This window comes from Vulpes lagopus, chromosome 9, assembly GCF_018345385.1.
Source record: "Vulpes lagopus strain Blue_001 chromosome 9, ASM1834538v1, whole genome shotgun sequence".
NCBI classification, from domain to species: Eukaryota; Metazoa; Chordata; class Mammalia; order Carnivora; family Canidae; genus Vulpes; species Vulpes lagopus.
In genome coordinates this window covers 39,275,426-39,418,138 of record NC_054832.1, presented here as the reverse complement: position 1 = coordinate 39,418,138, position 142,713 = coordinate 39,275,426, and the positions used below count along the sequence as shown (strand labels likewise).

Here is a 142,713-nt window from a genome sequence, read left to right as displayed (position 1 = left end):
AAATGAAAGCTTCTCGATTTATGTTATGAAGCAAACATACTGTTAATACTAAAATCTGATCAAGATAATACAAAAAAGGAAATAATAGGCCAATTTTACTGATCGCCGTAGATACAAAACTTCTAAAAAAGATGATAAATATGATCGGACTCGTGCTAAAAGAATAACACAGTGTAATCATACCCTGGAACCAAGCGGGACTTAGTCTAGGATTACAGCACAACAGCAAGAAATCTGTCAACCTAAATATTTCCATCAAAAAATATAAATATAAATAAAATAAAATAAAATAAAAAAATAAAAATAAAAAGGTGAAAAAGCGTATCATCCTATCGATGGCTCCTGAAAAGGCATTTGGTGTGATTCAGCGGCCATCCTTACTTACGCTTTAAGGAAAATAAGAGTAAAATGATAGTTGTTACATATAATAAAACCCCTGTCAAAACCCAATAGCCAATTGCTATTGGGTTTTGACAGGGGTTTTATTATATGTAACAACTATCAGCAAAAGCATTTTAATTAAAATCAAGGACCAGACAAGAATGCTCACTGTTGGCATTTTAATGCAACATTCCTCTTAGAGATTTAGAGTCAGACAATGTAGCAAGGGGAGAAAATGAAGTGATTCGTATAAACGTCTGAAAAAGAAATAAAGTATTGGAATATTTCTTTTTGCTCATGGTTTTCTCTTTTTTTTTCTTTTCCTCCAGATTTACACCTGCTATTAACATAGCTGTTTAACATTGCCTCGGATGTTTTTAGGAAATACAGTAAGAATAAAATGAAGTAGCTGACGTAAATATTTGACAAGAGTTTCTTCCACCGATGACGTAATTGCATTATTAGCTTATAGTTTAAAAAAAACACAACTGCCTCAAATTAATGAAGAATTCGGTGAGATAACAAGACTTACAGAAATATGTACAATGGTCGCGTATACTACAGCATGTCCACCAAACAAATAGATGAGAGGAAAAAACATCATTTAGTTTTAGTGGGAAAATCTTGAAAATATTGAGGGATGAATATAAAAGAAAGGTAGAGAACAATGTGAAAAAAATCATGAAAAAACACACAATGAAATCTGAATAAATTTTAATACCAAACAATTTGTTTAGAAGAGTTAATATCCTAAGAAATTTTGTTCTCCCTGGGCGCCTGGTGGGCTCAGTCAGTTGAGCGTCCGCCTCCGGCTCAGGTCATGATCCTGGGTCCTGGGATTGAGTCCCGCGTCGGGCTCCCTGCTCAGGGGGGACCTGCTTCTCCTTCTGCCTCTGTGCTCTTTCTCTCTCCCAAATAAATAAATAAAGTCTTTTAAAAGAACTTATTCTCCCCCAGAATATAAACATAATGCCATCTCAATTATAATCCTACAAGGCTTTGGGATAGTAGGTGAATCCTACTTTGCAGTCCAGCGGACATCCAGAAGAGCACTCCGACCGTAACGTGCCCACGTGAGGAAGGTCTCTGTCCCCGGACGCCCCCCTGCCCCCCCGGGCTGTGCCTGCCACCAACTTGACTTCTGGTACCAGAGACTGATTTTGCTTCCAACAGGTTTTGTTTTTTAACTGGAAGCAATGCGCTTAAAATTCCCGTGGAGGAATCGGGGGCCAGAGGGGAAGAAAACGGGAAGAGAAGAGTCCTGGTCAGGGAGGCCTGACCTTAGGGCCGCCGGAGCTCCCGGGAGGGGCACGGTCACCAGGGTGCCGAGTCGGCGCAGCGAGACAACCACCGTGGGGACGGGACGGGGTGTGGGCCAGGGGCGCGGGGCGGGTCAGCAGGAGCACGTCGGTGCCTCCATAGCCCTGGCCCGGCTTACTCTCCCCCTCACGCCGCCCGCCAGTGGTCTGGGCCTCATTAGGGGCCTCTCGCGTTCATGTAGGACCAACAAGAAATGGCTTGGAGGACATGCAGGGGAGTACACGGATTGGCGTCGTCCTCGGCAGTACAACGGTCCCAGCCCAGAACCCTGGCACCCAGGCCCGGGCCTCCCCAGCGGTGAGGACACAGGGAAGTCCCTACTTCCCCTTCGCAGGTGGTGGGAAGGGGCGAGGGAAGGCTGGGATGACTCACTGCTGCCTTCTGTCCCGCTCATGTATGAATCTAAGCTAATTCGGGGCCCGGCGGCCTTCAGCGGTCTCTGCCCCCCACCACCCTGCGCTGCCACCCTCGCTGCCACCACCGCTATGGTCACCCCCAAGTCAAGGCTCGGAGGCCGGGAGCCCCCGGTCCAGGTGACTTCAGGTGGGGTCGGCCCCTCCCCCGGGTCCCCCTGCCGGTCTCCAGATCCGCCCTCTGCTTCCAGTAGCCCTAGCAGCTGTTGTCCCCCCTCCCCGTCCCCCGGGGCAGCCTTGTAGGGCGCAGAGCCTGGCAGCTGTGTGGCTGGGTCGCCACAGGCCCTGTCCCAGCAGCCCCGCAGAGGTTGGCCCACCTCAGACCCCCAAGGGCTTGAGTGTCTGCGAGGGGGGTTCCCGGCCCCTGTTCTCGGGCTCCGGTTCCGGGGCCCCCTCCGCAGGTACCCCAGGTTACATGCCTGGCTAGCCTTGGCCGCTAGCCTCCATGGGACCTCCCTTGGTCCTGGGGCCGGGCAGGAGTCGGGGAGCACTTCCTCGCATTTCAGAGCATCCGCTTGGGCCGAGAGACTTTCAGAAACTTGCCGAAGGTCGCCCAGCTCCTCAGAATCAGAGCTCAGATGTGACTCTAGGGACCTGCTCTTGCCTCAGTAATTATAACCCCCCCCCCGACATGATGTGGGGTGAGCCTCTCTCCAGGCTGGCAGCCAGCAGCCGCTCCCAAAGATCCAGGCTCTTCCTGCGCGACCCTCAAGCCCGAGATCGCTCGTCAAGTACCATTTTGGTACTTGCCCTGGGCTAAGGGCAGACGACGCTCACTGCTGAGCCCCCGGGCGCCCCAATCACCCCCATGTATTAATCTACCAATTAATTCACTCTTCAGACATAGCCTACGTGCCAGGAGCTGTGCTCTAAGGCAGAGGACAACAATAATTTAGTGTTGGTTTCCTGCGGCTGTTGCAACAAATCACCACCAACGCACTGTATTTTTTTTTTTTTATTTGGATTCCAGCTGGTTACTGTGCAGTGTTATATTAGTGTCGGGCGCACGATGTGGTGGCTGAACACTCCCATACCCCACCCGGTGCTCCTCACGGTGTCCGTCACCGTCCCGTCCCCCATCTCACCCGGCCCCCACCCTCCTCCCCTCTGGGGACCATCAGTGTCTTCTCTGTGCTTATGGCCTGTTTCTTGGTTTGTCTCTGTCTCTTTCTCTCTTTCCTCTGTCTTTTTCCCCCTTTGCTTGTTTGTTCTGCTTCTTAAATCCCACATAGGAGTGAAAGCATATGGTATTTCTCTTTCTCTGATTGATTTATCTCACTCAGCGTGATGGTCTCTAGCTCCATCCGTGTTGTTGCAAATGGCTAGATCACATCCTTTTTTATGGCTGAGGAATATTCCGGAGTGTGTGTGTGAGTGCGTGTCTCCTCTATCCATTCGTCAGCCAAACTCAGTCACTTTACACCATAGAGATCTACTGCCTCTCATTTCTGGAGGCTGGAGTCGGGCGTCCAGATGTCGGGAGGCTCTTTCCTCGCCTCTTCCTACCACGGGGGTGAGTGATGGGAAGTTTCTAAAGCATCTGAACAGGGACAAGTGATTGATGTGATGTTAGAAAGCCCACTCTGGGGCGACGCCGGGGAGATGAGAAGGAAAGTTAGCAGGCAGCCTAGAGCTTCTAAGATTTTATCGACTACTACGAATAGTAAACGATAATAATAATAATAATAATGGCATTATTTAAATGTGTCAACTTTGCTGTTTTTGTCAAATACCCTGGATCACGACCTGCGCCAAAGGCAGACGCTCAACTGCTGAGCCACCCTGGCGTCCCTAGAGCCACATTTCCGTAGAAAAAAAGTATGAAGGAGAATTTCAGGTTAGAGGTGAGTTCTCTTTATTTCTTTTAGAAGCTTTTTTAAAAAATTATTTTAGTAAAATATATGTAATGTGACATTTACAACCTAACCATTTCTGTGTGTACAGTTTTGTGGCACTAAGTACATTTGCACGTTGCACGTCGCCCACCAGCACTGCGCTGTCCCCCCCCCCCCACCCCCGAGCGCTGGTTCCCCGTCCCCTGTCCCCCTAGTTCCTGCAGCCGTCATTCCTCTTCGTCCCTAGGAGTTTGACTCACAGAAACGGAACCACATAATCTGTGTCCCCGTGGGGCTGGCACATCTCACTTAGCACAGGGTTTCCAGGGCTCATCCAAGTGGTGCCATGTGTCAGCATTTCCTTCCTTTTGAAAGATAGTCCGTGTTTGGTTTATCCGTTCATCTGGAGATGGACAGTGAGTTTGTTTCCACCTTTTGACTCTTGTGAATAATGCTGTTGTGAACATGGAGGTGCAAGGCCGGAGTTCCTGCCTTTGGCTCTTTGGGGTATATGCCCAGAAGTAGACTTGCAGGATCCTACAGAAATTCTATGTTTAATTTTCTGAAGAGCCATCATCCCGTTTTCCACTGTGGCTGCACCGTTTTACGTCCCTTCCAGCAAAGCACAAAGGTCCCAATTTCCCCACATCCTTACCAGCACGTTACTTTCTGTTTTTTTTTTTAATAATCTGATTATTATTAATAATCTGCCATCTGATTATATGAAGTGCTATCTCATTGTGGTTTTGGTTTGCCTTCTCTAATGCTTGGATACACCAAACATCTTTTTATGTGTTTATTGGCCATTTGCACGGCTTTGGAGAAATGTCTGTTCAAGTTTTTTGCCCATTTCTAAAAAAGGTTGTATTTATTTATTTATTAGAGAGGGTGGGGGAGCAGAGGAGGAGGGACAAGCAGATTCGGTGTTGTGTCTGCAGAGCTGGATGCAGGACTCCATCTCAAGACCCTGAGATCATGGCCTGAGCTGAAATCAGAAGTAGGAGGAAGCTTAACCAACTGATTTGCCCCGATGCCCCCTCTTTGCCCATTTCCTAATTGGGTTGTATGTTTTGTTGTTGAGTAATAGGACTTCTTTATATATTCTGGATATTGATCTCTTGTCAGAGAAATGATTTGCAAGTATTTTCTCCAATTCCAGGGACTTCCTTTCCCTCTGTAGCTAGTGTCCTTTGATGCCCAAAAGTTTCTCGTTTTGATGAAGTCTAATTTTTATCTAATTTTTTTTCCATTGTTGCCTGTGCCTTTGGTGTCCTACCCAAAAAAATCTTTGTCAAATCTGATGTCATAAAGGTTTTCCCTATGTTTTCTTCTAAGTGTTTTAGAGTTTTATTTTTATAGTTAGGCCCTTAAACCATCTTGAATTAATTTTGGTGTAGGGTGAAAGGTAAGGGTCCAACTTTATTCTTTAACATGCAGATGTCAGTCTTGAATTCCCTGTGATAAGCACATTTAGACTTAGGGAGAAAATGGCTGCATCATCCTTAATGTTATCTGTCCCTTCAGATTGGTACAAATGGCACCAGAGCCTGTGGAACGGTACTTGGAAACTCCAGTCCAGGAGAGAGGCCATGATGGCCTAAACCAGACCTGGGGAGCGGGCTGGGATAGGAGGGTGGGGCTAACTCGAGAGCTTGCTCTGACGCAGCATCAACAGGATGTCCGGGCTGGTGGCTATGGAATGCAGTCAGGTCCAGGAGAAGTCTGGGTAATGGGGCCAATCCTATTGTCTTTAATAGTTGAGCATAGAGAAAATGAACCTTCAAAGCTGGAAGCTGAATTTGAATTCCTCTCGAAGAGCAAAGAGGTTTCTGCTTAGGAAACACCTCCAGTCATTCACCGGGCGGGGGGTGGGGGGGACGATAAACATGGGCCTTGACGCGAAGTGGAAGACAGGGCCAGGGCACGCGGAGCTCATTTGCAGAAGAAACCAGAAGTTGTGGTGTAACAGGGCAGGTGCGGAGGGCAAGAGAGGGACCGGAGGATGAGGGAGAAACAGAGATGCCAGAGGAGGGCGTCGAGTAGGGTGGCGGGAGCCGGACCTCCAGGGAAAGGGAGCCAGACTGGAGGGGTGGCCCCTTGCACCCCTGGCTGCTCCGCGGGGTCTGTGGCCACCTCCAGTCTCCAGTAACGCCGCCTCCTGGGGCTGGGTTTTGGGGATGGTGAGGGAAAGAGGGGGGTGTGGGTACCTTTCTAGAGCCAAGGCAGAGAGGAGGACAGCAAGTGAGGCGCAGAAGGGCGGGTCTTTTCTTCCCCCAACTCTTCAGTCCAGTCTCACACTAGGTGAGCCCAGGCCGGTCCCAGAGGCCGTGGCCGTGGGCACGCGCAGCACCGACAAGCCCACTGTGGCCCCGTCATCCCTGCTCAGTCATGGGGACAGGGCTGAGGGCTTGGGGACCCCAACCCGGCCGAGCCCCGGGGGATGCTGCTCCTGCAGGGGCGCCTGCGTCTCCCTGCTCTGGGCCTTTGCCTCCCTACAATCCGCCCAAGAGCTGCTGGTTTATCCCTTTGGTTCATAGAGGGGAGCCCCCGGTCCCCTCCCCCCGGTGTGGTGCTTTGGGGGGACACAGCCCGACCGGCCGCCCCCGGCCCCCGCCCCACAAGTCCCGACGGGATCACCGAGCCGGCTCGCGGATGAAAGCACTGTGCTCGCGGGTGCTTAAGCCCTACTCCCTTTCAGCAAAAAATGGATCGGGATCAATTTTGATTTTTGTTCTTAAAGATCTCTCTCTTGCCTTGTGCAAAGCCAGAGAGCTCTTAGGATGATAACGTGGATTTTCCCGGGAGGAGCTCGTATAACGCTTCTAAAACCTATCTTGCGTTTGTGGGAACAGCCCGGGAAGCTACTCTTTAGCTTGTTTTCCCCTTTTTTACGTGTCTGTTTTGCAGATCAAGAAATGTCTCGGTGCGGGAGTAGGCTCTCATTGCTTCTTCGCTTGTCCTTTGCGACTAATAAGCTCCTGGCGAGTGGGAAACTCTGGAGGGCCCGGCACAGGACGGCCACTCCTAACCATCTCTGAAGCTCGGGAATCTTGGCAGAGGAGAGAAGAGACAACGCGCCCCTCCCCCATCACCAAAAAAAGAGCAAGAGACCGGATGACAGCAAAGGTTAGAAGCTGTTAGAAATGCGCAGCAAACCGAAGGAGGTCTTGCCACCGCACCTGCACCTGGGCCACCAGCTTTGAGGACCGGAGGCTTCTGCCAGAGACGGCCCACCTTGGGGTAGGGGTGTTGACCGAGTCAAAGCTGGACACACAGGAGATGGCTCCGGTGGCTGCGTCTGGAAGCAGAAACAGGAAAATAACGGATATTGGAAATCAAGGAATGAGGACATCGAACGATGACAGGAAACAGCGTGACTTCCCCAACCTGGAGGTATTTCCAAGCAGCTGGCCACCTATGGATTTCCCATAAAGTAGCCTGGGTCTTTAAGAAGATATTTTGTAATTAGAGACCAGGCCAAAATGGCACCATGGAACAGAGTAGCATCTTCGTTTTTCCTCAAAAATAAGATTTTATTTATTTATTCATGAGAGGCCAAGACCCAGGCAAAGGGAGAAGCAGGCCTCATGCAGGGAGCTCGATGCGGGACTCGATCCCGGGACCCCGGGGTCACACCCTGGGCCAAAGGCAGACGCTCCATCCATCCAGGTGTCCCAGTGTCTCCATTTTTTTAAGGATTTTTCTGCCATAAAAAGTGGCAGATAGAGATGAAAAGCATGAAGACACAGCTTATGTAATCCTATCACCAGAGACAACAGGAAGCCCCTCTTGGGCTCTTAAAGCCGTTGTCTCATCTGTGCAGATATGAACCCCTCAAACTCTCCCTCCCCGGGTTGGGCAATCGCACGGCAGGGTCCATGTCATAACCTGCTTTTCTTGCCTGAAAATATACAACGATGTTGTTTCACGTCAATACGTATGGCTCGTGTCACTTTCCACGACTGAATAGTTTTCAGTCATACGGGTTTAAATTATTTAATTCCTTCTGGGTTAGAAATTTGTCTTTTTTGCATTTTTAAATCATTATAAGCAAATTACAGTAGAGTCTTTGCTGATAAAATTCAGGATACAGCCACGATGGTCACTTTTAGATAAATTCCTACTAATGGAATTGCTGGAACAAAGGACATGCCTGTTTTTAAAGAGGCTGAGCAGCGCTGCAAATCCCCTTTACAAAGGTCGTCCCAATTGTACCCCTGGGCCCCGCTGGCCGCGCACACGCATCCCCATCTCCTTACATTCTTAATGAAGGGCGCCTGGCAAGATGTTAATTCAGGAGAAGACCGCGCCCTCGCGAGGCCCGTCTGAAGGGAAGCCCACAGCAAGACTATTGCTGCGGGCAGCGGCCCGGGCTGAGCCCCGCACCCTGCCCGCCCCCTCCTTGCCGCTCCTTGGCGATCTCCGGGCACCCACCTCGCGCGCCAGGCCTAGCTGGTCTGCGAGGGAGGAACACGTCCGCTTCGATTTCATTCTAGATTCCCGAGGGCCTCGCACAAAGTTTTGTTTGTGATGGATTCTCTCAATGTTCAGTAAGGTACGTGAGCAGAATTCAAATACATATTTTAGACCCAGAGCAACTCATGAGGTAGAAGGTGACACAGTGTAGGGGAAACAGCATTCTGTTGAAAAGGGTGGTTTTATTTCAAAGTCCGAACAATGCTTACCCTCAGTTTCTGATGAGATCACAGCCCCGGGCCCGGGGTCACGGAGTCCTGGCCCCCGCGGCCCACCTGATGGAGGCCGCGTGGTGGGTGGCGGCCGCGACCCCTGCCGTCGGGGCTCAGGGAGGCCTTCGCAGCGGAGGCAGTGCCGAGACTTGGGTGGGAACAGCAGACGGGTGTCCCCGGGCACAGGTGGCCAAGCGGGGTGTGGGCAAGGCTGCGGGGCCTGCAAACTCTGGGAGGCCCGGGGCGAGTCACGGTCTCCCAGTGTCACACCGTGAAGGGGGGACCTGGAGAGGGGACCGGAGGGCGAGCCAGAGGCGAAGACCCGCGGTGGTGGGCTTTGGGCCTCCAGGCCAAGGGCGGCCGTTTCCCCCCCCCCCCCCCCCCCCGCGGTCCTGGTGTCCAGGACACAAGCCACTAGCCACGTGTGCCCATTGCAGCTTAAAGGAACTAAAATCAAATAAAATGTAAAACTCAGCACCTCAGCCCCACAGGCCACATTTCGATGACGGCGTCTCACTCTGCGGTCTGGATGGTCACCCAGGCCGGTGGCTCCCATGCTGGGGAGTCCACAGAGCGAGCATCTCCATCCCTGTCGGAAGTCCACGTGGACGGCTCTGCCCACAGTGCTCATGAGACCAGAAGCATTGGCCTCCCCTGGAGCTTGCTAGAAATGCAGAGTCCCAGGCTCCACCCCAGGTCTAGTGAGTCAGAATCTGCATTTTAACAAGTTCCACACCGTCCCCCCCGCCCCCCAGCCTGAGAGTCGTAGGTACGTGGAAGCATGAAGTGCCCTGCTCCCTGCGATGGAGAGCCTCTGCATCTAGTCTAGCCGAAGCAGCGTGCTCCAACTCTCATCTTTCTCTTTATTCTTTCAACTTTTTTTCTTTCTTTTTTCTATGTAGGCTCCGCACCCAGCAAGGAGCTCAACACAGGGCTTGAACTCACAACTCTGAGATCCAGCAAGACCCGAGCTGAGTTCAAGAGTCAGATTCTTAACGGACTGAACAACCCAAACTCCCTTTCTTTATTTTTTCTATTTAACGTCTCCCCATCCCCGTTCTACTCTCTATCTCTGTCAGTACACATAGAATTTTCTTTCTGGGCCTGTCTTATTTCACTTACGAGCATAATGTCCTCCAGGCTCATCCAAGTTGTCGCAAGTGACAGGATTCTCTTCTTTTTTGAAGGTCAAATAATTATATTTTTTGTAGGCTAAATAATTATATATACATATTTATATCATATATATATATATATATATATATATATATATATATATATATATATATATATCACATTTTATTTATCCATTCATCCATTGGGAGACCCTTGGGTTGTTTTTGTTTCTTGGCTGTTATGAATAATGCTGCAGTGAACATGGGAGTGCATCTGCATCCTCTTTGAAATACTGACTTTGTTTCCTTCGGATAAATACCCAGAAGCGAAATTGCTGGATCACAGGGTAGTTTTGTTTTAATTTTTCAAGGAACCTCCATATATTTTCCACAATGGTTATACTAATTTACATCTCCACCAACAGAGCACAAAGGTTCTCTTTTCTCCGCATCCTTGCCAACATTTGCCTTTTGATAACAGCCAGTGTAACAGGCGTGAGGTGGTATCTCATTGTGGTTTTGATTTGCATTTCCCTGATGATCTGTGATGTTAACCAATTTTCATATATTTCTGTATCTATTGGCCATTCATATGTCTTCCTTTGAGAAATGTCTATTTGGGTATTTTTCCCATTTTTTTAACTGGGCTATTTGGTTTTTCATTATTGAGTTGAGCCTCTTACCAGATTTTTAATATATTATTTTCATTAAAAATTTTTTAAAATATATTTTTAAAATGAGCCCCTCATCAGATTTGCAACTCTTGTTTCTCATTCTGCAGGTTGTCTCTTCACTCTGTTGATCGTTTCCTTTACTATGCAGAAGATTTTTACTTTAATGCAATCCCACTTGTCTATTTTTGCTTTTGTTCCCTGTGCTTTTGGGGTCATATCCAAAAAAATCACTGTCCATACCAGTGTCAAGAAGAATTTTCCCTATGTTTTCTTCTAGGGATTTTACAGTTTCAGGTCTTACATGTAAGTCTTCAATCCACTTTGAGCAGACTTTTGCACATGGGGTGAGGTAAGGGTCCAATTCCATTCTCCTGCATGTAGATACCTAGTTTTCCCAGGATTGTTTATTGAAGAAACTGTCCTTTTCCCTTTGTGTGCTCTTGGCACCCTTGTTGGAGATCATTTGACCATATATGCCAGAGTTTATTTCTGGGTTCTCTATTCTGTTCCATTATGTGTTTTTTCATGCCAATAACCACACTGTTTTGATTACCATATCTTCATAATATAGTTTGAAATCAGGGAACATGATGCCTCCAGGTTTGTTCTTTCACAACACTGCTTTGGTTTCTGGGATCTTCTTTGATTCCCTATCGTTTTTAGGATTTTCTTCTATTTTCTATTTTCATCTATTTTCTTCTAATGTTATAGAATTTTAATAGGGATTGAATTGAATGTGTAGATTCCCGAAGTAGTATGAACACTTTAACCACAGTAATTCTTCCAATTCACAAACACAGGATAATTTTCCATTTATTTGTGTCTTCTTCAAATTGTTTCATCATGCTTTCAAAATCTGCATTTCATTATTTTTATTAGTTTCAGAGGTAGGATTTAGTGATTCATCAGTTGCACAGGACACCCAGTGCTCATTACATCATGTGCCCTCCTTAATGCCCATCACCCGGTTACCTCATCCCCTCACCCACCTCCCGTCCAGCTACCCTCAGTTTGTTTCCTAGGGTTCAGTGTCTTTTGTGGTTTGCCTCCCTTTCAATTTTCATGTAATTTTATTTTTCCTTCCTTTCCCCCATGTTCATCTGTTTTTTTTTCTTAAATTCCACATGTGAGTAAAATTATATAATTGACTTTCTCTGATTGACTTATTTCACTTAGCATAGTTCCCTCCAGGTCATTGAAATGGCAAGATTTCACTATTTTTGATGACTGAGTAATATTCCATTGTATATATAAACTACATCTTTATCCATTTCCCTGTTGATGGACATGTGGCTCTTTCCATAGTTTGGCTATTGTGGACACTGCTGCTATGAACGTTGGGATGCAGGTGCCCCTTCGAATCACTACGTTTGTGTCCTTTGGAATAAATCCCTAGTAGTGTAATTGCTGGGCCATAGTATAGTTCTGTTTTTAACTTTTTGAGTTACCCTCCATAGTGTTTTCCAGAGTGGCTGCGCCAGCTTGTACTCCCACCAACAGCATAAGAGGGTTCCCCTTTCTCTGCATCCTCGCCAACATCTGTTGTCTCCTGAGTTGTTCATTGTAGCCATTCTGACTGGCCTGAGGTGGTATCTCATTGTGGTCAAAACCTGCATTTTAGAAGTTCATTCTAGTAGAAGGACCAATAAAAGGAGAACAATACCAGAGGAAGAGAGACCAGTCAGGAGACCGTAGCAATTATGCTGCTGTTGCCCCTTTCGAGCAAATTAGAAAAAGTCACTTCTTTGTAAAGGCAACCAAAACAGCTGGGTGAGCAGAGCGCAGGCAGGCTTCAAGCCTTGCAGTGAATACCACACCGGGGCACACAGGGGAGTGTGGTGGCAACCGACCGGGTGCGTGATGAGGAAGGCCTGAACCACAGAGCTTGAGGATGTCGATGAACGTAATAAGGCTCCACTCTACGGGGTGTTGTCTTGTAATGTGCCATGTGCTGCAGGAGAAAAGCACAACGGTGGTGATGAGAAAGTAAGGCTCTGTCCTCCAAGGACCAGCAAGGAGGGCTGGCCTTTTCATACAGTGCACTAATGGGCAGCCCTGCTCTGGAGTGTCCCTGTTCCATTTCACATCAGGAAAGTGATTAAACTAATTGCCTTAAACCAGTGCTGTATTTCATGTGTATAATACCCATAATTTGGGGTTTGAATATAATTGCAGTAAATTATACTAATCACAGGAAAACTTCATTAAACTAATATAGGTTTATTCAAAAGAGTGTAGTTTTAAGCAATCAGTATTCCCTAGTTGAAATGGTGCCTTCTTTTATTATAAAAGATATTGAATACTTCAAAACTCTGTTAATCCGAAGTCCACTTTTTCTAAATTAATGGGAGTTTTTGGGAATGTTAACCTATTTAGAGTATAGTCACCTATTTAACCAGGAGAAATGATGTTAAAAAAAGATTAAAAGCAAAAACAAAACAAAACAAAACAAAAACAAAATCACCTAGAAGCAACCTTAAGAAGGGTCTTTATTTTTTTCTTTTTCTTTTTTTTAGAAAATTCGTTTTTTTTAAAGATTTATGTATTTATTTATCTATGATAGACTTACAGAGACACAGGAGGAAGAAGAAGCAGGCTCCATGCCGGGAGCCCGATGTGGGACTCGATACCGGGATTCCAGGATCACGCCCTGGGCCAAAGGCAGGCGCTAAACCCTTGAGCCACCCAGGGATCCCAGGAAGGGTCTTTAAAACTCAGTTGCCGCTATTCTAAATTCTTCTGGATTTCTTAGACAGGTTTTAATGTACGTACTTCCAATTGCCTTAGATAATGAGTTGGGGCAGAAAAAATGTCTACCGTTTGCCACACACAACACACACACACACACACACACACACACAAATACACACAAATGCACACATAGGCCAGAAGGGGAAAGAGAGGAGGGCACCTACTGAAGCTCTGTGCGCGTAGCTACAAGAGAACGCTTTGGCCTTTGGTGGATACAACCAGCTGGCAGGAAGGGGGTTGAACCTCACACTCTGTCCTCCCATTGGCCATGCCTAGTATAGGTCGCTAAATGATAAAGAAATCCATTGCAAAAGAAAAGAAAAGAAAAGAAAAGAAAAGAAAAGAAAAGAAAAGAAAGGAAAAGAAAGGAAAAGAAAGAAAAGAAAAGAAAAGAAAAGAAAGAAAAGAAAAGAAAAGAAAAGAAAAGAAAAGAAAAGAAAAGAAAAGAAAAGAAAAGAAAAGAAATCCATTGCAGCAATCCCTTCACGGGGGAGTGAGAGGGGGCCTCCCTAAACACAAAGCAAGGTGGAGAAAGGCGAAGAGTGAATGGACAGTATCCGCATTCATTCACAAACACATGCGTGATTATACACAAACACAGCTTACATTTCCATAACACCCTACAGTTAGCAAGTACTTTCAAATATTTCTTTAAATATGCACCTGACTCATAGCAGGTGACTCCATGTATATTTAGGGAATAAATCAAGAAAATGCATTTTTGCAACTGAACTAATTGTTTTCTTATTTATAATAATTAGGTTTTTATAATATTTTCTATTATGGAAAGAATACATAGGGCATATAATTTACCATTTTAGCCATTTTAAAGTGTGGAATTCAGTGGCATTAAGGACATTCAGGATTTTGTACGATCACCATTATTACTAGTTCTGGGACTTCTCCATTACCTCAAATGGAAATCCCATATTACAAATTTATTTCTTAAGTGACAGACTTGTTTTGCATGCAGAAATTTGTGAGAGGCTAATGGCACGTAAGATTGACTAAATGGTGTCAAGATTTTTCTAGTAATCAAGGATAAAAACCCCAAGACTTCAGAATGATCTCATCTATAGAAGCATATTGAAATACACAGAGTAGTTACACAATTAACAGACATGGAGTAGTTACTTCAAATATAGAACCTGGATATTGGAGGAAATGACCTCCTGTTGATTACCCTGATTGATCAAATTGGCCAGAAAGTCGTTCCATTTTTCACTTCAGTTTGACTGTAGAGATGTTAATGCCTTCATGGCACATCCTTCTCTCCTTTCCAACCCCATTTTTAGTTCCCAGGCTTTGCTGATGAAGCCAAGATAAATTCTGGAAGAGTTTTGAACAAACGTAAATTCAAGTCTCAGGGGCCTGTTGATGGCAGACGGGATGTCTTGTCCTGGTTCTGCTGTTTGTTAGCTGCATGGATGCAGGCCCGGTGATCTGGCCTCTATTATCTATTTAAAAAAAAAAGATGACCCTGGACTTTGATCCCTAAAGCCCCTGACAGCTCTAACATCCCTGTTACTCTAGGCTCTGCCCAGAAACCTCCAAAGCTTTCACTGAAAAACAGTGGGTCTGAGGACATCAAATACCTAATCACGCCGCATTCACCCTTTTGATGAGGCAGCCAGTGTGGGACTTGACCCTTTCAGCACATCGGGGTGTGAAAGCCAACGTCTGTGCATAGAAAGCCGGGGGAGGCAAGGGGGACAGGTGTAGCCCTTAGAGGAACACGTGAGCCCAGTTGATTGACTAACAGAGTTTCGAATAGGTGTTTCCGTGATGCAGAGAAGCGAGCTCCGACCCTTCACGGGAAGCCCAGTTTCCCTGTGGAGCTGCTGACTGGCCCCGATCCATCCTCACCCGGTCTCCTTGGTAACCAAGGGCCCTGCTCTGGGAGGTGTTTGCAGAACACCTGGCGGGAGGTAAGAAGCAGACCCCCACCATCAGCTGTCAAGCCCGAGCTCGGCCCTTGCAGGCCCCGAGCTAATTACGGCCGTGGCGGGCAGGCCTGGGGAGCCCACGGCCCCGTGGTTGAGGACACAGGACCCCCTTGTCCCCTCACCCCGTTCGCCCCGTTTCTGTGGCCGTGAAATGGTGAAATGATAATACTTAGGAATTAAATGAGTTGGGAGCCCGGCGCCGCCGGCCAGCACGTCACCTGCGGGGAAGCTTCAGGTGGGTGGCCTATGGCAAGGGGAAGGGAGGCATTTTCTCGGCAGGTAAGATATCGGGTCCTTCGCTTTTTGGGTTGTTTTGTTTTTTAACTTGATACGTCCACGGGAGGCTACCCCTGGGCCCCCGAAGCCCAGAGAGGGCTCCTCTTCCTGTCTCCCCCGAGGGCCTCATCACACCTGCGTGTGGCTCCCAACGGCTGCGGCCCACGCCCCGCACCTCTCCTCTGGGCCACCCTTCAGCAGGTGCACCTCCACACCCGGGGCCTGGAGCCCCTTCTCCCTGGCCCCAGGCCGGTCCCCACGGGCAGCCAGGGACACTGTCTCCCCTGGCCCCCACTGTCCCAAGCTGGGGGCCTGTTCGCCTGCGTTTGTGCGGCACCCACCCCAGAGGGCAGCCTCTCCCCAGCCAAGACCAATCCCGTAGAAGAGTTGGGTTTTATACTGAGACATCTCCTCGCACCAGGGCCGAGCGGGGGCCGGATGGGGAGACACAGTGCAGAGGGGTCGGGGCATCGGTTAGGGGGCTCCCCACCCTCAAGTCTGGCACAGAGAGCGACTCGCGTCCTTTAGGGGGTCACCCACTACCGAGCAAGGCCCTGAAAGTGCAACCTGGAGGGTCCAGAGTTAAGGGGTGATTGCACAGCTGGGGAGAAGCTGCAGGAAGCTGGGCCTCTGCCCCGGGGGTTCAGGGTTCGGGGGCTTGGAGCCCAGCAGCCCTGAACGTCCTCTATCCCTGAGGCTCGGCCCAGGGCCACCTGCGCTTGGCCTCGTGGCTCTGAAGAGCTCCCTTGAGGTGTGATGGCCTGGAAAGGACCAGGGCCCTTTGGACATCTGAGCCGACGCAGCTCGGGCTCCCCTCCCCGGGCCCCGGGAGCTCCCAGCACAGCCTTCCGTCTCCCCCGTCAGGCCGACGGGAAGGAGCCGGGCTCAGTGCACTGGGCTGGGCAAGGGCATTGCCCGGGAGGCCCAGGCTAGCGGGAGGCATGGGAATGTCAGTCCCCGGAACGTGGACAAAAGACGTACTGGGGGCTCTGGGAGGCCACGGGAGGTGAAAGAGCCAGAAAGAGTTTTCAGAGGCAGGCTCACGCCGAGTTAGGGAAGTCTAACTTACAGAGCACCCACTAAAGCCGGGTCCTCTCCTGGGTTGGCTACTTGGGTTTTTTCTGATTCTCTCAGCGAAGTCACAGAGCTAATGATGGTTGGATCTGGGGTTTGGATCCATGTCAGCGTGAGCCCCAAACCATTCCAGTCCACCCCAGTGCTGAGGAGCCAGGCAGGCCTGGGTGGGCGGCTGGAGGATGGGACCCCAGGCCAAGGGGGTCACCTTCCCAAGGGGAGGGAATCCATCGCAGACTTGAAGTCGGGCAGAGGGCAGGGGTGGAAATCCCTTCCCATGTCTGAGGCGGGCCCACGGCGTTGATTGCTGCTGAACCTGAAGTGGCCTTAAAGTCCTCCTCCATCCAGCACTCCACAGCGAGCATGATCACACAGATGAAAAGGACAGTGCTGGAGCAGCCGCGGGGGTTTCTACAAGAATCTCACAGAGCCAGAGGTTCAGGAAGCATGATCTGAATTTTCTCAGATTCCCAATCGAGAGCTTGGTGGGGATGGGGAGTTATTAACCTCAAAATCCTGCTGCTGAAACGTTGAGGTTCACCAGAGGGATAAGACCTGTGTTCAAGGTCAGGATGGGTTTTTTTGGGTGTATTTATGTGTGTGTGTTAGGGTGGGGGGGTTCTTCTGTTGAAATCTCACCATTAGCTGCTGGCAAACCCCTGCTGACTTATCCCCAAATTCAGACTCCAGGACGATACTGAAGGCTCACTAAGAAGCGCCCCAAATTGGGCCTTGGCATTGAAAACTCAACAGCCGAACAGATTCACGCCAGCTGCTTGCTTTTGCTTCCCTTAATTAAAGCACATTGTGGTTAAGGAAAATGTTAAAGGCCACCCAACGTGGGCTGCAGCATCGACGTGCGGCTGAACTCACCTGGAACGTCACCCCGACCCAGCCAGAACTTTGATTAAAACCCGGCAACGTTTTCTGCCTCAACGGTTTTTGAGCATTTGGCTGATGCCTGATGCCCACTTGGGATTAATCTCCACATCCTATTAAGAGGAACGACTATTTCTCAGGTAGTTGGGTTCCTTTCCTGGCTGCAGTATCTTTGCAACATCCTTCCACGGGGCTCCTGTGGGCTTAAATATATGACACGCAGGAAATAATATGTAAATGAGTTTCTAGCCATTGCATCCGGGGAGTTGTTTTCTCCATTTGTAATCTTTTTTTATGATTTTTATTCTTCTTTCAGGAAACAGAAGTAGAGGTGCGTTCAGGCCATGTGTGTAATTTTGAGATCGGCTTTCTGTAATGAAACTGGAAGCGAATCCCAGATAAGAGCCTCCCAACTGTTTCGGAAGAACATTGCAAAGCCCAGTGGTCCTGACCAAGTTGTCACACACGGAGCAGAACTATCGATGAGAACCACACAACATCTGTTGCCCAGGTAACCGTCAATCCGCTAAGCCAGCTCTGAGCCCTGAGCGGGCGAGGAGGCTGCTGGCATCGGGGCCAGTGCGACGACACTCTCTTCTCAGCCTTTCCCCGCCTCTGGATGTGGCCTCAGGCTGCCCTACGAGGGAGATAGAAACCTCCTGTCTGACCCCTAAAGACCCACAGACCAATCTTTTCCTAGCCCTCATTCAGAGATTCTTGGGCCTCCTATCACGGTGCCGCCCCCAGATCCGTCTCAGTGCTCCAGCGCCTCTCAGGTGGAGTGGTACCCCTAGGCCCCCCGCCTGCTTGGGGAGGAGCAGTGACCTGGAAATACCTGCTCCGTCCGACCAGGGCTCGCACGCTTCCCGGAACTTCTGCTTGGGGCGGCGACCTCGGGGGTCTCCTTCCACATGCTCCGTCCCATCCGACTCGCTGCACCCCAACTCAGAGAGAGATGAATAGCTAGGCCTGGCTGGAGGACAACCTTCCTAGGTACACGCTCCAGAGAATTGAGAAGAGGTTTTCAAACAAAAACTTGCATATGAGTGTTTGTAGAACCGCTGCCTCCCGTGGCCAAAGGAGAGGAACCACCCAAGTCGGTCCATGAGTGAATGGGTTGCCATTCACACCATGGAATACTCTTCGGCCACAGAAAGACAGAAGCACTGATCCGAACTGTGACACGGGACAGCTTGGAAGGAGGTGTATAAAGTGAAAAGCCAGACACAAAGGGGCACATGTTGGACGATCCCATTGATGTGAAATATCCAGAAGGGTGACTATAGAGAGACAGAGAGCACACTAGTGCTCTAGTGCTCTAGTGCTCTAGTGCTCTAGTGCTCTAGTGTCACTAGTGTGAGCATACTAGTGGTCGCCGGGGCGACGGGAGGAGGAGGGGGGACAACAGGGCTTCCTTTTGGGGTGGTGATGCAATGCTCTACACTACATATAGGCTTAGATGCCTAGTATTGCGAATGTACTTAACGCCACTGAATTGCACACTTTAAAAACGGTTAATTCTATGCTCTGCGAATCTAACTCAATTAAAAAAAAAGAAGTCTCGTACAAGGAAGTGTATAAAAAGGAAAAGTAGAAAGTTGTTGTACCACCTCAAACCAAATACTGTTCTCAGTTTGCTCCAGCTTATACTCCACAGGAATAATTCATACTTCATATAAAATTAATATTTTATTCTCAAATTAATGTGATTTCCAAGGCATTACCTATGGTCTCTATGTTTCACGAGAGACATTAAACTACTGGGTACCTTTTCTTGATGTGTATTTTCCAAGTTACTTCATGATACTGAACCAATTGGTCCTGACCCTACAATATATGAAAATATCTACCCTCATGCCTCCTAGCAAGCATCGACTAGCACTGATTAGTCTCGAAAATGGGAGAAGAAAGAAGAGACTATTATATGGTTGCTCTAATACATTTTCATTGGATGATTAGCAAGATCATCACCCTGCGACTTTTTTTCTGTCTTGAAATAATAAATACATGTTTAGTAGACACATCCATATGCTTTGTTTTTATTAGAGTGGAGAGTAGCTAGTCATTATGTTGAGGGGCCAGGGAGGAATCCAATGGTAGATGCTATAAAAGACTAGACTAGCCTAGATACAGCCGTCCCTGAAGGAGAATCCAGAGAACGGGAGGTTTGCTGAGACTAAATTCCCCAGAATGCAATACTGGGCAGAGATAGAAAATATGAAAGATAAGAACATAAAAGATAAAACTTGTAAGTTCTGACAAAAATCATATAGGTTGTACCATGAAGGGCCCGACCTGGCCCAACTGTGGAAGGTGGTCAAGTACTCTCTGAGGCTCCTGTTGATGCTGGAACAGGTGGCCCCATGGCCAGAACACAGAGTCGCAGAAATCACAGACTGGCGCTGCCGTGTATGCCTGGAGGCAGCTGGGCAGGCTCACATGCGGGGCCCTCGGTGCACCTTGGGGGGTGGCGGGGGGCAGAGTGAGCACAGGAGCTGGGGTTTAGTCTCAGCAAATCTCCTGTTCTCTGGATCCTCCTTCAGGGACGGCTGTATCTAGGCTAGTCTACTGAGCTGTGGAGGCCCCTGAGTCCTTCTTCTCCAGGAAATTAAAACGAGATTGAATTTTAAATCTAAAACTTATAAATAATAGCGCTGTAACATTTTAAGACATTTAATCTGTGCCACTCTTGTGTTGAGATGCTGCTCACTTGGCCGTGCGGCAGAAAGCCACCAACGTGGGGGCACCTGGGTGGCCCAGCTGGTCAAGCATCGGACTCTTGATTTCCGGCCAGGTCATGATCTCAGGGTTGTAAGTTCGAGCCCTGCATCAGGCTCTGTGCTGCTTAAGATCCTCTCTCCCCCTCCCTCTGCTCCCCTGCCCCCACGCATGTGCGCACACTCTCTCTCTCTCTAAAAAAATGAAAAACAGAAAGAAAAGCCGCCAATGTCACATTTAAAAAAAATGAAATGTGGCTTGTTAATGAATTCCTGGGGACCAAACATGGGACCACCATATCGTTGCCCAGCTCGAAGCTCTCATCTTTCTCAACTTTGTCTCCTTGCTAAGCATCCTTTCTTTCAAGAACATGCAAAGAATCTCTGAAAAAAACAAAACTGAGAAACCTTAGGATTATAATGAGCATCGGCCAAGATTACCCTTGTCTCTGTTCTTGAGCACAACCAGGAGAGGACCTCACAAATTAACAAAGAGGAGTGGAGGTGGCAGCCTATCGAGATGCAGGGTGCCCCCCGTCTTTCCAATTTTAGACTAAAAATAACAGGAAAAAGGGGTTCTCCTCCAGTGTGCCAAAGGAGAAACCGTGACTGAGCCGTGATGGGGTTTGCTGACCTAATGAAGGCCTGACGGATGGCCTTCACTTCTGGCGAGAAGAAACCACGTGCTCAGTGGTCCTTCGTCGGGGCTTTGGTGTCTAATAGTGAGCAAGGTGGAGGTTTTCACAGTCTGCCCCTCCGAGCGGGATCCTAGAGGCTAACCCTGCCCTTCCCCCAGGGCAGCTCTGTTCATATCTGCTTATCGACTGGAGTTTTATTAATATGTTGCTTGAAAATAGAGTCTTAATTTTTTTAAAGATTTTATTTATTTATTCATGAGAGACACCGAGAGAGGCAGAGGGAGAAGCAGGCTCCATGCAGGGAGCCCGACGCGGGACTCGATCCCGGGACCCGGGGGTCACGTCCTGAGCCACGGGCAGATGTTCAATTGCTGAGCCCCCTGGGCGCCCCAGAGTCCTAATTTTTAAGTTTGCTTATAATCCCATTGGTATAAAAGAAGGAACTGTGATATACATTTCACAATCAGTTGGTTTGAGCCCTGATTTTAATCTCTATGAGCTCTGTTAGGCTGGCTACTTGCTACTTTGCTTCTCAGATTCTGTAACTGAAAAATTAGAATAATATATGATTTTCACTGAGGGTTATGGGGATCAATAACGTGTCAAAAGTCATTTTTTAAACGGTGTCACCATATAAATGGTAAGAATTGTCATCTGGTATCAGTGATTGTGGGATTGTCAGGTGAGAAATGAATCTAGCTTCGCCACTGCCACCGCCACTGGGAAGCAGGACAGTAAATGACTGAGCTAACCTTAGCCCAGTTTTTCATTTGGAGGGATAGTATTTCAGAAACCAGCCAATGAAACAACAATGAGTGAAGAGATTGAAAATAAAATGAACAAAAATCTTTTAAAAGGAGGAGTGGGAAGCACCCAGGGGCTCAGTGGTTGAGCGTCTGCCTTTGGCTCAGGCCATGACCCTGGAGTCCCGGGATCGAGTCCTGCCTCAGGCTCCCTGCATGGAGCCTGCTTCTCCCTCTGCCTGGGTCTCTGCCTCTCTCTCTGTTTCTCATGAATAAATAAATAAAATCTTAAAAAAAAAAAAAAAAAAGGATACGAACAATTCTACAGACCCTGGAAAAACCTCTCCTGCTCCTGATGTGTAGACACGTCCTGCCCCCGACCCCGTCCCTGACCAATTCTGTATCACTACCTACAGGTTTTTTTTTTTTTTTTTTTTATCAGAGAGACTGTCCCATACATGGAACCATGGAGTCCATGATCTCGAGACCGACTTCTTTCCCGTAGCACGATGCCACCAAGATTCACCCAAGTTGTTCTACGCATTACTAGTTTGCTCCCTCATGCTGCTGAGTAGCGCCTGGTGGACGCATGTACCGCGGTTTGTGCATCTTTGCCGGAGAACATATTGGTCGTCTCCAAGTTTTGGTAATTAACGCTAGGGCAGCCAGCGATGTCTGCGCACAGATTTTCGTACAGATACAAGTGTTCGTTCATCCAGGGTAAACACCCGGGAGTGGGAGGCAAGTCTACATTTATAGGAAAGCTCCAGAGTGACTGTGCTACTCCTGCTCCCCATCGGTGTGTATGAGAGTTCCGGTTGCTTTGCATTCTTATCAGCACTCAGAATTGTCAATATTTTTTATTTTAACCATGTGTAATGGTGTCTCATTGTGACCTCAATTTGAATTTCCCTGATGATCACTGATGTCGAACGTCGTTTCCCGTGCTTGTTTGCTATCAATATATCCTCTTGGGCGAGGTGTGTGTTTGCCTTTTGTCTGTGATTTAATTGTTTTTTTTTTTTTTTTACTAGTAAATTTTGCAGGTTTTTATATATTCTGGGTAGAACTCATTTATGGAATATTTGTTAAGACTTTCCCCCCAGTCTGTCGCTTGTCTTTTCATTCTCCTAACAGTGTGTTTATTTCACAAAATATTTCCGATTTTGATGAAATCTAACTTACGATTTTATTCTTTTGCGAATCGTGCTTTTGTGCCACGTCTAAGAGCTAACTCCACGTTTTCATGTAAAAGTTTCATAGTTGTAGGTTTTACGTAAAGATCTATGATCTATTTCGAGTTCAGTTTTGTGTAAGGCGTGACGTTAGGCCGAGGTTCATTTTTTTTGCCCGTGGGTGTCCAATTGTCCCCTCACCATTTGTTGAAAAGACCGTTCTTTCTCCATTGAGGTGCTTTGCACCTTTGTCAAAAATCAATTGGCTTTTGTATTTGTGTGGCTCTATTTCTGCCCTCCCCATTCTGTTCTGTATTGATCTCGGCATCTATATCCCTCACCAATACCTCCACTGTCTTGATAAGTGTAACTCTGTGTAAGTCTTGAAATCAAGTAGAGTGGTTCCTGCGACTTTGTTCCTTTTCCTCGAAATTTCACCAACCAGTTTTCAGTGAGCTTTCGCTAGGAGTCCAGCGCCCTGCCAAGCACCTTACATGGATTTTCTCATTTAACCTTCACAACAAACCTTTGAGGATGTGAGGCACTTCGGGTTCTCAGATGCAGATGTCAGGGTGGATCTGGTCTGACGCCGTGCGAGGAGGGGGGAAGGCAGGGGGCTTGAGAACGACGAGATCCAGACTGAAGCACAGCGTGGAGAAAACCTCAGCCAGGCTTATGGGGGGCTACAGAGCAAAACTTTCCCATTAGAGGAGTCCTGCCTTGGGCTCTGGCACCCGACCTCCAGGCCTGGCCTTTGTCTGGGAGCAGCCTGGGGCGGTTTTGGCCTTGGTGTCAATGCTGCAGAGGAGTTAAAACCCAGAATGATCTGATCCTAACTCTCAGAATTTCCCCCAATGCAAACTTCATCCCATGGTTAAATCTAATTATAATATTACAAATGAGTAAAGTAATCTGAACCCTCCCTTGCTCATTCCACGTGGGCAAGATCCAAATATGAACAAAGCTCAGTATAAGTGCTTTTCTGATGACATTTAGATCCATTTCTCTGGACACAGACAGGGGACTGGACTGAGTCTTTTTCTTGCCCTGGCTCCTTATTAATTGATGTTTCTTTCCTCAATACTATTGCCTCTTCCCCTTCTTCCTTATCCCTTTGTATAAATTTCTTCAGAGATCAAAGCTACCATCCACTCACGTCCTCCTGTCTGGTTAACAGAGGCCAGCTGTCTCCTGCTCTATTAAAACACACATTTAGAGCCTCTTGAATCAATGCTCCCATTTAACATTAAAGTGCCAGCAGTGATGTGGCCTCTGTGCGATGTCGATGTCGACTGTCCAAACCTCCACTGCACTTTGATATTCTCCGTGTATCCCCTTGAACATTTTAGAGCACTCCAATTTAGGCAAGATATCTTTGGTGTATCTTAAACATGTGTACTGACCAGCAACTGGCAAGTCAACAAGTCTTTCCACTGATTTTTCACTCATCTCTCTATTCTTCAAGAAGAGAAACAGTTGTGAATATGAAATTTCTCTTTAGTAATAGCAATGATAGCATCAGCTTAAATATTCATAATTCCCTCTCTCTTTTTTTAGAATGTGCTCCCTTTTGATCCTGAAGTGAATCCATGAGGGCCAGGGTTATCATCCTGCATTCACATATGAGGGACGTGTGGCCTAGAGAGTCAGAGTGACATCCTCGGCAGAAGCGTGACGGAAGTCTAAGTTTTCTGACTCAGATCACGGGCTCTCTTCTCCATACATGAAAGTCTGAACATAGCATCATAATATGGGAACATAGAAGATACACAAACCTTCCAAGAAGTAAACAGTTGATAGAAGGTTTTGAGTGTCTGCGAACGCGGAACATGCGAGGCATATGCATGTTTATGCAGGAGCTTAACCACCCACGCTAGCAAGGGATCGACACCGCGAGAAGGTTCACACAGAGTTGGAAGAATGAATGAATGAATGAATGAATGCACGCATGAAGGCTTGCCCTGGGCCTGGGTGAAGCAGCCCCCGCCTGCCCGGGAGCCAGAGGGTAACCACAGAGCCCTGCCTGGTGCAGAACATCTCCCGTGTCCTGATGTCCTCTCGTTCTCTTCCCACTTGGCCTCAAGGCCCTTGCATCAGCTGGACCCGGGAGACGTGAAGGTCAAGTGCCTCCCCGGCCCCAGAAGGTGCCCTGGAGTGCTGCGGGAAGAAGCGTGATCAGGGTCGGCCTCTCCAGCCAGCGCGCCGATGCCCGCTCAACTCACCCTTGCTCGACCCTCCTCGCTGACATCGGCCACCTCGCCCCGCGGCTCCCCTCGGTCTGTGTGCGTGTGTCCTTGGCCGCCCACGGAGCAGCACCCCAGGAGCTCACTCCTCCATCTGTGCGCTCTTGCACGCCCGCTGCAGCTCCGGTGCATGGGGCGGCTGTCCCCGGGAAGGGGTGAGGGCTGCAGGTGAGCTCTGCAGCCTCAGGTGAGGGGGAGCAGCGTGGGGAGGACCATGGTGCCGGTTACCCCAGGCGAGCGCCCGCCGCCCACAGGACTCCGCCAAGTCGTCAAGGCCTCGCACGACCCTACGGGGTAGGACTTCCATTAGTCACTTACGCAGCAGGCAGCTGAGGCTTGTTGGAGTGAACAACGTACCCAGGCTGCACGATGAGCATTGGAGAGAAACGCGTCCGGGGGGCCCGGGGAGCATAGCCTTACCCTCTATGTTGTCCTGCTGGCCACGGTGTCCCACCCAGGAGGCAGGTGCATGGTCCAGGCCACGGTCTTTCCAAGAAGATGAGAAAGATTCCTCAAAAAGGCTGGGAACCTTAGCTATGACGGGAAAAATAAATCAGTAGGAGACAGGGTCCCATCTTCAGGGAGACGAGGGGTATAATGAGATGCGACCAACCTACGCATTACTGAGAGTGACCCAGACTCGCAATGCGGAGCCACTGACTTACTAGACGGCCATACCTCTACTTGGCGGGGGGACCCTGTAGGCCCTGCACTGGGCCAAGTGCTTTATATCATTTCATTGATAATGCCTCCGATGATCTTTTAAGAGTACATATTATCCTCAATTTACAATTGAAGGAATTCTAAACAGAAAAAGTACGTAATTTGTGCTAGATTACAGAACTAAGAGCAAATGATGGATTTGGGCTTTCAAGCCAGGTCACAGGACTCGAAACTCCGGATACAAACCCTGCTCTCCCCGCACCCTGGACCGAGAGTGGTTGTGATCTGGCGTTTATGCTGTAAGACGAGAATGCTTCCAGACACACGCTGAAAGGAGACCTCTTTATGGACGGACAGTGACGGTCCTTGGCCAAGACTTGTTGGGCTGATACAGACGAGCTCATTCAGGTTAGTAATAGTTCAGTCAGGATCTTCGGAGCGTGGACTGCAGGACGGATAAGTATTTTATCCTCTGCCCAAATACAGTGGGTCTGTATGAGACCCACCAAGGCATCCCGTGGAGATGGGCAATGGGACATAAGTGTGCCGGAGCGGTGGGGATCAAGTCCACGATTTCACCGGGGGCTTACGGAAGTAAAGAATTTTGTCTTGGAGACTTACTCTTGAAGGTTATTCTGCTTATTTCTTCATAGCAGAAAAATACCTAGTGAACTCACTAATGCTTTGGAGCCTTGGATGTATGTGCCCTCAGCAGAGGGGCATTGAATAACCGCGTACTATCTGCACTAATCCGTGGCTTGCTTTTACCCACGATCACAGTATGTCTCGACTCCTTTCTAGTTAAGGATGTTGGAATCTGCTATGTTACTTTATTTTTATTTTTTTTATTTTTGTTTATTTATTCATGATAGACCTAGAGAGAGGCAGAGACACAGGCAGAGGGAGAAGCAGGCTCCATGCAGGGAGCCCGACGTGGGACTCGATCCTGGGACTCCAGGATCGCACTCTGGGCCAAAGGCAGGTGCTAAACCGCTGTGCCACCCAGGGATCCCCTGCTACGTTACTTTAAACAGACATACGTATTCTGTTGTAAAGATGTACTGGGATCCATATATGACCATTCTCCTAGTTTGGGGATGTTTAATACAGTTCTATTGTGTTTATACAAACAATAAGCCGGTGAATATGTTTGTTCACACAACCCCGTGAGCATTTGCCAATGTTGCTGTAGGACGGGTATCAACAGTAGCTCTACTGTTTAGTCACTGTTTAAAAAAATTAGAATAAAAATCCAAGCTTTATTAATTGTTGAGTTGATAAAACAACTCTAACTTCTGACCTAAAAGGGCTTTTGGAACATTCTTCTTCTGTCTTAATGTAAAGCTGAAAAACATCTTTTTTTGAAGATAGGACATGTAAATTATAGGCCTTCTATTTTAGATAATAGACCAAAAAGATATGTGTAATCACAACAGAGCTATAAAATTCTCTTCTGGTCTTCAGCATGAGGCAAATAAAAATTTTTAGAGTAATAAATATAATTTTGGGTGTTCTGATGTCAAATCCAGCTTTCCATCTTAGAGTAATGCCCTTCATTACTTATGTTTTTGACTTTTTTTGTAGGTTTGTTTTTAATGCATGGAACACCAAAATACGGGGGGAAATGTACTAGTGAATCCTCAAGTGCTTTTTTTCTTACTTTATTTTGCAACTGTATGTGTTCTATTTAATCTGTTCTCTAAGTAGTTGAATTTCAGACTTAGGATGCACTTGGTAGGGAGGGGTCAGTAGGAGGTGGGGAAATAAGAGTTGAACTACAACGTTAGCTGCGGAATTACAGATAAGCAACTCACATGTCCATCGGCAGAGAAACAGATGAATGAAATGTGGTCTCTATGTACAATAGGATATTATTTTGCCTTAAAAGGGAAGGACATTTTGACACCTGCTACAACATGGATGACCCTGAAGGACATTATGTTAAGTGAAATAAGCCAGTCACATAAAGACAAATGCTGTATGATTCCACCTGTATGAGGTATCGAGGGGAGTACAATTCACTGAATCAGAATATAGAAATGTGGTTGCCAGGGGCGGGGGTTGGGGGGGAGGAGGAAATGGAGAGTTTTTCTTTAATAGGTACAGAATTTGTTTCACAAGATGAGAAAGTTCTGGAAATCTGTTTCACAACCACATGAGTGTACCCAACACTACTGAACTGTACACATAAAGAGGGTTAAGATGGTAAATGTGTTGCGTGTATCTTACCACAGTTTCAAAAAATTACAAATGATCTAACCCAAATAAGAAGGAATCTTCTAGACTTTGCATGACCTTGACTCTGAGTAACCTACCTTCTCATGCGCATGCCTGAAGATGCATTCTGAGACCGACGTGTTTTAGTTGGGGGTAGCCTAGACTCTAACAAGTTTACTGCAAAATGTAACATGGCTAAAATATAATAGAAAATCATTATTCTCTCTGGAACAGTCCATGGCAAGTGGTAAATAAATGTTTATTAAGTGAATAAATGAATGAATGTGGGTTATAAGATACATATAGTCACTCTAGTACCAAATATGAATTCAGGTTACAGACTCATCTTTGGAAGAAATGTGATTTTATTCTTCAATAATTAAAATTAAGATATATTTTGAACCTCCCTTCTGCTGGTTAGGTGGCCAAAATCTGAGATAGCAGCGCCTTGCCACCTGCTGTAAGCAGAATATGGTCCCTCAAAGATGTCCACATCCTAATCCTCAGAACCTAGCACTATGCTACTTTATATGGCAAAGGGACTTTGCTAAGGGTATTAGATTAAGAAACTTGAGGTGGGGAAATTATCCTGGATTATCTGGGTGGCCCCATACAACCCTTGAGGTCCTTATAGGTGAAAGAGGGAGGCTGGAGAGTCAAAGTCAAAGAGAGATTTGCAGATCCTACACCGATGGCTCCGAAGAGGTCAAGGGCCATGAACCACAGAATGTGGCAGGTTTCTAAAAGCTGGAAAAGGAAGGAAACAGATTATCCCCTGGAGCCTCCAGAAGGAACCTGCCAAGCTAACACCTAGAGTTTAGCCCAGAGAAACCCATTCAGACTTCCGACCTCCAGAACTCTAAAGTCACAAGTTTGTGCTTAAACCACTAAGTTCGTGGTGATTTGTTACAGAAGCAATAAGAAAGGAATACATGCACCATCCCCCATCCCCACTTTGCTGGCAATGGCATTGAAGTTCTGTGTTAGGTAGACAATAGTGACACAGGGACACAGAGCAGAGACACCCACTGGGTTTGAAATTCAGCAGTCGCCTGCTTACCTGTAACCTCAGTGAAGTTATGTAACCTGTCAGTGAATGGCTACTTCCTCATCTGTAAGTTACTGTCCTCATCTATAAGTTAAGAATAAGATCAATACGTACATCACACTGGGTTATTGTGAGGAATAAATAAATTCATGTAGGTGAAGAGTTTAGAACAGTGTCTGGTAGGCAGTAAAACACTATATTAACTATTAACATGGTTACTCTTATTATTTATCTTCTGGCTCTAGGCCTTAATTGGTCCATGCCGTTTTCTGCCAAGTAGGCCCTCACTGTAGACCACAGGCTGGCCCAGCTCTGCTTCTGTTTCGGTTTACTCTGTTCCAGAATACTCCCTAAATCTAGAAACATGATGCTGATTCCCATGCCAGTCTGAAACAGAAGTTGTTCATGCCTCACCCAGATCCCTTGGAATTGCTTTTATTTGTTGGTTGGGGTGCTCGTCCTCCCAGCTTCTGCTGGTGCTTTGGCTGAAGGCTCAACCCTGCAACCTTGTCCAGAGGATTACCCTGGGGCAGTGGAAACCACCTTGGCCAGGGTTAAGATGTCCTCATTCAAGGAGAACCCTGCGGAAGGGTATAAAATCTCCCTTGACAGACTCTACAGAGTTACAGGAGACTCTACAGACTTAAGCTCTGGATAATAATTTATGCTCCAGAGCTTGAGAGGATCAGGTGGGAGCCACATTCTTGCCCTTCCCCATCCCTTCCCTTCCTATGGAACAGATACCTCCTGAGAGAAGGCCTTCAATACATCACTTGAGTGCAAAGTTCGGTTGTGGGCTCCATTACTAGGGAGCTTAACCTAACATGTGATCTAAGGCCTCAAGAAATTAGTAGGGGCTGTTTATGGCACATGACAGTGACCCAGAAGATGGTGACAAAGAGCTATGGGATTGCAGGGGAAGGAGAGCTCTGGGAAGGGCCTGAGCCAACACGGGCTTTGTATGTACTTAATCCCCAGAGATACTTTCAGACTGAGCTTTGTTCTATCATCCACCTTCAGATGTCATTGTGCATCAGACAATTCTGTGTTACAGAATGCATAATGCTATTTTCAACTCAACCTTAGTTGTCACAAAATCCATTTTTTTTCTCAAAAACAGTAACACTTCTACCCCTTAAGGCCTCCTTATGTCCTAGGTGTTAAAAGTAATACTTAAGAGCTCAAATTTTTGTTGCATCTAGAAACCAAATAAAAAGTGTCTAAGACATGTAAAATTATGTTTGTAGTTTCTCCTAAATAGATTTAAAAAAAAAAGAAAGAAAAAAGACCAAATAAATCATTAAATTTGAGACATCTCAGCAATTCATACTATTATCTTTTTGTTTTATTTTCCTTTTAGGTGATATACTGCTTAATATATAAGCATTTATTGCCATAGTGTCTAGTACTTTATGATTTTACTTCATTACATTTTCTGTAGTTTACATGTTTATGTTCCTTCCTGGCTTTCCTCACTAGGCAAGATAACTCCTGCCCCAATTTAAACACTTCTCTCCCACATCATTCATACAAATGCTTCTTGAACATACCTTAAAAAACAAAACAAAACAAAATTATGGCCATTGACAAGCTTTTCTGGTAGTTGTAAGAATATCATACAGATTTACTGAAAAAGGCAGTCATTCTTTGGTTAGGTTTATTCCTAGGTATCTTATGCTTTTGGGTGCAACTGTAAATGGGATTGACTCCTTAAGTTCTCCTTTAGTCTCATTGTTAGCATACAGAAATGCCACTGATTTCTGGGCATTGATTTGTATCCTGCCACACTGCCGAATTGCTGTATGAGTTCTAGCAATCTTAGGGTGGAGTCTTTTGGGTTTTCTATGTACAGTATCATGTCATCTGTGAAGAGGGAGAGTTTGACTTCTTCTTTGCCAATTTGAATGCCTTTTATTTCTTTTTGTTGCCTGATTGCTGAGGCTAGGACTTCTAGTACTATGTTGAATAGCAGTGGTGAGAGTGGACATCCCTGTCTTGTTCCTGATCTTAGGGGAAAGGCTCCCAGCATTTGAGGAGGATGCTGTATTTTGTCAAATGCTTTCTCTGCATCTATTGAGAGGATCATATGCTTCTTTTTTTTTTCTCTTGTTGATATGATCAATCACATTGATTGCTTTACAAGTGTTGAACCAGCCTTGCATCTGGGGGATAAATCCCACTTGGTCATGGTGAATAATCTCCTTAATGTACTGTTGGAGCCTATTGGCTAGTATCTTGTTGAGAACTTTTGTATCCATGTTCATGAGGGATATTGGTCTGCAATTCTCCTTTTTTGTGGGGTCTTTGTCTGGTTTTGGAGTCAAGGTAATGATGGCCTCATAAAATGAGTTTGGAAGTACTCCATCCCTTTCTATCCTGCAGAACAGCTTTGGTAGAATAGGTATTATTTCTTCTTTTAACATTTGATAGAATTCCCCTGGGAAGCCATCTGGCCCTGGACTTTTGTGTCTTGGGAGGTGTTTGATGACTGCTTCAATTTTCTCCCTGGTTATTGGCCTGTTCAGATTTTCTATTTCTTCCTGTTGCAGTTTGGTAGTTTTTGGTTTTCCACAAATGCGTCCATTTCTTCTAGATTGCCTAATTTATTGGTGTATCGCTGCTCATAATAAATTTTTAAAATAGTTTGTGTTTCCTTAGTATAGGTTGTGATCTCTCCTCTTTCACTGATGATTTTATCAATTTGAGTCTTTTTTCTTTTTAATAAGGCTGGCTAGGGGTTTACCTATCTTATTAATTCTTACAAAGAACCAACTCCTGGTTTTGTTGACCTGTTCTCCAGTTCTTCTGGTCTCTATTTCATTGACTCTATATCTTAAAAACTACAGAACACTTCTGAAAGAAATTGAGGAAGACACAATGAGATGTAAAAATATTCCATGCTCATGGATTGGCAGAATTAACATTGTGAAAATGTTTATGTTACCCTTGGCAATTTACACGTCCAATGCAATCCCTATCAAAATACCATGAAGTTTCTTCACAGAGTTGGAACAAATAGTCTTAAGATTTGTGGAATCAGAAAAGACCCCAAGTAGCCAGGGGAATATTGAAAAAAGAAAACCAGAGCTGGGGGCATCACAATGCCAGATTTCAAGTTGTACTACAAAGCTGTGATCATCAAGACAGTGTGGTCCTGGCACAAAAACAGACACATAGATAAATGGAACAGAATAGAGAACCCAGAAATGGGCCCTCAACAGTATGGTCAACTAATATATTCGACAAAGCAGGAAAAGACTATCGGACCGTCTCTTCAACAAATGGTGCTGGGAAAATTGGACAGCCACATGCAGAAGAATGAAACTAGACCATTCTCTTACACCAGACACAAAGATAAACTCAAAACAGATGAAGGATCTAAATGTGAGATAAGAATCCATCAAAATCCTAGAGGAAAACACACAGCAACCTCTTTGACCTCAGCCACAGCAAATTCTTGCAAGATACATCTATGAAGGCAAGGGAAATAAAAGCAAAAGTGAACTATTGAGACTTCATCCAGATAAAAAGCTTCTGCACAGTGAAGGAAACAGTCAACAAAACTCGAAGACAACCTACAGAATGGGAGAAGGCATTTGCAAATGAAATATCAGACCAAGGACTAGTATCCAAGAACTATAAAGAACTTACAAACTCAACACCCAAGAAACAATCCAGTCATGAAATGGGCAAAAGACATGAACAGAAATCTCACAGAGGAAGACATAGACATGGCCAACATGCACATGAGAAAATGTTCCGCATCCCTTGCCATCAGGGAAATACAAATCAAAACCACAATGAGATCCCACCTCACACCAGTGAGAATGGGGAAAATTAACAAGGCAGAAAACCACAAATGTTGGAGAGGATGTGGAGAAAAGGGAAACCTCTGACACTGTTGGTGGGAATGTGACCTGGGGCAGCCACTCTGGAAAACTGTGTGGAGGTTCCTCAAAGTGTTAAAAATAGACCTGCCCTATGACCCAGCAATTGTACTGCTGGGGATTTACCTCAAAGATAAATGCCGTGAAACGCCGGGACACCTGCACCCCAACGTTTATAACAGCAATGTCCACAGTAGCCAAACTGTGGGAGGAGCCTCGGTGTCCATTGACAGATGATGGATAAAGAAGATGTGGTCTATGTATACAATGGGATATTACTCAGGCATTATAAAGGACAAATACCCACCATCTGATCTGACATGGATGGAACTGGAGGGGATTATGCTGAGTGAAGTAAGTCAATGGGAGAAGGACAATTATCATATGGTTTCAGTCATACAGGGAATATAAGAAATAGTGAAAGGGATTATAGGGAAAATGAGTGGGAAAAATTAAAGAGGGAGACAAACCATGAGGAACTTAACTCTAGGAAATGATCAAGGGGTAGTGGAAGGGGAGGTGGACGGGGGGGATGGGACTGACTGGGTGACAGGCACTGAGGCACTTGGCAGGATGAGCACTGGGTGTTATACTATATGTTGGCAAATCAAGCTCTAATTAAAAAAATATATGTGTATATATATGTATTTATATATATATATGTATATATAAAGGCAGTCACTATATGTTCCACTGGAGGTGCAGATGATACAGCTTTTCCAATGATCTTTTTATGATCACTGCACTTTTATTAAAGATCTACTTTGGTACTTGTTTTTGCTAACTAAAAGAAATCCAAAGAAGATTTTTGCCTTGATGAAAAAGGTGAAAAGCAAAAATAGCATTGAGCACTTATTTTGCAGTGAGCCCTTAGAAGGGTGGCACACGCCCTGAGCGGTGAGAGGGTCACACCAAGCTCCGTCCCCAGGAACTACACTCAGCATTAAGCCGACATGGTTTTGAACTGTGTTTGTGAGCATCTGTGCTTTTTCTTGATTTATTTTGTGCATCCATTAGCGAGATGTGTCTTAATGTATCAGAAGAGCCTACAAGAGGTTATTTTTCGGGCCTGGAAATGCTAAAAAAATTTTCCATATAAATTGATGATAATTGCTTCTTCACTTTATGCCATTTCGGCTTATGAAAGGCTTCATAGGAATGTTCTAGCTTTGGATGGCAGGGGAAACCTATAAATCTAGACAGTGTCTTCCCAGGATATGAAAGTGTTCAATGAAAGGAGCATCCCACAATGACCAGTCATTTGCTACTGAATAGGACAAGAACAATGGTAATAGTGACTCTCTATCACCCGTCTGCCTTTGCATTTCCTTCTTTCTTACCCACGGCCTTCTTAGCTTTGCTGAACAGTTGCCAGAAACTGAACGAACCAAATCAGACATGGGAACCCCCTCTAAGTTTACTCAGTGAGGGAATGGGCCCCTCTGGCCCTGCTGAGTGACTGGCCTACAGAGGCTGGTCACCCCATAGCTGCTGAAAGGCTCGACATCCTCCCCCTGGACCATAGGTGCTTATACAAGAGAAAGGAGGTCTGGGCAGAGCTAAAGAGAAGGTTCTCCTCACTTTCCCCCTCTGTCTTCTTCTCGCTAGAAACACACTGGCATACGTGTTTTGACCCTTTCATTGAGACTCTCCAATGTAATTCTTTGATTTTTGCTTGCTTAGGGTTTAAGTTGAAACTTGGAAGAACAGGAAAGATACTTTTCCTCCTTCCTCTCATTTCTTTCTTAAAAATATACGGTAATATGTGCTTTGGGATTTTTGTATGGTCTTTTCTATAATTTTCTGCTTTACCCTTTTTAGTTCTAAACCAAGAATGGAGATAGACCAGAATCCGGATGCCTTACAAATTACTTCAAGGGGAAATGAGGAATTGTGCTAGTAAATACAGCATGTAGTAGTTAATCATACCGAACTATTTTTATTTCCAACAAAAGCCTTGTAAAATGTGCTGGTCATCTCCATTTAATATAGTAATGAAAACAGATGAAAAATGGAGTGATTTGTTAAAAACTCATCACATTCATGGCAGAGGCAATGCAAGAAAGCAGTAAGTCTTTGATCTGAACCCAGAGAGTCTGTATAGCTTCCAATGTAATGGGGGAAAAAGTTGTGAGTACACGTCTTTGAACATAAAATGAATACAAATGTAACTTCCAGTGCGTTTACTAATTCTCAGAGAATGCAGCCACCAGCTTAAGAGTTTTAACGTCTATTACAACATTTGAATGGTTTCAGCACTGGTCTCAAGGAAGCCTTCATTTAGGTTGTTATTAGCAACATTATTATACAAGAGATTGTTCTAGCTGAAAAGACATTAAATGCTTATAGGTCTTTTCTCTGTCCCCACCCCTAAATGCACATTGCTGGTTCCTATGGTCCATAAAGGTGAGAAAGCCATCATCAGCAACGTCCACCTAACACCGATGTGAACCTTCACGACTCGCCTCTTGGATACTTGCCCAAAGAGCACAGAAGCCGTACAGGAGAAACAGAACTCAAACCCTGGCCTTAAAAAACAAGTATCCTTTAGCCTGTGACCAAGGATCCATGGTGAGAATGGTAAAGGCAAACTTGTTGAGAGGTATCAAGGAGAAAAGTTCACCAGAGGAGAAGAATATAGTAGGAAGAGATGAAATAATTTATGGTCTTTCTCAGAAATCCTGAGTTTGGTTAGGTTTCCTGGCTAATTTTTTTTAATCCTAATTCTTTACAAATATGAAGGTGATTATCACTTTTATTACTAGATAAAATATCTAAGAGCATGATCTTACAGGAAGGGCTTTCTTGGTGGTCTATTTTCAGCTTGTAATGAGCTAAAATAGAATAACTGCCTATTTAGTTATTTTTGTTCCTTGCTTCCCTGTTACCTAAAGAAGTTCAAAAAACCTGAGAATGAAATTCATAATTTGTAATCCGTTCGTTGTCTGTTGCTGCTGTTGTTACCATTCAAAACGATCACGATTCCTAACTCCATCCATATATTTATTCCCTCCCCTAGGCTCATCAGGGCTAAAAATAGATTGAGTTAAACTTAAATTAAATTAATGCAATAATTTTTCAACTGAGAAAAAGAACCGCCAATATTCTCTCTGCTCCTAATGACCCCTGGCATTACCCCGTCAGGGCTATGATATGGTCCAAAAGATAGGCAAATGTCTTACAGGCTGGTAAAACGGTTTATGGACTCAGGTTCAAAACCTTGATCTGCAACACTAATTTAAACTAATTTGAGTTTATGATCTTTGGGGAGATTTGTGATCCATGTGCAAATTATTATTATAGTGAATGATTTCCTAGGAGGGGCTGATATAAAGGAAATGAGCATGATTCTCTGGCTAGGCAGAGGGAAACTTTCTAACAAAAACAATCGAGGGCTGGAATAAGAAATCTTTTCCCAGAGATATCTTAAAATGAGTCAGATATTTATTTGTCCTGAGTGGTTTAGCTGAAACATCCCTGGACACTGAGTGACGGATTATATAACTCTGAAGGCTCTTCCCATTCCTGCAATCTGATGATAAATCCCAGAGCAGTACGTTGGATTTGTGTTCTCACAAACGGGGATGTGGCCTTCTTCCCCTGGACTCCAGTGAGAAAAATATATGTTCAGAGATTGTCTTCCTAGGCTTCTCGGTCATTCTTCCTGCCTAAAGATAGTAAAGACAGACACAGTTATCTACAACGGGGTGGGGGTGGGGGACACAAAAGGAATAGGATTCCTACCTCATACCAACACAAAAATCAATTTTACATGCATTAAAAGTTTATATGTCAAACGCAAAGCTTTAAAACTTTTAGAGCTCTGTAGGTGAATATCTTTCCGACCGTGGATCTTTTAAACAATACATCAGAAGGAGCGGGCTGTAAAATAAAAGCTTGGGAAATTCAAGTACGTTAAAACGAAGAACTGCTCATCAAAAGAGACCTTCAAAATTATAAAAGATAAGCCACCTCAGGTAGAGAAGTTTTTTGTAACATGCATAACTGACAATATTGTTTTTAGAGCATTAAAGAACTATTTCCATAAAAGAAAAAGACAAATAATTCGATAAAATAATAGGCAAGAGAAATGAAGAGGCATTTCATGGAAGAGGGAGCATACATCGCCAAAAAACATTTGAAGAGACAGACGCTCAAGCTTAGCAGTAAGAAGGAAAGTGCAAATCAAGACCAGGAAGGGCGTAGGCCCATTTAATCAACAAAAATTATGAAATATGACAATACCAAACATTGGAAAAGATGCGTCAACTTGTACATTTCGGGTAGGAGTGTAAAAGCTACATCTGTTTGGGAAAATAATTTGGGATTATCTTGTAAGGTCCTATCTCATGACCTGGCGACTCTATTCCCAGACACATACTTGTGTAGCACCCAAACTTTCTCCTTTTTAAGAGTACCAAAACCCCCCAAATGTTTACATTAGCAGAATAGATAAGTTATTCTGTGGTATAATTACTCAAAAGACTGAGCGAACTATAATTAACCCACAATATGGATGAATTTTAGCAACATAACATCAAGTGAGAAAATCATGTCCAAGATATATATATATATATTTTATATATTTATATGTGTTCACACATATATAAAACTAATAAAAACAAAATTCAGGATACTGGATATTTCTGGAGTTGAGGTTGATAATGCATCAGTACGGTCAATGTTGGGCACCAGTGTTCTTAGATTGGATGGTAGCATCATAGGTTTTTGTTAAATAACTAAACAAAAGCAAATGAACACATAAGTGAAAGAATGAAAAGAGAGCTATTCCCAGACCAGGATGATCATGCTTGTGGGCTAAGGAGTATGATTAATCAGATTTTGTAGATATAAGATCTCCCCGTAAGCCTCCCAGAGAGAGTGAATATACAACTAGTGATTTCATAATTGGTTTTATTTGTGCATTTATAATTTTTCAAGGATTACAAAATATCTTATGAGTTTCAATCCAGAGATCCTATACTACTTAATGGTGTTTTTATCTACCTTCCTCGACTTTTTCTCTTTTTAGTGTTTGATTTTTACTTCCATTTGGAGAAATAGGCAAATGTGAAAACACTTAAATGTTTTTCTCAAAAATCAGTAAATGACTTCCTAGGCTTTTATCTTTATATCCAACAAAACACTGGTGCGTATTTCACTCTAATCAGCAGCAACAACATGTATAGTTTCTTGAGTTTTTCATTTTTGCCTATGGGGCTACTTTTTTTCTTAATCAATCTTGCTAAGGGGTTAATACTTTCATTAATCTTTTCAAAGCACTGACTTTTTACCTTGTTAGTTTTCTCACTGTTTGTCTATTTTCTATATTATGAATCTTGATTTTACTATTGCCTTCTTTCTATTTGAGTTTATTTTGCTTACCTTTTATATCTTTTTTAAGTTGGAGATTTAAGGAGTTGGTTTTAAGCTTTTGTTTCCAGTATGGTCTTTAAAGACATTTCTCTCCAAATACTGATTCAGTTATATTTCACAAACTTCACACATTATTTTCATTTTAATTCAATTAAGAATCTTTATTAAATACCTTATGATTCCTTCTTTGATCCAGGGGTCCTCAAAAAGTATGTTATTTAATTTCCAAATGTCTAGGCCTTTTCTAAGTATCTTATTACTATTACTTTCTAATTTGTTATTTGTTTTTAGTTCGTTTCTTCTGTAGACAGAAAACATATTCTGTAAGATCTAAATCTGAAATTTATACAAACTTATTTTATGACCCTGTTCACGGCACGTCTTGGTGGTGTGTGGTGTCCCTTGGCCATGTCCCATGTGCACTTGGAAAGCATGTATGCTCTTGCAGTTGGTGGGTGTAGTGTTCTGGAAATGCCAGTAAGGTTAAGCTGATCAGTAGTTCTGTTTATGTCCTCTGTATCCTTCCTGATTTTTAAATCTATTAATTAACTCAATTACTAAGAAAGGAGTGTTAAAATATCCAACTATGATTGTTTCCCATAAGTTCTGTCAGCTTTTGCTTTGTGTCTTTTGAAGTTCTGTTATTAGTTCGCATATATTTATTTATTCCTGAGGAATTGACACTTTAATATTATGACATCTTTTTTAGTCTTTCGTAACTGTCTAAAGTCCACTTTGATATTAATAGAGCTACACCAAGTTTCTTTTAAAAAAAAAAAAGATTTTATTTATTCATGAGACCCACAGAGAGACGCAGAGACACAGGCAGAGAGAGAAGCAGGCTCCCTGCGGGGAGCCCGACTTGGGACTCGATCCCAGGACCCTGGGGTCACACCCTGAGCCGAGGGCAGCTGCTCAACCGCTGAGCCCCCCAGGCGGCCCTACACCCAGTTTCTTAGGCTGGGGTATATTTATTCTATTCTTTTACTTACAACCTATTTGAGCTTTTATATATAAGAGTGCATTTCTTATAAAATGCCTATAGTTCAGCCATCCAGACTGACTTCTGCTTTTAATTGGTGTGTGTAGTCCATTAGAATTTAATGTAAGTATTGCTATAATTGGATTTAATCCTATCATCTTGCCAATATTTTTTTTTAATCTGTCACACATATGAGATAGGATGACTATCCCAGGAAACACATCAGCCTCAGGCATACCCTGCGTTGGCCACCTTCAGATCACAATATGCTTCCTTATCTTATCAATTTCTAATTTGAATTAATATTATAGTTCTTCATAAAAATCTAAGAACCTTCAGTATAATTCCATTTTCTACTCCTCCTTCATTCTTTTTTGCTATTGCTCTCATGGAATATACTTATGCATACATTATAAACTCCAAACTAAAAATATAATTACTTTGGCTTTAAGCAATCAAATGTCTTTTAGAGAAATTAAAAGAAAGGAAAAAAATTTTTAATAAGATACACGTATTTACCATTCCTGGTGTTCTTTATTCTTGTCTACAGATTCAGTTTCAGATATCATTTCCCTTCAATCTGTAGAACATCTTTTAGTGTTTTCTATAGTTCATGACTGCTGGCAATGAATTCTCTCAGCCTTTGCTTGTCTGAAAATGTCTATTTCATTCACATTTTTCAAAGGCAGTTTTACTAGATATTGAATTATGGGTTGACAGTTGTCTTTTGCCCCCTGTAGCACATTTAGGGTAATCTCCCACTGTCTTCTGGCCACCGAAGTTGCAGAAAAGAAGTCATCTGACATTCCTATAATTATTTCTCTGTGTCTAACATGTCTTTTATTTTTTGCTTTTTAAAGATTTTCTCTTTATCTTTGTTTTCCATCAACTTGACTATAATGTGTCTAGGTGTGGTTTTCTTTGTGTTCATCCACACACTATTCGTTGAGCTTCTTGTATCCAAATTTGGGATACAATATCTTCAAATGTTTTTTCTATGCCCCTCCCCTCACTTCTCTCTCTCTCTCAATTTCTCTCTTTCCCTCTTTCCCCATCACTTCCTCTCTCCTTCATTCCAGTCTTCCCTCTTCTCCTTTCTACTCCTTGGGGGCACTAAAATGTTCATGTTTTACCACTTGATATTTGTCCCATGAGTTACTGAGGGTCTGTTCATTTTTACTTGATTTTTTTCCTGATGTTTTATTTTTCAATTTTAGGATTTTCATGATTCTTATAATTTATATTTATGTGCTTGTGTTCCTTATTTGTTTATTCTTTACGTTCTTCTTTCCCTTCCAGTCCTTGAAATATGTGGAATTGCTATTTTAAAGCTTTTATTGGGTAAATCTAACATCTTGGTCACTTCAGAGTCAGTTTTTATTGACTATCTTCTTTTTATCTTAATCATTGGTTACATTTTTCTATTTCTTTGCATGTCTAGTAATTATTGATGGCGTGCAGGATATTATAGGTGATATGTTATATAGAGATTGGATTATTTTGCCTTACTTCAAAAGGTGCTGAATTAGAGCACCTGGGCAGCTCAGCCCATTGAGCATCCAACTCCTGATCTCAGTTAAGGTCTTGATCTCTAGGTCATGAGTTTGGCCCTGCACTGGGATTCACACTAGAGTCTACTGAGAGAAGGAAGGAAGGAAGGAAGGAAGGAAGGAAGGAAGGAAGGAAGGAAGGGAGGGAGGGAGGAAGGAAGGAAGGAAGGAAGGTGAGAAAAAGAAAGAAGAAAGAAAGAAGAAAGAAAGAAAGAAAGAAAGAAAGAAAGAAAGAAAGAAAGAAAGAAAGAAACAGAAAGGGTGAGTTTTGTTCTAGCAGGCAATGACAATACTGGTAGATCTTCATTTTCCTGTCAGGCTTGATTATATGTTCTGTTAGAATGATTCTATTTTGACTTTATCCTTAGTCCTAGGGAATGGCTAGAACTTACTCTGAAGATGTGGTCTTTCTCTGATTTTAACTAAATGCAATGACGTCTCTACTCTAGCTGGGCCAGGACTCCAACATCTACAGCACTGAAGGATGTGTAGTATCTTTATCGTGCTTTTAGCCTCACATTAGCCATCTTCTACTAGGTGGCTAGCTCTCTCCAAGGATCCACACAGATTTATGGGGTCACCCTCTGTGTAGCTAAATCCTCTCTGGTATCTGCTCACACATTTCACCCTTCTGCAGCCCCATCTCTTATCTCAGCTCCTCAGTAAAGCAAGACTGCTCTTTGGGCTTTCCCTCCCTGAGTCATGGTCCAGAAATTTCCCCCACACAGAAAGCTAGGGTAGCCACGAGTGTCCCTTTGTTTGCTTCCTTTCTCAAAGAACTATAATCCTGCACTGCCTGTTATGCAATGCTTTAAAACAGCTAGTTACCTCATATATTTTGTCCAATTTTATAGTTGTTTATGAGAGGTGGGCAAATTCAGTAGCAATTACTCCATTCTGGCCAGAAGAAGAAGTGACATTACTTGATTTTTATAAGCTTTCATTTTGTTTTAATAAAAACTTTGAATTTTTTATGGTGCTGGAAAGCAAATTGAATTATGACTAACATTCACAGTTCAGAGATCTAATTTCTCATGTTTCTGCAAAGCTGTCACATCCTCAACTGCTATAAGTTTTTTCCCTCTCACATGTCAGAACATTTCTCTGGGGCATTTGTTCCCCTCCTCCCACCCCCACTCCCAGTGCTTCCGTTCTCATGTCAACTGAGGCACCCCACCCCAAAGTTCCTTATCATCCACATCTTCTAAAATATTCATCTCAAAACTTGAATCCCTGAAATCCTTAAGGGCTTTTAAAAGCCCAGTGTCCAGTCATCATTTGTGCATTATGAAAATGCTTCTTGAATCTGTTTATATTTTCATTCTAAGCCATATTTGGGGAAAAGATCTCCAGTATGTAATTGTTTTTACTTTTATGCATGTTTAGAATTTTTTTGTAATAAAATATAGCAGAAACAAAAAATAATGTCTAAAAGTTCACGGTTAGTTTTCTCTCACTTGTCCTTAAACTATTTCCTAAGAACTAAGTCATGCCCTTTAGTGCCAAATCCAGAATTTGATGAACAAGTCTGACCTCTCTCCAAGATTACTTTCATTACTGTATGAACATCGGTCACTTTCCTGCTATGCTTTATTTTGTCTGAACCCTATTATTTCATTTAGTCTCTCCTCTTTGGATAGCTCCTAAATCTGTGGCCATTTTTGTTGTTTTTTTCTATAGAACCTTCAGAGGTCCTTTATGCCTCTTCCTGAAGCATAGAAACTCCAGCTGCACCTGATATTCCAGGAGAGCATCCACAACGGATATGTACAAGAAGAAAATAAACATCACCCAGCGAAGAGGTTCTGGGGTTGGCCTGAGGTCCTCTTTGGCTTGAGACACATAGCAGTGACAGAAAAAATATCCAAATTATGTTCTCTGATGACAATACAAGTCATTGGCACTTGATTATTAAAAGATAGATTTTAAATCCTACATGTATGGAACTAAGAAACGCATAAAAAACAAAACTGGAAAAAACAAAACAAAACAAAACAAAACAAAACTGGAAACTCCCTCAGTGAAATATTTATGAATTTTGCTTAAATCTTTAAAAAGCTAACAGGTAACTAATGCCTCAAATCTATGGAAGAGATTTCAGAAGACTTTTAAAACTTCCAGACACACTGGGCTGGGAATCTCGGCTCCAAAACTCAAAAGTTGGATCCATTTGGGCAAATGATGGAAACTCCTAGAGCCATAATTTCTAGTCTGTTATATACAGACTTTCCTTGGTTTGCATGATGTTTTCCCTGAAATGTTCACTTTGCAAATAACTCTAGCTCTGTAAACCTTTTCTATTCCCACTTAAATGGGGTTCAAAGCCAAGATTTGTTGATCTGATGCCACAGCCCAGTCCAACCACTCTGCCATAGTTTCAGTAGTTTATTTTCTTCTACAAAATATAAAAAATAGCTTAGGAGGGGCCACAGAAGTACCAATCCTCAACACACACACACCCATTTGTACCCTCAAATCCCCAAGGAAAATCCAAATGAGAAGTGGGCCACAGAATGTCTGAAGGGCGGAGGACACTGTCTGCTCCATGTTGGGGTGCTAAGTCTTTCTGATCCTTTCTGTAAAGGCCAGGGAGGGGTAAATCTTCCTTGCCCTTAAGGCTGAGGTAGGGAAGGGAGACGCTTCTCTGGATGGCCTGGCAGGGAGGCAAGAAAACTGACAGCATGCCTGTCTATCTGTGCAGGGACACGTAAGCAAAACCCCTTTGCCTTCTACCACCTGTCGATCTCCATCGTAAGGATACTCTGGTCAGTTAGATTTGAGACCAAACCAGCCAACAAAGAAATATAACATTGCATAGAAGCAGCAGGTATCCAGCGGCCTGAGAGAGGAAGATCTATTAGATCACATATGCAAGGAAATAAAGCTGCTAGAGGAAGCATGAAAACATTAGTTTTTTTTAATACCCTTAAAGAACACAAATGCATCTGCAAATAAATAATATTAGCTTATAATAAAACATAAGATTTCCCAATAAAAAATTGAAAAGATATGTTAAAGGAGAAATGCTCACTGCTGTTAAGATCTGAATTAGTGCTCTGGAAATTCATGGCCATGAATAAGCAAAAACATAAGAAGATGGAAATCACGTCAGAAACGATAAGAGATTTAGGGAATATATTCAGGACATTTAAAAAGCAAGTAACTGGCAAATAATAGGAGTTCCAGAGAGAAGAAAAAGAGTGAGAAAAATTAAATAATAAAGCTAACAAAACAAAACAAGAAACCCACAATTAAACAAGCAAGCAAACAAACAAGGAACCTTTTACTGGAGCAGAAAGACCTGAGTCTGAAAACTGAAAGGACATTGATGAGAAATCCAAGGATGTAGGTATGTTCTGGTAAAACCCCTCATATGGATAACTGGAAAGTCATAAAAGCTCTTAAACCAAAAGAACAAATTGCCTGAGGGGAAAATGCATAGCCTCAAGTGCTTTTATGATATATATATATAAAAGACAAAAATAAAAGAACTTAGAATTCCATTTAAGATATTAAAGAGATCAATTTTTTTATAACAAAAGAAAGGAATAAGAGAATGAATATAAAAGAGAAAGCAAACCAACACAAAAAGAATAAGGAAAAGTAAATGTTCAAGTTAATCTAAAGAAGATGAATAACAATAGAGAGAAATCTCCAGAGCCAGATGAGAAGAACTGTCAGGGACAGGGAAGGAATGAGAAAAGAATGTAGGAGGAATTTTCAGAATCATAAGAGAATGTTCTTCTCTCTAGAAGCAAATATGTGACAACACATTTTAAAGCCTCGAGGATAATAATGACTTCCTGGTGAAATACAAATGATGAATTGATCCAAGAAGAAATAGTAAGCTTAAATAGACCAATTACGGCAAAAAAAAAAAAAAATGATGGTAAAAGAGCCACCACCTCAACAGGTACCAAGATTAAATGGGTTCCTGGAGTGGTGCTATCTAATCTCTAAGAACGGATTCTTTCAATGCTGTTCAAACTACTCCAGGCCAGAGAGGAACTAAAGCGAGTTCCCAATTCACTTTGTGTCATCAGCCCAACTTTAACACCATCGGCAGATCAAGCAGAAAATGGATGAAAAAATTATAGGGCTACTATCACTTTCGAATAAGATGCACAAAATTCTAAGCAAAATACTAGCAAATATTATCAATTTCTCAAGGATAGACGCACTCAGATCAAACAAGTGTTATTAAAGGAACGTGGAAGTGGCTCACTGTTAGGAAATCACCCTCGGGGAGCACTGACCCAATTTAGTACATCAACCAACTAGAGGATAAAACCCATAGAATCATCTTAATAAATCTTGGAAAGGCTATGATAAAATACAACTATTTCTAACGAAAACTCATATAAGTAACAAAACTTTTTGATCTACTGAAGACTACCCCAAACTAACCGCAACTGTCATTCTAAATGATAGAACCCAGAGCCCTAGATTGTTTTCATTAAAATCAGGAGCTGGCGCAGGACACCTTGTTATCACCATTATTGTTTATAGCGCTTCTGCTGTTAAGTAACTGGCGTAGGGCCTGCAGCCCAGGGCGTGATCCTGAAGACCTGGGATCGAGTCCCACATCAGGCTCCCTGCATGGAGCCTGCTTCTCCCTCTGCCTGTGTTTGTCTCTCTCTCTCGCCCTCTCTCCCCACCCCCCTCTCTCTCTCTCTCTCTCTCTCTCTCTCTCTCATAAATAAATAAATAAAATCTTTAAAAAAAAAAAAAAGTAACTGGCGTAGGCATTCAAGAAGATATTAAAAACCACACTTTTTGCTAATGATATCATTGTACACCTAGAAAGCCAAAGAGACTCCAGGAGAAAATGTACTAGATTAATTAAAGAATTTTTAAGATGGTAGCACATTAAATAAATATTGAGAGATAAAAGTTTTCCTCTAACCAAATGAAACCAGGGGAAATCCTGCTCCTAATAGTGACAAAGTATATAAAAATAATAGGAATCTATATGAAAAGAAGTTCACAGGATCTATAAGAAACTATAAAACATTACTAACTAATACTTAAAGATCTGAACAAAGTGGAATGAAATATATTCTGGTTTGAGAGGCCTTAATATCATGAAAAAAATGTGAATTGTTCCAAAGCCAAAATATAAGCCTAGTTGAATTTTGACTGGAATTCTAAAATGGTTTGTCTAAAATATGCTAAAATGTACATGGATGAGAAGGCACCCCCAAATCTCCCAGAAAAACATGAAAAAGAAAACAGCTTGTGGTCAAGAAGAATAGGGAGATTGGAGACATCAGAGGACCCTACGCAGTCAAGGTATCCAGTGAACCTGGGGTGACGTGAGAAGAGAGCCACAGATCAGCGGCTGGGAGCAGAGTGGGGACTAGCCGGGCCCGCGTGTCCCAGCACACGGAAGCCGGAGTCACACCGCAGCTGGACGTGGAGCTATTAGGGGCAATCACTCGAGAACGCTTAAAGGAAACAAGCATATTATCATGCGGAAAAGCGAGAAGATGTGCACAGATGGGCCATGGAAGAGCACCCCGAGCACAGCAAGCACAGGAGAAGACGCCCCGGAGCCCGGGGAAACCGCACGTGGCATCGCGCCGCGCTGTCGCTTCAGACTTACCAAGTGGCCAGAGAGAAAACTACCACCGACCGCTGGCTGAGGCGTGGAAAAAAGAAAAAGACACTCGGCAAACATCACTGGGGGGAGCGTGAGGACTTGTGTTGTTGTTGTAAAGCTGTCAGACAACGTCTCATAAACTTCAACACATTTATGCTCCAGCCGAGCCGTCCTGCCCCCGGGAACCTGGCCCGCGGAAGGCAAGTCGCCCTTCACTAAGGCAGCCCTCCGAAGGCATTTCCTGCAGGCTTGTCTGTGGGGAACAGCTGGCAGCAGGAAGAATGCTCTGTCGGGGCAACAGCTGGACGCGGGGGAAGCGCGCAGCTACGGCCCCCAATACAGGCCAGCCAAGTGACTGGAGGAGTTTCCACAAGTCGAGGACAGTGTTTCGGGGTAGAACTCGCCAGAACAGAACAGAGGACACTCGTGTGGAGGGTGGCGGGAGGGGGGCCAGGAGATGAGTGGCAGCCGGCAGTTGCACCTTGGGGTGCTGGGCTGCTGGGGGGCGCCTGGGCCCGGGGGGGCACCGAGGCAGCCCTGCGGCCCTGCAGGGAACCTCCGCCCTCTGTCGGGGCTTTGCTCTCGGCTCCAGGGAGAGGCGACGTGGACATTCGGCGACATTCGGGGACATTCGGAGCCCCGACGCCCCAGCGGACAGCGTTGTTTTCCTTCCCAGGAGCATTTTTAGTTCTATCTGAATTCAAAGGGATGGTTTTTTGTTTGTTTTCACAATCCAGTTCTCTTAATTTTTATTTCAGAACTTGCCATGTTGGAATTTTAGACTCTTTTTCTAGGCTTTGATTTGGGTTTAAGCTGGTTACGGTGCACATTGTCTGTCTGTCCATCTACCTGTTGTTAGGAGAGAATGTTGGGTGATTTTGTTCCTATGTCCTCCTAATGTTATTCGGGTTCTTTCTGTTCGTACTTTCAGCCACAAGATGACATGTTTGTACCAGCGGGTTGTACAGACCCCCACATAGCCCACCCTGGGGTGGGATTACCAGGCCAAGACTGATGGTCTGAGCAGGGTTGCGGTGCCTGGGGGATCCGGGAAGACCACCTGGAAGGGGCGGGTGATGCCCAGGAGGTGCCCTCCAGGGCTGGACACCCTGAGCTCGTGCTGCATGGACAGGCAGGCCACTCCAGGCAGAGGACGCACCTCAAAGCCAAGGCACTCCCTGAGACAACAGGCGCGGACGTCGAGCCTGCCTGGGTGACATGTGGGCATCACCGTGCCTGGACTCCACCCGCCTGCTCACTCACCTCCAGTCACAGTGAGGACACGGAGGCTTGGACTCAGCGGCCCGCTCAGGGGCAAGGCCTCTCAGAACACGGCGACGGGCAGGACTGGGACCCAAAGCCCAGCTGGTGTGTGACCCATCTGCGTGGCCACCTGCAGAGCATGGACACCGCCTCCCCCCACAGCAGGTGCGAGGGTGTGTTCATCTCCTCGCCCCTTGGGGAACTCAACAGCTCTCCCACGCACGACCACCTCACCCGTTTCTCATTGCACTACCTGAAAGAGTCTAGAAACGTGTTCATGCCCGGACATGTGTGCACTTTGCCTTCTAGATGCTTTAGGATAATGTTCAATGAAATAATTCCCTGCATTAACCTGTAGGTGATGCCAGTATTAATGCTATTTTATGCAGAGAAATATCAGTATGTTCTATTCTGCTTTGAGAGGTTTTAAGATACCCAGCTCTACTGAGCATGGAAAGGTAATTCAAGAATTAAAACATTCTTTTTTAATAGATCTTTTCCCTCACAAATCTAAATAATTTTTAAAAGTAATTTTTAGAGTGGTTGGTCTTGATTTAAGAGCGTGCTTTACCTACTTATGCCTTATAAAGCCCTGGAGGGTGAGGATGTCACTGTACTCAGAGTGAAGACTGTCAAAGCTGCTTCGTCTTCATCTCTGTCTTTGTCTGGGATCGTTTGTTGACCAGGAACAGAAGCCCTCTTATACCACCTAAGGAAAAATAAAAATTTTACCCTAAGGACACTAATATATCTCAAGATCCTAAAGGGAATAAGTTTGATTTGGGTCTCACAGGAGCCAGAAAAAAGAATAGAAAGAAGAAAAAAAAAGTCAGGAACCTCCACTATGCGGGCAACACGTGTCCCCTATATCTACCTGTGTGTTTACCTGCTTATCCTTGCCCTTGTACATCCATCATCGAGGACACACGAGGACCCTCGGCAGTCTGGGGTGACTGGGAGTCATCCAAACGCGCAGCTGGGTTCGACCCCAAGCTCCTCGGCGGAGACGATCGGAAGGGTGCATCTAAGTGGTGGGCACTAATAAATCGCCTCGCCCCCCGCGCGACCTGGTCCGCGTAACTGCCGGGAGCAGGTGAGGGACTGTGGCGCCAAGGGCAGGGCGTCAGGGTGGCAGTCACAGCGGTAGCACCATCGTCCCTAACGTTGGCCCGGACTGTGTCTCCCCGTCCCACGGGACCTGCACAAAGGTGGTGCCAGCACCTTGAAGATACCTTTGTGGACCCTTCCTATGCTCACGTACCCGAGGATGGCTCGCAGGTCGATGTTTGATGCCCCCAAATGAGGTAGCCTGTAAACAATGGTTTCCTTAAAATCTCCATTTCTGACTTTAGGATGACATTTGACACGGAACCTTAATCACAGACGTGCGACTTGAGGATGAGCGACAATTCATCTAACAATTAGCCAACTTCCCGGACAAAGGAGCGATGGAGGTGAATGGAGAGAACGGTGAAAAGACGGAGGCTAAAACTCGGTGTTCGCTGTTGTTGGGCTGGGCTTGCCTGTAGATTTTGGTCACGGCTCCGCGCACTGGCCCTGATGAGCGTGGGTAATTAAGAGTTGGCTGGCTGGATTTCCTCGTATTCCCAGGTTCTATCATCTTTCAAGTGAATTTAGTCAGGGCTGATCCTACTAAATAGATTTCTAGCCTGAACCGCTGGTAACATTCCAGGGAATGCCAAGTGAAGGCCAGTCGGAAACACTGAGGCGGCATCTTTGTCCCTCTGCGGTTCCCTATCTGACAGCTCACCTCGGGCCACAGCACCTGCTCCTCCGGGCGATCATGTGACGTCACTAAATACCCTGGTGAAGGTCCAGGGTGTCGGCTTAGGTTAAAAATATGTTTCTAGTACCTGTCGTCTCTGTTTTTCTCGGGTGTTCTGTGCCTTTTAATTCACTGCCCCCCCTTCTTACACGCCTGCATCTCTGTCTCTATGGTCTGTTCCTCTTCTATATCTTCTTCTGAGATTCCTGAGGTAGGTTGTTTATTCTTTCAGCAATCAGTGAGCGGTTGGGCAGTGATTGATTTTGCCATTTTACCTGTTGTGCCCCCTAAAGCACAGCCCTCGAACGGAGGACCTGAAAGCACACTGGGGGGAACCCTTGCCTTTAATCGCTTCCTACTTTCCGTGTATGAGATATACATACGCCACACAACTCCATGGAGTTTTATTCAGTCAAAAAAAGTTGCAGATAGTAAAACACACCAACAGCTGCTGTAGATGGAATGTTTGTGCCTCTGGATCCCCATCCCCAGACTCCCTCCCATACATAGGTTGAAATCCTAATCTCCAAGGTGATGGTGTTGGGTAGTGGGGCCTTTGGAAGGTGGTTAGGCCAGTAGAGTAGAGGCCTCATGGATGGCACTGGGTTCTTATCAAAGGGGCTCCAGAGGACACGGTCACCCCCTCCCTCACCCTGTGAGGACACAGCAAAGAGCCCTTCATGAACCAAGAGGCCCGCTCTCACCAAATATGCCAGCGCCTTGATCTTGGACTTCTCAGCTTCCAGAACTGTGAGAAATGAATTTTTCTTGTTCAGAAGCCAGTCTATGATATTTTCCTTAGAGCAACCCAAAGACACAGACCTTCCTCATTTACGACTTTAGATACGTCCCTAACAGCAGCAGACATCCTTGTCCCTTACCACCCTCCACTACCCGCCCCCCCCCCCCCACAGCATAGGCAGGTTTTTAGAACCCTGTCTTGCGTACGTACGTGCTTTTACCATCTGTGCCTTTTATACGTCCAGATTATCCTTCTGGTCACACCTTCCGACTCTCAAATGCATTTGGACACAAGATTTGAATATTTCTTTGTTATCAAATACCTGATATTATGTGACTCTCAAAATGGCACCATCCCCTTATTATCCGTACTCTCAATGTTGCATAAACCCCAAGAGGCTCATAAGCACCAAAAGCTTTGGGGGTGCATGTTCAGGTGCAAGGGTGTGTATGTTCCTTGAACAGATGTACGGGCTTATTTCCTTTGATCGCTGTCTGCCCACGCTGAGGCAGGGAGTGGCCACCATGGTCCTTCTTAGGGAGATGCCCCAACACACAGCAGTAACCTGGAGAGCCAGCAGGTGAGTGCGTTTCCCCCTTTCACTGGGGTTCTGATCTATTCGATGTTTGTAACCGTTGGGGAGAAAGGAGGTGCAGCCTTGCCCCAGGCCTGAAAAGCAGACTAGATCTCTTGGAGGTAGAGGCAACAGTTGAGGCTCTTTGCATTTCTTTCACACTGTTCATTTTCCTTTGGAAACTCCTTTTCGAAGCCCCTCTCTCCTCCATCTCATGCAATTCTTTAAGCCACAAAGAATCCATCTTAAAAATAAGGCTGTAGTTCATCCTTCCAAAAACCAGACTCCCACGCTGACCCACAGTTGCCAGTGCAGTTTCTGTGGAATTAGAAGCGTCCGATGATACAACTTCCAGTTCTCCTGACTTTCTCTCTCTCTTTCTCCTTTGCCCACTTTTCTGTCTCTCCACATTTCCTCTTGGACTATCAGCACGTTTGACTTGCCCGTGGGGAGCTTGGCGGATGGCATTCAGCATGGAAGAGCTGATGCCTCTGACTTTGAGCTGTAACTTCCCAGTTCTCTAAATTTCTTTCTTTGAGATTTATTGCAGTGAACGGTCACTGAGACACTGTGATTCTCAGAGTAGGCTCTATTTTATTCTAAGTTAAAAAATTACCATGGCCTAGTATCTATCAATCTATATCTATGTTTCTCACAGTTTCACAACTCTCATGCAGTATAGACTGAGTTTTAGACCAAAATTTATCTAAAAAATATTTATTGTGTGTCTTTATGTACCAGGAATGAGAATACAGTGGTGGAAAAGACAGAAAGGTCCCTGGTCTCCTGGAATGGGCATTTTAGGAGCAGAATAGTTGCACATTTGACTTATTCTGGAAGCCAGAGAGAAAAAGATTCTAACAGAAGGAAGAACGTATTTGCGGTGTTCTGTAGGATGCATGCCATAGACACCGAATTGAAAAACAGTTTCCATCACAAAATATTTCAGATTAATTACTTCCATTCAGGAAATACAGGCTTCTTATTTTCTCCAAACTAGAAATTACTTTCTCTGTCTTTTCTTTGAAGTTCTCCTAAATCTGTTATTATTCAGTGTCTCTATCCAATTTCTCATCAAATTGCCCTATTTGTAGCTTCCAAACTTTAACACCCTTAGGCTGAGATGGAGCCTCTAAGATGATTTAGAGGCTGAAACTGCGTGTGAGGCAGAAACGGTATTTAGGTCCTTCATGAAATCATGAGCTTTCCAAGTGCTGCATTTTGGGTCGATAGGGGGTCTTCGGTCACTCTTTATTTTTCTTCTTCTTTTTTTTTTTTTTTTGAAGGAGGGTGTAGGAGGGGTGAGAAGCCCTGGCACCGCGCGTTCCTTACATTCATCCACTTAAGTAAGACACGGGATTCACGAAGGCCTGAAGGCGGCGGCGAAGTTTGTGTGTTTCCCCGACTCTCCAAGCGGTGTCCTCCTGCTGGTGTGATGCCCGCAGGCCCGGCTCAGGCCCGGTGCAGGCCCGGCTCAGGCCCGGTTCAGGCCCGGCTCAGGGTCTCCGTGGTGACAGCGACCTCTCCCCCGGGAAGTGAGCTTGGAGAGACCCCTCGGAGGAGGCAGGAGGCAGGCGGGGGAGCGCGGTGGGGCGGGCAGGGCGGGCAGGGAGGGGAGCGCAGGGGAGGGGAGGGTGGGGAGGGGAGGGCAGGTTAGTGAAGATGGGGAGGTGGGAGAGGGCAGGGAAGGGTAGGAAGGGGAGGGCAGGGGAGGGCAGTGAGGGTAGGGAGGTGAGGTGAGGGGAGGGGAGGGCAGGGGAGGGGAGGGGGGAGGGCAGGGCAGTGAAGACGGGGAGGTGGGAGAGGGCAGGGAAGGGTAGGAAGGGGAGGGGAGGGGAGGGGAGGGCAGTGAGGAGGGGAGGGCAGGGGAGGGGAGGGGGGAGGGCAGGGCAGGGAGGGGAAGCCGAGCCCGCGCACAGCGCACCCGCTGGAACCGTGCAGCGGAGCCCGAGCGCCCACTGGGGTCATCCTGCAGGAATGTCTCCGGCCCGGCTGGAGTCACACGGCGCCTCCCCTCCCCCGGGCGCCCGGGGAGCGGGGAGGGGGAGGGGGAGGAGGGAGGGGGGAGGGAGGAGCGGGAGCGGGGGCGGGGGGAGGAGGGGTTGGAGCGGGAGGGGCGGCGCGGGCGGAGCGAGCGGGCGGGGCGGGGCGGCGGGAGGCGGGAGGCGGGAGGCGGCGCCGGGAGCCCCAGTCCGCGCTGGTCCGCGCGTCGCCCCGGAGCCGCGGAGCCGCCGCTGCGCCCGCCCTCCCAGCCCCTCGGTGCGCCCTCCCTCCGTCCCTCCGTCCCTCCCGCCCTCCCGGGTCCGCCCTCCCGGGTCCGCCCGCAGCGGGAGCCGCGCCGGGAGCCGCGGAGCAGCAGGCGAGGAGCGGCGGCCGCGGCCCGCGGGAGCCAACAAGTGAGGAGGCGCCGCGCTCCGGGCGCAGCGGGCGGCGCAGCGGGCGCGGGAGAGGCCGGCGAGCCCCGACCCGACCCGACCCGACCCGGCCCGGCCCGACCTCGACCCGACCTCGACCCCCACCGGGACCCGGCCCGGCCCGACCCCGACCCGACCTCGACCCCCACCGGGACCCGGCCCGGCCCGGCGGCTGTGCGCTGGTTGGCGGCGGCCCGCGTGGCGCTCGCTGCAGGCGCGTCCGGAGCGGCCGGTGCCGGGAACATGCGGCGCGCCTGGGTCCTGCTCGCCCTGGGCCTGGCGGCCTGCGCGGCGGCGGCGGCGGTGAGTGCGGGCGGGCGGGCGGGCGGGGGCGGCGGCGGCGGCCCGGCCCTGCGCCTCGGGCGCGCTGTCCCGGGGCCGGGGCCCGACCTCCCGCACCCGCACTCGGCGCCCGGAGACCGAAGTTTGCAGAACTTCTATTGTCTGAGGCCGCGCGCGGCGGGGCGGGGGGCGCGAGCGCTCGGCGGGCCTCCAGCCGCCACGCCCGCCCCGGCCCGCGGCACCCGGCACCCAGCACCCGCGGCACCCGGCACCCAGCACCCAGCCTGCCTCCCGGGCGCGGCGGCGGGTGCGCGTCTGGGGCTGCGGGGCCGGGAGGGCGCCCTCGGGGTGCAGGGGGCTGACCCCGGGGGTGCAGGGCAGCGGCTGTTCCGACCCCGCCGGTGCGCGACCCCCGGGCCGGCCACCTGGGCGGCCCTGCCTCCTGCCTCCTGCCTCCTGCCCGGAGCTGGGGAGTGGAGGCTCCCGGGGTGGGGTCCCCGCGTGCGCCAGGTGCGCCCGCAGGTGGGCCGGAGCAGCGCGCAGGGTGCCCCTGGGCTGCCGGTCCCCGCGGCGGTCGGAGGGTCAACCCGCCGGCGCCCACCCATCCCCTCAGCAACTCCGGCTCCTCGGACACGGAAGGGGAGAGCCTCACTCTCCGCGCATCTCAGAAAAACATGATTTGCTCATCTTGTTGCAAAACAGGGCAAAGGGGAGCAGGGTGGCCCGGCCCCGGGGCTCGCGGGGAAGCCGCCTGGGGCGCCGCGGGGCCAGGGAGGCCCCTTGCTGGAGCTGAATCCTGCGCCGCGTCGGCTGGCAAGTGTCAGGGTTCGGGGCTGCTGCAGAAAGAAAGTCTCGGTTTCTCTGCATTTTGGCAGAAACCTGTCGCTGCTCCTAGAGGAGGCTCCCCTGGGCTGCCCTGGGGTCCCCTGGGCTCCCCGACTATCCGCCTTGGGCTTCCGAGATTCCTCCCTTCTGACCAGGAGCAGATGCCTTCCCAGCGAGCTCCCCGCTCCCTGCGGGAGATGCTCTCCCAGGCAACTGGAGGATCATCCAGAAGGCTGATGAGGTATTTTTAAGATGTCACTTTGGAGTCTTTGTGAGGCTGCTGCAAACCTGGGGTGGCCCCGAGCCCCATTTTTCAATCACTCCTAGTCCCCGTCCCATGCGGAGCAGCCTCAGCCTGTGTGAAGTTGCAAGACCCAGCTTTTCAGCAGCCAGTATTACAGCACGTTGTCTCCAAAACCTCTTATTCCAAGGTTGAAAAAGACACCGCTTCCCAGGAGTGACAGGAAGCGGTTGTCCCTCCGAGCCAAAAAGTCTGTGTTTCAGAGGAGGAGAGGGGAAAAAAATGTCTGCACTTAGTGGGTTTTTGAGTTTTATACTAAGCACAAGGGAAGGAGAGGGGCGCACAGAGATTCTTGGGAATGAAGGCTCAAAGCTGTCGTTGTGGAGGCTTCCTTTCTGGGTGCTGGAGGCAGCAGGGACTGCTCCTGGCCACACGTTCCTACTTTCCAGCGTCATTGGTTAGGGCTGTCGCTGCGGGAACACCGAGCAAGGGAAAGGACTGACCCGGTGTGGCCCAAGTGCTATGCTGCTGTTTCTGTCTTTTTTTTTTTTTTTTTTTTTTTTACCGAGACTGTTTACCTTTAGAAGTAATATATTGCAGGCTGCTATAAACACATGATTTGAACCGGAAATATGTTTAAGAAAAGGAAGTGTTCTGAAACTAATGGAATTTTGTACACACATCTCCCTGTGTGTGAATTAAGAGAATCTGTCAAGTCATTTGGATTCGGACGTTACCTCTCAGCACACTGGGAAAGGCAGGCTTTGGACAGTTGCATTAGAAAGAAAAATAAAACTGGAGCTATGTAACCTTTTTCAGTCCTTCAAAAAATATGTTTTGGCTGTGCTGGTAAATGAAACAAATTGTTTTTCTTAGGGAATTTTAGAAAAACAAGGGCTGTTTGTCTTTTCGTTGGCTCTTGGCAGTAGGTAGACATCATTTTAGAGAGAAAGATCTTGTGAGCTCAGGCTTGCAAAAGATGGATGTCCTAAAGGGAGTTAGGGTATGCCCTCCAATTACTGCTTCTGGGGCCTGGCGCACCTGCATAACACCATTACTCACAGGGCACCTTGAATGATCATTAGTTTGGAAAGGATTTCAAAAGATCGTCTAGCTTTTTCTTTTTTTTATTATTATTATTTATTTATTTATTTACTTATTTTCATCTAGTTTTTTTCCTGGGCAGGACTGATTCTCAGCTCTCTGGAAGCCCCCCAGAGGCCTGAGCAGCCAGCCGCAGGTGGCCCTGAGTCTGCTTAGGTTGGCAGGGCCTGGAGGCTGACCCAGCCACACACAACCAGACACTCTGTCATTAAGGTTTATGGGGAGTCAGGTCAAGCCACTATGTTATTGGCGTGTCAGCCGGCAGCGATCCAGTTGATGGCGTGAGGAATGTCATCTGAGTTGAGGTTCTCACAACATTGCCAAAAATCAGACTAAAATGATCTCGCCCGTTGTTTCCTTCTTACCATGGAAGGAGACCTGCCATTTGTGCCACCGTCGATGGCACGTTCCAGTATCTCAGAATCACCCGACTCTTTCACGGACCGGAAGCCCAAATCAGGTTTTAGGAAAGAAAACAGCAAGAGGTCACGAAGGAGAGCCCTTGCTGTTTACCTCTTTAATCGGTTGCACCAGCACCATCATCTTAATTCTAGGCTTTCGGATTTGACCCTTGCAGACATCCTTGACTCATGCCACTCTGTTGACTTCCATGTCCTGTTGCCTGCTCAGTCCACCTCCGTGTTGCTCGGTCTGCAAATACCGTGCGGCACCTGCTCAGTGCCGGCTTGGATGCCCCCCTGTGCTCCCGCAGCCCGCATTCTGGTGATCCAGGTAGCCTTCCCCTTCGGTTCCGTCTCTCTTGGGACCCATGCCTTTGTATCAGCAGCAGCTTTGTAGTTGCGCCTCCTGGTCCAGATGCTCATTTGCTGTTTGATGCACCGTGCTGGTGGTGTTCCCATGGTCCACAGACCTCCGCGTTTCCTTGTTATCACGGCATGGAGTCTAAATATCTCTGCCAGATTTATAAGATGCTCATAATATCGCCCCTTCCTATTATCCCCCCCTTGATCACGCTCCATCCTGTCACCTGGCCATGGCCGCTGGTCTCACTGTCATGATCACTCCTGGGACGTAGCCGCCTCTTTAGTGTTTCTCTTTTAACATTCTGTAGATTCAGACCCAGGCTCCAGATGGCCTTTCATGTTTGAGCCCTTATTTTTCTCTTTCTGTAAATGGTACAGCAGAGGAATGACGCGAATCATTGGCAGTGTGGAAATCCAGATTTCGGGGCCTCCTCTCAGACCTGCATGGTCAGTAGCCTGAAACAGGGTGATCTGGCTGTTTCTGAAGCATCTCAGGTGATGCCCATCCATCAGTCACATCTGGGAACCACTGGCCTGGGGCACATGCTTTACTTCGTCTTATATGCTATTGTGCGCTAGTTGGGGGGCTCCCAGCAGTATGTGGCCCCTTGGAGGCCACTGTGGAGCGCAGACAGGTTCGGCCTGGCAGGTGGACAAGCTGGGTTCAGATGCTGGTACTTTTGCCGCTTAATGTGGTATAGCTTGGACAACATGCTAAAACTCCAAGTCACTTGAAAAAATACGTGGTGCATGTGTATAGGTTGGATGTGAACACCTTTATAGCATGAGTGTCCTGACCCTGTAACGGGGGAGCCTAGGCATGGTGCTTCAGGCACAGAGGGCACTACGTGGTTTCTCTCTTCCTTTCTTGGCCTCTACTTTCTAGAGTTCTTAAGCCCTCCCTCTGATGTCCTTTTTTTTTTTTTTGTATATATATATTTTTTAATTGGAGTTCAATTTGCCAACGTATAGTGTAACACCCAGTGCTCATCCCGTCCAGTGCCCCCTGTTTTCTCCTCCAGCGAGATTGGTGATCCCTATAGGGGGAGGGCCCTGACTGCTACACCTCACCTGTTGATGACCTGTGTTTAAGCGCAGGTGCCCAGGGAGTGTGGATCTGTGGGTTCTGCTGAAGCTCAGCTTTGCTCTGACCACTGAAAGCAGCATGGTCTGGGATCCGCTGGATCCCCCACCCTGGGGCTATACCTGGGCTAGTTTGTCAGTGTCGACTCACGAGACCCCAGTTTCATCAACCCTGAGGAATAAACAAGACCTCGGGGTGCCCGGGTGGCTCAGTGGTTGGGCATCTGCCTTTGGCCCGGGGGGTGACCCCGGGGTCTTGGGATCGAGTCCAGCATCGGGCTCCCTGCATGGAGCCTGCTTCTCCCTCTGCCTATGTCTCTGCCTCTCTCTCTCTGTCTCTCATGAATAAATAAATAAAATCTTAAAAAAAATAAAAGAATAAACAAGACCTTGAGGTCAAGTCCTGCCGTCGTCGGCGTATATCCATGCTGCCTCCTACACGCTTCCGCTGAGAGTGCAGCGCCCCGGAAGGAGAGTGGTGTCTGTACTGCAAGCTGCAGCGCCGTTGGGCATCTAGAAGGAAGTGGCAGGGGTGGGGAGGGGATGTTGGGGGGCAAGGGGCAGACAGAGAGAGCCTTTTTATTTTTTAAGGATAGCAATATGTGAAATTTCTCCTTTTTGCAATTTGAGCTTTGGTCCTGCTATTAAAAAATCTCACTGCGTTTTGACAAGTCTGTTTCTGGGGCCGTGTTAGTTTTAGCAACAAGGCTGGAGGGGTGAGTGCCTTTGAATGGGAACGAACACGGCCGAAATAGAGTTGTGAATGTCTGCTTCTCTTGGGGTATCTCAAAGGATCGGGCGGACTGGGAGAAAGGGAGAAACCGTGAAGTCTGTGGAGATTTCCCATTTGAATTTCCTATTAGCAGAAAGAGGCCAACTGGTATGTACTCGACGGTGTGAGAGCCAGCTCGTGCTCTGGGACTCCAGCGTATGGAAAACGGTATTAAAGACAAGATCCGTCTTCACATTTTTTTTCCCTCTGCTGTTGAATCTGTTTTGTCAAAAATGTCACAAAGATGCAGGAAATGTGCCCTTTACAAAGCATTTGGATGTTTATTTTCTCTTGTGATCATACAGGTAGATAAATACAAGCAGGACTGATATTTAAGGAGTACGTGCAGTTAAGAGAGTTTTTAGTCTCTTGATAAGAATGACACATGGAACGGGATATCCAATTATTAAAGGACTTTTTTTTCCCAAGCTCTTACCAAGAAAGAGTAAAAGTCAAATACGTAGTAAATATGTACTATATCGTGTGGTATGTTATTAACTATAAAGACAGTAACAATCAAAGGGCAATATTTAGGGCAAAAGTGAGGTTTTTGCATATACGTGTAATTATCTTAATACCCGTGGGACCTCAGCTTCCCCATCTCTAAAATTAAGGAAGTGAACTAGAAGAATTTTCTGTCTCTAAGAGTTTTTCTAAATGCTTCAGGGTAACACTGGAGAAATGTTAGGATTAACCTAATCAATAAGTAATGATGGAGCGCCTGCCAAGTACTCGCTGTTTTATTCCCGAAGCCCGGAACCCGGACCCGTCACCGGAGGGAAGTCCCTTCCAATTGCTGACATGAGCCGTTACCTTGGCCGGAGCGCTCCTGGCGTGCCGCGGTTCGGGCATGCCCTGCGTGTTCGTGGCCGGCCGTCTAGTGCTTCCTCCTGTATCTTCTGATCTAAGCCTGTGTAGCACCAGGACCAGCTGGTGTGATGGAATTCACTTCCATTCTGCACACAAAACAACATGACTTGGTGTCATTTGGAGGGCTTTTTTTTTTTTTTTTTAAGATTTTAGTTGTTCATGCGAGACAGAGAGAGGCGGAGGCCCAGGCCAGGGAGAAGCAGGCCCCCTGCAGGGAGCCCGACCAGACTCCATCCCGGGACCCCGGGGTCACGCCCTGAGCGCAGGGCAGACGCTCCCCTGCAGAGCCCCCCAGGCGCCCCTTGGAGGGTTTTTTATGGCCACAGTCACTGAGGGGTGTCAGGCCCCTTGCTTGGTTTCTGGCCTGGACATCCACTTGCATTGCGAGGCCTTACCTGGTACCTTCCCGTGGGCCCGTCTCAGGAGCACTGGAGCCCCATGTAGGGGCCGTGGATGCCGGAAGCAGGGGGGGAGCCCACCCAGGTGAGCAGGTGCTATGGGCGGACTGGCTCAGAGCCTGGACCCCGGAGGTAAACCGTTGCGTCGGTTTGCATCACTGTGTAACCTTGGGCAGGTTTCTTGATCGCTCCGGGCTCGGTTTTCTCCTCTGTAAAATGGAATATCCCAAGCAAGGTTTTAGGGTTATGTGAGGCAGGATAGGTACAGGCTTTAACATCGTGCTTTATGTCATGAGTCAGTTCCTATTACTCTGATTCGTGGTTTTCTGTCTCCTTAAGGGGACGTGGGCTTCCCTGGTCGGGTCCAACCCAGAGAGAGGCCCGGGATGGCAGGACTGAGCCTGTGCCTTCATAGCCGGGGATCTTTTTCCTGATTTGGGGAAGCCTGGCCCCTGTTGAGTGGTTGGGGATGTGTTCGTAGTTAGCTTTTCTCTAAATGTGGGTGAGGTGAGAGGAAATGTCATGGGCTGTTTCTGCAAGGCTCCTTACCAGGGCTGCGTGAATCCGTGAATGTTACGATGTGAAAAGCCCATTTTATTTTTTTCCCTGATGATTTTTACCTCTTCAAGTCTATCCAAGGGAAATAGCCATAGCTGGGTAAATGCGTTTATTGAATATTCACTTAATAACAGTAAAAAAAAAAATGGAAATAACCTGAGTGTCCAGTAAGAGAAGATTGGTTAAATAAATGATTCTGAATTAGACGTTAAATACCCAAGGCTCCTTAAAAATGGGTTTGAAGAATGTTTATGACTTGGAAATGTAAAGTCCAGTATAAAACTATATAATGAAACTGATGTTATATTATTATTATTATTATCGTTCTTATTTATTTCATCTTTTTTTTTTTTTTTTTGAGCAAAGTGATAGAAGTTTTTTAAGCAGAGACACAGAGAAAGCTCTCCAAAGTGAGAGGGGTCCCGGCAGGGTTGTGCACTAAGGTTATATTAAATAAACTTATAAATTTTATGGGATAAAATTGCAAAGAACTAAATATGTGCAGACACACGGACACCAGTGAGTGCAAGGAAAACTGAGGAGCCGAATACGATTAGCGGATGGGATCCATGTCAATGCCCTCGTGACATTCACTATGGCTCTGTAAAATGTTACCCATTGGGGAAAATTAGATAAAGGGTAGAAGGGACCTCTTTGTATTGTTTCGTACAAGTGCCTGTGAATCTACCATTATGTCCACAGAAAAGTTCAATGGAACCAACGGCAGCAGACCCAGAGGGGTTCATGGGTACCGCCTGCCGCCCCCAGAGGACCGGATTATTGTCATCACGGAGCTTAGAGAATGATGGAGTCCGGTCTTTGTCATTTTATGGGGTTAGCGTTACCCTGTGTCAAAATCAGACCCATCTCGAGGCCGGCTTCCCCTATGATGCCAACGTTTGAAGTGTCATGTCATCAAACTGAAAACAGCGGCGTAGTGACAGAGGCCCGATGAGTCCGAGTAGGGCTTCCCTGGGCGCGCTGCGGCCGCAGAAGGGCAGCGCTGCGAGCGGTTGCGGGGAGGGGCCAATAGAACCATACGATCTCCTCGACAGATGCAGAAAGCATCTAATAAAAGATGACAAAGAACGTCGGTACAAGGGGCTCTTCCTTCCTGGTGAGCGCGAAGGCTTGCTATATTAGGGTCAGCACATCTGTGCCGATGGCTCAGTTCGCTTGACATGTTTAGGGACCAAGAGATCACTGTTTACTGAGTTGTCAGGCAACGGTCCCTAGTTGCCTGGGTGACAGGTGTGTGACCGCGCAGTGAGGAATGGGTCCTAACGTATGTAGAGCCTAATCCACGTGAACGTGCGGGTCTGGCATTGCCAGGATTCAGTTTTGGGCTCCCTCAAAGTAAGATGATGCAGCAGATGATCTTGAGGGTTTTGGACTTGGGTGTATCGGGGTTTGGTTTTCGGTTATTAGCGCCCAAAATCCCTGTGACCTTGGGAGGTTTCTTGCCATTTCTGAGCTTGACATTGGGGATTATAGTATTTTACCTTTTTGGTTATTTTGAAGGTCGGCTTCACTACTCACAAAAGCTTCCAACAACAACAAAAACCACCCCCCTGACCCTTCTTAGGTGTCTGAAGCACGTTTGCTTCTCTTTCCTTTTAGCTTTAAAGTCTGTGATTCTGGGACATTTTAGACATGCATAAATATGCACGCATATGTTTTTTTGTTTCTCATTTGCATTCTCACCCTTGACACCACGGGACATATATTTTCACAAATTTATGATCAGTCTATTTTTTTTTTTTTTACCAGGCCAGGGTGTGATGCCGAATTCCACTTTTTCTTCCTGCCATCCTCTGTTTCCCGAATTACGTTCAGCTAAAACTCAAAAAAAGACTTGTACGCAAGTTGGAAATTCAGTTAAGACTTGAAAATCTAGCACAGGACGTGGGATGATGATTGTAAAATGTTTAAAGAAGGTCAGCATTGCGGTCTTATGTTGTCAATGCTGATTTCTCTGTTGGGTTTGCTAGTGAATTAAACTCTTAACTTTATTTCTGTCCTGCTTCTGAATTCATTTAGGGAAGAGCGGGGAGTATTTTTATTGCATTTTTCAGGTATCCTCCTGCTTTTCGAAAGTTTGCATTAGGCCACTGCACTTTTATGGAAGACCTGCCTTAGCACATGTTTTCTTTTAAAGATTTTGTTTATTTATTCATGAGAGACAGAGAGAGAGAGAGAGAGAGGCAGAGACACAGGCAGAGGGAGAAGCAGGCTCCACGCAAGGAGCCTGATGCGGAATTCGATTCCAGGACCCGGGGTCATGCCCTGGGCCGAGGGCAGATGTTCACCCCCTGAGCCACCTGGGTGCCCCAGTACCTGTTTTCACTAATCGTAAGAAATCTGAAAGAGAATTTTTGCTTTTATGAAAAAAAAAAAGACAAGAAGTGAAGACAGCGTCCAGTGCTCGTTTCTCAGTGAGCTTGCGGAGGCTGCAGCGCCCTGAGCCGCGAGAGGACCCCCTCCCCGCCCCCGCCAGGCGCGCTCCCCAGGAACCACACTCAGCATCTCGGCCTCCTGCTGCCTTAGCTTTGAACTGTGTGAGCATCCGTGCTTTATCTTGACCTGTTTTGTGCATCCATTAGCAAAGTGGGTCCTGTGTCATCAGAAAAGCCTAAGAGGTCATTGTTTTGGGTCTGGGAACGCTCAGAAGTTTTTCCGTACAAATTACTGCTAATGGCTTCTTTGCTTTCTGCCATTTCAGTGTATGAAGGGCTTCTTAGGAACCCTCTACTTCCAGATAGCAGGCAAAGCTGCCTTCGATCTGCTTAGGTTTTGTAATTGTGCCGATCGGTTATTGAATGAAGTCTCGCGTTTGGGCAGTCGGTCAAGACTTGACTCCTGCCACGGCGCGTCCACCGAGGGCAAAGCTCTTTGCTGGGCTTGCAGGTCAGAAAAGGAAATCGTGACACGATACCTGCCTTCAAGCAGTTATCATCGACCTTTTGATTATTTAGGGTAGTTGAAGATGGGTCAGGCCCATAGGTCACACATGCGTCATGTGTAAAATATGCATCAGCTTGTTTTTATCTGAGTCTGGTTAGACGTAGCTGGTCATCCCAACTGCCAGAGAATCACGTCTGCTGTTGAGGATAAGAACCCGAGGATTCCTGGGTGGCTCAGCGGTTGAGCGCCGCCTTCAGCCCAGGGCGTGACCCCGGGGTCCCGGGATCGAATTCCGCGTCAGGCTCCCTGCAGGGAGCCTGCTTCTCCCTCTTCCTGTGTCTCTGCTTCTCTCTCTGTCTCTCATGAATAAATAAAAAATAAACTATTTAAAAAGAAGAAGAAGAAGAAGAAGAAAAAGAACCCCCTGTAGAAGAGAAGTCCCTGCTTTCCCAGAGAAGCAAGAAGGAGACCTTCTCGGAAGCGGCATGGTGTGCTGGAGAAAAAGCAGATTTCTACTGATGACCTGAAGACACGCGATTTTCAGATTTTTTTCCCCTCTTTCTCCACCTGGTCTCCAAGGAAAGACTTCTGAGCATTAACATGAGTGAGAGACACAAAGGATAAGAAACTGCTGAGAACCTGAATGACTTATTGACGTTTGTATATGAGGAAGAAAGGAACCAGTCTGGTTCTCCAGTCCTATAAACTTTGGGGACCAGACGGTGAGAACTGGACCACAGGTCATCGGCTTAGCTGTGAAAGTCTTGGGAGGGTTTTCCTCGAATTCTTTTGGATTCTCCTTTTTTGACAGTGTGACAATGGATTTTAGAGCCGGAATTGACTCTTAACAGGAAACTCACCTGGAGAGGTTAGGCGACTAGTCCGGGATCACCTAACTGGTCAGTGGTAGAGCCGTAATGTTGGGCTTATGAGGTCGGTGCTGTGGGAGTGATTTTTTCTTATCCTACACATTTTTTCTTTCACATTTTTTCCTACACATTCCCCTCCTGGCTGCTCCTCCCTCATGCCTCCCCTTAGTCATCAGCACCAGATGCGCTCGCTCCGGGCCCAGGTTTGATGTGTACCTGAGGCAGCAAGCGGAGCGCACGTTAGACTTTCTGCTCTCTGAATCCGTGTGGTTAACGCGTGCTGTGTAAGATGAATGATTTAAGGTGACGCTTAGATAACTTCTAAATTTGCAGCAAAAAAAAAAGGTCGTATTCTGGCCGACTTTGTTATTACCCGTGTGACCCTTCTGGCTAATCCAGGGAGGAGAGCGGAAAGCATTGGGATTTGGAGAGACCAGAGGCTGAAGTCCATCCGGTTGATTCGTGAATTGTAGAAAGACCGTGGGGACTTGCGGACTGAAAAGGAGATGAAAGGTTCCTGGAGATAAGAATCAAAACTAGAAGCAGAGTCCTCATGAATTAATACTGCATTTTATGGGATTTAAAAAAAAAACAAAAACAAAAACAAAAAGCTGCTACGGTAGATTGAGGGGAAAAGAGCATTCCTTAAAGGTTTATACTAAAAATAGGTCCCTGTCTTCCAGGAAAAAAGGGAGTGGAGGCACCTCTGGTCCAGGTGGAAGCTCAGTTCCTTTTCTGGTGTTGGAGGCAGAGTCGTCTGTCCTTCCAACGTCTTTCTCTTGAATCATCTTTTTTGTTTGTTTTTTTCTTCTTGATACATCTGAGCGTAATCCCGTAAATATATTTGTGTCATGGTTTTTATTTTTTTCAGAAGATAAGCCTGTGGGGTGATACTTTTAAGAAACGAATTTTATTAAAGGACACTGACATTGGAAATTGCTACACGGACGTCCTACTGTGTACTTAGAACGCGGTGGCGCTTGCTGTTCTCATCTGTAATTGTCTCCCAGCTGCCCGGCGGCGTCACTTGCCACGACTGCACGTCCTGCGACTTAGCAGAAGTCACATCCCTGGGTTGGGTTTGTTTGTTCTTGGCTTTAAATAGCCCTGACCTGATGCTATGGAGCTTTCAGGAGAGCTGCGAAGGATGTGGATGTGTGACCACGTTTTAATGGGGTCTGAACAGGTGCAGGTCCCCATGGGGAAGGGCTGGACCCTTCCTTCACCCTGGCGGCCGCCCGGGCTCCGAGTCCCTTGCTGTCGGGGAGCCTCTCTCCGTGGGCTTGTCTGGCGATGGGGGAGCCTGAGGTGGAGTTCGCAGGGTCTCCCCGGATGCCCGGCTCTGCTAGTGTCCGGCCGTGGGGCTGGGGCAGTGAGTGGCTCAGGCACCCCCGCACGCCTCCGTCTTCCCCTCTGGAGGTGAGGTTAGTGGCCGAGGCCACCCCGTGGGGGTTAGTGAGGCGGCCCGCCCTGGAGACTCCGCAGCGGCCCCGGTCGGCGCCGTTGCAGCCGGGGGGCGGCTGTGTTTGCTGACCAAGAGGAGAGGGTCCCCCTCGGAGGCTTGGAACCCGAGACTGATGGACGAGAGTGGATGGGAAAGGCGGGCGGGGGCTGATGAGAGAGAAAGGGGAGGCCCCCTTCTTTCCTGCTCGCTCTTTGCTCGCTGGGGCTGCTGCGTGTGGGGGAAGAGGAGCGTTGGCGCCGCCCCAGCCCTGAGACCTGGCACGGTCTAGACCGTTGACTTGCACCCCGACCCGCACAGGAAATTCCCCCGGGGGACTTTGAAAAGCCGTGTCGGGCCCCACACAGGACCAGTTAAATCAGATGCAGGGGGGCGCTGGCTCTAAAGGCTCCCCGTGTGATCCTGACTTCCAGAAGGTTTGAGAACCACTGCCCTGGGTGCCCCTTTGGGCTCCCCCGGCCAAGGGGGCGTCTGGCAGGTGAGATTTCTGTGTGGCTGAGCCCCGTTCCCTCCTGCTGGAGCCCCCGGCACAGTGCAGGGCCGTGTAGATGAGGACATGCTGGCCTCTAGCACCGTTCCCACCCTTCACGTCTGTGGTGGGCCCACCCGCTCCCGGTACTCAGGGTGGGGGGTCACGCCCTGCGCTCTGTTCACGGGAAGCCGTGGGTGTGCAAACGAGGCCCGTGTGAGGCCGACTTAAAAAAATGGCAACATTTCCCTTCCCTTTCACCAACTTTCCTTAGTGGAACAAAGGATGCTTGTGCCCTTGGCCTGGTTGCAGAGAAGCATGTTTGGTCAGCTTATTAGGTTTGCCTGAGTTCATGCTTTGAACGGAGAGATTGTGTTTTCCTGCTTGGGAATGTGCCCTAGAACGGGTCTGGCGTTACGGGGTGTGCGCGGGCCCCACACACGTGTCTGAGCCACGGCCCTTTTCTTTCGTTTATCCTTTATTACTTCAGCTCAGCTACTTGGGCCTTGTTCAAGAAGGCGAATTAATTCCACGGAGCTCCGCTGTTTCCGGGGTTGAAGCAGGGAAGGGTGCTGCGGGCTATCCCGCGAATAAGCCAGCCCAGTTGTCTTTGGTTCTTGCTTAAGTGAAAGAGCAGCGGCCCATTATCTAATCTATTCATGCTTTACTTTGTTCAGGTATCTAATTTGGGAGCCTGTTTGCCCTCTCTCAAGTCTGAGACACAGTTTTCCATCCCTTGAATAAAAGGGGCGATCTTTAATTGACTCGGGGCGGGTGCTGGTGGGGGGGGTGAGGGGGACCCAGAAAACTGTGTCTGAGAATTCGAGAGGTTTCAAAGCTCTTAAAATTCGCTCTGCAGGGTAACAGGAAAGTGCTGACCCTTTAGAAACCGCTGCTCAACATGTATCTGTCCCACAATAGAGTGGGAAGAAGGATTAGCCTGAACAAGCTGTTAAAACGAACCGTTTGCTGTGATTCATAGGCTTTTAAACCCAACAAGTCTGTAACATCTAGAATAAAATCCAACATCACAAAAAATAAATAAATAAATTAATTAAATAAAATCCAACATCGTTGGCTTTTTTTTTTTTTTTGAAATTTTGGTGGCCACAGGGTTAATTAAGCACGTGCCTCCAAAGTGGGAAGCCCGCGTGCAGACTGATGTTAGGGATGAGGGGAGTGGGAATGTGAGTTCTCCCCTCGTCCTCTGGGCACGTAGATGTTCCAGAGCATTGATCTAGTACAGTTTGCACGTAGAAGTGATTGTTCTCTGTGGAAATCGAAATCTGTCAGAGTCGTTAACGCCGCGTCAGGTCAGTTCTCTCGGGGCGAATGGTCCAGTGGCATCTGCATCACTTGGGGACTTTTTAGAGATGTAGGTTCTGGGGGGCTCTGTGGTGCAGCATCAGCCTTCAGCCCGGGACGTGACCCCGGGGTCCTGGGATCAAGTCCCACGTCGGGCTCCCTGCATGGAGCCTGCTTCTCCCTCTGCCTCTGTCTCTGCCTCTCTCTCTGTCATGAAAAAATAAAATCTTTAAAAAAAGAGAAAGGAATGAATGAAGGTTCTGGGCCTGACCCCAGACCAGCCGAGTCCGGGCCCAGCCGTTGGCTTTTAAAACCCCCCCAGGTGACTCTGTTTCCTGCCAGAGCTCGAGAGCTGCCAAGCGGGCCTCGTCGTGCTGTCACAGACACGACTGCCCGAGAGCTGCTGGTTGTGCGTGCCCAGGTGTCTCCTTTTTTGTTTTTTGTTTTTTGTTTTTGCTTTTCCCACTGCCTGGGTGACTGGCCTGCAGCCCTGCTCACACGCCGCTGCCTCAGGGCCTCCCTATGCAACATGCAGAGGCCAGAGCAGCACGAGCATCGCCTGGGAGCCTGGGAGCTTGCTAGTGCTCGGGCCTGCGCCCCCCTGACCCCAGGCTGCTGGCCGCGCTGTGCGTTCCCTTCCACAAGGCTCCCAGGGCCCCGAAGGCCGGCAACGCGGAGACTGCCAGCTCCCTCCGTGGAAGGCAGCGCCGCAGTACGCCCTCCGTTTAGAAGTCCTGCGACGGGGCAGCGCGCTGTTTACAGTGGCTTCTGCCCGGGGTCGATCGGGGAGGCCGGCCTCGACCGGGAGGAGGAGGTCGGCACGGGAGGCGCGGCTGCTCATCAAGCCCCGGCCTGGCTCGGGGAGGCCCAAGGGTGCGCACACGGGAACAGGCAGGTGTGCTGGTCTTTGGCTGATGCGTAAGTCGCTTTTCTTTTTTTTCCCCAATGTTTTCAGTGAAGCGGGTGGCGTGGTCAGCTGCTGCAGGTCGTCTGCACAGCGGCCGTGGGCACATCCAGCAGGGACAAGGGCCACGCTGGCGACGGAGGGCACTCTTCACCCCCCCACCCCATTCTCAAGCTTTGGGTTCTTTCTGTATTTATGCACATCTCTGTCTTTCTCATCACACGGCGGGTTGGAGGTGGCTTCCGATGCCCACGACCCTTAGGAGAAACCCTCCAAACGGCTCAACTGTACTCCTACAGCCGGAGCTTTGTGAACACAGGCCGGGCGCTGTTTGTCCTTCCAGAAAAAAAGTTTCAACGGTCCTAAGTGAGTGAGAAATAATACGCAGTGTTCCAATGTTCCAAATAACATCCCATCCCCAGGCTTCTCAACCGAATGCCTAATTGTCCTTTTAATAAAAATGTGGATCGCAGGCACATTTGATGTAAATGAATTAAAATCTCATTTGCCCAGAACTTTGTGTATCACGTTAATAAGATTCACCCGAAACACTGTTGTTGGCTTAATAAATATTAAGGGTGCATTTGTGAGCTGCCTCCTGGCGTTTGCTGTTTCTCTCCTCGGGCATTAACCACTTTTGTGAGTCTTCGCCAGGCTGCTTCTGTCGTCCTGAGCCTCGAGGTATAAATAGAGGCAGAGCACCCTGAAGACTCAGATTCCGTACGATAAACCGTTTGCAGATGTGTGTGTAGCACTCATCCAACAGAGCCTTGTCGTCTATTTAATATGAAATTGCTTTCTTTTAGTGTTCTGCGTGTGCAACAGTCTCCGTTTTTATTTTACTGGAAGTTTTTTTTTTTTTTAAAGATTTTATTTATTCATGAGAAGAGACACACACAGAGAGAGAGAGAGAGAGAGAGGCAGAGACACAGGAGGAGGGAGAAGCAGGCTCCACGCAGGGAGCCCGACCTGGGACTCGATCCCGGGATCCCGGGGTCACGCCCTGGGCCAAAGGCAGATGCTCAACCGCTGAGCCACCAGGGCTGCCCAATTTTACTGGAAGTTTAAGAAATAACAATAACAAGGATTTTCTGGGAAGCGTCCTGTGTGAAGCACCAGGAAGGTGGTGACTTACACCTGACCCCCTGTCTTCCTGGGTCTTCTTCGGGAACAGTCAGGAACAAATGGGGTAGAAGCTTCCAGGGGGACAGATGTCCACTGAATGTAAAGGAAGACCTTTCTAGAAGGGGGTCGCAGGAGGGGTAGGCCACTTGGGAAGCAGCGAGGCCCCCACGCTTGGAGGTAAGGGATCGCCAAGGGATCGTCAAGACCTCAGCCCTCCCCCGGGAGATTTGCTGACGTTGCCGGCTTCCTACTAACTTGTGTGCTGTCGTCCTTACGGTATTTTGAAGCTGAATGCTGAGCAACAAAAAATCCGTCTCGTTTCCCAATAACGGGGTCACTCATGGCTCTTGGGTGGAGGAGGGTGGCGTTCTGGGACGAGCTTTCTGGTAAACTGCTGGCAAGGCCTATACCGGCCAAATTCCAGAGGCAGCGTAGTTATTGAAGCTTGATGTGGCCCCAAGGCTCAAGGGGCCTTGGTGGGTTTTAACTCGGGTAGCCTCGCCCGCTGGGCTGGTGTGGACCAGAGAGGAGCATGCTGGGGGCCACGGGGGGCGGCCGTGAGCCTCCCGGGGTGGAGAGGCAGGTGGCGGGTCCCCATGGTAGCATGAGTATTGAGGGAAGGGGGCCTGTCGGGTTGGGAGGCACCGCTGGCCTCTTCCACCGTCCGGCCACGTGCAGCGGCTCTTCCTAGACGGGTCAAGGGCAGCCGCGTCGTGCCGCCGTCACGCGTGGCCCGGAGCTTTCCATCGGGGGCTTGCGCAGCCACGTGCAGAAGGCCCCGAGACACAGGGCAGGCACAAGGACTCAAGGCTGCGGGAGGTCTTCCTCTGCTTCTTCACTTTGCCCAAATCGCCGCCCCTTGGTTCCTTCCTAGTCTGGGTGACGCCAGAGGACGCTGGGCAGGGAGCCCGACAGACGCCGGCCAAGCATCCCACCTCTTTTGCCTCCGTTTCCCCGTCTGTAAAATGCCTTGATCGTTGTGGCCAAAGACACTGGACTTCTACAGCGGCTGCGTTCTTTCTTTTTTAAGGGAAATACGTATATTTTTTCTTCTTTCTAAACCTACTGCCGGGGGATGAAGATTTGAAAGCTCCAGGCCGGATCTTCCACGTTGTGCTCTGGTCTCCTCTCTCCTCCTCTGCCCGCCAAGCCGACGGGGTGCAGGTGTCATTTGGGATGCCGTCCCCTGCCGTGACCGAGCGTCTCCTCTCAGAGATGCCGCCGCAGCTCCAGTTTCTTCCTCCCAGATCGGAGGGTGGAGGTGGCTTTGCAATATGGGGGCCAGGAGTTGGGGTACGAGGGGAGCTTCTCCTGGGAGGGGGCAAAGGTTGTGCACCTATTGGAGAGCGGGGAACGACTGGGGTGTGAGGGGCGACCGGCCTGGCCTGGTGCTAATTCCCAGCAGCCTCCCCGACCCCTGCATCTTAGGCCGCGGGGATCACACTCTGGGCGTGGGGCTTGTGGGCCCGGGTCTAGCTGTCGTGCTCCCGACGGGGCCAGGGGTGCGCTCCGGAGAGATGGCCAGGCTGCCGGCCACCACGGATCCGGCCTGGAGCTGCAGGACCGCCCCGACCAGGGCCTTCAACCTGATGGCCCCACAAGCTTCCCGTGGGAAAGGCTTGCCAGTGCCTTGGAGATGGGTGGCAGGCGCTCTGGGGAGTGGGTGAGAAGGGGGCACCCGGGCTGTGGTGTCCGGCGGTGGCGGGACAGACGTGTTAACAGTGAGCAACCTTGGCGCCCGGGCCGTTGGCGGATGTGGCCTACGGAGGCTCGTCTTGGGGCTCTGGGCCCCAGCTCTGGGTCCCCCGCGAGACGCGGTTAGGTGCTCCTCAGGGCCGGGCTGCCTGGCGAGTGTGGGTGGGGCACCCCTGCTGGTGGGGCCGTGTGGGCAGCCCACGGGGTACGTGTCCGTGTGTCCGTGCAGGATGAACAGCTCCCTTGAGATGGGACGCCTGTGCCAGCAGAAGGCACCCCCTGTAGTGTCCGGTGGCCTCTAGGGCCCCCACGGAGGCCCGGCCGCCCCTCCTTCCAGCGCCAGCAGGCCTGGCCGACCGCAGACCCACCCCCCGTCTCTAGGTCGGCTCATTCTGGACCTTTCTGTGCAAGTGCAGTCCTCCAGGAGGCGGTCCTCGTGACACGCTCTTCTCACCGAGCCTGGCGGTCGCCAGGTTGACCTGCATCCGGCTCGTGTGGGCGCCGAATTCCCGGGTGACACCTCGGGGTGAGGACACGGGGACGCTGCAGACCCGCTGGGCGGGCGGCAGGCGCGGCGGGGGCTCAGCTTTCTGGCCACGAGGAGTCCCACTGCTTGGATCAGTCGTGCCCACGTTTTTGTGTGGACACCTCCTGGGTAGGTGTCGAGGGCTGGAGTTGCCAGGTGGTGCGGAGCCTCAGTGCCCCACGTTTTGAAGCGCCGCCAAGCTGCGTCCCTAAGCGTCCATCCCTCGTGCAGCCCCAGCAGCGAGCGCAGGGGTCCAGCGTCCCCACCGCCTCGTGCTCGTCCTGCTGGGGGGCGTGCAGCAGGGGCTCTTGCGGTGTTGCATCCACCTAATGACCAGTGACGCGGAGCATCCCTCTGGATTCCCGTTTCCCACTTGTGTTTCCTCGTTGCAGAAATGTCCTTCTAGATCCTTGTTTCAAAATTGGGTTATTTATCTTGTGGGGTTTTTAAAGAGTTCCTTGTCTACTCTTAATGTGACTCCCGTATCCGACGATTCGTACATATTTTCTCCCGTGAAAATATGGGTTGTGTTTTCCTTACTAGTGTCTTTTGAGGCACAACATTTTTTAGATTCTCATGGAATCCTAAATCCTATTTATTTTTTTTTTTCTGTTGCTTTTAGTGTCTTACGTGGGAAAGCATTGCCTGCCTGAAGGTTGCAAACGATGGTTCCTGGGCGTTCCCCTAAGAGTTTTATGGTTTTTTACCTCTTACATTTAGGGTTATAATTCATTTTGAGTCAATGTTTGCATATGTTGTGCGGTAGGAGTACTTTTTTTTGTTGTTGTTGGCATTGTTATTTGGTTGTCCCAACGCATTTCATTAAAAACGCCGTTCTTTCCCCCGTCGTGTTATCTTGGCACCCTCGTTGAACACCAGTTGACCATAAATGTAAGGATCTGTTATTGGACTCCCCAGTCTCCTTCCACTTACGTGGTCTGTGCTTAGACCGTGCATGCACGGAGGTGTGCGTGTGTGTACGTGCACAAGCACAGAAAGGCATCGGGCCTGGTCGTGATCGGTGTCTTTCCTTTGGCTTTAATGTAGGTGGTCAGGAAATGGGACACATGAAAAAGTAGGGATGTCGGTTACTTACTACCTTGGGAGACGTGGCCATGAGGTCCCTCCAGCCTCATTGAGTCCAGAGGTTGGCTTGCTCTCCCTCCCCCGGACGTGGAGCACGTGGTGGGATGTCTGGGAGGGGAACTGACTTTAGATTTCCCATCTTGGCTCCGCCCCGCCGCCGGTTAGGGCTTGGTTACAGGGCCTTCCTGAGCGATGAATACCCTTCACCCTGCCCAGAGACTTGTGGGTCTGAAGGGTCTTCCGCTGGAAAACGAAGGAGCTTGATTAGGTTCTACTGCTTCCCACACCCCAATCGGTGTGAAACCCTGTCATTTTTTTTTCTTTTAATTTTTTATTTTTTTCATTTTTTTATTATAAATTTATTTTTTATTGGTGTTCAATTTGCCAACATACAGAATAACACCCAGTGCTCACCCTGTCAAGTGCCCCCCCTCAGTGCCCATCACCCAGGCACCCCGTTGAAATCCTGTGATTTGTGTGTGTGGCCATCCCTGAAAAAGTGATACCGTCTGTCATTGTGAGCTGTGCATAAAACCAAGAGAATAGAGACATCCTATTGATTCCACTCCTGTTTTCCTGCTGATTCTGGTGAGAAGGGGCTGGGAGGCAAACAAGGGGTGAGCATGAGGTGATTAATTTTCTTAAGTTATTTGGCTTAATGGTGTGGAGAACGTAGTCCTGTGCTCCTAAGGTTTCTTGGTCATTTTAGTTTAGTTTTTTTTTTTTTTTTGTCATTTTTGTTTTTTAAAGATGAAATGTGTGACATCAAGAGAGGATGGGCAGCTTGGGCGGCTTAGAGGTTTAGCACCTGCCTTGGGCCCAGGGCGTGACCCTGGGGTCCCAGAATCAAGTCCTGCATCGGGCTCCCTGCATGGAGCCTGCTTCTCCCTCTGCCTGTGTCTCTGCCTCTCTCTGTGTGTCTGTCATGAATAAATAAAGAAAATCTTAAGAAAAAAAAAAAGAGAAAAAAAAAAGAGCCCACCTAGGGCTGTGCTGGGATGCCGTGGGCCTCTGCTCGTGGGTGCAGGTGGAGACTCCTTACCTGGGCAGCAATCAGCTACAGATACAAGAGCCGAAACTTCTTTCAGAAATGTCTTAATTTTATTCATGGGTTCCTGGGAATTTAGAAATATAGGCTTTTAATTATTCACAGCTGGCGCGTGCATAGAGCAGTGATAATAATTAGGAATAGCACGGTTCACCTCTTAAGCTGTTGGTTTTGATTCACTAAATTGCTTTCTGATCTGGGGTCTGGCGGCGCCTTGGGGTGGAGCGCTTGCAGGAGGTCCGCCCTAGATTCTGGTCGGGAAGGGTGCAAGAGCGCTGGGTCTCGCTGATCCCCCGACGAGGGGCCTGACAGCTGGGTGAGCGCCGTCCCGCCAAGGCCCAGCGGCCGAGGCAGCCCGCGCTCCGGGCTCATCTGGACATCGAGGGCCCGGGGTGCTGCCGTGGGGCCAGCGGGAGCTGGGGGGGGGTGGGCGCTCGCCCGCGGCTCCCCGGGGAGGAGTGGCAGCCTTCCCGGGTCCCCAGACCTGGCCCCCGAGGTTGGGACGCCCACGGAGTAGCACGCTCGCGGCCCGCTTTCTCTGGGATCCTCAGATTCCAGCGCGCTCGGGTAGTTTATTGGAGGAATTTACTTTCCGTGGCTTCTTGGGGTTGCATCATAGAGACGTGTTTGAAAATGGTCAAAATGATAAAAATTTATTAGAGAATAGGTACGAGAAATAGGTTCGGTGTTCTTGGAGAATGACCTGGGTTGAAGCTGTATCCTGAGAAACTTTAAAACAAAATACTTGTCTTACGAGAACGTGTAATTATTACCAAATTACTACCTTGGGTAACTTGGGGAGGAAAACAACCCCCCAAATTTGTATTTCATGGGTCAGATTTTTAATCCCAATTAACTTTGCATTATTTTTAGAAGCAGTGGTCTGATGTTAGTTACATGAAGAAATCAGTCACTTCCGTGATTCACGCCGGCCACTAAGTTGGCTGCGGGTAAATGATTATTATCTGGACTAAGGGATTCTCCTAACACAGCGTGTTCACCTTTCTTCCTGGAATTCCTGGATTTTGCCAGCTGCAGTTGATAGAAGAATCCTGCCAAGAAGACTTTGCAGTGACCACCTTTGTGCTTTTAAAAGTGTGCTTGGGTAAAGAGCCCTCTCGGGTCTGTAAACGGAACCCACTTCACGAGGTTAAGCTGTTAAAGTCACCTTGTATTTCCAGGAAGACAAAGTAGGAGAATCACAATAGTGACAATTACTATTGTTGTTAGGGAGGGAAAGTGGAGTGTTGGGGGACCTGCAGGGCGGGCGGGGGAACCCCCGGCCGCCTCCAGCCCAGCGCCCAGCTCCCCCACAGCCCCCCAGAGTCCGACACATCCTGGGCTGAGCCACCAGGAGCCCCTGGGAGCCTGCGACCTTCCGGGCCCTGCAACTCAAGTGGAGAGACTGTGACTTGATCGAAACATGAAGAGTATTAGAAGTCAGTGTGAGAAAAATGAGAAAAAAAGAAAAAAAAAAAGGAAGTTAGTGTGAGATCTCTAAATCCAGCGATTTCCAGATGGGTGATTTTTTGCTGCCCTCCTCACGTTTCCTGTTTCATGAACTCTCGTCAGAGGGAGCAGAGGGGCAGTGACAGTTCCCCCCGGGAGTCCCGGGTCCCGGTCCCTCCAGGGGCCTGCTCCCATCCCAGACAGGCGAGGGGATTTGCTCCTGGAGAGCCGGCATGACACAGCAGCACAGAGAAACCATTGGAGCCTGAGAGCCGAAGCCACGGCAACCGGGCTCGCAGGGTGCCGAAAACATACGGTCCACACCGCCGGGGCGGGCCTGGTGCCAGGCGGTCTCCGTGCGAGAGAGAGCCAGGCCACAGCCGTCCTTTCAGGATTCTCTCCAGCTCTGCAGCTGCTGTCGGAGCCCGACGGCGCATGCCCTGCTCCGGGGCACCTGCACCGACCCTCGGGCCTGGCGGCACCTGCATTGACCTTCGGGCCCCAGGGCACCTGCATTGACCTTTGGGCTCTGGAGTACCTGCATTGACCCTCGGGCCTGGCGGCACCTGCATTGACCTTCGGGCCCCAGGGCACCTGCATTGACCCTTGGGCCCCGGGGCACCTGCATTGACCTTCGGGCCCCAGGGCACCTGCATTGACCTTCGGGCCCCAGGGCACCTGCATTGACCTTCGGGCCCCAGGGCACCTGCATTGACCCTCGGGCCTGGCGGCACCTGCATTGACCTTCGGGCCCCAGGGCACCTGCATTGACCTTCGGGCCCCAGGGCACCTGCATTGACCCTCGGGCCTGGCGGCACCTGCATTGACCCTCGGGCCTGGCGGCACCTGCATTGACCCTTGGGCCCCGGGGCACCTGCATTGACCTTCGGGCCCCAGGGCACCTGCATTGACCTTCGGGCCCCAGGGCACCTGCATTGACCTTCGGGCTCTAGGGTACCTGCATTGATCTTTGGGCTCTGGAATACCTGCATTGACCCTCGGGCCTGGCGGCACCTGCATTGACCTTCGGGCCCCAGGGCACCTGCATTGACCTTCGGGCTCTAGGGTACCTGCATTGATCTTTGGGCTCTGGAATACCTGCATTGACCCTCGGGCCTGGCGGCACCTGCATTGACCCTTGGGCCCCGGGGCACCTGCATTGACCTTCGGGCCCCAGGGCACCTGCATTGACCTTCGGGCCCCAGGGCACCTGCATTGACCCTCGGGCCTGGCGGCACCTGCATTGACCTTCGGGCCCCAGGGCACCTGCATTGACCTTCGGGCCCCAGGGCACCTGCATTGACCTTCGGGCCCCAGGGCACCTGCATTGACCCTTGGGCCCCGGGGCACCTGCATTGACCCTCGGGCCTGGCGGCACCTGCATTGACCTTCGGGCCCCAGGGCACCTGCATTGACCCTTGGGCCCCGGGGCACCTGCATTGACCCTCGGGCCTGGCGGCACCTGCATTGACCCTCGGGCCCCGGGGCACCTGCATTGACCTTCGGGCCCCAGGGCACCTGCATTGACCCTTGGGCCCCGGGGCACCTGCATTGACCCTCGGGCCCCGGGGCACCTGCATTGACCCTCGGGCCTGGCGGCACCTGCATTGACCTTCGGGCTCTAGGGTACCTGCATTGATCTTTGGGCTCTGGAATACCTGCATTGACCCTTGGGCCCCGGGGCACCTGCATTGACCTTCGGGCCCCAGGGCACCTGCATTGACCTTCGGGCCCCAGGGCACCTGCATTGACCTTCGGGCTCTAGGGTACCTGCATTGATCTTTGGGCTCTGGAATACCTGCATTGACCCTCGGGCCTGGCGGCACCTGCATTGACCTTCGGGCTCTAGGGTACCTGCATTGATCTTTGGGCTCTGGAATACCTGCATTGACCCTTGGGCCCCGGGGCACCTGCATTGACCTTCGGGCCCCAGGGCACCTGCATTGACCTTCGGGCTCTAGGGTACCTGCATTGATCTTTGGGCTCTGGAATACCTGCATTGACCCTTGGGCCCCGGGGCACCTGCATTGACCTTCGGGCTCTAGGGTACCTGCATTGATCTTTGGGCTCTGGAATACCTGCATTGACCCTTGGGCCCCGGGGCACCTGCATTGACCCTTGGGCCCCGGGGCACCTGCACCGACCCTCGGGCCTGGCGGCACCTGCATTGACCTTCGGGCCCCAGGGCACCTGCATTGACCTTTGGGCTCTGGAGTACCTGCATTGATCTTTGGGCTCTGGAATACCTGCATTGACCCTTGGGCCCCGGGGCACCTGCATTGACCTTCGGGCCCCAGGGCACCTGCATTGACCTTCGGGCCCCAGGGCACCTGCATTGACCTTCGGGCTCTAGGGTACCTGCATTGATCTTTGGGCTCTGGAATACCTGCATTGACCCTTGGGCCCCGGGGCACCTGCATTGACCTTCGGGCCCCAGGGCACCTGCATTGACCTTCGGGCCCCAGGGCACCTGCATTGACCCTTGGGCCCCGGGGCACCTGCATTGACCTTCGGGCCCCAGGGCACCTGCATTGACCCTTGGGCCCCGGGGCACCTGCATTGACCCTCGGGCCTGGCGGCACCTGCATTGACCTTCGGGCCCCAGGGCACCTGCATTGACCTTCGGGCCCCAGGGCACCTGCATTGACCCTCGGGCCCCGGGGCACCTGCATTGACCCTCGGGCCCCGGGGCACCTGCATTGACCTTCGGGCCCCAGGGCACCTGCATTGACCTTCGGGCTCTAGGGTACCTGCATTGATCTTTGGGCTCTGGAATACCTGCATTGACCCTCGGGCCTGGCGGCACCTGCATTGACCTTCGGGCCCCAGGGCACCTGCATTGACCTTCGGGCCCCAGGGCACCTGCATTGACCTTCGGGCCCCAGGGCACCTGCATTGACCTTCGGGCCCCAGGGCACCTGCATTGACCTTCGGGCCCCAGGGCACCTGCATTGACCTTCGGGCCCCAGGGCACCTGCATTGACCTTGCATTGACCCTTGGGCCCAGTGGCACCTGCATTGACCCTCAGGCCCTGGGGCACCTGCATTGACCCTCGGGCCCTGGGGCACCTGCATTGACCCTTAGGCCCAGCAGCACCGGCATTGACCCTCGGGCCCCGGGGCACCTGCATTGACACTCGGGCCCAGCAGCACCTGCATTGACCTTCGGGCTCTAGGGTACCTGCATTGAGGCCCAGCAGCACCGGCATTGACCCTCGGGCCCCGGGGCACCTGCATTGACACTCGGGCCCAGCAGCACCTGCATTGACCTTCGGGCTCTAGGGTACCTGCATTGACCCTCGGGCCCCAGGACACCTACATTGACCCTTGGGCCCCGGGGCACCTGCATTGACCCTCAGGCCTGGGGGCACCTGCACTGACTCTCAGACCCAGGGCACGTGCACTGACCCTCGGGCCCGCGGCACCTGCATTGACCCTTGGGCCTGGCGGGGCGGCCCGGCTGTCTTCTCCACAGAAGCCCCTTCCCCCTGCCTCCCCCGGACGCCCAGGGACGGGTGCCAGAGCAGAATGGAGGTTGCGAGAAGGTGGAGCCTTCGACGACTGAATGTGCGAAAACCATCTGGGAAGGACACTGCGGAATTTCGGGCCTGCAGGAGCCTCTTACGACCTTTAGTTTTACTGATGAAGTAGGGGCTTCGGAGAAGTTGGGCGCCCTGCCTCAGGAGAAGCAGAGCTGAGTTTCAGGACCCCTCATTCTCGGGTCACGCCCTGAGCCAAAGGCAGAGGCTCAACCGCTGAGCCTTTCAGTTTCCCAAGAGAAGAACCTTAACAAGCCGTTAGGAATTCTCCTTCGCCACCTTTGCAGACTGTCCTGGCGTATGTGGGGTTTCCTTTCGAGCAGTGGTGGGTTATCAGCGTGTAGCTCTCCAGGTGAGCAGCAAGCACGTTAGTCCAGTAAATTCTGTGTATGATTCTTAAAAAAGCAGAAGCAGCATCTGGGAGAGGCGCTGGGAGGGAGCACGTGACTCCGGAGGAAGATTGCTCTGGAAACCAGGATGGATGCTGATGTAATGGGCCTTCTGTTCAGCCCTGGAGCAGGGCTGCAGCCTTGGAGCTTCCACGGCCCCCAGCCCCAGGAAAGTGGGTGGGCTCCACGTTATCTGTGTCGAGGGCGGGTGGGGCCCGTGCGCTTAGGCTGTCCAGGCGACGGGAGGCTTCGCCAGGGAAGACAGCAGCCCGGCCTTCCCAGGGAATGGCGTGTCGCGGTTTGTCCCACATCTGAGTTGGCAATCGGGAATCCTCCCTGCTTCGTGGTCCTCATAGGATCCCCCAGTTTTCGTCCTTTTAAAGGTTGGGAAGCTAATTTCTTAGGGCAAAAAAAAAAATACATTAAATCCACGCATAATCACCATGGGATGGGGGAGTTCTCGTCTCTCGCCCGTTGGGCTGTTGTTTGATGTGATGGCGCTGTTTAGCGTTGTGGACCTGCGAGGTGTCGACCCACCAGGAGAGAAACATCGGGATGGTCTTATTTGCTAAAATTCCAAGTGGATCTGGAAGCCAATGTTACACTTTTAAACAGTGTTTTTTTTTTTTTTTTTTTAATAGTGGGGTTTTTAATTGCTTTACTCGTTTTTAAAGGTGAGCATGGGCTGAGCGCCCGTCTGTGTCCCACATTCTTTTTTTTTTTTTTAAGATTTTATTTATTTATTCATGAGAGGCACAGAGAGAGGCAGAGACATAGGCAGGGGGAGAAGCAGGCTCCAAGCAGGGAGCCCAACACGGGACTTGATCCGGGGACCCCGGGGTCACGCCCTGGGCCAAAGGTGGCGCTAAACCGCTGAGCCACCCAGGGATCCCCTTTTTAAAATTTTTTTTTTTAATTTTATTTATTTATTGTGTCCCACATCCTTGCGAGGCTTAAGAGCAAATGTTAGGTTTAGGATACTCTCGAGATACGTGAATGCCTTTCTTTGCGTTTATTATTCTTCTGGGGTTTGGGGGACGTCGTAGGTGTACATGAAGGGGGGACGGCGGTCTGGAGCACGTCGTGGGATGCGATCTCTCAAGTAGGTAGCTGCTGAGTCTTCTTTCAAACCTGTGCTTTGGGTGATGCTTTCTGTTCAGTGGCCTAGTCAGGCCACCTCTTTGCTTCCTGGTTGAGCCTTTTGAAGTTCCCGTTGTTTGAAAGTACATTTCTCCAGCGGTTCCCCGTTGCCCCCGCCCCTTGCCGCCTGGAGAACAGTGAAGGCAGAAGGGAAAGTGTCCTCGTCTCTGCTGGTCTTCGCCGAGCACAGCCTCCCGATGCCTCGGAAAGCGAAGGCTCCCCGGGCTTCCGTGGTGAGGGCTGCGGCGCCCGCCCCACGGAGAAGCACCCGCGCTGTGGGCTGGGCGCTGAGCTGTCCGCTCTCCCACTGTGCACGATGGGCCGTGATCTCCCTGGGGGATCGTGTGCACGTCTGGGGGGTGGCAAGTAAGTAGCGGGGGGCGGGAGCTCTGCGGGCGGAGAGTGTCCCGTCCCCCCACGGGTGGCTTTCCCTCGGGGAGGCTGGCCAGGTGTGTCTCTGGATTGCTCTTACCCACATCGAGTAGATCGGCCTCCTGCTCCTCCTGCCCGGCCCTGAGCGCCCCGTGTTCACGGCCGTTCCCCGCCGCCGTCCCCCCCGTCTGGGTGGAGCTGCGTCCTCCCTCTCCGAGCCACGGGCTTCTCTGCGGAGCCCTTAATTCAGCTGCTCCACGGGCTGTGCCTCGCGCTACCCCGATAAGCCTCCAAATTTGAAATCTCTCCTAAAAATCTTTTTCCCTTCCGATAAAACCCCCACCAAACCGCATCCAGGGGGTTTCTGAGCAGCTAACCCCATGGTCCGGCCAGCGCCGCCACTCTGGAGCCCCTTGTAGGGGATGCGTGGCCCTGGCGCGCCCACGGGAACATTTGACTTTGGAAGCAGACAAGCAGATCGGGGCGCTGGGGGATCCTTTAGACTCCCCCGGAGGAGAGCCGGGGACCCTACACCAACATCACGCGTGGGAAAACGTCCCTTGGTAACGTGGTAGTGCAGTCCGCTTGCCCTGGTGGCCTGGGCCTCTGGGCCTCTTCCAGGAGGGCCGCTTGCTGTCCGCTGCGTGGAGCGTGGAGCGAGGGCTTCATTCCGCACATTCTCAGAGAGATTTACGTCCCTAAGCCGGATGCCCGTGTGCGGGGAGGTGATTAGTTTAATTGGCCACTGCTGTCATTCTTCAGCAGGAGGCAGCTGTGGGCCGGCCCTCGGAGTCCAGAAGGCCCAGGAGGGAGGGCACAGGAATCCCGCCTCGTCCTTGCCGCTCGCCGTCTAGAACAGGTGCCACAGGAGACTCCTGACTTGGCTCTGCCTCTGATGTCCACTCTCACGGCCGTCGGAGTCCTGCCCCAGCAGCAGTCTGCTGAGGACGCTCCCGCGTCGATGCCCTGCAGGGTTCCCGGCTGCCCCCAGGGAAGGCCATACCCCCTCAGCGGGGCACACGGGGCCCTCTGTGACCTGGCTTTGCGTCCCCTGCAGATCAGACCCCAGAGCCTCCGTGTGCGGCTCTGATCCAGGTGGGGTTAGAGTTCTGGGGTTTTAAAACCAGCGGCTTGTAGGACCCGCATTGAATGTTTTTGCAACACGAGCACAATCGTTAAGTAACCGGAGGAAGTTGAGATGTTAAGAGATCTTTGTATGTATAAAAAATAGTGAAAGAGGGACGCCTGGGTGGCTCAGCGGTTTAGCGCCTGCCTTCGGCCCAGAGCGTGATCCTGGAGTCCCGGGATCGAGTCCCACATCAGGCTCCCTGCATGGAGCCTCTTCTCTCCCTCTGCCTGTGTCTCTGCCTCTCTCTGTGTGTGTGTCTCTCATGAATAAATAAATAAAATCTTAAAAAAAATAGTGAAAGGGAATAAAGGGGAAAGGAGAAAAAATGAGTGGGAAATGTCAGAAAGGGAGATGGAACATGAGAGACTCCTAACTCTGCGAAACGAACTAGGGGTGGGGGAAGGGGAGGAGGGCGGGGGGTGGGGGTGAATGGGTGGTGGGCACTGAGGGGGGCACTTGACGCGATGAGCACTGGGTGTTATTCTATATGCTGGCAAATTGAATAAAATAAAAAATAAATTTATAAAAAAGTCTTCAAAACTCAATTTTAAAAAATGTTTGTTTTTCAACCGATTCCATAAATCATCTGGAAGAGTGGGTGTAGGTACACATGTATACAGGCATAAGCGTATGTTTTAATTTGGAAAAAGAATGAGGTGAGGATTGGTACTAGAGATCAAAACCTATTACAAAGCTATGACAATAAGATGATGTGAGTGTAAAAAAATATGCAATCAGATCAAATAGCGCCTCTCAAATCTTTAGTATATAGAATAATAATTAGGTGGTACGTCATGGGAGGAAGGTACAGGTTATCTGGTAAAGGAGGTTGTAAAATTGAATACCAAAAAAAAAAAAAAAGACTTATTTAGATCCTTGCCTCAGGTCATACACCAAAATATCAGTTATGTGAATTGGAGTTAAATATATATTTTTAAAACCCTAAACTAAAAAAAAAAAAATTTGGACGATATTTGATCCCTGAAGGAGGATATCTTTTTAAGCCTAGAAGCAAGAAAAGATCAGTGATTGCTCAACTTGAGTATGTAAAATTGTTCCTTTTACGGAAGAATTACAAATGAATCTTAAAGATCACTAGGATCAAAATAATGCAAAACAAGTGTTCATTTTTTCATCCTATTAGAAAGGACTTACAAAATGCACATAGTTAGGGTATATCTTGATACCCTTTCTAGAAAGAAAAGTCATTTAAAATAAATTTTAAGTCAAGTATTTAAAAATGGTTTGGAAAAAAAATGTTTGAAAAAATGGTTTGGTTCTAAAAATAAAAATGGTTTGGGTTCTACATGTTCAGGGACTATTGGTATTTAAAAACTAAATAACTTTAATGTTTCTAGTTTTAGTTTTTCATAACCTTGGTTTTTAAAAAGGTTTATTTATTTAAATTCCATTTATTTATTTATTTAATAGCCTTGCTTTTTAATCTTAGTTGATTGTTGCCATTTTAACAACCTTTAGGCCTTCCGGTTGTCCCAAAGTGAGCTATCTGTGATTTATCACCCGTAATTACATACTTCTCTGTATATGGCACGGCGGAGGGAAAAACCATTGGGGGAAACATACCTTAGGAAGAGGGCTTGTATGATCCTTAACATCCTAGACCGTACGACGTATCCTATGTAAGAGCAAACCACGTTAGACCCCGTTTCTGAAATCCTGAAATTATAATACGCGATGCAACTTTGAACAAGGCGTCGAGCAAGGCAAGAATAAGACTCTACGTCTCTGGGTCTTGATGTCCTCGTGTGTGGAATGGGGGAGTTGAGTTAGATCCTTGTCCTGCCGTGCCAGGATTCGGATGCTCCTTGACCCTCCTGGTAAGCTGGATGGAGCCTGAGAGCAGCTGGACGGAGCATGGGGTGGAGACAGACGAGTGGCCTCCAGCCAAGAGCGGCCACTGTTTTCCCTGGTGACTTGTGCAGATAGTAGCACAGATCACACTTAATGCATGACGCCTGTGTGCGGTGAGTTGCTTAAAACTGGGTTAAAAAAAAAGGAGATGATTTCAAATGTAATGGATCATTCCTCCTTCCCCCTCAATATTCGATAGCCATGTTAAAAAAATGAACAGAAGAGGGATCCCTGGGTGGCGCAGCGGTTTGGCGCCTGCCTTTGGCCCAGGGCGCGATCCTGGAGACCCGGGATCGAATCCCACATCGGGCTCCCGGTGCATGGAGCCTGCTTCTCCCTCTGCCTATGTCTCTGCCTCTCTCTCTCTCTGTGACTATCATAAATAAATAAAAATTAAAAAAAAAATGAACAGAAGAAAATAACGTCAAAATACGGTCAGTGGTTACGTCTGGTGATCTTACGGACAAGTTTTATTTTCTTATTTTTGGTACGCTTTATCTCTCCGATTTACTAGGTTTAGGGTGGGTTAGGTTTGAGATGAAGACTCGCTATTGAGGGCGGCCAATAGGTGGTGCAGCGGTTTAGCGCCGTTTTCGGCCCAGGGCGTGATCCTGGGTCCCGGGATCGAGTCCCGCTTCGGGCTCCCTGCAGGGAGCCTGCTTCTCTCTCTACCTCTCTCTCGCTCTCTATCATAAATAAATAAATAAATAAATAAATAAATAAATAAATAAATCTTAAAAAAAAAAAAAAAAGGCTCGTTATGGGAAGCCTGGCTTGTAGCCGTATTCCAGAACTCCATGAGTGGCCACCGTGACTGTGAATGTTATGGTTCCGACAACACTGGACTTGTCTCTCCGTATGGAAGTAGCCCGGGGCCTCCTGGTCCACGGTTTCCCGCCCAGGGCTTACCTTCAAGGCTACTTGAAGGTCGGCAGTAAGCTCTGAGCAGAAGCTGAGTGTAGAGTGAGTGAGACGCCTTCTCCTTACTCAGAGTAGCTTGTCCCAAAAGTCGTCTTCTTCCCCATTTTTCTCCCAAAATGCATTCTTTCCATTTTTCTCCCCCAAATGCTTCCTTTTTCCTCTTTCCCCCCTTCCCAGTGATCCCGGGAATCAGGGAACAGTTCTCCTTTTTCTGTTCTTGGTCCCTGGTGCGTGTGTGTAGTTAGACGTCCCTTGTGCCCTCCCAGCCAAGCGACAGAGGTTCTGTTTCTCGCTTGTCCCTCGTAGGCCAGGCCTCCTTCCTTCCCCCTCAGTGTTTTCCCTCTCCCAGGTGCCTCCTGCATATTTACATCTTTCTGGTAATGAGTTGGCCTAGAACTTTCCGATTTGATAGCAGGGAAGGCCAGGGAGCGGGCTTTTTTGTTTTTTCTTTTTTTTTTTTTTGTCCCCCCCCCCCCCCGCCCTTTGTTGATTTTGCTTTACTTTGAGGATAAACACTGTACATATTGAAAGTGTTCAAACCCTCTTTTTTTCTGGCTTCTCGGGCACTTTTCATTGAACATTTTTTTTTTTTTTTGACCATTTTAAGTCTCTGGAAAAACTGTTTTGTCTAACTGATGGAGGTAGTGCACATGTGGGGAATTCGAAGCGCCATTATAATTCTCTAGCAAACTATTAGAATGGTTAACAGTGGGGCTGCCGAATGACTTTTATTCGTAAAACATAGACTCTGCTGTAATATCATGTGTATTAAAGCTGTGTTAAATACCGACAGCTTTCTTTCCTGTAACACCTCAGGGTCTTTCAGGGTGCCTTGGTATTCTGAAAATAGATAATAAACTAAGATTTTAAGAATGATAGAAATTTTCCATAGGTAGAAGTCTCATCGCCAGGATGCTGGTAAACCAGGCTGCGGTGATCGATTTAATTTGTACAGTAGCGTTGATGGTTTGGCGCGGTGATGCCAGTTTGAGCCACTGTGACAGATTTGCGGAGGGCTTTCTGACGATAAAGCTCCGCGCTCGGCAGTGTAGATGGTAGAAGCACGTCCCTGGCTCCGGCACGGGCTCCGACTGACCATTACAGGCCTCTGAAATGTCCGGGTTAGCGTGAGCCTTGAGGCCGTCTCCCCTCATGCTTCCCAGCCACGTTCCCACCTCGGAAAGGTTTGCAGAGCTCGCTGCAGGGAAACAGGTGGCCTCTCTCTGCCGAAGACGGTAGAACTGGGGCCTCCCTCCGCCGTGGGCTCCGTCCAGCGGCCCCCAGGGCCGAGCGGCGTCGGAATCTGGGTGCAGCTGGGAAAGGAATCTAAGCCTCCCGGTTTATCGGGGGGGGGGGGCGGCCCAGAGAGCAGAGGCGAGGGGGCCTGTTCAAGGCCACACGATGAACTAGCGATGTCCTAGGAGATCGAAGTTGAGCGTCTCAGAAACGGAGTCCGATGGGACTTTGTTCTACGTGGGATGCCTCGTCGTGCCCGTCTTCTAGGCCATTAAGAACCATGAAAAACCTCTTATAGGGCGTGTTTTCCCAGAAGGCTTATCTCTTTGTCATGTTTCATACAGACAAGTATATGATCAAGAATAGTAAATTACAGATTTCTTTTGCACAACCTGAAGAATAACAGGCTGTTTTTAAAGAGCAACAGAATTAAGGTCATGAAACTAAAAACAGCCTCGTGTGTGTAAAAACAACCAAATATTTCCCTTACACAAATCAAGAATGTACTCAGGGTATAAAGTATGCTTGGGAGTTGCCTTGCTTTTATTTTTATTTGTTTTTATTTTTTATTTTATTTTTTTAAATTTTTTTTTATTGGAGTTCAGTTTGCCAACATTTAGCCTAATACCCGGTGCTCATCCCGTCAAGTGCCCCCCTCAGTGCCCGTCATTTTTTATTTTTTGCCTTGCTTTTAAAACTCGAGATGAAAGCAAGTTGGAAAAGGAGATGAAAATTTATGAATTTCTTCTTCTGCTTCCCAGCCATCAGCTATTGAAGGTTGTGAGGAGTCTCCGGAGACCGTGGTTGCCTGGCCGGGTTTGGACTTCAGTCCTGGTGGGTTCCCTGTCCGGCCCACAACAGGGCAGGAGTCCCCGGGTGCAGGGTCCCCGTCGCCTGGCGCAGCCTCACATGCGCTCTCGGGCTGCTGCTGGGATGTGGGCTCCTCCCCAAGCTAGGGATGCCAGTTAGGAATGCTGCCAGCTAGGGCCCCGCCAGCTAGGGCCCTGCCAGCTAGGGCCCCGCCAGCTAGGGCCCCACCAGCTAGGGCCCTGGCAGCTTCTCCCCGCGCCTGAGGGCCTGGTGCAGAACACGACGAGCACGCCACCAAGGAGGACGTGTGTCTGTCCCCTGGAAACCTTTATGGAAATGTCCGTGGGGAAGACCGAAGTAGCCGGATGAGCGGGTTTGCCCCTCAAGGAACATAACCTATGGGCGAGACGTTTTCGAGACTGGAAGGGCTCGTGCAACGTTCTCTTCGTTCCATTTCTCTCTGTGAGAGGCAGCACGGGACCCGGCATGGCGATGGCAGGGCCATCGGGCAGAGGTGGGAGCTTTCTCGAGTCCCCGCCACGCGTGGGCCCACGGGCAGGGCTAGGGCTGCGGCTGCGGCCCCGTGCTCCAGCGCTGTGGGGACCCGGGGGCGCATAGCTGTGCCACCTGCTGGGGCAGGAGGGCACCTGGCCTCCCGGAGCTGCGGCAGGAGGGAGCGCCGGCGAGCCTCCCTGGGGCGGGTGCTGGGGGGGTGCTGGGAGCCTGGCCGTGCCCGTGTCCCCGGGGAGCCCGCAAGGCCCAGGCCCTCCCCGAGGAGTTGCGTGCTAGTGGCCGGGCCAGGCCGTGGGGCAGGTGCAGGGCAGGAGCTGGTCAGTCCGTCCGTCCATCGACGTGCAGCGCTTTATGGGACAGCAAAGGTGCCCTCCATCTTGTGTCGGATAGAATGGCCCCAAATGCTGGCTCGCTGTGTTAGTACCTCTGTGGGCTTCGCTATGAAAAACAGAAGAACTTGATGAATTCTAATGACCTTTTGATACATTTTAGGGGAAAGATTGTGTAAGACTTTTCCTTCCTATTGAAAGAACTTACAAATGGTACAGATAAGAAAGAAGGCTACTGGTCCGGCAGTTCTAATCTCTTTTTAAGATAAGAGTTAAAAAATAAACTTGACTTTAAGCCCCTTGGAATTTGAGATCTTGCCTGTTCTCGAAGCTTGAGATCTTGCCTGTTCTCGAAGCTTCATGGGTTGCTTGGGATCCCCCGCCTCGAGTTTATAGGATGTCACGGTGTCTGGGTATCTCAGAGCTGTCACAGAGTTCTCAGAAAATTCTGGAAACAATATACTTAAGGAACAAATGCATTCCGTGGAATACGGTTTAGGGCTAGCAGGGTTCTTTGTTGAGGGAAACAGCAAATCAGGCAGTTTTATGGTGTTATGTCAATAAAAGTGCCTAGGGATCAGTGACTTCAGGTTCAGGGAAGTCAAAAAAAATCCCTAACTTAAAGATTTTTCTTTGGGATATTTTGGTTATTTATTTATTTATTTATTTATTTATTTATTTATTTATTTTTTTCTGGTTTCAATGCTTTTTTAATGAGCTCAGTACTTTGTAGTGGGGATATAACCTTACAGCCATGATTTTTAAGGATAACTTAGGGGAAAACAAATCCATTCTCTCATTCCTTGAAGGCTAATGCATTTAAAAATATCTGTCAGCTTTGTCTTTAAACTCTTTTTATTTTGAGTGGCCCCCGACTTCAGGCCTAATTGGTTCCTGAACGTTTAGTCTCGAGGCACGGCCATAACACAAATTATTTCCTGTAGGCTGTGTTAAATATAAAGCTTATGTTATAAATCGGGCTTCCTTTCCTGGAAGTTTGCTTTATGATATAAAAAGTATATGGAAAAATACAGTTGCACTTTTTTTTTTTGACGAATATTTATTAAATGTTTAGAACCAAAGATACTAAAGATAGTGGGAAAAAAAAAAAACAACTTTATGTAAACATTACTTTCAGGAAACTTTTCCCTTTTGAGGCTGAGTTGACCGAAGCTGGTTAGAGTCCAAAGTTAAGTCCTTCTAAAGCAAATATAGGTATTTTTCCACTGCTTCAAGGATCTTTAAATCTTGTCACAGAATAGGGTTGTCTGCCTCAAATTCCGATGCAGAGGGAAAGTGTAGAAATGTAGCTAAGTTTCTTAATTGCTGGAAGTTGAAGGAGGGACCGTTGCCATGGCAGCTTCTCCAGACCCAGGCTCTTGATATTTCAGAAGGATCTTCTTTGCTGAGCTGTGAATGAAATATTAAGAATTCAATCAAGACCTCAGAATGCAAAGAGCAGTCGCTGAAGAAATTCATTTGCCCTGAGTACAGTTGGATCAGACAGCGGAGTCCACGGACCGAAGCACTGACGTTGGACGTGGTCCTTCGTGGTCTGATGGCCGTCCGCTTGGTCATCCCCGTGTGCCTCATAGGCAGGTTGCAGGTTGAGCCGCCTTCGGAATTGGCCGCCCAAACATCACGAGGATGTTCTCCTTTAACCTCTTATGTGTTTGTGTCTCTAAAAAGTCTGCGAAATAGGAATTTTGGCTAACAGACCCATTTTCTGGTTTTCCTTTTGAATAAGAGGACAAAGCAGGGCCTGGCATTATCCGGTCGTACGCAGTAGGAACCGTAGAATTGCGTGTGTCTGCGTCTGTGTGAGCTGTTGGAGTTCCTGCCGAGATGACATTAAAGGAAGATCTTTTATCTTACACGTTTTCAAAGATGAAACACATCTAAGCACGACTGAGAGGATAGGAAAGCATTTTCTTTAGATATTTTGGGGTACTTCTATTTGGTTATTGATCTCAGCTAGATTTTTTTGCTTTGTAGGGTCGCATACGTGGTAAAGTATATACGTATTTGTGGGTTTATAGTATGTTGACTCTTTCTGATTGAATTTGTATTTTAAAAATTACTGAATTATGTTAAGGAAGAGAAACAACGATCTGGCCTTATTGCTGTCAGGTAAATAGCACTCTATGAATCAATAAGTATTAGTGGGTATTTATGTACCTGGTGTTATTATACCACAGGGATCAGTGGGAAGTGTGGGGAATGATCCCTGCTCCCTTTAGTTGCCTGATCTGATTTCCTGGTCAGTTATTAGCGATTAAAAAGCAGCGTGACGTGAATCAGATTTTCATTACAATGTGCTCTACTCACGTTCTTTTTCATGCATTCCGTTTTCTTGTTAGAGAACATTTCTGGAATTCTTAGTCTTGCGGGTCACTGCCCATGTTCTCTGATTTTCTAAGGTGTCCTTTCTGGATCCGGGTACAATTTAACCCTTTCCTACCCTCCAGGACAGCATATGACAGAAATGGACACAACTAGCTCTAACCATTTGGGAAACTGGGGCCGTATTGACAGGAAGAGTTGAGAGAAGACAGGCTTTTGTAACAAGTTAGTAGGGTTAGCTTTACTGAGATCTTCAGATCAAGCCCCTAAGAAATTCTAGGGAGTCGGAAGAAAGAGCGTAGTGTTTATTATGAAAATCCTGTGTGATTATGCGATTCTGATGTTGGTGCGGAATCTCAGGATGGCGGGAGGAAGGAAAGTAGAAACCTTTCCTACAGGTGCACCAGTAATGTCTTAACCCCCAGAATTGTACACGGTGCTTTTCAGTGGGGCCCCTTGGGCCTACCCGCCCATCTTGGGAGGTCACCTCGTGGTGCCAGTTGCTGCCCAGTGGCCTCTCCTCCTCCTTTTTTAAGCTTCTGTGGCTTTGGAAGTCAGGATTTGAAAAGATCTGGCAATGTTTGCTCATTCCATGGTGATTCTCTCTTTCCAGATAAAGAGGCGATCCTTCTGGCCTTTGTGACGATAGCTTTTACTTACCCATTGAAACTGAAGTGTTAAAGATACATGCTGGTAAAAGCAAGGACTTTAATGGAAAAATCTCAGTTTCACCAAGTGAGTTAGTAAGTCCTACATTCTCCTTGAGTAGTAGAAAATACAATAGAGCCTTGGGAAGTGTTTCCTTTACCTGGTTCTCTTTTTAAAGCTTTTATTTATTTATTTGAGAGAGGGAGAGGGACAAGCTGACTGTGGTGCTGAACATAGAGTCTGACACGGGGCTCCATCTCACGACCCTGAGATCGTGACCTGAGCCGAAATATCGAGAGTTGAATGCTTGACCGACTGAGCTACCCAGGCAGGCGCCCCTGATTTTATTTTATTTTATTTTATTTTACTTTATTTTATTTTATTTTATTTTATTTTATTTTATTTTTTAATTGCCTATTCCTCTGTTTCTCTTAAGAAATTTTAACTCTTACAACCCAATAAGTTCTTGGGTTGTAATTGGTTGTAATTACAATTGGTTGTAATTCAACCAATGAAATTGGTTGTAATTCAGTGAAATTGGTTGTAATTCAACCAATGAAATTCTCTCAAATTTGGAGACTGTGTTCTGGTGTCCGAGGTATAGTGATTTCATGGGCTCAAAAGGTATTATGGATAAACCATGTGCGGTATGTGCATGTGCTGGAATGTTACGCGGGCTTTACAAAGAAGGAAATTCTGACTTAGGCCACGACGTTGGGTGAAGCTTGAGGACATTATGCTGAGTGAAATAGGCCCGTCACAAAAAGACAAGTACTGCATGACTCTACTTCGATGAGGCACCTAGATTAGTCCATCAGAGAGACAGAGTAGAAGGGTGGCTGCCCGCGGCCAAGGGAGGGAAGAATGGGAAGGTGTTTAATGGGTGCAGAGTTTCAGGTTTACTGGAGATAAATGGTGTTGATGGTTGTGGAACTGTGTGAACGTACTTGACCCCCCTGAACTGTGCTTGTAAAAAAAATGGCCGAGATGGGAAGTGTTACATTATGGATATTTTACCATAATTAGGAAAAGATATTTACTGAGCACCTGATTATACTCCAGGGACTGCTGCGAAAGCCCCCAGGCGTGAGGGGGCTCACACCGTTCAGTGAGCTCACGGGTCACAGAGGGTACCAAGCTGCTGATATGGGGAATCTGAGGTCACGTCATGGTTAGGGATGCTTTGGTCCCAAACTCAGGTGAACCTGAATGGAGCCACAAAGAAGGGCCTGCAATGGTTCTGTTTGTAATTCCCCTTTCCTGTGCAGCTCCCTTCACAACACGTACTGCTGCCCCGTGGCTGCCCCCCCAAAGGGGGAGGAAGGGGAGGAGGGGGAGGAGGGGGAGGCCTTGGGGCCCTTAACCGGCTTCTGCTGCAACCCGCCTGCTTTCTGCTCTGCTCCCAGATCCAGCGCTGCTCTTTCTCATTGGCCTGTGCTCTCTGAATTCCCTGTTTAATGTGTGTGCGTCTCCTGTTTACAGCCCACATCGTTTTCTTTCTTGGACTGTAAATCAGAGAGGACGTGGGCTGCGCACTTTGGCCTTTGCAGCACCCAGCACAGGAACGTGTATTTAATGAATGTTCTGGATGAGGAGGAGCCCTTGAGGTTGGAAGCTGGTGATGCTCATGCCTGTTTATGTTGGAGGCTATTAATGCGTCTTTAGCACTGGAGGATGGCTCTGTTTCCATCAGAGAGCCGGCGAGCCCTCCAGCTTCTTCCAGTGCTCGCAGAGTTAGCAGTCAGGTGGCCTTGCCCCAGTACAGTGCTGACCCGGACTCTGCATCCCGGGGTAGGGGCGGGGGGTGATGGGGCAGTGGGACAGCTTCTGCTTGCGGTGTGGGACTTAAAGGTGGGGACTCGGTGCTGAGTCTTCTGGTTCAGCCTGTGAGATGCAGGATTTTCCTTCTTTTCCTGAAAGAATAGGTTTTTCCTTCCCCCCCGGAATAATAGCTGTAAGTAGGGTCACCCTGTGTCCCAGTTTTTTGTACCTGTTTTATTTATTTCTATTTTTTAAAAATATTTTATTTATTCATGAGAAAGAGGCAGAGACCCAGGCAGAGGGAGAAGCAGGCTCCCTGCAGGGACCTGATGAGGACTCGATCCCGGGACCCCGGGGTCACGCCCTGGGCTGAAGGCACCACTAACCCGTTGGGCGCCCCGGGCTGCCCATTTTGCACCTGTTTTAATCATGGATACCTCTCAGTCTCGAAAGTGCCCTGGTTCGGATGATAAATCTTACTGCCGCTGTGGCTACAAGAAGGAATACGTAGAGAACACCAGTCGTCAGGGGACGGCGGGGAGAAGGAAGAGAAACGTGAGCTGCTAGAGACTCGGGGGGTGAGGAATGTAAGGAAGAGCAGGGTGAGGGCGCCCGGGCAGTGCAGTCGGGGGCACCACCGACTCCCGGTTTCGGCTCAGGTCACGAGCTCGAGCCCCGAGTCGGGCTCCGTGCTCAGTGTGGAATCAGCTTGGGATTCTTGTTCTCCTTTCCCCCTTCCCGTTCTTGCTCGTTCTCTCTCTCAACAAATCTTTAAAAAAAAATAAACACGGCGTAGTCTTGGTGTGTTCATGGATGTTCTCTGGATGGAAAAAGTTATTTGGCTTTTAAGTTGAACACGTGCTAGTGTAACACGTGGGAATCTGAAGTCGCGAGGGCCGCATGGGATCAAAGGAGGCCTCGCGTGCCCGGTGGTGCTGGAGGGTCCTGCGGTGTGGGAGGGCGGCCTGAGCGTTTACTTCGGGCCCCGAGTACTTTTATGGCTAATGGCACAAGGGCAGCCGTGAGTGCAACGTGGCCGTCGTCGTCACTGTGAACTCCAGCCCGCCGGGATTCCGCGCCGCGTGTGTGTGTCCCACTTGGCCTGACCGCGGAGCCGATGTTCAGTAGTGATTGACTTTCGTTATTAAGAAAGGCCAACCAGTGATTAAGGACATTCAGTGGGATCACATCAGTGTCTTCATATTTGTTGAGGCGACATCGTGTGGCCTGAACAAAGTGTTTTGGGGTTTCCCCCGCTCCCCCCCACAGGCTTATTTATTTGTTTCCAAGAGACAACGCTGGGTGTGCATGGGAGTAGAGGTGGAAGAGGGTGAGAGGGAGACTCTTTTTTTTTTTTAATTTTTAAATTTTTAATTTTTAATTTTTTTGGAGAGGGAGACTCTTAAGCAGACTCTTGCTGACCCCACACAGGGTTTGGCCTTGGACCCTGAGATCACCAGCACCTGGAGTCAGAGGCTAAACCTGCAGGACCACCCGGGCGCCCTCAAGATGAGGGTTTTTCAATCAAGGGTCACTTGGGAACCTTTTATGTTGTGAGTTTTTGGTTCAAACAGGTTTGGGCTGCGGGTACACGGGAGGCCTGGCCGCAAGGGGTGTGCAGGCCCGTCCAGCCCCGTCCAGCCAGCACCCAGCCCTCCTGGCACCCGCCTGCTTATTTCCTTTCTCTGCTCTGGCACCTTTGGCTTCAGCTTCAGCCCGAGCGTAGCGTTCCCCTCACCTTGGGCATTTTGGTTAATCAGGACCGCTGCGTATAAGTGAAATTTAAAAAAAAATCTTTCAGCGGTTACCCAGTAATCCCGCCTTCCGCTTTGAAAGAGCTTTCCACTTGTGCCAGGGACCCTCACATCCATCCTGTTGGGTCGGCAGAGTCTCTTCCTGGTGGAGGAATCCTCATTGGCTCTTGCATGGGAGGAACCGGGAGCGAGGACGTTCTCACCGTGTGCTGGCTGGTGGACCCGCACCCTGACCCCCGCCTTCCGACTTTGCCTGTTGCTCCAGCCGTGATGTTCCCTCTTCTGGCCCAGCTTATTTCAGAAAGAAGATGTGTGTTTGGTTTCGTTTTTGTTTTTCCCCCGTTTCCTTTCCATGTAGGCTTAGCCACACCACCCTGCTCCTTGTTGGGAAAGAAAGAACCTTTGGGCTATTGGATGTGGTCTCTACCCGTCACTTGGCCAATGCAAAATCATCCCCATCCCATGGGCTTTTACCCAAGAGAGGCCCCGGGGGCCCCAGTTCGATACCTTCCCGACGGCCCACCTCAGTCGCGCTCCCCCTGCATTCAGAGCTTGGGGTTCTCGGGTGCTCGCCCTCCTGCTCGCCGGCCCACCTGGCAGTGCTGACCTCCCCGGACATACTTCTCGTCCCTTGGGACACGTGCTCAGGTCTGAATGCCCAAGTCCTCCCCTCAACTCCTGTGCTACCTCCACTTCCTCTCGTGACACTAGAGCTGTCGTCCTTATCCTGTCCCTCCCTCAAGGTCCTTATCCTGAGCCCCTCGAGGGCAGGGAGCATTTCTCCTTGCTTGATCTTGCTGTCCAGGCAGCTAAGAGCCACGTCCCAGAGGAGCCTTGCCCTTAGGTTTTTTGGGATGAGTCGTTTGAGAGTTGGCCTTGCTCGCCGCTAAGACCGGACGATCGCAGAAATTTAAAACATGGATATTATGTGGAGCCTTATTATTGGTATAATTATCACCTAGTTTGTGCATAATTTTAAAAAGTAATTGCGTGTTTTCATGCAGTAGGCTGTCCTGTACGTTTTTACGTCTGCCCTAGTTTTTACGGGCCTATTATTTCATTAGACCGCACGGGTGTTTCTCAGAATGCCACGCGGAGGGCAGAGGAGGTGTGGAGCCGAGGCTTTTCCAGAGGCGGCTGAGCTGGCCCCTGGCGCTGCTCTCCGTCCTCGGGCCCCATCCCGTGAGGCTAAGCCAGGCGCCTCTGTCCCCGCCTGACCAGCTTTTCCTTCGGAGCCTGCACTCGCCCAGGGAACAAGTGTGAAGACTTGAACTCTTCTCTGCCTGGTCGCAGATTTGGAACTATTTTAGAGGGTTTTCGGAAAACTCGGACAACTTTCAGGTGGTTTTGGGAGTTCCTTCTGTTTTGTGTATACTTTGTTTTTTAGCTGGTTAAGTATTTGCATTTCAGTCCGTAGTCTTCGTAATTTGAGTCTTCTCTCTCTTCTTCTTTTTTTTTTCTCTCTTCTTTTTAATGAGGCTGGCTAATGGTTTATGTATCTTATTAATTGTTTCAAAGAACCAACTCCTGGTTTTGTTGATCTGTTCCACGGTTCTTCTGGTCTTGATTTCGTTGAGTTCTGCTAGAATCTTTATTAACTCTCTTCTTCTGCTGGGTGTAGGATTTTTTCTCCAGCTCCTTTAGGTGTAAGGTTAGCTTTTGTATTTGAGTTCTTTCCAGTTTTTGGATGGATGCTTGTATTGCGACGTATTTCCCCCTCGGGACTGCTAATCCAGCAGAACTTGGGTTGATCTAATAAAACCCGGTATTTTTAAGAACTAGATAATCCGGATCTGTGGTCAGAAGAATTCACCTTGAGAGACACCGGAACAGATCAGTTTTGGAGAAGAAGGGACTTTGAGATAGACCTTCTAAGACGTGTTAAGATTTAGGGAGGTGGGGGATCCTTGGGTGGCTCAGCGGTTTGGCGCCTGCCTATGGCCTGGGGCATGATCCTAGAGACCCGGGATGGAGTCCCACGTCGGGCTCCCTGCATGGAGCCTGATTCTCCCTCCTCCTGTGTCTCTGCCCCTCTCTCTCTCTCTCTCTCTCTGTCTATCATGAATAAATAAATAAATCTTTTAAAAAAAGGGATTTAGGGAGGTGGAGGGAAGAACTAGAGCAGACTCTGGGCTGAGCATGGGCATGTCCTGTTAGGGAGGGTGGGCACGGAGGACCCTACCCAGGCTCCTTTGGAGGGCTGTTTGAGAGCACGGGTATTCAAAGTGTGGGTGCATCAAGTGTCCAGTGAGCTTCCTAAATGTTCACATTCCTGTGTTCCACCCCAACCGGAAGTTCAGTCAATGTGGGGTGGCCTGGGCATCTGCATTTCCAGCAAACATCCACTGACCTTGGACACCCCACGTGATGGAGCCTCTGCTTTATAGAGTGAAGGAGGGTAAGCTGACGGGGTGGCGGGGACCACATTTTGGCAATCCCTCCCATTTTTGGATGAGGTTTTTGGATTTATGGCGAGGAGACTAGAGCTCTAGCTGGAAGGTCACGTCCGAGGTTGCTCATGGGGCGACATGCATGAGAGGTCTGGGGAGAAGGAGGAGTAGGACGTCTCCCTCATAAGAAGGTACAAACAGCTGAAAAAAAAGACTGCTGAGAGATTGCAGAGAAATTTTCCATTTACACAGTTTTTTAGTTAGCCTCTTTAATTTATCCGTCCAAGCAGTTCCTTATGGCCACCCAGCTAGCCTGAGGTCAAAGATCGATGTGGTCTTGGGGTTTGACTTGGTATTCGGAGCCCCGGATGGCCCCGAGGACTTTGCAGATCATCTCCCAGGAGCTCTAAGGTTCTGTGTGGATGCACATTTTCTGGGGAGCGGGTACATCGTGTTGATCACAATCTCAGAGGAGCCCTTCCTGGGATTTGGGGGAAGATTATTTGATCCTCGGCTGATTGGTTGGCTTACTTTCTCTCTCCCTAAAAAGAATCCGAAACCAGTTCCTGGAAGTGGGATAAATTAGCCAGAAGAACAAAGAAGGCTCCAGCCCACTGTATGGGGTGGTAGTAGAGCCCCGGACTTAAGTCACAGGAGCCCTTCCGTTTGTTCCGAGCTGGTGGGCAGGACATCGCTGATAGGAGATCAGAGGAAACGGGAACAGGGAGCTTTTTGTGGAGTGCGTGATGAGTCTCGTTCCTTGTGGAGCCATGTCGGTGGTCCGCGCTGATGTGCAAAGAAGGGGCTATTTTAGCAGCAAGGGGGTGAATGCCTGGTTGTTACTCTCGAGTGCGGAGCTGAGGAAAGCGCTAGTGTGTGAAGCTGAGCTGGCGGGGACGGATCTCTTGAGCGTGCCACCGAGGCGCCGTCGGCATGGTTAGCCCTCTGCCCGCCCCACAGTCTCCTCTTCCTTCCTATTCCTTTGTGGGATGGAGAGATGCTTTTGCAAGAAGGGCGAAACAAGCCTTTTGCTTGAATGTCCGTGTATTGGTGACGGGCCCGGCGCAGCGGCCCGCTGTGCATCCCCTCGCGGCGAGCAGAGGCCAGGGCCGAATGGGCACTTCCCACCCAGCCGGAGGCTGCTGTGTTGGGGGTGACCGTTTTTGTGGGTGTGCATTTTATTTTCTATTATTTTTTATTTATTTTTATTTATTTTAAAGATTGTATTTATTTATTTATTCATGAGAGACACAGAGAGAGAGGCAGAGACACAGGCAGAGGGAGAAGCAGGCTCCATGCAGGGAGCCCGACGTGGGACTCGATCCCTGGATCCCGACCTGAGCTAAAGGCAGGTGCTCAACCACTGAGCCACCCAGGGATTCCCCTTTATTTTTTATTTTATTATTTTTTTAATAGCCGTAGTGCCAGGATGAAACGGAGCCGTTTTTCCGTGGCCTTTTGATTTGCAAAAGCCTTTTTATGTCAGATCGAACGGTCTGCTCTCTGAGTTGGGGGTCGGGGGTTGGGGGGGGTGGGAAATGCAGGCTATTTTCACTTTATTCTTGTGTTTTAAAAGTTTGCCTGGACGATGTTTCAGGGGTGGTGCAAGGGTCTCCTGGCAGCTTACGCTTTGGTTGGGCGGGCAACAGGCTGGTTCGTTAGCTTACCCTGTGGGGGACGTCCACAGCCCCACTTAACCAATGTGAGTCACCGGCCGTGAATACGGATCTAGGAGGCCTAATTATGACTCAGGCTCCCCCAGAAACTCGGGGACCACCTCCCCCGCCGACGCTCTCCACTGGGCTATTTATGGAAGAGCCACTGGCAGTTGCTGGGCATCAGCCCCGACAGCGGGGTCTGGGTTCATCGGCCTCACCCTGTTGTTCGGTCCTGAGGCCACCGGGGCCGCTCCCAGGAGTTGCGGGTGGTCGTCATCCACAGTGGGGTGGGCCTGGTAGAGGGTGGCTTTCGGCTGCTGATCGGGGTGGCGGGGTGACCGTCATGCAGAGATGGGGGGCATGGGCTTGGGGTGCTTTCCAGGCTTCGGGCTGGGTGCCCACTGCGGCTCCTGCTTGGACTCTGTGCAGATGTTAGTGCAGCTTTGGTAGGTGCTTATACCTAAGGGCGATCATAAAGGTAGTGGAGGCGGGTAGTGTGTGGGTTTCCCCAGACATCGGGGTCCCGGGGAAGAAAGTTCCAGGGTCCCCAGTGCTTTCTGCTGCAGATCCACGTGGGCCACATCCTGATGGAGGAGTTCTTTCTGCCTTGGGGAGTCTCCAGGCTGGGGCAAGCCAGCTGCCAGCGGCTTTTGACCCTGTTTGAGACCCTGAGGGCTACCTTTGTTCCATCTTTGAGGTGGCAGAGAGGTTCTTGGGGTGAGGACCCCTGGAGTAGCTGTGAGCGGGGTTCTCGCCGAGCCTTGTGCTTGGGCCGCGGGGGGTGACGCCAGGACCCGTCCCTGCTGGTGGGTGAGTAGGACCCCAGCGGTGGGGAGCTCTGTCCCCGGCGGTGGAGGGGGGGTGCTGACCCTGGCAGTGGGGGGCTCTGATCCCGCTGTAGGGGGGCGCGGAACCACCTGCAAGGCCGCGGGCATGGCTCTGGCATTGTGCTTAACGCCTTATGTCCCCAGACTGTCCCCTCTCTGCTCCCCGGTGCCCGGGGTCACACGTGCCAGCCCACCTTTTGGGTCTCATATGGCAGGCTGTCAGGCATCTCCTGGGTGGCCAAGCATGGGGCTCTAGGAACCCAGCGTGTCCCTGAACACCCTCTACTGGAACTGAGATACTCCGTTTCTCAAAACTCTAGGAAATTGTGTCATTTAAAGACGATTTGGGGGAAATTCGCAACCTTGCCTGCCCTTTCCCCCTTTGCATCACTCCCTCCTGCTCCCTAGCCCGAGGACCTGACCTGGGCAGGGTGGTGGGGGCCCACATAAGCCAAAGCTTTCCCCTGAGGCTCCCCTGTATCCCAGCTGGGAGGCGGGAGCTCGGGGCTCCAAGGAGAGGGCCCTGCAACGCCGTGGGAGGGCCCAAGCCCTCACCTGAGCAGCCCTGGGAAGGGTGACGTGGCTTAACATAGGGGACGGTGTCTGATTCAGCCTCTTATGGGCACAAACTCGTCCCGCTCGTGGGTAGAACCAGTGTCCTGGACCTCGTCGGCCACGGACACCAGTGACTTGGGGGATGTTTGTCACCGGCCCTTCGCGTGTCTCCTTGTTTGGAGGAGCCCAGCAGGCCGCCCTCCGTACCGCCCGTCGGAGAGAATGCAGTCTCGCGGGTCCTCGCATCCGTTTCTCTTCCGACGGCTGGAGCCGTGACTCGAATACGTCCGCAGGCCCCGAAGTGCCTTTGTGTACGGATGCAGTAAGTAAGATTTTAAGAAATCTGATGAGCGTCGTTTAAGATGAAACCAGTTTGAACCGGAGCCGAGAAATGGTTGTGACGTAGCGATGGGTACGCTCCTTCCGCCAAGGCCGGTCAGCTGACGCATAGTTGGAACAGCCTCTCTAATCCATCAGTGTTAACCCAGCTCCCCTTCCGAGACCGTTTTCTCCTTTGGGTTTGAAATCTTACATTTGAGCTTTCTGGGGCTTCCCCGTAGCGTATCGTACTTTTTAGGCAGAGGCAGCGTGGTCTGGGGGCCTCTCCGTATGAAACCGGGAATCCAAGAGGTTTGTCGACGATGGCGTACTCACCAGCCCGCAGGCTGTAAAATGTAAAAAATAGAACGGAAGATCGGATGGCCGTCTGCCTCACTCTAGGATTTTGGAGAGGGTACAGTGGAGGCACCTGATGGAGGCTGCTGACGGGCGTTCCCAGGGAATTCCACCGAAAAGGGCAGTGGAATGGTGACGCTTGGTCGTTACTGGCGCAGCCGCCGTGCCCAGGGCGTCAGGAAGAAGGGCTTTCGTGAGTCTCCCCCATCGCGTTTGTGTCACACGTGTGTCAGCTTGGCCTGGTTGCCCCCCCAGCCTGCGGACCCCCAGGACCCTGGGGAAATGACGTGGCAAAACAGCCAGAGATAAGCCCCCCAACCTCCATCTTCTGGGCCTTTTCCTGAGATGGTAAGAAGGGTTGACTGCGGGGTGCGACGGCGACTCCGATTCCAACTGGCCCGTTGTGAGTCTCCTCTGTGGGGATTCCTCTGGAGCCCAGGAGCCTGCCTGTAGGTCTCCTCCCGGGGGACCGGAGTCAAATCGCCTCCTGTCGATGCCTGTTCCGATCTCTTTTCCAGCCCTAGTCTTGTCAGTGCTGGGTTCCTACTCAGCGTCTCCACGGTCCTCTCCAGACTGGCACCCAGGTGGGCACGGCCCCCAGGTGGACTCAGGCCCCAGGTGGGCACAGCCCCAGGTGGACTCGGCCACCAGGTGGACTCAGCCCCCAGGTGGGCACAGCCCCCAAGTGGACTTGGCCCCCAGGTGGACATGGTCCCCAGGTGGGCACAGCCCCCAAGTGTACTTGGCCCCCAGGTAGACACGGCCCCCAGGTGGGCACAGCCCCCAAGTGCACTTGACCCCCAGGTGAACACGGCCTCCAGGTGGACTCGGCCCCCAGGTGGACTCGGCTCCCAGGTGGGCACGGCCCCCAGGTGGACTTGACCCCAGGTGGACTCGGGCCCCGGTGGACACGGCCCCCAGGTGGACTCGGCCCCCAGGTGGACATGGCTCTGGTGGTTTTGGTCCCCAGGTGGACACAGCCCCCAGGTGGACATGGCTCCCGAGCCACCGCCGAGGAAGACCTGGGACTTGCCTCCCACTCAGCTGGTGATGAGCGTGCTCACCCGTCCTGCCGGGGAGCAGGGCTGCTTGGGGGGGGCTTCCACTGAGCCCAGGCCCCTTCTCCCCCCGGGGTGGGGGGTTCTTGGCTGTATGTCGCCTAGGCAGGCGGTACGCAGAGGTGCCTGTCATCCCCGTGCTCTGGGGTGCCTCCCTTTCCTCCCACGAGCCCCGAGCAACTCACATGTCACCCCCACCTGGGGCACGAGAGCCTGCCGTGGTTCTCGTCTTCCTGCTCAGCCGTGTCTCCTGCAGGGGACCGAGGGGGAAGGCCACTTCCTCAGGGGGAGCCTGATGACTGACCAGGAGCGCTTCCTCTGCACCGGCTGCCCTGCTGAGCGGCCCGCGTCTGGCAGGTCCCGGGGTCCCCATGACCCTCTCGGGAGGCAGGGCTCTGTGGTGACCCCCGCCGCCCCGCCTGGGGCTTAGCCGGAGCCACACGTTGGTCCGGCCTCCTGTGCAGCGTCACCGGCACTGGGCAGGCCCGGGAACCAGGTCGCTGCATGGTGCGTCGCGTGGGCTAGTTTCAGGGCCGAGCCCGGGCTTCTGGTGGGCCTTCCAGGCGACCGGGTCGGACCGCAAGCAGCCAGGTCACATTGTGCCCGTGCAGAGCAGTGCTTGGGGAAGGGGCTCTGGCTGGCACGGCGCAGTGGCGGCGCTGGGGTCCCGGACGCCCACTCCCACCCTGTGCGCGGCCACCAAGTCCTCCGGCGCCCACTTCCTTTTGCTTTGGAATAGGTTTGCTCAGATACCTTCATCTTCCTTCAGGTCTTTTTCCTTTTTCTTGAACAAGATGGGCCTGTGAGCCGCTGGCGGGAGGGTCAGGACGTGCTTGCCTGGGGAGATGCGGGTTCGCGGGGCCTCTCCGGGGGGCTCCGAGGTCCCCTGGCGGGGGGAGGGTTGCAGAGTCCATGCAGTGAGTAGTGTCCAGAAGCTGGGACACGTCGCTGTGCATCTGGGGCCCGCTCCCGGGTGGATGTCCTCCTCCTCCTCGTCGGCTGCCCGAAGCCCCGGCTTGCGCGGCCCTCGTCTGGTGGACGGTCAGGCTGTAGGTGAGTGAGGAACGGAGGGCAGGCTCTGGTCTCCGATACGTGACTCTTATTCTCACTCCGAGCTCCGCCATGGGGCTATATTCCATCCAGAAGCCCCGCCCAACTGCTTTCCCTCTTCTGCTTTGATACATCGAAGTTCTTGGACTGCGTCCCATGTTATCGATCTTGGCAAACGTGGGTCTTAAAATTGAGAGAGGAGTAAGTGGTCCTGTGTCGTTACCGGGTATCTGACGTCTGTCTGTCCGACGGCCCGAAGAAAGGAATTCTCGCGGGCCAGCCTCCGGACGCACAGTCGGTTTGCAGTTTTGCCTTTTTGAAAACTCGATCCATCGGGCCATCTGCCGTTTGCCAGATCTGGGTTCATTCAGAGTCCGTAGCGCCGGAAAGTCCTACCTGAACGGGATTTTCTGCTAGTTCCACTTAGAGGCGGTCTTCCTCTGCATCCGAGATCAAAAAGGACAAAGGGCTTTTTAGGCTTTTTGTCACCGAATCCTCATGTGACTAAAAATAGTGTTCCACTGTCTCGGACTCTCTCAATTTTGTGTCTTGGTTCCGTTCTTCAGAAGGGACGCTCTACAGTTATTTGGCGTAATGCATGAACCTTCCGTCGAGCTTGGTGTCCCCGCCCGGCGATGACGCTCCTGTGGAGTCTCCAGCATCCTGCCTTCCTTCGGGAGTAAGGCTTCTCCAGGCGTTAAGCTTATAAGAGCTTTCTGGTCTTGAGTGAAGAAAAATTGTAGGTATTTCAGGAATCCGGCTCAGCTATTTTTATAATCAGACCGATGAAAGGAGAGGAGTTTTCGTACAGGGTGTTCGGGGGGGTTGTGTGTGATACAAGTCTCAGATTCTAAAATGACGCGCACATCTGACCGCCTGATTCTTTACGAAATGCTCTTTTATGTTGAAGAGGAATTTGCCAAAAAAAAAAACAAAACATAAAATAAGTTTTCATTTGATGGCCGTTTGGAAGAAACGTGTGCTTCGTGAGGCATACTTTTAAAACAGACTCAAGCCCTACAAACCAGCATTCAGAAAATACTACAGGCATTGGCATTTGGTATTAACTAGTCTATAAATACACTTACTCATCCAGGTTGTATATGCAATTTTTATAAAATTGCAGACTGTTATTTTGATATTTAAAAGGTTTTTTTTGTACATACCTGTAGCAATGGTAACTATAAACGACCTGGAAGGTGTACATTCTGGTACATAAATAGCCTAAACAGTTTTTTGGGGGGGTTGTTTCTGTTTTTGTTTGTTTTTTTGTTTGTTTTTGTTTGTTTTTCTGAGTCATTACTCCTGCTAAGTCTGATTGCTTTAGTAACTTCCTCTTCCGAGGAGATAAGGGTAATAGGAAGTTGTAGAGATAAGCCACGCTTGCACCAACATCAGTTTTAAAACACCTTGCTCTTTTTTTTTTCTTGGTATTTTTTTTTTCTGCAGCAAGGACGACACACGGATGACAGAGTAGATGATACAGCCATGTATCCATCGTAGAGAATCACAAATGCTATTCTTTTCTTTGTGCTTTATTGCTCTACTTTAGAATGTTGCCTTCAGATCCCGAGAGTCACTTGTGCCTTCAACTTATTTGTGTTTAGTTTTATACAGAGATTCATAATCTGTCTGGTTGGGCTCCAAGCTCTCTATATAATAAGATAATTGATGAATGACATGCAATTCTGGATTTATACCAGGGATATTTTTTTTTTTTCCTAAGGAGCTTTACATGGTGATTATTTAAGATGCAAGATTCTGGCGTATTGAAATATATGAGTATTTGAGCAGCCTGTCATCTACCTGTGAAGGGTCCATATGCGGGGTAAAACCCAAACTTTAATAAAGGCTTGAATTTTGTGAACATTACTCCCTTCGGGAAGCAGACGTATGGGAAGTATTACTCAGAGTGGTATCATCTTTGGGCGCCTATTTCATAATGGAAACGAAAAGGTAGATTTTTGTGCAGATCGCGGTTTACGTCCCAGTATTTAATTAAAAATGATCTTTAACCTTACGATGCTGTTACTTTCCCAGACACTTTCCAAGGCCATTTCACATACTTTGACCTAGTTCATTCCTTGCAGGGGGTGCTCTGAGATGGGTGTTCGTATTTGTTGCTGGCGCCCTGAGGGAGACGGGGGCCAGGCCCAAGGTTGAATGCCACTCACCTGTGTTTGAACTGGGACGCGGGACTTGGGTTGGCTTGTCTGATCTGGGATCCAGTGCACCTTCTGCTGTACCGTACAAAGCTCTGTGTTTTTTCTCTTTTTCAGGTTAAGATAAAGACATGTTGTAAACGGGTCTGCGGGTCTGGCCTTTGCCTCCCCACCCTGCGTCCCTGACCTCCCGCCATTCAGCAGCGTGGCAGCTTCTCAGCCTCTCCAGCGGGCTCTGCTTCCTCCCTCCGAGGCTTCTGCAGAAGTGGCTCTGTGTGTGGGGAGTGGCCTCCCCCTCCCACCTCCCCCTCCTCGAGGCTGGCTGTCCTTCAGGCCTCTACAAACCTGTTTTTTGACCAGCCCTCCCCTCCCCTCTCCTCCCCACTCTACATCTTCATAACTCCATTCATCTCTCTTTGGAAGCACTGACTTCTGTGGGTTATTTTTGTGGCACTTGGTTGTCTCCCTGATGAGAGCAGGCTTGAGAAGGATGGGGACTTTGTCCAGTTTTGCACCGTGTCGTAAATGGAAAAGTAAATCCCCTTTGTGAGAACTTGAAAGGTTCGTTTCGGCCTGACTGCAGAGATTACACCCAGAGAAGCATGTGAAATTAAAGGAGTTGTTAGGCTCACAGGCCCTAGAAGGAGGAGGTAAGGCCTGCTGGGCGGGGGGCCGTGTGGACGGGAGTGCCTGGGAAGCGTGCTCAGATAGGTGGGTGGGGAGCTGGGGCAGAGTGAGGTCCCCTGGGCAAGGGCCTTCACTGGGGTCAGGATGCAGTGCACGAGGGGGATGTGAATGTCACCAGGTCACGGGAGGACAAGGAGGATGACTTGTGGCAGGGACCTGCCTTGTCACGTCTTCATGGTCTATTTGTGGAGATGCTGAAGCACGAGGAAAACAGGACATTTTAAAAATTTACAATACACACCTGTTATATTCTCAACCTTGGCATGGTGCCTGGCATGTCGGAGTTCTCACACATCTGGATGGACGGATGGATTGATCGATGGACAGACGGACGGACAGATGGATGGATGGATAGACAGACGGATGGATGGATGGATGGATGGATGGATGGATGGATGGATGGATAGACGGACAGATGGATGGATGGATGGATGGACGGATGATGGATGGATGGATGGATGGACGGACGGATGGATGGATGGATAATGGATGGATGGATGGATGGATAGATGGACGGATGGATGGATGGATAGATGGACAGATGGACGGATAGATGGACGGATGGATGGATGGATGTATAGATGGACAGATGGACGGATAAATGGACGGATGGATGGATGGATGGACAGATGGACGGATAGATGGACAGACGGATGGATGGATGGATAGATGGACAGATGGACGGATAAATGGACGGATGGATGGATGGATGGATGGATGGATGGATGGATTGATAGATGGATGGACAGATGGATGGATAGACGGATGGATGGATGGATGGATAGATGGACAGATGGACGGATGGATGGATGGATAGATAGATGGACAGATGGACGGATATATGGACGGACGGATGGATGGATGGATAGATGGACAGATGGACGGATAAATGGACGGATGGATGGATGGATGGATGGATGGATTGATAGATGGATGGACAGATGGATGGACAGATGGATGGATAGATGGATGGATGGATGGATGGATAGATGGACAGGTGGACGGATGGATGGATGGATGGATAGATAGATGGACAGATGGACGGATAGATGGACGGACGGATGGATGGATGGATAGATGGACAGATGGACGGATAAATGGATGGATGGATGGATGGATGGATGGACAGATAGATGGATGGATGGATGGATGGATGGATGGATGATACAGACTTTGTTTTGTCTCCTTTCTTAAGCAATTAGAATAATGGGGAGCCTGTGCGATCCAGTTAACAGCCATGAAGAGCAGCTGATAGAACACTCGGTCAGACTTGACCAAATTAGGACTCTTGTGTTTTGTTTAGCTGTAACTCCGATCAATTAACCAATATTTATTGAGTGTGGGACCGGGCACGACGTCCCGGAGCTCTTGCTTCTTCATCCTAGCGTTGCTTCCCATTTGCAGAGCAGTGAGGGCAGCTCAGTCACTGGAGGTTACCAGGTAAAAGCACACAGGTAACAATTAGTCTCTACTTAGGGGAGCTGCATAAACATTTAAACACAAACGTCTGTCATTGGTGGGATTTAACAAAGTAGACTGGATTTAAAAATTTTCTCATTGGCATCTAATACGTTACGGTCTTGAAAGTCTTCAAAAAATGAGGCCACTTCTCAGCTACTTTTGCAAAACTTACTCTTCAGATTTAATAGCATTTTCTGCACCAGTCACCTTCCTTTGTTCGTCTTTCAAATTCCCTTTATTGACCCTGCAAGTTGAGGCATCCGTACAAATCCTTGTACCTCTTTGCAGCAAAGAAGGCTTGAGATGGTATAAATTTTCTCTTGGCCTAAGAATAGTGTATTTCCAGCTCGAGCTATCATAAATTGTCAAACTTACTGAGAGCTGGACCTCTCGACTTCCTCTTGGGCTCGACTGTTAAAATATGGTTTGTTTGGAGTCACTTCTTAGAATATGACACACATATATCCAAATGTGATTAAGTGACATGTGTGAAAGTCAAACGAGCTACAAGCTTATGATGCGGGTTATTTTTGTGATGTTATTTCTGATTTCTCACCATTATGTTCGCCTCTTTGGGGTTGATAATTTGAGAATTTAAACTATATATAAATCAGCTTCAGTAAGACGTTTTATTATGTTTAGAAGAAAAATCCTTCCTGTTTGGCTATGCAGTGCCTTCCCCCACGCACATACACTTTTTTACCAATTTTAGGATTATTTTAGTATCATTTTTGCCACATGTCTGGTCAGTTGGTGTTTTCATTTGAGAATGGTGCAGTTTCTTGCTGAATGGTATTTTTTTTTTTTAATATCTTTGATACTTGCCCCAAGCCCAAGAACAGATAGCTGTGTTGTGTCGTAGGAAGGTCCTAGAATGCCAGGCTGGATTTTTTTTTTTAAAATAAGATACGTGAGTGCAGGAGGAACAGGAGTACCTTAAACTGATCCTGAGGATAGATGTCAGGGCATGTCTAAACCTTGTCTGCATTCAGTGTACTTGTAAATAAAGCCCATAATTGGTATGCATGAGTAGTTAGAGCAGTTCTAATTGCACGAAACCCGTCTGAGAGAAGGATCCATTCTGTTCTTGGCAGTTGAAGAGATTATAAGTGTAGGGTAGAGCTGTGTGTCATTTAGAAATGGTTTGCTAGGGTTCAGACATGCTGCTTTTCTGGTGGGTGGAGATGGGGCTGAGAGGAAAATAACTAGATTGGCCTTGGCTCTTGGGAAGGGAGAAAGGGAATTTGTGATTCCAGCTCAAGATTTGGGTAGGGAGGAGCAATGCTCAAACAAAAGAGCGAGCTGGTTGGTGGCAAGCAACGGACGGCTCTTTGCCGGTGGGTATGTTGCCTGTTGTGGCCCTTGTGTGGGTGGTGGTCTTCACTTACACCCTGGCACGTTTAGAAGAGCTCTTTTCAAAACAAACGTGACAATTTTGGAAACTTACCTCCTGAGATTGGCTTCGGGTTTGTTGACTAAGCTCCTGACACTCCGTAGGTACTCTGCAATACTCCGTGAATGAATGACTGAATGTCATTTGTAAATGGGATAAGTCCACATGAGTCAAATACCCATTTTTGGAGCGTTTCCCCGAATCAAATGAAACTCACTGTGTAATAGACTAAGGTGTTCAGAGTTTCCCACTGAAGCGCCTGCCTAATGATACGTGGTCTTAAAAGTCTCATATAAAGAAAACGTCCGGATTACTTTGTGAATTGCTAGTGGGGGAACTGGTTTATTTTTTTAGACTGTGATTTGCGCGACTTATTAGAACTAGTGAGTAAATCTACTCATGGTAATTTAAAGGCGAAAGTTACCTACTTTATGCTCAGTAAAGGGCTGGGAGCTGCCGTGTGGGGTCTCCCCAAGGAAACAAGGTTTTGGTATTCGCATGAGGGCCAGCAGGGACCAGATGGGGGGCATGATGACAAGAGAGAAGAGTCAAGGCTGAATGTCCGAGGAGGAGGTGAGATTGAGGCGGGGCTTCAAAGATCTAGGTTTTTGACAGCTAGAGGGGAGGAAGAAGGCTCTGCTGGAGACTCTATGAATTTGGGGATGGAGTTGCGTTGGGTCGGTGAGGACGGGGGACCAGCTCGTGGAGTTGTTGGTACACGGTGGGAAGTGAGGTGGGGCATGGGGCTGAGAACGTTTCAGATTGAATAATAAGAGGCCCCCAAACGTACCTGAGGAGAGAAGTGGAAGAATGAAATTGGTTTAAAGACAAGCTTGGTTTGCTGTGTTTGTGATTTGCTGTCCCTGGAGCCATAGGTTGGGTCTTGTCTGCGGTTGGTTTGGCCCCTACCTTTTTAGCCTAAAGAGATTGGACAGTAATGATCTGCGGATCAAAGCTCTTTGAGTCTCGGGGTTTTTGTCTCTGTTTTTAGAGTGCAAATAAGGAGTGCAATCATCCCCGTTTTATGGGAAGGGAGATTGATGAAACTCAAGAATTCTTCAGCTGAATTTTAACCGAGTTGGCATTAATCCAGGAATACTCAGCCAACTTTTCTCCTTCGGTTACTACCAAACTTTCTAATGTGAAATGAACCAAATATTTGGGGGAAACAAAACACCCCAGCTTCATATGGGACCATACGGAATTTGAGTTGATACTTGCCTTAATGTTGAAAATGACAAAATAGCAGCCACTCTCCCCTCAATTTTCAGTTGATTTAACAGCCTCCTCAAGACATAATTCACATACCATACAACTTAGCCATTCAGAAAGCATACAACTCGGTGGTTTTCAGTATATTCAGAGCCATGAGCCATCACCACAATCTAATTTTAGAATTTTTCCATCAAAGTTAAAAACCCTGTATCCAATAGCAGCCCCTGCCCCTGCCTTCTCCCCCCACTCCTAACCCACCTGGCCCTGCAGTTCTCACCTCCTCTTCCCCCATCCCTCCACCTCTGGGCAACCACTAATATAATTCATTTCTTTTATCCAGTGGATTCTTTTTTTTTTTTTTTAAACTAGTATCATACCAAATGTTAAACTAGTATTGTACCAAATATTACCATGGATTTTGGCATCAAGCAACCTAGGTTCCAATCCCTGTTCACTAGTACTGTGACCTTGAGAACATTTCTTGACTTTGTGAAGTCTGTTTCTATATTTTTAAAGATGTATTTATTTTTAGAGAGACTGTGAATGAGTCCATGTGAGCAGGGGAGGGGCAGGGGCAAAGGAGGTGGAGGGGGATCCTTAGGCAGACTCCCACTGAACTGACTGAGCCACCCAGGTGCCCCCCCCCACTTCTATGGTCTTAAAACATGGATAATATCTACTCCCCAATTTGTGAAGATTAAAGGGCATTTATGTAGAAGTGTTTTGCAAAATGCTGTATGAGTTAATTGTTACACAGTTCATTGTTCCACTGAATTATTAAAGGGTCTCAAGTGTTGATCCTATAAAATAGTTGGTGGAAAGTGATAGAATGCATAACAAATGTTTGGATGTGACAGGACAGATTTTATGTTTTTAAGACTATGGATTTTTTGTTGTTGTTCCCGTGACTTTCGGGTTTGACTTTCAGGGTAGAAGCCGTGTTTGTTTCCCTGTATGACCTCGTGTGGTAGAGTTTACACTATTTTGGGATCAGAAGCCTTTTGAGAATCTGATGAAAGCTACAGACTTACGACTGGAATTTATTTTTAAAAATCCAGGAGGCTCGTGGATCCCTTGAAGCCATCCGTCCACTCCCTGCATAGCAGGTCAAGAGCCCTTGGTCTTTTAAAAGAGAGATAAGATAGGCCTTCAGAGCTGGGGTGAGCGGTCCGACACGGTGGCAGGAAAACACAGCCGTACTCCAGAAGCATGTGTGTTTGCCCTCCAGTTCTTAGTATCCGTGTCAACGTGCTCGGCCAGGCGAGGCGGCTCTTCTTCTGGGCACAGGAGTGCACATATGTGTCACACAGAGACGACGTGCAGCGTACTTCCCCCGAAGGATCTGATGAGACAAAGAATAAGTCACCAGAGTATCTCTTGTGTTGTAAGCACTGCCCCCCGGGCCTGCACGTCTAGAACCCCTGCATAAACCAGCATCAGATTCCTGAGGGACTGGTGGGAGGTGGGAACTCACACAGCCTCACTGTACTAGGCCTCGGTTGAGTTTGTCCTCCAGATAGCGGCTGTCCACAGGCCGCTGGGTAGCTCTGCTCTTCATTTCCTAGGACGTCAGGGGCCCACCAGTGAGCATCCCTCAGTCCAGGTAGCAGAGAAGCTCTACGAAGCAGGTTTCTTCCTACCAAATCTGGTTTCCTCCTTAGTTTTCCTCAGTTTGAAATGCATTATTGAGGGAGGTGATTTGGGTCCCAGTGGTAGAAGGATCCAGCTAAGAACAAGTCTCAGAGGGTTGGGACAGGGAGAAAAGATGGGATGACAGCCAAATAGTGGTGAGCTCTGAGTGGCCAAGTGGCCCCAGTCAAAGAAGAAGGGAGAACCCATGCTACACAACCTTTAGGTCACGGTCCTTTAGCTGGTATGTCTTTTGCAAGCATTTTCTCCCAGGATGTGGCCTGTTTTCTCATTTTTTAGCATAGTTTGCAGAGCAGAAGTTTTTAATTTTAATGAGGTCCAGCTTATCAACGATCTCTTCTATGAGCCGTGTTTTTGGTGTGGTATCTGAAAAGTCATTGTCCTACACCGTTGGCGTTCACTCATCCATGCGGAATCTATAAAAAGCAAACGGAACAAAAAGCAGAATCAGACCCATAAATACAGAGAACAAACTGATGGCTGCCAGAAGGAAGGGGCGGTGGTGGAGGGATGAGCAAAATCACTGAAGGGGAGGGGGAGATACAGGCTTCTGGTTACAGAGTAGCTAAGTCCCGGGAATACAGGGCGCAGCCTCGGGAATGTGTTCAGGGATGTCGTGAAGGCGTAGGATGGGGACAGTTACACATTTGTCAGCCACTACGCTGTACACCGGACACTGATGCAACATCGTGTGCCTACCGTGCTCAAATAAAAAAACGAAAATGAAAATATCATTGTCATAATCAAGGTTGTGTAGGTTTTCTTCTAGGAGTTTAATGTTTTGAGTTTTACATTGAGGTCTGTGATCCATTTTGAGTTAATTTTTGTACAGGGTGTAAGGCCTATCTGGACTTTTTTTTTTTTTTAAACGTGAATGTCCAGCTCTTTCAGCATTCTGACCATTTGTCAAAAAGACTACTTTTTCTCCATTATATTGCCTTTGCCCCTTGGGTTGACTGTAGTTATGCAGGTCTGCTCTGGACCATAGCCTTTCAGTGATGTAGAGATCACTGGACAGAGGTGCTGTCTCCCCGGGGCTGCTCTTTGCTTGTCCTTCGCAGGATTCTGAAGGGGATGGCCAGCCTAGGGTGTCATTGGCAGTGGCCTGGCATGCAGGGCACTCCCTGTGGGTTGCAGTAGCTCTGGAATCTGAGGGAAGGGTTCCTTGTTGTCAGAGTGCAGGTGAAAGTCTCCGCACTGTGGGAATTAGAGTGAGTCCACCCTCCTTAACCCCTCTTATGTAAAACAAACAAACAAACAACAAAAAACCAAAAAAAACCTCTTGTCTGTGGGCTCCTCGTCTCTGATGCATTCTAACTGGTAGGCAAAATTTTGGTCTAAGTATCTTAAGTACTGGAACCAGGGATTCCGCTGAAACAAATATAATCGGTAATCCTCACCTTCAATTCTTCTTTCTTTAGCAGAACCTAAAATAAAATTAGGGATGTTTTCAAGCAGAGCTTTTATGCTTAAATTACCCCATTTCTCTCTCTGCAGCTGCAGGCTAACCTAAATTCCCTCTTTCCCACTGGGGGACTTGGATGGTTCCTCTGTGGAGGCCAAGGTTAATTTAGTGACGCATTAGTGACTGTGGGAGAGGGGACATGTTCATGGTAGACTTCCATTCTTTTCTTTCTTTATGTCCCTCCCACCCCCCCACCGTGATACCACTTAGCTTTGTGGTTTCAGTTCATCATTTTCACACACATCCCCCCTAATCTGTTTTCCTGGCTCTGTGTTCTCTCTTGCACCATTCCAACCACCTGGTAGACATTTTCCCTTAGACGCCCCGTGCATACCTCAAATACCAAAAGCAAAGTCTGCCTGTCTTCTAAACTTATCTTTTCTTTGCTGTTTCTGTAAATGCTGTCGGTGAGATGTCCCTGTTGCCAAATCTTATTGAAGTTTCCGCTTCTGAAACCTTATAAATCTCTCCCTGGTCCACATTCGATTACTTTGCTCTACACGAGCCTTCTTGACGATCTTCCATCTGGTCCTCCTGACCCACCCTTCTTAGGATTTCCTCTCTACACCCAAATTTTTTAGAGCTCAAAATTTCCAGTTGAGAGTGTGGGCTTCCTGGGCTGGCACTCGGTCCTCCTGGCTTCCACCTAACCCTCGTCTCTTCTTGTGCACCCCACCCCCCTTTCACACTCTCGGCTTCTTAACTCAGCGGAGCGGTCTCTCCGTCCTCCCATCTCCTGTGAATGTCTTCTGCACTTCTGCTTCTTATCTCTGCTCTCAGACTTCTAAGCTTGTGGTCCTCAAACTTGTGTGCATCAGACCCACTTGGAAGGCCTGGGACTGCACAGGCGGCTGGGCCCCATCCCCAGAGTTTGGGCTGGCAGGTCTGGAGTGGGGTCTGGGAACTTAACCTTCCTAACGAGTGTCTGGGTGATGCTGATCCTGGCGCTCGGGTAACCCAACCTTGCATCTTGAGGACTGCTCAGCTAAGCAGTTTCCAGAAGCTGGGTGTGGAAGCAGTAGAGTTCATCTTTAATACGTTTAGGCTAGGAGATCAGTTTAACCCATAATGGGGCCATCGGTTATTCAGATCTGTGTGTTGGAGTTTATGTACGAAAGTGCTAAAATTGTGTTTTGAACTTAAAAAATATATGTACTTTCGGCCCTTAATCTATGCCAGCTGCCAGGCCCTTTGCCTGTCCAAGCACTGTTAAATTGAGGGTTATACTTCTGTTTCCTGTACATATTGGTTGAGGACACTTGCCATATTTATCCGTGAGCCACCGATGGCCACACTCTGTCATTACAGACGAATGGGCTGTACGGCCAGTCAACTGCCAGTTACTAAACTACAGGCCTGTGTTCCAAAAGCGGTTTAGCCAACCTGGGCCAACATCTCCGTCCTCCTTGTGACCGGGCATTGTCTCGTAGCTTGTTGTAGCTCCATGACTTGGTAATTACAACACTTTGAAAGACTCAGGTGTCCCCAGTTGTCCTTAGTAAGGAGGTTTTACATTTTAGTTGTATTGTTGAATGTAGGGATCCCTTCCCTGTCTCATTCAGAATGGAAACGGAAGCCACCTGTACCCCAGTGGGGCCTGGGAAAGGGGGCGGGGAAGGCGCCGTGGCCACAGGCCCGTGGCTTCTGCTCAGGCCCGTGGGCTAGGAGAGGCCCTTGGGGGCTCTCGCTTTGCAAGGGGGTGTTCAAGCACGAGTGAGCTGAGCGGGGGCGTTGGAGGCTCCTTAGAAAGTAATCATTATGTCCTGGAAGAGTTTCCACTTCTGCTCTGAGGGCCGCTGCAGTCTGCTGGGTGGGCTGTAGCCCCCGGGCCGTAGAGCCACGTGTGTTGATTGCACGGGGCCCAGTGCCCGGCCGGGGCGGCTCCTGGAGGCTTCCGAAGGGCAAGCCGGAGTCCTCTCCCTGAGTGGTGAACGTGCTTGTTTCCCCGACACACCTGGACGTGCGACAGATAAAACGGAGATAAAAACCTTTTTTTTTTGCTTTTTTCCTGTGGTTCGTCTTACAAGTTCTATTATCCCTGGTAGTTAAGTGCCAAAATTAGCCCTGCCCGCGCTTTGGGGAAAGCACTGCGCCCCTCAATTTCAGGGTTGAACTTTTGTGGTCTTTGGGAACGCTGACTTAACCGTATGGTGCATGCTCTGCTCTGCCTCCTAAACCTTGATAAGGCAGCAATAGGATGTCCTTTTATGCCCAGTCGTATTTATTTGTTAAGTCATAAAGTGACCCCACTGATTTTTAGGAAAATTTTAACATTAAGCAAATACGCTAAAAGTATGCAGTGCATCATGTATTTTGGTCATAAATTATGGATGAGTGCCACGTGGACGGATATCATGCACGAGTACAGGAAGCTCTTATTCCTGGACTTTGTTTTAGAAACGAGATGCCCGCTTAGTGTTAGTCTGGTTCGGTGAGTCGAAACTTGCCTTTTGTAGTTATCAACTTCTAAGAAAAAGTCTCCATTTTTTTTTTTTCTGGAGGTGAAAGTTTTATTAGAGCTGTTGCCATCCAGTTTCCTGTTTTGTAGGTGAACTCAGCGAGGTCCCGATAAATCATACCAACCACCAAAACCACCTTGGATCTGACTTAACTTTTGATTCAGAAGAGATCTGGGGTCTCGTGGGGTCATCAGATCTTCATCGTTTCTTGTGCTGAAGAAATGAACTTACATTAAGTCTTAGTTTAATATGGTTTGGGTGGATCCACACATCTATAAACCTACGTAAATCTTAGGTGTACGTACGTACAGCGTCGTGTGTGAGGGAAGGGACACGGTGGGAAGGGGCTGGCAGGGTAGAGGGTGGGACGTCTGTGACGCCCATTGCCCCGTGGCTGGCCTCATGGCCCTTTCCCCGGACTCTGGTCATACGTGTGTCACACGTAGCTCGGGGAAGGCTGCGTTTCCCTCAGTAAGCCCTACACAGTCTGATTGGAAAGGCCACGGCGCCAACCGCATGGAGAGATTGTAGACACTTGGAACATAATGGCGTTGCCCTGCAGGTGGCAGGTGAAGGGCCCAGGGCAGCATCGCTGAGGAGCTGATAACCTGCAAGTCGTGGAGCTGGAAGTTCTGCAACCAGTTGAAATGCCCGAGTTGTTGTCACCCATGGAAGACTCCTCTTGTTTGTGGAAAATACATCCGACGGCGGCCCGTAAGACCTCGACTCCGGTCCTCTTTTCTGCCCCTTCCGCCGCTTACTAGCTGTGTGATCTTGGGCAGGGTCCTCGACTCCCATCCTTTGCTGCTGCCTACTGCCTGGTCTAACTCACCTGGGTGCCAGGAGCATCCTATACCTCACCTGGCTGCAGGGAGCATCCACTACCTTACCTTACCTCACCTGGGTGCCAGGAGCATCCACTACCTTACCTTACCTCACCTGGGTGCCGAGAGCATCCTGTACCTCACTTGGGTGCCGGGAGCATCCTGTACCTCACCTGGCTGCAGGGAGCATCCACTACCTTACCTTACCTCACCTGGGTGCCAGGAGCATCCACTACCTTACCTTACCTCACCTTGGTGCCGGGAGCATCCTCACCTGGGTGCAGGGAGCATCCACTACCTTACCTTACCTCACCTGGGTGCCAGGAGCATCCTCACCTGGGTGCCAGTAGCATCCACTACCTCCACTACCTCACCTGGCTGCAGGGAGCACCCACTACCTTACCTCACCTGGGTGCCGGGAGCATCCACTCTCACCAGATGATGTAACAGTGTGTCACAGACCTCATGTAGCAAGAGGAAATGTCTGCTATTTTATCACGATGATGATCATGGTTGTATTATTTTGACTGTTTTATCGGCCCCTCTGTCGTGGGCTGCTTAGACACTTCTCCTAGAGAGATAAGGAATTTTAATTCAAGAACATGTTTCATAGAAGAGCATTGGACTTGTACTTTGGCGAATGCACTTAAACACTTACACTCTCGCATGGCCTTTAAATATTTCTTGATTATTGAAGAGAGTGTGATTTGTCCTGACGCTGTGGAGTTGCAGGCCCTTAATGGTGTCGTGGCTCTAGAAGCAGAGGCTGCACTCATCTGCTAGGATGACGAGGACGGCGGTGAAGTGTGCTCAGGCCTTCTACTCACGTTTCTGGGAAAATAATGAAGGGGGAATCCTAACAGGCTCTAATTGGGTGTAGCCTGTGTGTCCAGAGGAGCTCTTGCAGCGGCTGTTATGCCTAATGGTTGCATGTGAAGCGCAGCCAACAAGCGTACGTGCCGCGTCACGGGGTACTTCTGCTGGTCGTCCTCAGTTTCCCTGAGGTCGGTGGGCTTGTCTTTCCTCCCCCTTTGAGTCATTCTGACCTGGTGATCTGAGAACATTGGTGTCCCCCGAGCGGTCCGTCCAGCCCGAGCTCCCGGGGCCGGCCTTGGCCAGACTCTGCACGTGTAGCACGTCTTATGCTGCAGGGACCCCTCTTGCAGGGCTGGAGCATGAAACGCCCACCATAATGGAGGAAATTATGGGCCAGCCCGCAGAGTTGGTTTTTTTTAAAAAAAGATTTTATTTATTTATTCATGAGAGAGAGAGGCAGAGACCCAGGCAGAGGGAGAAGCAGGCTCCCTGCAGGGAGCCCGACAGGGGACTCGATCCCAGGACCCCGGGGTCACACCCTAGGCCCAAGGCGGCACTGAACCGCTGAGCCCCTCAGGGGTCCCCGCAGAGTCGGGTTTTGAACGAGAGGTGCAGCAGCTCGGATGAGCCTGTTTCCATCACGGATCTCTAAAATGTAACCGAAGCTGTCCGAGATCCTAAGCAGTTGGCGGGGGGCTTCAAGTGGCTGGGTGGGCACTGGATGAGGAGCCCCGCGGCTGGTGGCCCCGTGCTCAGAGCGGTTCCGTCCGGGCCTCGCCGACCCTGGGGGTGGGGCGCTTCCTGGAGTCCCTTCCCCACAGGCCAGCGGGAAACTCCGCGCGGTGGGAGTTAGAGCCCCGTGCTCTCGCCCCGGCAGGTGTGCGGCCAGGTGTGCGGCATGAGCGGATGCTGGGCGGAGGCCGCGCCCAAGTCACCACGCTGGAGACGGGGGTCTTCCGTCGTCGGGGAGGGCGAATCCAGTCAGTGTAGACCTCAGGCGTCCTCTGCCCTCGGGGCAGCGGGTGACCCAGGGTCCCTCGTCGCTGTAGCGGGGACGGGGCTGACGAGGTCAGTGACGTCCTGTGTGATGAGGGGAGGCTGAGCTGCTGCATGTGGCTGGAGCCAGGATGGCAGCGTCGCCTCCCGTCCACCCTTCCTCCACAGAGCCTGCAGGCCCGGACAGGGTGGGCGCCCTCGACGGTGTGGCTCTTGTCTCCTGCCCTCCCCCGCGTGGGGGAGCCGTGCACCCACAGCACCTGCACCCAGTAGGTGCTCAGATGTCCCCCACATGACGGGAGGTGGCGCAGGATGGTGTCGGGGCCCCGGGAGGCTCAGGTGTCCGTCCCCTGGCTGACAGACACCTCATCAGAGGATGAGCCGCATGTTTGGGGCCGCCATGCACCCTAGATGGAGAGCTGAGGCATGCCGTCGGCGGTGCTCGGGGGGGCGGCAACCCCCCTTCTGGGTGCAGGGCCTGGCTCAGCCTCCCGCGGGCCTGGGGTGCGCAGTTTGGCCGAGGCCAGCCCCAGGAGCTCTGGCTGGATGGACCGCTCGGGGGACACCGGTGTTGGGAGCGGGGGCGGCTCCTACGTGGCTCTGGCACCCCCGGGTCTGTGCCATCGGACCCACTGCCCGCGCAGGGCACTCAGCACACGCTGGGCACACCCCGGAGTCCCTCACCTGCTGCACGTGGCCGGGCTCCGGGGTGGGCTCAGAGAGGCCCCCGGCTGCAGGGCAAGGGGCAGCATGGTCCCCGGCCCCAGCTGTCAGCCCCTCGCTCACATGTCGCCTCGGGGAGAGGACGTGGTGCTGCACCTGGGGCCCAGGGGTGAAGGGGATGAGCTCCCCGTCAGCAGCGGCCGTCCCGTCAGGAGCCCCCTGGAGCTGCCCCCTGGCCCCTCGGAAGCCGGGCCTCGGTGGTGCCCCGTCCTTTCCCTTGGCTGCCTCCCCGAAAAGCGGGGTCAGCAGGTGCGGAGTCTCTGGTAGCTCCGTGGGCAGAGCCACCCCGCCATCCACACGGGCCCCCGGGGCTGCAGGGGCCTGGCCAGTGGGATGGGAGCGCCCCAGTCTGAGGCCACCACGCAGCCTCCTGGGGCAGGTGTGCAGGCCCCGGGCAGAGACATCCCCCCGCCCCGCCCCGGGGTTTACCACGGGAAGATTGCCACGTCGCGTGCGTGCTCCAGGCGACCGGACGTCCCAGACCTCCTGCGTCATGGAGACTGGGTTTGCTTCCCCCCCGACAGAGGCAGAGGCCGCCCAGGGTGCTCCTGGTGGCGCCGGTGGCTGCGCCCAGAGGTCAGGCAGGACCAGAGGGTGCAACCCGCCTGTCGGGCTCCCACATCAGGGAGAAGGCCGTGCCGGGGCAGGGGTCTGGGGTCTGCGTCTCTGGGGACATCGGCCACACGCACTGTGAGCGCACGGCTGGAGTCTTCAGGCTGCCCCGTAGCACGGGCATCACGGGTCCAGCGCATACAAGCGTTGACACAGCACGAGGCATCGGTCGTGAAGACCGGGTGTGCCCGGTGTCTTGTGTGGCCCGGGCTGGAGGTCGGGGGAGGAGCAGAGCCAGAATGCCGCTGCCTCTACGCGGCTGTCCCGACGCGGCTCCATGGTCCCTGCTGCTGCTGCCCGAGCCGCTCCCGGCCGTATGGATCCCTCAGGGTCCCGTTTCTTGAGTGGGTCCCATCCAACCCTCGCACGTGGAAGCAGCCCTGCCCCCGCCTCGGTGTGTCGGGCGCCTGTTCGTGCCGGACGCGTGGGCAGCCCAGGGCCCTGCGGCACCTGCTGCTCCGGGGAGCCCCCACCCCACGTCTCCCCGGATGCCTTCCCCGGGGACACAGTCTGTCTTCCGAGGTCACAGGCCACCTTTCCTTCTGGGAGACGGTTGTCCCATCACCGCGGGGTCTTCACAGGTCCCAGGCGGCAGAGACCCTGAGCCTCGGGCCCTCCCCGGGCACCCGGACGTGGCGACTGCTCTTACCCAGCGGGGGCGGGCGAGGCCTCCAACTGCAGCCCAGGGTGCATCTGGCCGCCTCCTGGCCCCCCTGCACCATGTAGCCATCGTGTTTGTGCTGCGGACCCCGCGGTTCTAGGGCCACGTCAGGCGCCGTCAGCAGTTCGGGTGCACAGTTCTCGCGGAGGTCTGGGCGGGAGGTGCAGGTTGTGGGTCTGCATGTGTGTGTCTTTGTGTGCCCCGTGTGACCCCCACCGCTCCACGTGGGACGGTCTCGTTGCCCGAAGACTCCCCCGTGCTTCACCTGTTCACCCCCCGCAGCCCCCAGCAGCCCCGTCATCACTCTGTCCCACAGTGGGAGCCCCCTGGTACGGAAGCTGCTCCAGACGGGCCCGGTCACTTAGTGACCCGCGTTTGTGTCTCCCCCACGTCTCCGGGGGCGTCCCCGCCCGTCTCCTCGTGTTGGTAGGTGCCCTTCCGTGGTCGGTGTTCATCAGTTCACCAGCCTCGATGTCTGGTTTTTAAACAAATGATCAGCCCATTCGGTGTGCAGGAGGGGCTGGAGAAATACCCTTCAGACCACCGACTCCGATGGCGTCTCAGTTTTTCCGACAGGTGCACGGTGCCCAGGGACAGGTGCACCGGAAAGGGGATCACTTTCTTAGGCGGTCGCTTCGCAGCGCACCTGCCCCCTCAGCGGCTCCCGGCTGCGGTTTAGGAATCCTGTCTGGACCTGCGCCATGCGCGTGGCAAGCGGTCCCGGGGGCCCAGGGCGAGCGCGTGTCCGGCCAGCCCCGGGCAGGGCAGCCGGCTGGACGGCGGGACCTGGCACGGCTCCACCAGGCCGACCCGGGTTCTGGATTCCAGGTAGTGCTCGGGTGCTTGCTGCTGCCAGTTTCACGCGGGAGAGAGGGAGGCCGGGGATCCTTGGGGAGGACAGGTGCTCTCCAGGCCGGGGGGCCACAGCGGATGCTCAGGCCAGCAGGACCCTGATGGCCCCGTGTGTGGCAGCCCCAGGGTGCATCACCAAGGCTCGGCCCTTGCCCGGCGAGCGTCAGGGAGCTTTACAGGACCCTCCGCTCTTGCTTGCCTAGTGTGGGGGAGGAGCAGGGCCGTCCTCTCACCCAGAGGGCTAGGGCTGGGGCGGGTGCGGAGAGCCAGCTGGCCTCCCCGCTGGCAGCCCTGCGAATGGAGCGCCTGGCCCTCAGGGAGCTGTGGCCCTCAGACGCCGGGAATAGGAAACCCGGGTGAGGACCGCATCCCTGCCACAACACCCTAGCTCCCTGCCCTGAAGTCAGAGTCATCCATACTTGGGAGTGAAGCAAAGGGCAGCTGAGTTTTCTTGTTTTATTTTTTGTTGTTTTTTTTTTTTTTGCTTTATTGCAAGGTCTTTGGCTCAGGCCAGATCTGCTTTCATTCACGTGGTAAGTGCCATGCCGACACGGGGTTGGGCCTGGCCATCGCTTAGGTCCCGGGTCCGCGTTCGTCTTACGTAACAAGTTCTTTTTTAAAGATTTATTTATTCCTGAGACACAGAGAGAGAGAGAGAGAGAGGCAGAGACGCAGGCAGAGGGAGAAGCAGGCTCCATGCAGGGAGCCGGACGCTGGACTTGATCCCAATAGCCTGGGTTCACGCCCTGGGCTGCAGGCAGGTGCTCGACCGCTGAGCCCTGAGGTGCCCCATTTTACGTAAGGCGTTCTAATGAAGTCTTCGGGTTCATTCCCCACCCCACCCCCCAAAACAGGAGCAAAGATAACAGATATCACGTTAAACCACACGTTTTCCTGACATCTAATCTGGAAATTGGCCACAGAGGAGGCTGGCGAGGATTTTTATCATATTTATTTATTTATTTATTTATTTATTTATTCATTCATTCATTCATTCATTCATTTATTTATTTATTTAAAAGATTTATTTATTAATTTATTTATGATATATATAGAGGGAGGTAGAGACACAGGCAGAGGGAGAAGCAGGCTCCCTGCAGGGAGCCCGACATGGGACTCGATCCTGGAACCCCGGGGTCACGCCCTGGGCCAAAGGCAGGGGCTAAACTGCTGAGCCCCCCCCAGGGATCTACTTATTATGATTTTAAATGAAAGTGCATGTTGCAGGGTTAAACACCGACTTTCCGTCTTTGGAAACGTCCGCTCCTTTCAGAGGTTGACTGGCAAAGGCAGGCGTGGCGGCTGTTGTTCCCGGGAAACGGCCTAAGACATTCGGGTATTTGGAGGTTGAGTCAGGAATCAGGACCGTCTGTAAACCCAGGCTTAGAATCCGTAGCTTTCTCAAAGAATAGGCACAGGGGAAAAATCGCATATATTGTCTCGCAAATGAAGAATTAGGAAAGCTGGATCCTGAACGAAGATAGGTTTTCCCTGTAAGTCTTTTGGGTTGTGTCACCTGCTCAACAACCCTTAGTTCCCGAGGTTCGGTCGGTATTTAGTAATTATTGACTTTGCTCAATGGACTCCCCTTTGCAAAAACAAACATGTTTTCCCTGGAATGAAAGGCAGGGTAACAGGTGGATTTCTTATACCGGCCACAGTTTTTATTTAATCGAAAAAGTCTCTTGTGCTTTAGATGGTGAGCAAAGTCTAGAGACACTGATTACGGTGTCTCAGCGTGGGGTTCTCCCGGGAGCCGAGGAAGGGGGAGGGATCAGTATTTAGGGCTTTCCGAGGGGCAGCTTTGTACTGAGCCCCCCTCCGTCCCTCCATCTGTCCCTCCGTCCGTCCCTCCCGCGTGCGGTTGCTCACAGCTGCTCTTGTAAGCGGTGTGAAGAGAGCCGGGTGCCCTCACGTCACCTTGGAGCTCCCATGGGTGCAGACGGGCTCCCAGGGGGCTGCGCCGCCGTGGGACGGCTCGAGGCACCGGCGGCGGTGAGCAGAGGGGGCCGCAGGCGAGGACGTTGCCCGGCAGCTGCCGTCCGGCCCCCGGAGCAGGAGGGGCAAGAAGCGGGTAACTTCCCTGCGCGCGGCGTGGAAGAGGGAGTCGGCTTTCCCTGTGGAGCATCAGCCCGGGGCGGGTGTGTCCCGCTGCCCTCGGGGTCCCTCTTCCCCGCCGGGTCCCCGAGGCCCGGGTCCTCGGGCACACCTGACCCATGTGTGCCCTGATCGGGTTACTCTCGGGCTACACCTTCGGTCTTGTACCAACGAAACAATGAACGCCCGGTGGGCAGAGGCCCGGCGAGGAGGCAGGGTGCCCGGGGCGCCCACGTCTTGCAGGGGTGGGAGCCGCTTTGCACGGATGCGGCATCCTTGGGAGTTTACGGAGCCAGTTGCATGGGGGGGGGGGCATCCGTCAACCTGGGGGGCACCGCAGACCCTGGGAAACCTGGGGAACCCGCGAGTGTTGAGAGGACGCCCCTCGGTCTAGCATCGTCGACCCCTACATCGCGCTCCCGGGCGCTCAGCCACCCTGCAGGCCTGCGGCTTCAGAACAAGTGGAATCAGCTGCTAAGCTGCTTTTATTACTGGATTCGCTTGGAGAAAAAAAAAAAAATTTCCCTGAGCCGGTCTGATATATTTTGACTCACGACTATTTGCTTTTCTCCCGCCGTATTTTTAGAAAACGAAGTGCTGTGTCTCTTATGAAATGGTGCTTATGAACGTGCCTCCCCACGGAGGCTTTGAATCATCACTAGTGAATTGCTGTGAAGCGGCCTCGTGTGGGGGCAGAGAAGTAACCATACGCCCTTTTTAAATAGGTGCTCGACTTGGTGGGATGAGCACTGGGTGTTATTCTATATGCTGGCAACTTGAACACCAATAAAAAATAAATTTATTTATTTTTTTTAATTTATTTATGATAGTCACACACACACACACACACACACAGAGACATGGAGAGAGAGAGAGGCAGAGACACAGGCAGAGGGAGAAGCAGGCTCCATGCACCGGGAGCCCGACATGGGATTCGATCCCGGGTCTAGAGGATCGCGCCCTAGGCCGAAGGCAGGCGCTAAACCGCTGCGCCACCCAGGGATCCCAAAAAATAAATTTATTAAAAAAAATTGAACACCAATAAAAAATAAATTTATTAAAAAAAATTGAACACCAATAAAAAAATCAATTTATTTAAAAAATTGAACACCAATAAAACATAAATCTATTAAAAAAATTGAACACCAATAAAACAAATTCATTAAAAAAATTTAACACCAATAAAAAATAAATTTATTAAAAAATTTAACACCAATAAAACATAAATTTATTTAAAAAATTGAACACCAATAAAAAATAAATTTATTTTAAAAAATTGAACACCAATAAAAAATAAATTTATTTTAAAAAGTTGAACACCAATAAAAATAAATTTATTAAAAAATTGAACACCAATAAAAATAAATTTATTAAAAAAATTGAACACCAATAAAAATAAATTTATTTTAAAAAAATAGATGCTTGAAAGCGCTGCTTAAGCATCATTTCTTGACTGAGCAGGTAATTGGCCCACCCTGCAGGCCCCCCTTTCCCGTCCCCATCCGCACCCTCACATCACAACAGTCCACGGTTCCCTGGGCCGAGCATCAGGTCTCCACGTCTCGGTTCTGATGGAGGAAAGTGACAAAGAAGGGGGCGCTGCCATGCGTCAGGTCACCTTCTGGGATTTTGGAGGCTTTGGCCACACGTCTGTCTATACCGAACCAATAAAGTGTTTGTTGTTGGTGCAAAAAAGTTAATCAGTCTTTGTTTCCTCTTCATTTGGCCGAGGTGTCCATGGTACCTTCACGCAGATCCGTCAAACACAGCACCTTGGCACTTTGCACACTGTCTTTGCTGGAGGATCCATGGGTCCTAGGATGCACCTCGTGCCCTTCCCATGAAGCAGGTGCCTCTGTCCCGGAGCTCACGTTCCTGCTCAAGGGCTGTGACGCGGCCTGGGGAGGCCCCGTCTCCTGGGAAGCTCCACGCAGGGTCTGTGATGCATTTCACGATAGACTCTGATGATGCAAGATTTAAATCTTGTCCCAGGTGCTCGGTCAAGTAAACCATTTCTTTAAAAGCTGCTTGGCCAATCTTTTTTTTTTGGTCTTTCCCCGCATTTGGTTAAAAAGTTTGGTCGAGAACCATTCCTTTATGGGACTCAGTGGTTGAGCGTCAACCTTTGGCCCAGGGCGTGACCCCGGATCCTGGGATCAAGTCCCACATCGGGCTCCCAGCACGGAGCCTGCTTCTCCCTCTGCCTGGGTCTCTGCCTCTCTCTCTGTGTCTCTCATGAATAAATAAATAAAATCTTAACAAAAAATGTAGAAGAAGAATTGCTTTATATAACAAAAAAGGAATATGGAGCCTGGGGCCCTGAGTCTTGGGCAGAATCAGGGTGTTTTTTGCAACCGGTTATCAGGAATGTGAATAAGCGCCTCGGCGTCCTGGGCAACTGCCCCCATGGCCTGGCACCAGGTGCAGAACACCTTGGCTCTCCTTGACATCAGTGGTCTTATCACCTGTGTCTTTATCCCCGCACTTTCTTGCCTGCTTTTATTGAGGTAAGTGCAGACACCCTTTCAGTCTTTGAGGTTTTGGAACCGGCAACAAATGGCGTCTTCATTGAAAAAGTCCCGTCTTCGACGAGGTGAGCCCTGTGTGGCCCAGGGGCCTTCTGGAACCAGCAGGAGGGGCGGAGTGAGAGGCTCCCCTAGGACCAGGGTAGGTGAAGCAGGAGCCACGTGTAGGACCTCAGGGGGCTCGCTTGGTCGTCAGCCCTACGGGCGTGTGGGGCACGGGCTCCGAGGTCGGGGGTCGGCCTCCACCCGCGGGACCGAGTGGGAAGGGAAACCGCGCACCCTGGACCCGGCGTTGACGGACGCGGCTTCCCGGCCTCAGACACCCCAGAGCAGAGCGGCGCAGGAGGATCCAGCCCCGGGAAGCTTGTCGCAGGGAGTCTTGCCGGCGAATGTCCACTTTGCTGGACCTTTAGCTGCCGTGACCTCCGAGGACACGGACGGGGAGGGGCTCAGGCACCGTTGCGTCGTCCCGTGACACTGCTCTGAAGCGCGAAGGGCCTTCCATTGCTGCTTATCACTCCCATGCCTGCGCGGGCACACTCCGTGCTCCGTGTTCTTGCTTTGGGTGCACACGTACGCGCCCTCTGGTCCTTGTTTGAATGCGTGAGCCATTGAACTCCTGAAAACAAACTTACGTGCAGAAGCCGGTCCCTGGTTATTAGTGGCTGTGACTCGCTGGCTTTGTGTCCTCCGTACACTTAGCACCATGGATGTGCGTCAAAATGCAATGTTAGCGGCCGCCCGCGGGGCTCAGGCCGTGACCCCAGGGTCCCGGGATCAAGTCCTGCATCGGGCTCCTTGCAGGGAGCCTGCTTCTCCCTCTGCCTGGGTCTCTGCCTCTCTCTCTCTCTCATGAATAAATAAAATATTTAAAAAAAAAGATTAAAAAAATGCAATGATAGTGTCGCTTAGGAAAGAAGCCACTCCTAAGCCACCACCCTCACCAATGCACCCTCTTTGTTTTTTATTTAATTTTTAAAGTAGGCTCCCTGCAGGGCGTGGTGCCCAACTCGGGGCCTGAGCTCACGACCCTGAGACCAGGACCTGAACTGCGATGGAGTCATGCACTGAACCACCCGGGCCACCCCAGCTCCCCAGAGCTCTGTTCATTTTCTGTTCCCCTGTCACTATTTGGCCAGATGATAGGAAATTTTAATAAGGTCGTAATATTGGGGAAAATTAAAACAATATATGCTTTTTACATTTATTTATTTATTTTTAAGATTTTATTTATTTATTCATGAGAGGCAGAGACCCAGGCAGAGGGAGAAGCAGGCTCCATGCAGGGAGCCCGATGCAGGACTTGATCCCAGGACCCCGGGGTCATGCCCTGGGCCGAAGGCAAATGCTCACCCATGAGCCCTCGGGGTGTCCCTGCTTTTTACATCTAACGTGTTGTCTAAACATTTTTCTTGCTGCTCCGTGGGACATGGTTTTCAGTGGCTACGTTGAGAAAGCGGATTGATGACCCTAATTTACGGAGCTGTCCCCTTCCCGTGCCCCGTAGTTATCTCGGTGAGTCTGCGTTCCCATCGTAGGGGACCCCCTAATGCCCTCCTGGTTAGCATTTCCTTAGGATGATTCCTGAGCAATGCGGGGTCCAGGTCCGTCTCCTCCGCACCCGGAGCCGAGCGCTTCCCCGCAGGGCCCGTGCCCAGTGCTGCTCAGGGCAGCCCCTGGGTGGTCGGAGCACCTCTCCCGTGTCCATGTTAGCGCCAGACTCGGCGCTGGGCGAGCCCCATGGAGTAGAGGCTTGCCTGGAAAGCCCGTCCGTCGGCGGCCCGAGCTCAGCCCGCGGGTCGCAGGCCCATTCGCCGGCATCGCCGGAGCCTGGGAGGGTGTGGGCTGCCTTTGGGTGTAGGGTCCCCCGTCCTCCTGGACCAGAGGCTGCCTGTGGCCTCCGTCAGCCCCCGTGGACGACGGGCGCCGTGTCAGTGTCCGTGCCGCGGGGCCTCGAGGCGCGACCGTGGAAAACCCGTAGAGCGAGGTATTGACTCTGAACCGGAGCCCGTGGGCTTCTTGCGCGCGGCTGGGAGCCCGTTCCATTAGGGTAGTTTTCACAAAACACTTCTGAATAAGAAATAAATTCCAGTTCTTCCCCCGCCCCCCCCCCGCCAACCTCCACCTGGAAACAGAATCTCGTTATTTCGGTTAGAACACGAATACTGACCCTCCCCAGCGCTCGGGACTCTCCAGGTCAGGCTCGCATGGCTTCTATTTTTACCCCAGTCTAAACTGTGGCCCTACAGGATAACAAAATAAATACTGGAATATTCTGGTTTGGGAGGGGGAGAGGCAGCCATGCCTGTAATAACATGGCTGCAGACCTCTTGCTTTCCCTCTGTTTGATATTCCAAAAAAGGAAGAAAGCACAACTTGGAGCACATCTGTAAGTAATGAACATTTTCCTTTTGTGTGTCATGCATATTCAACGTAATCCCACTCGGAGTCCCAGGCATCCCTTTAAAGTACGCTGCTGCTGCTGCTGCTGCTGCTGCTGCTGCTGCTCTTGCTGCTGCTGCTGCTGGAGCGGAGCCCTGTTGCCAGCTCTCTCAATTCAGGACAAAGGTTCTTCCCTCCTTCCCCCTCCCCGGATTAGGAATCTGAACCCTTTGCCACAAACAGGAGTAGGAATCTGTCAGTGTGTGAATTAAAATTTTAAAAAAATGAATTAAAATAAAAACTTAAAACTTTTAAAAAAAAGTGAATTAAAATAAAAACTTAAAAACTTTTTAAAAAGTGAATTAAAATAAAAACTTAAAATAAAAACTTTAAAAAAATGAATTAAAATAAAAACTTAAAAAAAAAACAAAACCCAGAAACTCTCGGTGTGTCCCACTCCCCCGGCCCCCCCGCCCCCCCGCCCCAGCCTCCCTCCCATCTCTTCATCTCCTTGGTGCCTGAGAGGAGGACTCCTTTCCGTTTGGCATCAGCAGTAAGCCAATTTCAGGAAGAATGCTTTTTAAAAGACAAAGTGGAAAAAAAAAAAAGACAAAGTGATTGAATTTTGTAATTTGGATGAGCCACTTTCAGTTGTTTTTCTGTGCGTGTGTGCGTGTGTGCGTGTGTGTGTGTGTGTGTGTGTCTTAAACCAAGAGGAGAGTAGCTCGGTGTTAGTTTCTAAATGCTCTTTGGCCAATTAAACGTCCCCCGAACGGACGCTGTGGCTCATCCAAGGCCTCCTTAAGGAGCTGGTGCTTTCTTTGAAGTCAGCTGGTCCCTGCCCTTTTTTTTTTTTTTTTTTTTTATGAATTGAAGAAGGTTCCTGGGAACCCTGCGTTGAGCAAGTCTGCTGGCACCATTTTTTCCAACAGTGTTTGCTCCCCTGGTGTCCCTGTCCCACTTTGGTAGTTTTTGTGGTATTTCAAACGTTTCGTTATTATACTCATTCCAGTCATCTGTGATCCTAAGTCACCAAAGCTCAGACTAGCATTTTTTAATGCTAACAGTCTGGAGCCGAACCGGCTGTGCTTCTGAGGTTTGCCTGTAAATCCACTCCCCACTGTACGGAAGGCACTTGTACCCTAAGGCATTGTCCGGCGCCTGGGTGGCTCCGTGGGTCTAGCGGCTGACTTCAGCTCGGGTCATGATCTTGGGGTCCCGGGATCCCAACTTGGCATCGGACTCCCCCCTCAACAGGGTGTCTGCTTGTCTCCCTCTGCCCCTGCCCCTTGCCCTGCTGCTGCTCTCGTGTCATTTGCTCCAACTCGCTCTCTAAAATAAATAAATCTTTATTTTTTTAAGATTTTATTTATTTATTCATGAGAGACACAGAGAGGCAGAGACACAGGCAGAGGGAGCAGCAGGCTCCATGCAGGGAGTCCAACGTGGGACTCGATCCTGGGTCTCCAGGATCAGGCCCTGGGCCGAAGGTGGCGCTAAACCGCTGAGCCACCTGGGCTGCCCTAAAAGTAAGCAAATCTTAAGAAAGCTAAAGGCTTTTATTTATTTTTTATTTTTTTAGTAGATTTATACATTTTCTTTCACGTGCGACCTTACCGCTGACCTAGGCTTTGTCTGTGTTACATACGGGATGGCCGAGTAGCCCTGGGACACGATTGGATGCGGTAGTAGTTAGCGGTCAGCTGGTCGACCCTCAGAATAAGTGCTCGTCAATACGACAGTGCTTGCTTACGAGCTCACGTCCCCGGCCAACGTCACGACGTATTCAAGGACAACACTTTCTTTTCCCGCCAAGAAACATGGGTTCTTCCCACCTGTTACGTCTTTGGTTGGGATGGGACCCCGGATAGAGACTAAGGCGTTGCTGAATGGATGGCCATGACGGCCGGCGTCCTTCGTACAGGGGGCTCCGGGCACGTGAGGCAGAGGGGGCAGCGCTAACCTAGACCCCAGCTCTTAAGCTTCAGATGTTTTTCCTACTCTCGGTGCCGAGGATACAGGTTCTGAAAGACATTGATAGGTATCCTGGGGGAGCTTGTCCGCGGCCGGAGTTTGCAAGCGTGGGATCAAGCAGGTCCACATGGCCCTGTTGTGCTTCTCCGTGGGGACCTTTATTGTGATGGGGGGATGCAGCACCGGGGAGGCCAGCTGGGAGGAGGTGGGGACGGCACGGCCCGCGCCCCCTGCCAGCACACGTATCGGGGTCCACGCATCCCTGAATGCTGCTCCCCATGCCCGAGCTGCGGGTCTTTGAGCAGGAGCCTGAGCTCCGTGGTCGGCAGGGGAGCCCGTGGAGGTGACCCAAGGTGCCAGTGCTCGTGAAGCACTCAGCACAGGATGCCGGGCACCTCAGCACCCCGCAGCGGGCTGCAGCTGATCCTCGAGCCCGGGCCGAGCGGCGCCGGTAGCTTCCTGTTCTGGGGCCATCGCAGCGCCGCGGGAACGGCCCAGAACGCGGGCCCCAGGGCTCCAGGCACAAGCTTGGCTGGATGCTGGGAAGCCACCTGGGCTCTGCTTCTTCACCTTCGAGATCACTAGGTGATCCGGATGCCTGTGAAGCCCAGTCAGGCTCTGAGGGAAACGATCCCATGGGCTCCCCCCGGGCCAGAGTCGGCGAGCTCGTGGGAAGGACACGTACAGCGTCTTTGGGCGACTGTGTGGAGGGGCCTTGCAGCTGCTTATTACTCGTGGACGGTGTACGGCAGCCACTCACCGGGTTAGGACGTCACCTCTGGATGGGCCGCCCGGGGCTTGGCGGTTGGGCGTCTGCCCTCGGCCCAGGCCGTGACCCCGGGGTCCCAGGATCGAGTCCCGCGTCGGGCTCCCTGCGCAGAGCCTGCTTCTCCCTCTGCCTGTGTCTCTGCCTCTCTCTCTGGGTCTCTCGTTAATAAATAAATAAATAAAATCTTAAAAAAAAAAAAAAAAACAAAGTCATGTCTGGAAGGAGCAGCTCAGGTTACAGGCAGCGTGGCGCGCCGTAATCGCCATAAAACCAGCAGCCGTTTGAGTCGTGATCAGGACTCGATGCGGCTTCACCCTCAAGCTACACGCCTCATCCGGGTGTTCACGGTGGGATGTTAGGCCACGGGAATATTTTATCTTCGCATCCAGAGGCTAATTGTCTGGAGATCTGTTTCAGGGATGTCTTGTGTCTGTAAATAGATTTTCTACGCTCCGACGTTGTTATTAACCTGCGTGGAACCAGTGATGCGGATTTACCACCTGCTGCTCTGGGCTTCAGTTATCTCGGCCACGGGGCTGGGTCGCTGGCGCTGGTGTGAGGCCGTTGGGGGACGTTTGTCTGGGAGATAAGGCAGCGAATCCTTCCAGGAAGACCTCGGGTTTCTAAGTCACCGGTTTCCATGCCAGCAGCTTGAAACTTATTTTTTTTAAAGATTTTATTTATGTATTCACGAGAGAGAGTGAGAGAGAGTCAAAGACACGGGCAAAGGGAGAAGCAGGCTCCATGCAGGGAGCCCGATGCGGGACTCGATCTCAGGACCCCGGGGTCATGCCCTGGGCCGAAGGGCAGGTGCTCAGCGTCCAGGCCCCCCTGGGCACCCCAGGGTTTGCTGGTTCCCCCGTGAGGGAGCCTCATGAAGGCGGAGCGACGGCAAGAATGCCCGCGCGGCCTTGCAGCCGGGACGGGGGCCCCGGGCTGGGACGTGTTCGTCCGTGTCAGGGAGCAGGCCCTGGCAGGTGCTCAGCCCCTGAGCTGCTTCATTGCAGGTTAGGCCACGGCCTCCGTGGGGGGCGGTGACGCGGTCGCCCGCGGTCGGCCTGTGGCTCGATCTGCATCACCGGGCCCTCTCGAGCAGAGGCCGGGGCCGCGGGTCCAGAGGGCAGAGGGCGGCCGACGTGCTGTGGATGGAGCAGGAAGCCGCTGAGCCTGTGCCCTCACCTCTCGCCATCCTGAATCCCTTCTCGTTGTGTCTTGCAGAGGGTGGAGCTGACCTCCGACAAGGACATGTACCTGGACAACAGCTCCGTTGAGGAAGCCTCGGGAGTGTATCCCATCGACGACGACGACTACGCCTCCGCTTCAGGCTCTGGTAAGGCCGCTGGGCCCTCCAGGAGACGGCAGGTGCCCAGCCGGGGACTCAGCCTTGGCCTCCTGCCGGTGCGCACACCCACCCTCCGCCTCTTCGGCTCCGGGATCCACGTCTCGACGAGGCCGAGGCCCCGTTTCCTTCTTTGTGGAGTGGAAGGTCCTCATGGTCTCGCGTCACGGGGGCCGTCGTGAGGGTCCGAGGGGTCGGCATGTTGCCAGCCCGGCGAGTGTCTGTAGCTTGGCAGGTAGTCGGCGTCCCGTCAACGTAAGCCGATTGGTCGTGAAGGCTTCAGGGTGGCGCACGTGGGGCTCCCCAAACGCCGCGTCGCCCGACCATCGCCCTGTGCCGAGGCCACGGGGCGGGACCGAGGGGGGCCGTGCTCGTTCCTCAGGAGTCGGAGGAAGGACGGGCCAGCACGTGGGGCGGCGGCGGCAGCGGCTCCGTTGGCTCAGCCACGCCGCAGGAGACAGCACGGAGGCGCAGGGCCTGACCACCGCCACCGCCCCTCACCCGGGGTCCTGCAGGACGGCAGCTCTGGTGGGCGGCCGGGCTCCCCCAAGGGCCCTCCTGCGTCGACGGCGAGCTCGGCTCCTCCTGCAGCAGGCCAGCTGTCGGCTCACCGGGGCAGCCGCCCCAAGATAGCCAGCAGGGGTGTGCACAGCCTTGTGCACACGGGGCCTCGGACAGGCACGGCGCCACGACCGCACTCGCTGGGCCAGAGGCCGCCCGGGAGGCCCAGACTCCGCACCTTAATGAGGGGATGAGCGTGGCCCCGTCTGGGTCACGGGGGGTGTGGACTAGGGCGTGGGGAGTAGCCGAGTCCAGCCCATGGGCCTCCTGCCGTATGTGGGGACTGCTTCATCTGCAGCAGGAGCGCCTCCATTCCCCACCCCCCACCCCCGCCCCGAGCCCCGAAGCTGGAGGGGAGGAAGTACTGACAACCGAGTCAGAAACTCATGGTCGGCAGGAGACTGAGAGGGTCTCACCCGGGACCTGCCTTGCTTCGCATTTGCACCATAGGTTCGGCAGGTGGTGCAGGTGGGGCTCAGTGTAGTCCTCAGGCGGGCCAGGGCTTCAGAGCTTCTATCGGTTGTAGGGTAGGGGCCTGCCTACGTGGGGTGGGCAGTTTAAGTCGGAAAACAGCACGTCCGAGTGACGAGGGAGGTGGTGGCTGAGCAACACGGCGAGCCCACGGCAAGCCGAGCCTCACACCAGCCCTGGGTGTCCCCGGGGATGGATGCACGCCGCCCACGCAGGTCGGGTGAGAGACTCGTCTGCCGTCACCCGCAACGCTGTTCAATATTCTGTTTTCACTCACGGCACCTCTTTTTTGCCTTCAGCATCTCAAAAGTGCTTTGTAACTACCTTCGAAATGCCCTGGGAGATAATAAACACGGAGCCCTTTGTTCCCCATTTCACGGATCTTAGATTCCAAGAGCTGTTAGGTCTGTAGACGTGTCCAGGTCATGTTCCTGCCTCCGGCTACGATTGCCCGGAAGCTCAACGGGAAGAGAGCAGGTGCACAGTCCTGTTTCCCTGGCAGCCACGCAGGTGACGGGAGCTTTGGGGAGGCCGTCGGAAGTCCCGACCCCGCTGATCACAGACGTGGAGCTAAGAAGGTTTCGTGTGGATGCACGTGGACCGTTGCCTTGGCTCCGGCCCTGGGCAGATCATTGCTACAAAGGGCGTCGTGCTGGACTTTGGAAACGCCTTTGCCCTGCTTAAAGGTCTATTGATTTGCAGCCTAAAGGTGGTTGGCGCTGTAGCTAGAACCTGTAAAGCCCCCACGGAGCGTCAGGTGCCATCATAGCCTCCCAGCATCTCTGTAGGGACGGGCTCTTACCGTCTCCAGCTCTTTTTTAAAAATTTTTTATTTATTCATGAGGAACACAGAGAGAGACAGAGGCAGAGACCCAGGCAGAGGGAGAAGCAGGCTCCATGCAGGGAGCCCAACGTGGGACTCGATCCCAGGACCCCGGGTTCACGCCCTGGGCTGAAGGCAGATGCTCCACCGCCGAGCCCCCGGGCCGCCCGCATCTCCAGTTTTGATATCGGCGAGCCCAAGGTGCAGAGAGATGCAGTGATTTGCTTCAGCTCGGAGTAGTGCAGCTGGCCGGGGCTGGAGAGCTGGGCTGGAGGGGAGTGTCCCTGTCTCTCCCCATTGACCCGCCCCCTACATCATGATGGGCTCCTCTAGAATTACCCGCCCCCACCTCCTAGCTGATGCCCATCCCAGCTGGAAACGGAGGTGCCCCAGGACCTTGGCTGGCGTTCCCTTCATCCTCACGCATCCTAGCTGTCTAGTGGAAGAGCACGTGGGCCAGAGGAGCACGGCCAGAGGCCTGGAGGGTACTGAGGAGACAGGGCCGTGCTCTCTGTGTGGCTCAGGAATGGGCGTCCGTGCACGTGAACGCTCCAGCCATTTGCTGAAATATCTCACAGGCGTTCGCCGTGTGCAGACCTCGCACTGTATGTTCCAGGGACACAGAGATGAGAAGCACTTGGTCTCTGTCGTTGAGGAACCAAGAGTCTGAGGGAAACGTAGAGATCAGAAATAATCATCGTAACACGGAACCGAGAGATGGAACATCGGGCAGTGCTGTCCCGCGGAAATCTGAGTCACACGGAGTCCTGGTTAGAGGTGGCAGATGGAACACGCACCGGTGCCCGCTGAACGGCCGACCCAGGGCTGGGTCCTGAAGTCACAAGGACACAGGAGACCGTAGAGGACGCAGACCCTGTGAAGCCTTGAAGGCCGGGGAGCAGGCGGCTTTGTCATGGGGAAGAGACAAGGACATTGGTTCTGGGCGATGGAACGTGAGCAGCAGTTTCCCAGGTGGAAGTGGGCTCCGGGTTCCGGACTGTGGGCTCCAGGCTCCAGGCTGTGGGCTGTGGGCTCCAGGTTCTGGGCTATGGGTTCCGGGCTGCAGGTTCCAGGCTGCGGGCTGCAGGCTCTGGGCTCTGGGCTGCAGGCTCTGGGCTGCAGGCTCCAGGCTCTGGGCTGTGGGTTCCAGGCTGCAGGTTCCTGGCTCCGGGCTCCAGGTTCCGGGCTGTGGGTTCCAGGCTGCAGGCTGCGGGCTCTGGGCTGCAAGCTTTGGGCTGCAGGCTCCGGGCTGTGGGCTCCAGGTTCTGGGCTGTGGGCTATGGGTTCTGGGCTGCAGGTTCCAGGCTGCGGACTCCGGGCTCCAGGCTGTGGGCTCCGGGTTCCAGGCTGTGGGTCCCAGCTCCCAGGTGGGATGCCTCAGGCCAGAGGAGACAGTGAGCTCCTCCAAGTCAGGGCTGCTGAGATGTGATCACAGGCTCCCAGGCCCCTGGTTGGGGCGGGGGGGGGGCACAGTCTATCTTAATAAAGATGGTAGTCACTGCAGTAGAGGAAGCACCCGGGGCAGGTCGCTCCTCTGTCTCTGATGGACGACGACGTGCTGGCTGGAGGGGATCTTTGACTTTATCAAGTCCCTCCTGCCTTACAGTGGATTCCCTACCTCGATGACTCGTATGAGTGACTGTTGAGAACAAAGATGGTCGTGAGGCCCCTTAATGGAACGGGTTTCATTCGGCATGGCACGGACAGAGACTTTTTTTTTTGTAAGGAAATGATTCATTGCAGGAACAAATCAAGCGTATTATCTGATTTTGCCAGAAAATACAAAAGAGCGTGTGTTTCCGGAGCCGTCGTTATCGGTGGCGTATTTACACACGGCTTCACGCGTACAGCGCTCCCAGAACGCGTCCTGTTCAGACCCCTGAGGGTCGCTTACTCCCCCCATTTTACGCATGAAGACACGAGGACGCAAGGCTTCCTGGCCCAGGGTCACGCAGAACCAGGACTGGATGCATTTCCAAGGCCAAATCCCTTATTTATTTATATAAATAAATATATTTATATAATCAAATACGTGCTCCCACGTTCTCCGTTCGTGACAAGCGTACATGCTAATGGGAAAGGAGGTAGTCGATGTAGTAAAATATTCTAAAACGAGGAGTCAAAAACAGGAGCCACACAGTCAGAGCTCTTGCTGTTTCCAGCACATCGACGTTACGGGGCCGTGATTGCGTGAGGGGTTTGGAGGCACCTGCTGCTCGTTCTTGTCAAGGAAGTGGCCGGTTTGAGCTACAGAGTCCCAAGTGTGAGTCGTCACATGTCGGACGAATGATCACCTTGAAAAGAACGCTGTAGTCGAATGTCGGAAATCCTCAAATGCTATTCTGACAAAAGTGCAAAAAAAAAAAACAGAAAAAAAAAAAAGGAAAGGAAGGAAGGAAGGAAAGGAAAGAAAGGAAGAAGGAAAGAAGGAAAGAAAGAAAGAAAGAAACTCGTGCCCAGGTGGCAGCTGGTGGTTTGTTGGTTGGTCAGTCATTGGGCGGATATGGGATCGGAGCCGGTCGGGCTGCAGGGACACTAGCCCGTGCGCCCTGGCCTTGCTGGGCTCGTCCACAGGGGAGACGCCAGTCGGCGTAGAGCCGGATCCGCGAGGACAGATGCGCGGTGCGTGTGGTGGGGGCAGGGAAGCATGCAGCAGAGGACGCGCTGTGGGTGGGAGGCGAGGCCCGGGCAGGACGTGGGGGTGATGCCCAAGGAGCGGGAAAGGCGGGCCAAGGGCCGGACCACGCAAGGTATTTTGTCTTTGTCTCAGGAGAAGTGGGATGCGGTGGTGATGGTTCAGGGCGACGGGGCCGCTGCGAGCTGGTGGACGCTGGCCTGTGGTGTGATGGCCGCGCGTGGAACCGGCTTGTGGCCCCGGAACCGGGGAAGCCGTCAGAGCAAAGACCTGTGCAGACACTAACGTCAAGGGCGCCCGGTGGCCCAGGGCATGACCCCGGGGTCCCGGGATCAAGTTCCACGTCAGGCTCCCTGCATGGAGCCTGCTTCTCCCCCTGCCTGGGTCTCTGCCTCTCTCTCTGGGTCTCTCATTGATAAATAAATAAAATATTTATTAAAAAAAAAAAAAGAAGGAAAATCAGTAGAACGTCAGTGATGGATTCAGGGTGGGGGGCCGGGGGGAGGAGGTCAGAGTTGTGGTTTATCGGGATGGAGAGTAAGAGGCCGCCGGCGGCACCCTCGGGACCCTTTAATCCTGCGCGGTCAGCAGGGAGGAGCCTGCGAGGGGGCCGGGAGCTGAGGGCCCGGGGCGTGAACACGCCGGCAGAGCTCTCCAGGGCAGGGAGGACGGTATCCCGGATGGGCCAGGCCGCCCGCAGGCCTCGGGGGCCCTTGGGCGCAGCGGGGAGCCGGTGGGGGGGCGGGCGGTGGAGTCTCTGCTGCGTGGGGCCCACGGGGCTCACCTCTGCTTGCTTGCTTCCAGGAGCTGACGAGGATGGAGAGAGCCCCGAGCCGACGGCGTCCCGGCCGCTCCCCAACGCAGGGCCCACGAGCGCCGTCCCCGCAGCGGAGGCCACGACGCTGAAGACCCACGGGAAGGTGCCTGTCCAGACGGAGGTGCGTGCGCGGGCGCCATGGGGTGTCGCCGCTGCCCTTCACCCTCCCTGGGGCCCCCACCCCACTCTGTGCTGCGGGCGCACGTGGCCCTTCCGGGGCTCTGCGGTCACTCTGGCCGCCGCCCACCTGCTGCTTCCTCGCTGTGAAGCGGATTCGCGTTGGAGAGGAGGCTCAGCCCCACCGCGCTTCGGCCCCGGCCTAGGGCTGCATGTCCGGGAGGCTGCGCGACCCCTCGCCCGGAGGCCCGCGTCCTGGCCATGTGCGGGGCCGTGCCCCTGCCCTGTGGAGGTGCATGCGGGTCCCCACCCCCTTGACACCCCAGGGGCCGGCATCGCTGAGCTGCCTCTGCAGGCGTCCTCGGGGCTGGGGCTGCCATCAGTGGCCCCCGACACTGGCTCCTCCAGCGATCACCATGCGTGTGGTTACGTCTCAGTATGTTCGTGGTGACCGCGGACGGGCAGAGAGATCAGGTCTCCGTGCTGACGGCACAGCAACACCACTGGCTGCTGAAAACCCGCAGGCGGGAGGTTGGGGCCTCATGATCCTCATATTGTAGTGGGTTGACCCCCCGCTCCTGGGCGAGCTGGCCAGGGTGGAAAGTGCACCTGGAAGTCCAGCGAAGGGGCTCAGGGCCGGACTCTGGGTCATGGTCTGCGGGGGGCGGGGGGGGGGGGGGCTGGCCCCTGGGTCACGGCCTCAGGGTGGAGGGGGATGGGCCAGGCTCCGGCTCATGGCCTGGGGGGGTGCACAGACCAGGCTCCTGGTCACAGCCTGTTGGGGGGGGGCGTGCCGGGCTCCAGTTCGGCTCAGTCCTCAGTGTGGATCTGCGCGCCCCCTCCCCGCCCCTCCCCACACTCGCTCACACTCCCTCACGCACCTTTCCCAAGCCAGTACGCTCTCGGAGAAGGCCTGGGCCTCAGATCCTGCCTCCGGTCCACTTTCTCCGCCCCTGAGCCATTCCTCACGGTTCCCTGAGAGGATTCGATGTGGGTGCAGCTGGCACGGCCCCCGGGCCCCCCTGAGCATCCTGTGAGCCTCCCCTGAGCTGGGTTAGAGCCGCGGAGAGAGGCTCACGGCCCGCCAGGTGGTGTGCATGTGCGGCTGCACTCATGGACTCGCCAACGGTCCAGGGGCAGCGGGATGTGATGGAAGCCTGGAGGCACAAGCGTCCTCTCTGAGGGCTCAGCCTCTGTCACTAGGGGCACGAGGCTGCCAGGCTTTCGTAGGAGGCGGGAGTGGAAGGCTGCCTCCCGAAGGCAGGATCCCTGTCTCACGTGGGGCGGTGAGGAGTCATGTCCCAGTCCAAACCCCGGTGACAGTTGAGTTCTGGTCAGTTGAGAGTGGATGGAAAACGGATTCAAATTTCTAAACGTCGGCTCTAGGGATGCGGTCGCGTCAGGCGTAGGTAAAGCGGAGAGGTGTTTGGCAGACGAGCTCAGCGATGAGGAATGTCCCGGAACACGTCGATACGTTGATGATCGTGGTGCGATTGCGTCCAGTGCAGTCACCACCGTCCCCCGACGGGAGCTCTTGGCTGCACGTCACCCTGGGTGCCAAGGACGAGTCCGCATGGTGGCCGCTCTGCGTCTGTCTCCTGGTTACCTGGCACGGCCCGCGTAATCGCTGCCCCCGGGACCCTTTTGATGTAGGCTGCTCTCGAACGGGTCTCCAGTGCAGGTGGCCTGTATCCTGGTTTGTTGTGAATTTATGCGGCAGCAGTGGTGAGGGCACGGCTGTTGGCTGAGGCACAGCAGGACTCAAGGCCCTTGACGTCCGACCCATTTCCACGGCGTCCCAGCAGCCAGACGTGGGAGCCGCAGATGTTTGACTTCCCGCGATCGCGGCTGGTGCCATCCTCATTTCACGTTGCACGTGTGTTTCCGGGGAGCCGCGTACCGTGGACCAACAGCCCTGCTTCTGCACAGGAAGGCGTTTTGGTGTCAGGAACGAGGGCTCCGCCCAGAGCGCCTGGAAGCGTGTGCACTGGGGGACTGTCCCCAGAAGGGATGCGGCCCCGTCTCCGTGGAGACCGCCCGTCCCCAACGCCCACAGACCCTGGAGATGCAGGCTCGCTCCCGGCCGCTGGATCAGAAGCAAAGTCGGGGGGAGTGGTCAGCCCGCACAGACGATTGTAGAGACTCAAAAAGATCTGGGGGGGAGGGAGGTCGTGTGAATCGTCATAACGACGACACGGATGCGTTCAACTCGGGGCCTCGTGTCGCGGTAGCTGCCACGTGCACTTTGCTCACCCTGGAACTCGCTTACCTTTGCCGTAGTCACAAACCTGAGTATCCACCTGGTTGGGTTTTCTCTCCTTCCCTAACCTATGGCAGCCGCACCCCGAGCAGGGAAGAGGGTGCTGGCTGAGGACCTGGGGAATCCGTCCCCTTGCTGCTGAGCTGTCTATCCATCCTCCACGGCCCCGGTTAATCATGGGGTTTCCACGGGATGAACAGGAAGGCAGCGAGGTGCTGCCAGAGGACTCCTCATTCCTGCTTCACTTTGGCGCATGAAGACCTGGGACGACCTTTCCTACTTTCCTGTCTCCATCGCGTAGATCGCAGAGGGCGGGGGCACGTTGGGGGCATGTTGTGCAGCAGTGACGTAATCCTCGGTGGCCTCTGCTTTCCGTAAGTCGTGGCAGGTCGAGGTTGAAGGCGGCACAGGGTCTCAGGCAGCTTGGGGAGGTGTTGACGGACATTCTTCATCACCCTTGACTACATGAACGTCGTCTTTGGAGGCCTACTGCTCCATTCGCGGAGGCAGGGACCCTGGCTTCAGGTGGATCCACCTGGCCTCGCTAGTACGACCTTCCCGGACGAACCGGTGACTTTAAGGCACTCCAGGAAGGGGTCATTTTATGTCTGTGACCCTCTAGACTTGAGGACCAGGCTGCCATTTTGGATGAACCTTGGCTGTCGGAAAGCAGATGAGCCTCTTGAGCACAGCCTGGAGCCCCAGTGAGGGTGGACTTGGCTGTTTGTAGGAAGAGTGGAAGAGCCGGTGGGGACCGTCGTCTATGGGAATATGGAAGCCAGTCTCCAGGAACGTCGGGGTGGGAGCTGGAAGTTGCAGGAAGAGCGTGGGTATGATGTGATGAACACCCGAGCGAGGCAGTGGAAATGGGCGTCCAGGGAAGGCATTTGGGGCCCACGGAAGGCAAGCCGACAGGACTGGGACGTGGCAAAACGTAGAATTTGAAGTGTGCTCCAGTAACCTCGGGGCCCAGAGTCGCTGGCACCGTTGACGGAAGTGGGAAAGAAGGTTGACGTTACTCCGCGGTCATCGCCAGGGGTTGGTGCCTCGCAGGCTGCCGGGTGGTTGGGGTTCAGGCCCACAGGCCCTGAGCTGCTGCGTGCACTGTAGACCCGTGGGACGTGCGGTAATCTGGGCGTGCGCTGCGTAGCCGGTGGACCAGGCTCCGAGGTGCGGGACAGCGGTAGGACGTGGCCAGGACCCCAGCAGGGCTGCTGGTGGGACCCAGGGCCCCAAAGCCCGAGCTCAGGGTGGCCCAGGCCGTAGGAGTGGAGCGGTGGATGGGGCGTCCCCGAGGACGTCCTGGGCTGCGGGTAGAGCCCTTGGGGAAAGGGAGCCTCCCCACCGGAGTGTGAGGAGAGTGAGGGCCATGCCCTCGGGTTGGCACAGCCGGGGAGAGCCGCAGCCTCCGAAACATCAGCTAAAACCACCTAATAACCGTGTCATTCGGATCGCTGTGCGCTCGCCACCTGCCGCGTTGCCTGGACCTGAGACGGGTGCTACACGAACCCCCGGGCGGACATGGGCGCATCCAGGACCCCCGCGTTGTTGGGGAAAAAAAAATGAACCTTGAGATAGACTTACCTGTTTCCTCTTGTTTCCAGCACATTAAAAAAAAAAAAATCTTTATCATCTTTTCCTTTTTTCCACCTCAGTCCCCTGAAGAAATCGATGAGGACAAAGTCCGCCTCTCTGACTCTGAAAGGAAGGTGGACCCGTCCGACGAGGACGCAAACGTGTACACGGAGAAGCACTCGGACAACCTGTTTAAGCGAACAGAAGTCCTGGCGGGTGAGTAGCCCGGGGCCTGTGGGGTCTCCAGAGGCCTAGGCCAGCCCCCTGACCCCCCAACACCCCGACCCCACTGGGTGCAAGGAGGGGACACCTGGGACCTTGCTGGTCCCGAGCTGCTGGGCAGTGAAGCTCGTGCGTCCTGCTCCGGGTCATCCTCGTATCACCATCTCCCCGGAATTTGGAAAAGTTCCCTAGCGGGGAAGGCAGTGGACGCGGGGACGCCCCGGGCGCCAAGGACGCCGTCTCTACGGGTCACTCACCTGATGGCCGTATCCACCATGTGATCCAAAAGGGGAAGATTTGCGAGATTTAGGAACACGTAGTCCCGAAGGCCAGGCTGGGAAGGAAATGTCCTTGCTCACCCCCAACCCCCCTCCCCCGGCCCCCGCATGTACCTTATAAAACTTCAGCCACTTGCAGCCTGTCTTGGGTCTTCATTGAAAAAGCAATTAGTAGATTAGACTATGAAATGCAAGGAAACTAAAGAATGTTTTTAAGTATGGAATTAGGGAGCTCGGTGGTTTGCGCCGCCTTCAGCCCAGGGTGTGACCCCAGGGTCTCGGGATCGAGTCCCACGTCGGGCTCCCTGCATGGAGCCTGCTTCTCCCTCTGCCTGGGTCTCTGCCTCTCTCTCTCCGTGTCTCATAAATAAATAAATAAAATTTTAAAATATATATAAAGTATGGAATTAGGTGAGGCCCCAGCCAGCTCTCTCTTATGGAGGCTTTTGGCTGATACTATTATTATTACTAATCAAAGGAAGTATCACGCCTTCCGAGGGAATGTCAGATTTGCATGATTACCTGGTTGGCTCCTCGAATCCAGTTTCTAAATGTGCCGGGAGGGTTTTCAAGCGGAGCCTTCTATGGAAAGTGTAAATAGATTGGGCTTGACCCAGTCAGTTCCTGCGGCCCTGAATCCGTCCTAAGAGTGATCTCCCCCCGTTGGCCTGTTGCAGCTGTCATCGCTGGCGGCGTGATCGGCTTTCTCTTTGCGATTTTCCTTATCCTGCTGTTGGTGTATCGCATGAGGAAGAAGGACGAGGGGAGCTATGACCTTGGAGAACGCAAACCTTCCAGTGCTGCTTATCAGAAGGCCCCCACTAAGGAGTTTTACGCGTGAAACTCCCACCTAGTGTCTCTATTTATGAGATCACTGAACTTTTAAAAATAAAGCTTTTGCATAGAACAATGAAGATCTTTGTTTTTTGTTTTTTGTTTTTTTTTTCATTAAAGAGCCATTGTGGCACTTTGATGATTAAAAAAAAATCCAAATTGTATTTAAAGCTTTCCATGTATTTCTTTAGGATGACGTAAAATTAAAGCTTAACATCCGCGGTGTTCTGTGAATAGCAGTGGCAAAATATTATGTTATGAAAATCCTCTCTGTTCATGGAATCGGTTTGAACTTTCACGCGCAAATACAAAAATGGTTCTTTTTATCCTACGGTTCGAAGATGAGAGCTGTTTAGTTTGCGTCCGCATGTCTCCGATCGACCTTGACCAACGTGGTCTTTGTTAATTTATCTGTTGTTCCCCTCTCCTCTGCTCTTCCCCCTTGTCCCCTTGAAAACGCAACAAGACTCTCTGCCTTTTGTAGCTGTTACGGTGCAATTTGTCTTTGGATAATTCAGATAATGGTAATTTAGTGTATATGTGATTTTCAAATATGTAAACTTTAACCTCCACTTTGTATAAATTTTTAAGTGTCAGACTATCCATTTTACACTTGCTTTGTTTTTCATTACCTGTAGCTTCAGGCAGATTTGCAACAGCAAATTAATGTGTAAAATTGGATTATTACCATGAAAACTGTTCAGTCGTAGCTGTCTAATCAGATCTTCTCTCAGGAGGATTTGATGCGAGTTACTGACGAGCCTCAGCAAACCCAAAGACGCTAACAGTATTTTGAGAAGTTGCTGCAGATTCCTTTGGCCGCTGTATTTGTTAATTTCTTGCAATTTGAAGGTACGAGTTAGGGGTTTAAGGAAAAAAAATCAGTTTCTGTTCTTAAAAATGCTTTTAAGTTGTAAACGTCTTTTTAAGCCTTTGAAGTGCCTATGATTCTATGTAACTCGTCGCAGACTGGTGTTCATGAGAATATATATCGGTTTAAAAAAAAAGTTGGTATTTTATAAGCACAGACAATTCTAATGGTAACTTTTGTAGTCTTACGAATAGACATAAATTGTAATTTGGGAACATAAAAACTACTGAATAAATCATGTGGCCTAATGTTGAAAACGTCACTGTTCTAAATTCTGTACATTTCTCCATCAAATGTACATCCCCCCTGTGCAAGTGACCACCTGCTCTCGAGGATGACGTGGGTTTGATTTCTGAGCGTTCCACGGTGTCTGTAAATCCAAAGAGCTGCTCAGTGAGGCTGTTTAGTACCAGGTTCGCCCCTGAATCGGCCAGAGGAGATCCGAGCGCGTCCTCTTGGGCGCGTTAGGGCGTAGGTTCGGGAAGACGCCAGGGCGCGGTGTGAAGG

General features: G+C 50.5%; 1 protein-coding gene across 1 annotated transcript; it reads left to right on the top strand.

The window, feature by feature from the left end:
• Positions 1-48,904: 48,904 nt before the first annotated feature.
• On the top strand, positions 48,905-142,463 carry SDC2 (syndecan 2). The gene is made up of 6 exons (XM_041768589.1): positions 48,905-48,910; positions 52,658-53,275; positions 130,622-130,733; positions 136,037-136,170; positions 140,082-140,217; positions 141,179-142,463. The coding sequence occupies exons 1-6, from the start codon at positions 48,905-48,907 to the stop codon at positions 141,340-141,342; spliced, it is 1,170 nt and encodes a 389-aa protein (XP_041624523.1). The 3' UTR covers positions 141,343-142,463.
• The last annotated feature ends 250 nt before the right edge of the window (positions 142,464-142,713 follow it).

Excerpts from the sequence above, each read along its gene's own strand:
- SDC2 (XM_041768589.1), top strand. Across the intron at positions 136,171-140,081 it reads AGGTGCCTGTCCAGACGGAG|TCCCCTGAAGAAATCGATGA; the intron begins GTGCGTGCGCGG and ends TTTCCACCTCAG. Across the intron at positions 140,218-141,178 it reads GCGAACAGAAGTCCTGGCGG|CTGTCATCGCTGGCGGCGTG; the intron begins GTGAGTAGCCCG and ends GGCCTGTTGCAG.